Source organism: Mesoplodon densirostris, chromosome 12 (assembly GCF_025265405.1).
Source record: "Mesoplodon densirostris isolate mMesDen1 chromosome 12, mMesDen1 primary haplotype, whole genome shotgun sequence".
NCBI classification, from domain to species: Eukaryota; Metazoa; Chordata; class Mammalia; order Artiodactyla; family Ziphiidae; genus Mesoplodon; species Mesoplodon densirostris.
Window position 1 is genome coordinate 84,887,067 of NC_082672.1, and position 144,179 is coordinate 85,031,245.

Genomic DNA, 144,179 nt, shown 5'->3' on the forward strand with positions numbered 1-144,179 from the left:
CTGCACTTCCAGATTGCCTATGCATAAATACCGAATGAGGTTTTGCAGGTTTCCCATGCCAATGCATCAGAAGGGCCCAGAGACAAGAAGCAAGGTCCGTTTGTGCAATGCAGCTGAGGCAAGGGGGGGGTTGCTGCAACTGGTTGCCAGAGCAACATCAGGAGCAAAAGGTGGGCGGAGAGAATATGAAGTGATGTAATTCAAGCTTTAGATAAATGCTCCAGAAAGCATTTGCCTTACACACTGCAAGGAATAGTAGGAGACATAATATTTGGTGAAACTCTTTGGACTTTCACGATAACAAAAAATCCATTTGGATGTGCTCTTGCAACCCATTTTCTGAATGACCCAAAGTCTGTCAGTTCTGACTGGGCCCTAAACAAAAGAAGGCTCTCTGATTTGACTGGTATGACTAACCCACAGATGCAATGTTCTTGAAATATCTATGGCATGTTGTGATGCTGAGTAATGACTCTTTCTTGGAAGAGTCAATGACCTCAGTTGGAAATTTATAGCAGATGTCTCCAAAGTTTGAAAGTGAATAGTCTCCTCCTGAGAGGCAATTTTTGTCTTGCTTCTGAGCTCCAATAAAAATGGAATGCCTAACTCTAGGAGTAAAGGTAACCTGAACTGCTTTTCATGACATGATCATCTGATCAAGCCATAAAATTTGGGGTCAACAGCAGCATAGCAAATGGATTTTGTGTCTATGAGACTGTGTCAGTAGGTGCACAAGTGAGTTCCATAATCAAGTTTCTCCTGTAAATGTTGGCTCTGCCTTTCCCTTGCCATACTTGCCTCAACATGCAGCTCAATCTCGTGGAGTTCTTCACAACCAGATGATTCAGAAGAGAACATCTGAGCCTGTTTCCCATATTACTCAGCAGTACACACTGACACTTGATGGAAGTAGGTTTTTGGAGAAACAGTCCCACTCCTGTGACCCTGAAGGGCACTGGAGACAGGAAATATTAATGATAAACAGAAATTCCAACAGTTATTCTTGTGGTTCATTGATTCCTGGATAGTGGTTACAATTTCCATGAACAATCAATAACTTAGAAAGAACAAGATTAGAGGATGGGAGACAAGGATGTTTGAGGACAGGTTATGTAGATAGAATGAGTCTTAAATGTAAGAATATTTTTATCTAATATGAGTGTTTGCCAGAAATGTCTCCCCTGCAAATAAAACTCTCATAATCAAGTGTATATAATGATCTGCCCTGTGGATGTCAAACTGCCTCATTGGACAGCCAACCCAATAATTATTCATTAAGCTTATTAGCAAGGAGTGCATGTTGGTAGGAACAGATGTCATGCATGGGCTCAGTGACATGGATTTTCCCTTTCTAGTACTCACCTGGCTACTACTAAGGTTGAATATTCAATTGGCCAGTGGCTGTGTCTGACCCTGATCCTCTTATAAGTAACAAAACCTAAGGGGATCCTTCAGACAACTCATGGAAGATTAATTATGCTAGACACTTTTTGTTTCATGAATGAGGTAGTAACTTGTCCTCACTGGAATAGACACTTCATATGGATTTGGACTTTTTTTTCTTGGCTTGCCAATCTTCTGACAGTAATACCATCTGTGGGTTTTACTTAGTTCCATATCAAACATCATAATATCCCATGCAACATCTTTATGGCCTAGGAACTTATTTTTCAGCAAAAGAAGTAACTAACATTTAATATGTTTTTTTATTATTATTTCACAGCTTTTAATGTTCAAATTGTATCTTCTCCCTGAGAAACATCTTTGCTATCTCTTTAAGAGATATTTTCTGAATTTCAGTATGTGGTTTAACCACATATACAGATATGATAAAAGCACGGAGCATGTTAAAATATATGTTAACTTTCCTTGGCCCATTGAAAATTTATCTTTACAAAGGTAATGAAATATACAGTGATAAGATTATGGGATGTCCCAGAAAACTCTCAGCTATCTCCAAACACCAGGGTATTGCAAATATCCCACTGGGATTCTGATACATAGGCAGGAATCTCCTCGGCGGTCATAAGCATCTTTTGAACACCATTTCGTTAAGATGGTTTCTATGGTAATGTAATGGAAAGAGCTATAGTGCGATCCAGGTTCTGTTAAATACATGATTTTTTTTACAGGCGGCACATCAGACACTATTAAAATAAACATATAGTTTCTTTTTTTCTTTTTTTAACCTTTATTGGAGTATAATTGCTTTACAATGTTGTGTTAGTTTCAGCTGTATAACAAAGTGAATCAGCTATACATATACATATATCCCCATATCCCCTCCCTCTTGCGTCTCCCTCCCACTCTCCCTATCCCATGCCTCTAGGTGGTTACCCAACACTAAGCTGATCTCCCTGTGCTATGCAGCTGCTTTCCACTAGCTATCTAGTTTACATTTAGTAGTGTGTATATGTCAGTGCTACTCTCACTTCGTCCCAGCTTCCCCTCCTCCTCCTCGTGTCCTCAAGTCCATTCTCTACGCCTGTGTCTTCATTTCTGTCTTGCCCCTAGGTTCATGAGAACCATTTTTTTAATATTCCATATATATGTGTTAGCATACGGTATTTGCTTTTACCTTTTTGGCTTACTTCACTCTGTATGACAGACTCTACATCCATCCACCTCGCTACAAATAACTCAATTTCATTGCTTTTTATGGCTGGGTAATATTCCATTGTATATATGTGCCACATCTTCTTTATCCATTCATCTGTTGATGGACACTTAGGTTGCTTCCATGTCCTGGCTATTGTAAACAGAGCTGCAATGAACATTGTGGTACATGACTCTTTTTGAATTATGGTTTGCTCAGGGTATATGCCCAGTAGTGGGATTGCTGGGTCGTATGGTAGTAGTTTGTAGTTTTTTTTGTTTTGTAGTTTTTTAAGGAACCTCCATACTGTTCTCCATAGTGGCTGTATCAATTTACATTCCCACCAACAGTGCAAGATTGTTCCCTTTTCTCCACACCCTCTCCAGCATTTATTGTTTCTAGATTTCTTGATGATGGCCATTCTGACCAGCATGAGATGATATCTCATTGTAGTTTTGATTTGCATTTCTCTAATGATTAATGATGTTGAGCATTCTTTCATGTGTTTGTTGGCAATCTGTATATCTTCTTTGGAGAAGTATCTATTTAGGTCTTCTGCCTATTTTTGGATTGGGTTATTTGTTTTTCTGTTATTGAGCTGCATGAGCTGCTTGCAAATTTTGGAGATGAATCCTTTGTCAGTTGCTTCATTTGCAAATATTTTCTCCGTTTCTGAGGGTTGTCTTTTGGTCTTGTTTATGTTTTTCTTTGCTGTGCAAAAGCTTTTAAGTTTCATTAGGTCCCATTTGTTTTTGTTTTCATTTCCATTTCTCTAAGAGATGAGTCAAAAAGAATCTTGCTGTGATTTATGGCATAGAGTGTTCTGCCTATGTTTTCCTGTAAGAGTTTTATAGTGCCATTGGTCCAATAATCTTGCATTCCTATACACTAATGATGAAAAATCTGAAAGAGAAACTAAGAAAACACTCCCATTTACCACTGCAACAAAAAGAATAAAATACCTAGGAATAAACCTACCTAGGGAGACAAAAGACCTGTATGCAGAAAACTATAAGACACTGATGAAAGAAATTAAAGATGATACAAACAGATGGAGTGATATACCATGTTCTTGGATTAGAAGAAGCAACATTGTGAAAATGACTATACTATGCAGGGCAATCTACAGATTCAATGCAATCCCTATCAAATTACCAATGGCATTTTTCACAGAACTAGAACAAAAATTTCACAATTTGTATGGAAACACAAAAGATCCAAAATAGCCAAAGCAATCTTGAGAAAGAAAAATGGAGGAATCAGGCTCCTGGACTTCAGACTATACTACAAAACTAGAGTAATCAAGATGGTATGGTACTGGCACAAAAACATATATAGATCAATGGCACAGGATAGAAAGCCCAGAGATAAACCCATGCACATATGGTCACCTTATTTTTTATAAAGGAGGCAAGAATATACAATGCAGAAAGATAGTCTTTTTGATAAATGGTGCTGGGAAAACTGGACAGCTACATGTAAAAGAATGAAATTAGAACACTACCTAACACCATACACAAAATTAAACTCAAAATGGATTAAAGACCTAAAGGCTCACTCTCCACAGTAAAGGACTTTGTCAAAGCTCAATTCTGAAACTGTATCCCATCAGGAAGAGGGAATCCCTCTCCATTCCAACCCCTCACCTAAGAGAGGAACAAAAGAATAGTCAACAGGGATCAGGGCTTCAAGGAAATAGATTGAGAACATTGCAACTAGGGAAGGGGATAGGAGGAAGGGGAGATAAAATCTACATTACTAGACTTATGAAGGTCCCAACAGATGGGCCCCCTAAAAGCCTGAAATTTAATCAGAAGATTATAGAACACTACCTCTTCCATATATCCTACCACCATACCATACCAACAGGATTCCAAGATAATAACAGTGTTTTACAGCCAAATAAGTTATAAAACATAGACTTTCTGAGTAGGAGTACTTAGAGAAGCCAAAAGTCAAGAGGGGAGCCAAAAACAAAGACAATTGAGGAATATAAGCCAATGATACCTGTAGCTACATTAAACATTAAACACAGCCCAACTCCTAGCCAGATTAACATCAATCCTCCCACAATGCCTATTATCCCATTCCTACTACCTGAAACAATAGGTACAGCCAAGACATGCCAAAAGGCAAGAAAAACACTTTGAGGAGAAAATGCAATCATCAGAACTAGACTCAGATATGACACAGATGGTGGAATAATCAGAGAATTTAAAGTGATATTCTAATGGAAAAAGTAGATAATATGAAAAAACCTGATGAATAATATAAGTAAAGAGGTACAAACTCTAAGTCAAAAGGAGATAATAGAAATCAAAACTCAGTAACAGGAATGACGAATGCTCTCAATGGGCTCATCAGGAGACTCGACATGGCTGAGGAAAGGATCAATGAACTTAAAGACAGGTCAATAGAAAGTTCTCAAACTAAAATGCAAAAAGAAAAAAAAAGTAAAAGAAAAATGCACGTTAATCATGAGCCACAGTGTGATTTGAGATTGGTGTGTGTCAATGAGTTAACAATAATTATTTCTAAATTGGCAGTGGTATTATTAGTGATTTTTCTATCTTCATGCATATCTGCAGCTTCTTCAAGGAACATAACTGCCTTTGACAATAATAAATATACAAATTGTTATAGATAGAATTTCATTATAGTTGCTCATTGGTAACTGGATTCAGTGTTATGACATTTAATATTATTTTTGTTAAAAGATACTAATTTGGCTACAGAAGCTGAGTGTATGGAGACACACACACACACACACACACACACACACACACACACACACACACTGATATGTACAAAACTTTTTGTCCCAGAAGGAGAGGGAGAAATGTTTTGTGGAAGAGAAGCTACAAAGAGAGAAGAAAGAGAAGGAGAATGGAGTATCTGATCTTCCTTTGGCCTCTGGGACTGCGTTTGATCTCCTATGAGTAAGGAATAAGGGAGGAGAAGACGTCAAAACTGTTCACTTTGTGAAACTATATATATGCTTAGCTATTTTTAGGTTTTATGACACAAAATGTAGCAGCATGAGCTGGAAAGGAGGCCTCTCAGTCATGGAACATAACCCAGGTTTGGCTGAGAACTGGAAACTTGGCAAGCACTTGTAGTCTGCAGCCCCTAAAAGGGAGCGTCACAGCTATTTCAAGCTACTCCTTTTGCCATATATGTGAATATGCAGCACATGGAACTGTATAAGCACATGTTTGCTGTGGAGTTTCAGGAAGAGAATCAGCTCTAGAGGCAGCCTACCTGGGTTAAAAAATGGCTAAGAAACCTGGGATCCCATAGTGCTTCAGATTTCTCACCTGTCAGATGAGGGAGTTAATAGTACCCGTGGTATGTGGTTGTTGTGAGGATACAATTAAATGACCATACTAAGCATGGCATAACTTCTCACACATAATAACTGCTCAGTAGATTATCATCGACAGTGGCTAGCTGACAAAATGGCCTTGAATACAGAAGTTCTAGCCCTTTCGGAGCATCATAAAGTAGCTGCAGGAAGGTGAGGCTGAGGTCCTCCTTTTTGTAATCAGCAACTGCAAACCGGTAGATATTTTATCTACTGGGTTATCTTTTAAGAGGAAAAAATTCATTAACCACAAAAAACTCAAGGTTGAATAATTCAAAAAAGTTGTCTAAATTTTTAGTTCAAACATATTGTTAAATCTCAATGTTTTCACTTCTTTTTACCCATAATGTTTATCCTTCAAAATGGAATGTACAGAATAAGAGTGAAGATTAGCTATAAATCTGGATGATGTAAACAGAAGGAGCTCCAGAATGGAAGTCAGGAAGTGTAGATTCTAATCTCCATTCTGTAGTCATCCTTGAGGTAAGTCATTTTACAACTCTAAGGCTCAGTTATTTTAGCTGAAAAATAAGGATACTGGAATATATCTTCTTGTATAATGAAGAGTGCTATACTGTGAAAACCTCGGGCCTGGCTTTCAGAAGGAGCCAGTCTGAATCTTAGGTTTACACTTTCTGGCTCCATGATCTTGAGAAGGTCACTTTACTTCTTGATCATTTCACTCCATGGATGCACTTCACCTCTCTGCCTGCACACTGTCAGAATATTGAGAATGTCTGAAATAGAATGCCTTCAGATTTTTTGATGACAAATTAAAACATGGTATAAATAGAGGTAATCAAACAGTCATGGAGCAGAATTTTTATCTTTGATTTGACTGAATTTACCATATGGAATAAAGCTACTTTAACTCTTTGCTTCAGTTCCTATATTGCAGATGAGAAAGTTTTAAGAGATTATCTTCATCAAATGTACTATTTTACATATTAGAAAACTAACCTCAGAAGGTGAGGTCAAGGAGTTTGGGGGAATTGTATTCTTTTTCATCTCAGTTGTATCTAATATGGTTAAGTTCATCTCTTCAAGACCAGTCTATGCTATGTAGCATAAATTAATTCTTCAAAAGAACTCAGTTACTAATTTGAAAAAGATACTCAAATTTACGTTTCACATATTCTTTACTCTTTATTCCTATAACTCAGAGAAAGTCTTACCCATTTTCAAAAACCTCAAGAAGTCAGTGTGAAAGGACACATTTTCCGTTTTATAGGTCAAAAAATGTAGAAGTAAATAACTGTACCTATATTGCAAGATAAAGTCGGTAAGAGCAGTATTTTCACAGAATCTAACACAGGTATAAAGAAAAAAACAAAATTGTTCTGAAATAAATAATAACATATGATTCTAATAGTTGGCGGCTTCTTAAACTAGTCAGCCTACTACCAAAAAGTTTTAAATGAGCACAGGACTCTCACCAGTCTTTCCTATCTTCACTGAAGTCAGGACTTGAATATATCTGATGATCAAATGATCAGGACAACCCTTTGATAAATAGAAAATACTATAGAAGATTTTACAAAACTTATATTTTATCTGAGAAGTATGGCTAAGATAGCAAAGTTAGCATAATTACCCCTAAATGTGGTGAGTTTCTGCTGGGTGTGAGAACTATCTACATTTTTAAAGTGATGAAGCTGCTGAGTTTATAATGACTTATTTCTCATTTCAAAAGTGCATCCCCCCAATTCTGAGGTTTATGTAGCCTTGCTCGCCTAACCTTTTAATCATCTCTCTGTCCCACCATTCTCTTTATATAGGAGCAGCAGGCCTACATTTCTGAGTGTGTAGGAACTGGAGGCCCACATCAAGCTGTGTGACATGACTGAATGACAAAATAATGGAATGATCGCAGGGACTCTGGAGTCATGGCAGAGATATTTTATTGCTTAGCAACCCAGACTGATGTCAAGAGTTTTGCTAAATGCAGGTGGTGAGTAGGACTGTTGAAAATCAAAATGGCTTTGCTATAATTTTTTTAAATAGTTCTCAGCAAGAAATATTAATTAACTTACCCATTTATTTGTTTGATTGATTGCTATAACAGCTTTCTGGCCAAGCACTAAAGTGGAAATTACAGTTAGCTAAAGGGCCATAGAAACAAAAAACAGGAGATAAAAACACCTGCAACTTCTGGAGGATAAACATCTGCTTTTCTGAATTGATACTCAAGTGCATTTCTCTCATCATTGTTGCTATTCAGTATAGGAAAGTGAAATGGTCTTTGAAAGCACATTAAAAATAATGGTATATTACTTAAAAACTGTATTTATCAAGAGTATACTTTCAGTCCAGACATCATATTTATTCCATGCTTGGGCCTCTGTTCGCAGGAAAAGTGTATAAATGATTGTGCTAAGTAGAGTTTCACAGGTTCTTGAATTAATTTCAAATATGCCATGGGGAGCCAAGTATAAAATCAGAAGTATATGTCCAGTTTATGTCACAATAAAAATCGCACCTGCTGCTACGAGGAATGGCTACTGTGAAGACATACTTTATCAGTTTTCATATACCTGTAAACTACTGTAAAAACTGAAAAGAATAGCTTATTGTTGATATTTTGGATATCACATTTTAAGGATAAGCTACCTTAAAATGAAAGACTCCAGTATGAGGGTGGTATTCCTTTCCCAGTCATAAACCTGGGCATGTTTTCTATTTTCTAGTTAGCAGATGACAACATTAGGAAAACCATAGACAGCGCTTTGAGTAGTTATCAATAGGGTGCAGGCCAGCAATAAAGGGAGATGTTTTATCTCAAAAATTAGCTGGACACAAACAAACCAGAATACTCAGTTAACAAAGATGACCTCTTTAAAAAATTGGACACAACAAGTTTAGGAAAATAAGCAAATGAACAGAAAAGAAGACCACATTTTCTGTGTATTTTTTCTGCCTTGCTTTTTCTTGAGAAAGGCCTAGTTTGGAGGGGAAGAAATATGGTACTAACAACCTGGGTGATTTGCGGTGAAGACACAATATCTGTGTCACCAGGACTACTTCGTTACAAGTCATAGCATAAGGATTACTATTACTGAGTGTCCTTCCTTTGTTGGATGCTTCACTCAGCTACCTTTTCTAGTTTGGTTAACCTGGGCGTATTATTTAACACCAATCTTCAATTTCCTCACTGAAGCAAGGTCAATGATAGCTGTGTAGTTGTGAAGATTAAACGGGATAAGGTACTCAGCACCTAGCATAGGGCCTGGCATCTAATAACCATTTCATAAATGTTTTCTTAGTGTTATTAACTCTTGAGTCACACCCTAGAGGTAGGTATTTTTAAAAGACGGGGATCACAGTGAGGTAATGAAATAAGTTAGAAAACAAAGTCATGACACACTTACATAAATTTTGTAAACAGGCTGACATGTTTCTTTTGGCAGACAGTACAGTATTTGGCCCACAGAATGTTTTCCTTTTCATATTTGGAATTATTTTTCAATGTATAGATTTCACAAACCAATTTCAATTTCCTGCTTTTATTGAAAGTGTGAAATATCTAGTGATATTAGACCTACCAACCCAAATGGCAACCATCAGGGTAAAGTTGGAGCTGTTCTTTTTAGCAGAGGTTCTCAAGTTTGCCATGGTTTCCACTTTTACTATTATCTTCACAACAACAAAAACACAATAAGTACAAATTATGATTATGCTTGCAAAATTGTCCGCCAATATTATTATTGTTCTTAGATTTTTTTCCATAGGATTTGCAAACCTGGTGGTGCCCTCCCTTTGACTGAAGTACACAGACTCCTCCATGTGTCTGAACTACCCAGGTAAGTAAAGTAAGTAGCTCTATTTTTAATTTTTTTAGGAACCGCCATACTGTTTTCCAAAGTGAATAAACAAATTTACATTCCCACCAACAGTGCACAAATTTCCCTTCTCTCCACATCCTCACCAACACTTGTTATTTCTTGTTTCTGGGGTACTAGCCATTCTAATAGATGTGACATGATAGCTCATGTGGTCTTGGTTTGTATTTCCCTGGTAATTAGTGCTGTTGAGCACCTTTCATGTACCTGTTGGCCATTTGGAAGTCTTCTTTTGAAAAATGATTATTCAGTTCCTCTGTCCATTTTTCACTTGGTTTGTTTTCATTGTTGAATTATATGAGTTCTTTATGTATTTTATATATTAACACTTTTTCAGATATATAGCTTGCAAATATTTTCTCCCATTATATAGGTTTCTTCTATTTTTTTTTGGCTGTGCAGAAGCTTTTTCTTTGATATAGTCCCACTTTTTGATTTTTGCTTTCATTGCTTGTGCTTTTGGTGTCATATCAAAAAAATCATGGACAAGACCAATATCATGAGCATTTTCCTTACATTTTTTTCCTAGGGTTCTTTATGATTTTAAATCTTATATTTAAGTCTTGAATTCACTTTGAATTGATTTTTGTGAGTGGTATAAGAGTCTAGTTTCACTTTTCTGCATATGGTAATCCAATTTTCCCAACACCATTTATTGGAGAGATTATTCTTTCTCCACTGAATATTTTTGTCTCCCTTGTCAAATAATAGTTGACCATATATGCAAGGGTTTATATCTGGGCTCTCAATTCTGTTCTATTTGTATGTGTCTATTTTTATGCCAGTACCATACTGTTATGACTACTATAACTTTGTAATATAACTTGAAATCAGCATGTGTGATGACTACAGATTTGTTCTTTTTCTTTTTTTCAAGATTGCTTTTGGCTATTTAAGGTCTTTTGGATTCCATACAAACTTTAGGATTTTTTTTCTATTTATGTGAAAGATGCCATTTGAATTTTTATAAGGATTGTATTGAATCTGTTCATGGCTTTGGCTAGTATGGATATTTTAGCAATATTAATTCTTCTGATCCACAAACACATCATATCTTCCCATTTGTCTGTCTTATCCAGTTTCTTTCATCAAAGTCTTGTACTTTTCAGTGTTCAGATTTCTCACTTCCTTGGTTAAATTTATTCCTAAATATTATATTGATTTTGATGCTCTTATGAATGGTATTGTTCTTTTTATTTTTTCAGATATACTGTTGCTAATGTATGCAAATGTAACTGATTTTGTATGTTGATTTTATATCTTGCAATTTTACTAAATTCATTGATTAGTTTCAATAGTGTTTTTTTGGTGAAGTCTTTAGGAATTTTTTAATATAAGATCACATCATCTGTAAAGATAATTTTAGTTATTCCTTTCTGATTTCTCCTTTTATTTCTTTTACTTGCCTGATTACTCTGGCTAGGAATTCCAGGACTATGTTGAATACAAGTTTTGAGAGTAGGCAACCTTGCCTTGTTCCTGATCTTAGAGGAAGAGCTTTAAAACTTTCATTTTGAGTGATGTTGGCTGTGGGTTTTTCATATGGCCTTTATTATGTTGAGGTATGTTCCTTCTGTAACAATTTGTTGAGGATTTTTATTATAAAAGGATGTTGTATTTTGTCAAATGTTTTTTCTGTACCTATTGATGATCAATGATTTTTATTTTATTAACATGATGTATCACATTTATTGATTTTGGTTTGGCAATATTTCATTGAGAGATTTTGAATTTGGTTTGGCAATATTTTGCTCTTGAATTTGGTTTGGCAATATTTCATTGAGAGATTTTGCATCTATATTTATCAGAAATTTAAGTCTGTAGTTTACTTTTCTTGTAGTGTCCTTATCTGGCTTTGGTATCCTGGTAATATGAGCCTTGTAAAATGAGTTTAGGGGTGTTCCCTCTTCTTCAATTTTTTGGAAGGGTTTGGGAAGAATTGGCATTAATACTTTAAATATTTGGTAAAATTCCCTGATTCTGGACTTTTCTTTTGGGGAGGTTATGATACTGATTAAATCTGCTTACTAGTCATTTGTCTATTCAGATTTTTTTAATGACACAGTTTACCTCTTTTTATATTGTGTATTTATTAGCAAATTATAAGAGCTAGAGTTAACTTTAATACTCTTTGCCTTTAATCTTTATGCTATAGTTAAGAGGTTATCATATTACAGATCATATATATTACAGATCATATATTATATGATATTACAGATCATATATCATATTACACATCATTATATTACAGATTAGAGTTTTCTATGTCATACTGTATATTTATCTTTACCTGTGTATTGTATACTTTCATATGTTTAAATGTTACTAACTAGTATCTTTTTATATCAGCTCAAAGAACTTCTTTTAGAATTTCTCATAAGACAGGTCTAGTGATAAAGAATTCCCTCGGCTTTTATTTGTTTAGGAAAGTCTTTATTTCTCCTTTATATCTGAAGGATAATTTTGCCAGATAGAGTATCCTTGGCTGGCTTTTTTTTTTCCTGCAATTTGAATATACCATCCCATTCTCTCAACCAGTAAGGTTTCTGCCGAGAAATCTGCTGATACCCTAATGGGGGTTCCTTTGTGGCTTACAAACTGTTATTCTTTTGCTGCTTTTAGGATTCTCACTTGGTCTTTGAATTTTGACACTTTCATTACAATGTGTCTTGGAGAAGATTATTTTGGTTTGAAATAATGAGATAATCCATTACCTTCAAGAACTTAAACATTCTGCTGTTGATGCTCTCTGCTGTATTCTTATTTCACTCATTGAAGTCTTCAGCTCCAGAATTTCTATTTGGTTATTTTTTATCTTTTCTATTTCTTTATTAAATTTCTCATTTTGTTTTCCTGATTTTGCTGAGTTGTCTTTCTGTGTTTTCTTGTAGATAATTGAGTTTCCACAAAACAGCTATTTTTAATTCTTTATTGGGTAAATTACAGATCTCCATGTCATTGGGTTTGTTTAAGAGGAATATTATGATCTTTTGGTGATGTCATATTTCCTTGATTTTTCATGTTCCTTGGAGTCTTGCATTGATGTCACATTTAAAGTAGCAGTCACCTCCTCCAATCTTTACCAGCTACCTTCAGGTAAGAGTTACTTTTCATTAGTCCTGCTATGTAATCTGTGACTTCCTTCTTCAGCCTTGTATAGATGTACCTCTCCATGCCTCTTTCTCCCTCTTGTGGCATAAATCTTAAACTCGTATGTTTCCTCTTGATCTTACAATGCACCAGGCTGGCTGGCTGGCTGCTGGAAACTTCTATTTTGTTTTCCCAAAGGTGGCACTACAGCTCAAGATTGTGGGCAAGTTCCTCCCCTGCCCACAGACCTTGGACTGCTTTCTGTACACGTTCCCTGTCTACTTGAGCTCACTCCCACTGCTACTCTCAGGAGTACACACAAGGAGCCGATCCTTCCTGTCATTTCCATTATCATAATATATCTTTTTCCATCCTCCCACTTTCAGTCTTTGTGTGTCTTTAGCTCCAAAGTGAGTCTTCTTGTAAGCAGCATATAGATATTTTTTAATCCAATCAGCCACCATGTGTCTTTTCTTTTTTTTTTTTTTTTTGGCTGCGTTGGGTCTTCGTTGCTGTGCATGAGCATCCTCTAGTTGCAACGAGTGGGGGCTACTCTTCATTGCGATTGCAGTGCACAGGCTTCTCATTGTGGTGGCTGCTCTTGTTGCAGAGCACAGGCTCTAGGTGCGTGGGCTTCAGTAGTTGTGGCACACAGGCTTAGTTGCTCTGTGGCATGTGGGATCTTCCTGGACCAGGGCTTGAACCCATGTCCCCTGCACTGGCAGGAGGATTCTTAACCACTGCACCACCAGGGAAGTCCCAGCCACCTTGTGTCTTTTGATTTGAGCACTTAGTCCACTGACATTTAAAGTGATTATTAATAGGTATGTACTTATTGCCATTTTATTAATTGTTTTCTGGTTGTTTTTGTAATTGTTCTCTGTTTTTTCTTCTTTTAATTTCTTCCTTTGTAGTTTGATGATTTTCTTTTGTGGTATGCTTGTGTTCCTTTCTCTCTAGGTCTTGTGTACCTGCTGCAGATTTTTGATTTGTGGTTAGCATGGAATTCATATATATTGACCTATAACTATATCTACTTGTTTTAAACTGGTAGTCATTTAACTTCAAACACATTCTAAAAGATCTATATTTTTTTAACTCTCGTCCCACACATTTTGTGTTTTGATGTCATATTTTGTACCTTCATGTTTATCCCTTCACTGTTTATTGTAGTTATAATTGATTTTACAATTTTTTGCCTTTTATTCTTTGTACTAGCTTATTTAACTGTTTGTTCCTCAGCCTTCAGTATATATTTGTCTTCCCTAGAGGGATTTTTCCTTTCCTATAGATTTTTACTCCTTTTTATAGCTTTCTCTTTTCCATTTAGAGAAGAGCCTTTAACATTTCTTTTACGGTAGGTTTAGTATTGATGAACTCTTAGTTTTTGCTTGTCTGAGAAGTTTTTTTTTTTATCTCTCCTTCAATTCTAAATGATAATTTTGTTGGGTAGAGTATCCTGGGATGCAGGTTTTTCTGTTTTATCACTTTAATTATATAATGCCACCCCCTTCAGGCCTGCAAAGTTTCTGCAGAAAAATCACCTGATAACTTTATGGGATTTCTTCGGATATGACTTTCTCTTTTTCTCTTGCTGCCTTTAGAAGTCTCTCCTTTTTTTTTTTCTCTCTTTTGCCATTTTAATTATATGTCTTGGTCTGCTGATAACCTGATTTTGGGCTCTCCACCCCCCATAATTTTTTTATGTGAGAAATAAATTTCTGTTGTTTAAGCCACCCAGTCTATGGTATTCTGTTATAGCAACCTGATCTGACTAAGAGACTTGTACTATAGAGAGAGAGAGATGTGTGATTATATCATATCTATATAATTTATTCTACTTTCCATCTTTACTTGATTAACATATTCTCTTTTCATATGAGTCTTACATGCTTTTCCTGGTCCCCATGGCAGAAAACATGGTTTTGTACATTTCTTTAGTATTGTTGTTTTGCTACCTGACTCTTACTTTCAAGTTCAAAATAAGAAGAGATTCATTGTCCCAATTGGTGCCCACCTCCTGAATGAATCAAGAGTGACCAGGGCCTCCCTGGTGGCGCAAGTGGTTGAGAGTCCGCCTGCCGATGCAGGGGATACGGGTTCGTGCCCCGGTCTGGGAGGATCCCATATGCCGCGGAGCGGCTGGGCCCGTGAGCCATGGCCGCTGAGCCTGCGCGTCCGGAGCCTGCGCGTCCGGAGCCTGTGCTCCGCAACGGGGGAGGCCACAACAGTGAGAGGCCCGCATACCGCAAAAAAAAAAAAAAAAAAAAAGAGTGACCAGAAGTTGGGTCACTTGATAATATGGTTGCAACATCTGCAATAATATGTATAAAGTTTTTGCCAGAGGGAGAAAGGAGTGGGGGACAGATTATCTGAAAGGAAGGGAAGAATCATTTCCAAAGGAGAAAGTTCAGACACAGAAAGCAATAGATCTTCGATGCATTAGTATTTACAAGCACTTTTCAAAGAGACCAACACATGAAAGTATTCAGTAAATACTGGTTTTCTTCATTCTCTGCTTAGCGATTTTTAGTGCCTTCAAATTATCTTAGCAGCCTTCCATTTTTTTAGTCTTTGTGTAAGTTTGTCAATTAAGGAAAGAGCTCTTAATTCCTTAAACAAATCTAACATTTATTGTCCCTTATGTCCTTTTCCTCCCTTTCTCATCTCCAACTAAGAAACTGTAGGTGGTTTCTTTGGCATAAGTTACACAGGGGTTTTTCACTAAGAGTCTGTAGAGTGTGTTGGAATTGAGTGTAATGTCTGAAGTCCATAGGATTTGTAATTAAGTTCTATTAATTTTATAATTGGGTAAGTCGGGTTTCTCTACAGTTCAGTAGTATCTATTTCACAGCGTTGTTTCAGATATCAAGTAAGACGACTGTGAAAGAACACTGTATATGGTCAAGTGGTATTCAAATATTTTCAAGGGGCAGCAGGTCCCTAAGGTGAAATACAACATGGCAGGAAAAGCTTCCAAAGTTTGGAACGTGTACTACAGAAGAAAAGGACAAAGAATTCTAGTCTTAGAATGTATGCAGTGCAAAACTTTCTTCTGGGTAATAAATGGGATTTCAAGAATAAATATAACTCCTCCTTTCTTTTCACTCAATGTAAGAAATATGAAAAAAGGCCAAAATTGCTTTGAGAAGACCAAAGCGTTGAAATAAAATTATGCCAAATCATCAGCTTCCTTCCCATTTGACTTAGCAAGAATGAGAGTCTCAATCAGTGGGGAAACTACTAGTTCTATTATTCTGAAGTTTTATTATGAGTTATCCCATAGAGAAATCACAGTACTAACAGCTGGAGAATTCAGGGCAGTCACTATTCTCCTGGGGTCTTATTTAGTCACTAGCCACTGCAGCCACTGACTTTCAACACACTTTGAAAGGAGTTCAGGGTGGAGATCAGGAATGACATACTCTGTGTTCTGGGAAAAACTGACAGAACAGGTCTTTGGATAGCTCGATACTTTCAGGAATTTTTATGAGCCCGAATTTTTGCATCTTCTCATACCTAGAAAAGCACTAAAATTATTAACAGAAACATCTGCTCCTCATGACTAGCAGAAACCTTCTGCAAAAAATATGTGCTTGATTGCATGTATCCCCCTTTACCAGTCACATATACACTGACTTCCCCTGCTACCTCTTCAGAACAGTTTCTCAGAGCTCTCTGAGATGCTGTCTCCTAGGCTATAGTGCTCATTTTGCCCCAAATAAAACTTAACTCACAACTCTCACGTTGTGCATTTTTTTTCAGTCAACAAAGTAAAAGCAGGAAATCAACATCTACACTATGGCAGTAACGTCTGTAGTATGCATAGTAGACAAATGAAGTTTAAAGTGGTACTGGCATAAAAACAGAAAGATAGATCAATGGAACAGGATAGAAAGGCCAGAGATAAACCCACGCACATATGGTCAAATTATCTTTGATAAAGGAGGCAGGAATGTACAGTGGAGAAAGGACAGCCTCTTCAATAAGTGGTGCTGGGAAAACTGGACAGGGACATGTAAAACTATGAGATTAGATCATTCCCTAACACCATACACAAAAATAAGCTCAAAATGGATTAAAGACCTAAATGTCAGGCCAGAAACTATCAAACTCTTAGAGGAAAACATAGGCAGAACACTCTATGACATAAATCACAGCAAGATCCTTTTGGACTCACCTCCTAGAGAAATGGAAATAAAAACAAAGATAAACAAATGGGACCTAATGAAACTTCAAAGCTTTTGCACAGCAAAGGAAACCATAAACAAGACCAAAAGACAACCCTCAGAATGGGAGAAAATATTTGCAAATGAAGCAACTGACAAAGGATTCATCTCCAAAATTTATAAGCAGCTCATGCAGCTCAATAGCAAAAAAACAAACAACCCAATCCAAAAATGGGCAGAAGACTTAAATAGGCATTTCTCCAAAGAAGATATACAGACTGCCAACAAACACATGAGAGAATGCTCAACATCATTAATCACTAGAGAAATGCAAATCAAAACTACAATGAGATATCATCTCACACCAGTCAGAATGGCCATCATCAAGAAATCTAGAAACAATAAATGCTGGAGAGGGTGTGGAGAAAAGGGAACACTCTTGCACTGCTGGTGGGAATATGAATTGGTACAGCCACTATGGAGAACAGTATGGACGTTCCTTAAAAAACTACAAATAGAACTACCATATGACCCAGCAATTCCACTACAGGGCATATACCCTGAGAAAAGTATAATTCAAAAAGAGTCATGTAGCAAAATGTTCATTGCAGCTCTATTCACAATAGCCCAGAGCCGGAAACAACCTAAATGTCCATCATCGGATGAATGGATAAAGAAGATGTGGCACATATATACAATGGAATATTACTCAGCCATAAAAAGAAACGAAACTGAGCTATTTTTAATGAGGTGGATAGACCTAGAGTCTGTCATACAGAGTGAAGTAAGTCAGAAAGAGAAAGACAAATACCGTATGCTAACACATATATATGGAATTTTTTAAAAAATGTCATGAAGAACCTAGGGGTAAAACGGGAATAAAGACACAGACCTACTTGAGAATGGACTTAAGGATATGGGGAGGGGGAAGGGTAAGCTGTGACAAAGCGAAAGAGAGGCATGGACATGTATACACTACCAAACGTGAGGTAGATAGATAGTGGGAAGCAGCCGCAGAGCACGGGGAGATCAGCTCGGTGCTTTGTGACCGCCTGGAGGGGTGGGATGGGGAGGGTGGGAGGGAGGGAGATGCATGAGGGAAGGGATGTGGGAACGGATGTATATGTATGACTGATTCACTTTGTTATAAAGCAGAAACTAATAAAAAAAATTTAAAAAAAGAAAGAAATTAAAGTGATTTAACATCAGAGTAGGGATAAAATTTTCTATTTGAATATACAATGTTGTTCCAAAAAAAAACCCCAAGTGTTTTCTTTCAGAAAAGCAAGGGATACTTTAATTTATTTTATTTTTGTCTGTATTGGGTCTTCGTTGCTGCAGGCAGGTTTTTCTCTAGTTGTGGCCAGTGGGGGCTACTCTTCATTGCTGTGTGCAGGCTGCTCATTGCGGTGGCTTCTCTTGTTGTGGAGCACAGGCTCTAGGCACATGGGCTTCAGTAGTTGCGGCACACGGGCTCAGTAGTTGTGGCTCGTGAGCTTAGTTGCTCCACTGAATGTGGGATCTTTCCAGACTAGGGCTCGAACCCGTGTCCCCTGCATTGGCAGGCGGATTCTTAACAACTGTACCACGAGGGAAGCCCACAAAGGATACTTTAAAGATATATAATGTAAAATGTATCACTAGACTTCAAATGTTAATTTTCAAAAGTAAGTATATAATTTGAATTTAACTTATATGTGTAAATTACTAAATTCCACTTTGAATTAGAATTATTTTCAAAATTCCTTTTCTGGAATTATTGTTTAATGAGTCTTTATATGCAAGACATTTTCATTTTAATTACCATGTTTTCTTTCTACATGATAAATGAGATTTTTACAGAAGTGACACTTTCATAAAACACTTTCGAAAATATACTCTTACAAAAACCAAACATCATTGTCATAATGATTCATAGCTCAAATCAATCCATAGAATTAAGGTTCTCATGTTTTCATGTTTTGATACTTACTTATGGGTTCTAAGTAGAGATATATTTTAATTTTGAAGAGAAATAATGTGATCTGTGAATTTTTTAAGTCATAGCAAAGTGAAAATACACACCATTTGACATGAAAGAAGGTTGTTCTCTGAAGTTAATAAAGTATTGTAGCTGGACATTTTTTCCAGTTATTTGTGAGAAACTACCCAGAGTTCATTCAGAAAAACCACATTATCTTTCAAATGCCTTTTTATAATTAAAATATAAATGAGACTTATGTAGAAGAGACTTGTGTATCCTAAAAGTAAATAAAAATGTTTGCTTCACCCTACACTGGATTATCAGTAGACAGGCAATGTATGTATTTAGAGCACAAGGAAAACAAGAACAGTACTATTTGTATGTATATGAATTTAATATTTAATATTTCAAAAATGGGAAAATACACCTCTATTGTCCTTTCTTGCATCTATGTTAGTGTACAGTATCGAATGTATGTGCATAAGTGTGTGGTGAAAAGGGAAATGAGACAGAAATATATTCTGTGCAAGCTTCCAGGAAACAGCTGACCTTATTATCAACCATCCTTCCTTTAAACATTCTTGTTTATTGTCTCATTCATTTCCTTTCATTCCTTCCTTGAAATATGAAAACTATAGTTTCATAAAATAAACTGTCAGAAAATTTTCTATATTATACTTTACATTCTCAGAAGCCATTGAGCACTACATAAATACAATACATAAAGTTATAATCATCTAGAAGCAGCAGAAAATTTGCTCAGCTATCTGTGGAGATGACTTGTATTTTTCACAAATAAAAGAAGGGAAGAATATAGTGATATATTTTTTTACCTGATCTCATGATGTTTATAGAACTTTTTTTTTTTTTTTGCCGTACGCGGACCTCTCACTGTTGTGGCCTCTCCCATTGCGGAGCACAGGCTCCAGACGCGCAGGCTTAGCGGCCATGGCTCACGGGCCCAGCCGCTCCGTGGCATGTGGGATCTTCCCAGACCGGGGCACGAACCCGTGTCCCCTGCATCGGCAGGCAGACTCTCAACCACTGCGCCACCAGGGAAGCTCTATAGAACTCTTAAGTGAAGGCAATGCAATCCCAATCATGTTTTTGAAGGCACCTAGGCAATCTATTTTTTTAATCATAAATTTGCATTTTGGTGTGATTTTTGACACAAGAATAAACTTCTGTTTCATGCCTATGTTTTCCTTAAAAATCAGACTTTCTACTTTTCCAAAGATTATAACAATTTACATCCATTTACATACTGATCATGTATTGATCTCCCCCCTTACCAAGAGGCACAACTGTTTAGGATATTAAAATGAATTACTTAGATGAATTTAGTTTTTTTTTTTTTTAAAAAAAGGTTTTTTATGGGCTTCCCTGGCAGTCCAGTGGTTAAGACTCCACGCTTCCAATGTAGGGAACTCAGGTTCGATCCCTGGTCGGGGAACTAAGATCCCACATGCCGCGCAGCCAATAAACAAACAAATAAATAAATCGTTTTAAAAAAGGTTTTTTATACTACTTAAGCACCTGCTAAAAAGTTCAGTAGGGTCCTTGACAGCAGGGGAACACTAATAAATGTTGAACATCTAAGAAGGCAAATGTTGGGCATAGCTTTCCTCATGTAGTCTTTACAACTATCCTATAAAATCGTTATTATTATCCATATTTTATATCTGAGGAAGCTGTGGCTCAGTAATAATAAATTGCTCAACACAGTAAGTTGCACAAACAGTAAGTAGGAAAGCAAGATTGTAATTCAGATTTCTGTATCTCTAAAATTTGTATTTATTCACAGTGTTACTGGTTCTCCAGTCTTCACATTTCTATTACTCAAGTTTCAAAAGAGAGAGAGAATTAGAAATATAAGATTGCCAAATTTTTCCTTTACTGAGTGTAGACATTAAAAATCAAATGAGCAATTTTCTTCTCTGCTTATGCTGAAAAATTATAGAAAAGCAGCAGGGAGGAAAAAGTACAAAAACCCAAACTTCATTTTCTGCAAAATAAAGAGATAAATGTAATCTATAATCTGCAGATGCCAAATTAAATATAACTGCTGATGTTAAGCAGAAAGTGAAAAGAAGAATAGAAACACATGAGGATGAAGTACCAAGAAAACTCAGAAACACCAGCAAAAATTCACTTCCTGTAGGTGAGAAGCTCACCCTGAAATAATACATTGCCTACTTAACAGCAGATATAGGAATTGGGGTTACCAGAACTCTTTGCAGAAACCTTTCTCCACACTAATAAATTCAGAGAAACAAAAATTGGGGAGATGCATAAAAATTGCATAGTTTGGCCAGAGCCGTATTTTCAGGGCCATGTTTGTTGTCTCTGTTATAACAAAAAATGTATTCTCTAGAGGGTAAAATCTTAAAAAGTGCTCTAACCTTTCCCTTCCCTTTAATACTACAAAATGTTTACTTTTTACTATCCAATCCCTGATTATTCCAGTGTCTTATTATAGTAAGTAATTATTTATACTAAAATTCTCCTGTTTTAATTACTGTGTGGTTTCTGTTGCCTGATTGGGCCCTGGGAAAGAATGAATGTTGGTATAAATGGGACCAGATTGGTCATGAATAGATAGTTGCTGGGACTGGTTAAATAGATACATGGGGGTTTATTATATTCTTCTACTTTTGTGTATATACAGAATTCTCCATAGTAAGAAGACAGCTAAACCAGCTTTAAAGAATACGTCTGCAATGGAACATATGACTATTCATTCTACATCATAGAAAAAAAGACTATAAAGAGTTTTGCTCAGATTTTGCCAGGAAGAAAATTTGTAACAAATTTACCCCCCCCAAATTTACTTTTTAGAACTTCTTATATATCAGAATTGCAGATAAGATATGGTGGATCTAAATACACATATGTAACAGTTGAATTATTCAGGTACTCGGCATGAAACAAGCTTCACACTCAAATTAGGATCTTTCAAGGGAGGCTTATAAAGAGAATATTTTCAAAGGCGTGGGCACTGTGGCAATATTAACAGCAGAGCTGTTACCACCCTAGGACGCAAAAATATGAGGAAAAGGAGCAGGTATTAGAACCTGAAGGAGAAAGTTCTATAAAGAAGGCTACCTTGAAAAATCAAAGAGCACAACAGTCTGAGGTAACCTCTCAGAAGGTCCCTGACTTTATTCTCCTCCCTCCTTCGGGTCTCCTGAACCTAACTGGAGACCACGTGGCAAAGGACCTACCTGTTGGTCCATACCTGTCAGTAGCCTCTGGGACATAGATCAGGGTGGAATAAGATGGAGAGTACGTATGGGGAGGTCAAGGAAAAGCTATGACACAGAGGTACAAAGACAGATACTCAAAAAATACTTACAGTGAATAACACTGGGGTATAGAGGAAAAGAAAGGGTGAGGGAAGAGGAAGAATAAGACATGAGATAGATCATGGTACAGAGTAGCAGATTTATAGATCTGTGTACAAAGTACACAGTACAAGGTGAGGACAATTCTGTAAACTTATAAAGATAATCACTAAAACAAGAACAAAATCCTTGTCAAAGATCAGAAATACACACTGCCGAGCAAGAAAAAGTATTGCCAAATGGTCTTTCACAGGTGTTGTAGCCACCTAGACACCTACTAGCAATATATTAGGACCTATTTTCCCACAGCCTTACAGAACTATAAAACTTTTGAAATTTGCTGAGCTGAAAAGTAAAAAATGGTATACTAATGTTGCCGACCCCATTTTCTCTTCAGTAATTTAAGATACAAGGTATATCATATATCAAATTTCTACATGTCTCTGTATCTATTATTGAACTTCCTATTTCATTTCATTGTTTTGTCTATTCATTTGCTAACATCATCTTATTATAATTACACAGGACTGGGCTTCCCTGGTGGCGCAGTGGTTGAGAGTCTGCCTGCCGATGCAGGGGACACGGGTTCGTGCCCCGGTCCGGGAGGATCCCACGTGCCGCGGAGCGGCTGGGCCCGTGAGCCATGGCCGCTGAGCCTGCGCGTCCGGAGCCTGTGCTCTGCAACGGGAGAGGCCACAACAGTGAGAGGCCTGCGTACTGCAAAAAAAAAAAAAAAAAAAAACATTACACAGTACTTTTACTATGTTTTCATGTCTGGTAGAACTAGTCTTCTCAGACTCTTTATATTTTGGAGAATTTTCCAAAAATTCATTTGTTTATTTTTCCATATTAACTTCAGTTTGTCCAGTTAAAAAATATGCTTCATGGGGATTTTATTGCCATTGTGTTAAGTTACAAAATAACTTAGAAAAAAAAAACATATCCTGAAAGCTCTGTCTTCAGAATATTGTTGCAAATGTGTATAAATTTTGAACTGCTAAGAATTTATCCTACAGATGTGGTGCACATGTATGAAATGCCTTAAGTACATGACTATGCATTGTGACATTGTTTGTTATACCATGCCGAACACATCATAATCAAAGTCAAAAGGCAAATGACACAACGGGAAAAGTGTTGACTCCTGGCACGGAGAAAGGGTCGACCTCCCTTACATATAGTGAGATTTCTGTAAATTGTCAAGAAAAATCCCCATAACACAATAGGAAAATGGATAAAAACATGAAATGGCAGCCCATCTCCACACCAACCAAAAGCAAACAAATAAACACAAATAGCCCCTAAGCAAATGAAAGCTTGCTTAAACTGACTCACATGTAAGATACAATTAAATTAAAACTATACTGTGTAAAAGTGTCAGAAAGTTTGACCTCAAACTCTGCTGAGGAGGCTGTGCAGAAACAGTTGCTCTCATACATTGTTGGTAGGAGTACAAACTGGCAGAGTTTCTGTGGAAGGCAATAGTCAAATACCAAAATTACAAATCACATACTCTTCAATTTGATCATCTCAATCCTGGGGATGTGTCATGCAGATACACATAAATTTACCACAAATATGTATAATTATTCTTAATATAGCCATAAATTAGAAATGATCCAAGTATCCATCTGTAGACCATTACTTAATTAAAGTATGGTACTTCATAATGCCATATAATGAAACTGTAAAAAGAAATGTGGAATCTCTCGATAAACTGTGATGTTTTTAATGATATCTTACTAAGATAAAAGAAAAAAAAGTATGTGCAATACTCACTCCAAAGAAAATGAAATACTTAGGCATAAAGCTAACAAAACATACAGAATTTAAATGTTATAACTTACAAAATGCTGGTGATAGAAAGAGGATCTAAATAAATTAAGAGACATACCATGTTTATGGTTTGGAGATTCAACATAGTAAAGATACAATTCTCCCCACATTGATCTGTAGATTTAATGCAATTGCTATCAAAATTGGAAGGTATTTTATAGACATACACAAGCGTATTCTAAAATTTATGTGGAAAAGCCAGGAACCTAAACAAGCTAAGACTATTTTGATAAAGCAGAATAAAGTGGGAGAAATTACTATACCTAAAGTTAAGTCTTACTATAAAGCTACAGTATTCAATTTTTACTATAAAGTATTCAGTATTCAAGGCTTACTATAAATGTACAGAACTATAAAGCTACAGTATTCCAGCTACAGTATTGGCAAAGAGGTCAATACATATATCAACAAACAGACTAGAGAACCCAGATAGAAATACAGTCAACTGATTTTTTATAAAGGTACACAGTGATTCAATAGAGGAAAGATAGTATTTTCAACTAATGGTGTTTGAACAATTAGGCACCCATAGACAAAAAAAAAAAGAATCTCAACCTAAAACTCACACTTTAAGCAAAAATTAACTCAATTTGGGACACGGGATTAAATATGAAACAAAACTATAAAACTTTTAGAAAAAAATGATCAGAAAAAAATATTCAAGACCTAGCAATAAAAGAGATTTTTTTTTTTTTTTTGCAGTACGCTGGCCTCTCACTGCTGTGGCCTCTCCCATTGCAGAGCACAGGCTCTGGATGCACAGGCTCAGCGGCCATGGCTCACGGGCCTAGCCGCTCCGCGGCATGTGGGATCTTCCCAGACCGGGGCACGAACCCGTGTCCCCTGCATCGGCAGGCGGACTCTCAACCACTGTGCCACCAGGGAAGCCCAATAAAAGCGATTTTAGCCTTGACACAAAAACCCAATCCATGAAAGAAAAAATTGATAAATTAGATCTAATCAGAATTTAAAACTTTTTGAAAGCCCATGTGAAGAGGGTCAAAAGACACACTGCAGATTGGGAGAAAATATTTGCAAGCTATATATATCAGACAGATGTCTTATATTTAGAACATGTAAAAAATTCTTAATATTCGATAGTAAACCCCCCAAGTCCAAATATTAAATGGGCAAAGACATGAACAGACATGTCTTCAGAAATAACATACACATGGCAAATAATTACATGCTAACATCACTAGCCATAAAGAAAATTCAAATTAAAACCACAATGAGATATTACTACACATCTATCAGAGTAGCTAAAAGACACAGTGGTAACACCAAATGCTCGCACTCATATGCTGTGGTGGGGATGTGAAATGGTACATCCATTCTAGAAAATAGTTTGGCAGTTTCTCATAAACCTAAACATGCATATGTCACTTCACCTAGCACTTTTACTCTTGGGTATTATCCCAGAGAAATGAAACCTTACATTAACATAAATGTTCATAATGTTCATAAATGTTCATAGCAGCTTTACATTTGTAATAGCCAAAAGTTAGAAACAACCCAATGTCCTTCAACAGAAGAATGGTTAAACAAACCAAGGGACATCTTTATTGTGAAAACTAGAGCAGTCAGAAGGAACTAACTGTTGATACATGCAGCCACTTGGATGAATCTGGAGGTGATAATGCTGAGTGAAAAAGCCTATCTCAAAAGGTACATATGTAAGTTTCTACGTATATAACATTTTCAAAATGAAATTTTAAAGATGAAGAACAGATTAATGATTGCCAGATTTTACTAATTTTACACAAATACATGTAAACCTGGTGAAATCTAAATATGCCCTGTAGATTGTACCAATGTCAATTCCCTGGCTTCAATATTGTGTTAAAGCTATGCAACATGTTACCACTGGGTAAACTGGATGAATGGTACAAGGGACCGTCCTATACATGTTTTGCTACTTTCAGTGCATCAATAATCATTTATATATTTTTATATGAATACAAATATATTTCATATATTATTTTATATATATTTATCAAAATCATTTAAAAATGGCAATGTGAAGAATTATGTGTATAATATGCTATTGTTTTGTGGAAAAGGGGAGAGGGGAAATAACATATATTTGTTTGTGCTTACGTATCCATAAAGGAACTCCAAAAGCATACTAAAGACAGTGATTACCTGAATGTTTGTAGGTTGGGGGGAACCGTAGCAAATAGGAGACAGATGTAGAAAGACATACTTTTTTTTTTTTTTTTTACATTTTGAACTATGTTAATCTATTTCTTATTTTAAAAAGTAAATAATTATTATTCTAGGCATAAAAATAATTATAATGACCATCATTCATAAAAGAACACAACACCAAAAATTTGAATGATGTAACCTTGGATTTAGGTCAGGTATTCAAATTTAATTACTGTTAATTCATTAAAATTTTACTTCATTATTATTTCTCTTATTTCTGTGGATTTAAGGAAACTTGACCACTGGTCAGGGCTGGTCTTGAAAATAACACTCAGAAAACACTGCATTCATTCACACCAATGTTACCCAGGTTCCAAAATGAATCTCTTTTTGATTTGCAGTACTGTGGCTTCAGCATATGCAAAGCATTGTTCTTTTGGACTTTAGAAACAGGAAAAACAAAGAGATCCTTTAAATAACCTCCACAAATTGAAATAGAATATGCCTCTCTGTGCTTTAGTGTTCCTTGGGAAATAGACTTATGTGGTACTAGTTGTACATTTCCCAAAAAAGAAAACAAAGAACAAGAGAAAAGCAAATTTCAAAACTCAAAAGAATTTTTGGAAACAGTCAAGAGCAAATGAGGGGCCTCAATAAAAAATGCACAGGCAGCCTCTAAGCACAATTTATTAATGCAGCATATAAAAGTAAAATGCCAGCCACCTCAAATACTAATGGAAATCAATAAATGTCAATCTGCATAGTGCTGCTATGATGGAAATCTCTGCTTTTTTATTTATCTGCTACAACAGAGAAAAGTGAAAGTTGGTAACTTAGGCCAATAAAATATTAAAGATACTCTGAGGTTTATTCACATTCAAAACTGCAATTACCTGCTAAGTTAAAGGGTCATTTTTCTAGGTATCTAAGCTTTATGTGTTAAAGCTAATTTTTTTAATTTATTTATTTAGCCACACCACAGGGCTTGTGGGGTCTTAGCTCCCTGACGAGGGATTGAACCCACGTCTTCCGCAGTGAAAGTGCAGAGTCTTAACCACTGGACTCCCAGGGAGTACCCAAAGCTAATTTTAATATTAGTGGTCTATGCATTTACTTTTCTCATTGCTTCTTTCAATATATGTACAAAGCAGTGATCAGTTTAGCCAATATTTATAGGAGAAAGGAACAGACTTTAAGAAACTATGAAAGCAAATTTAAGAGCTCTAAATTCATGTTTTTTTTTAAGTACACATGGGAACACACAAATGTGTTAGCAATTGGACAATCTATCATTATTGGGGAAAGGCAAATGTCTTGAATTTCAATGGCAGCAACCCAGTGAGGCCAGAGGGTCTACAGGAAGGGTGCTCTGAAGAGGGAACATGTCTGGGAACAGAGTCTCCCTCTGTACACACTTTCTTCCATTGAGAGCACTGTCATCACTAGCATGTCTTCCAAGTTTGGGGACATTCAAAGCAAGTATTCAAAGAATGATAATAGCTGACCTCTCTGGCCTGGTCAATTTTCACCCACACCAGTTTGGCCCTCACTCTCACTCCTCTACCCTTTCTGCTCAAATGTCCCCTTATTAAAGAGGCCTTCCTTGGTACTCCTCACTAAAAGAGCATGCCACTGTGTATCACTCACAGTTTTCTTCCCAGCACTATCACCACTGCCTATTTTATATTTACTTGGTTATTGTCTCAATCCCCCTCAGGAATGTCAGCTCCATAAGGACAGGGACTGGACAGTTTGATTCAATTCTATGTACCCAGTATCTGGAAAAGCAATAACTCAGTAAGTCCTTCTACTTAAACCTCACAATGATTCTGTAAGTAAACAGATTCTAAAATTAACTGGGTTCCCCAAAGTTACCCATTTGATCAGGGGGTAATTTTATGACTCAAAGCCATATCTCTGAGTTCTAAATTCTATGTTTTTTCCAGCGTATCATGCAGCTTCTCATTTTGATACTGTGAATTACTTTAAATCTGGAAATTCTCATCAAGTCTTTGTGGAAATGGGGCGTTGTGAAGAGTAAGTGTCCACCTAAAAAGAGCACGTAATTTTTTTTATTAGTTTGTTACATAATTCCTCCTTCATGTGCACAAGCAAAAACCTTTTCTTTTCCAGAAACACAGAAAAATATTTAAGTATACTTATAATTAAGAATAATATGGAAACAAAAAAAAGTGTCACTTTTCAGCATAAATTTAGATGCTAATGCAAGGACATTAATAAATCAATGAAATTAACTGCAACTACTTAACAATTTACTAAACATTTATAGAGTATCTTTTATAGATCAGAACCTCTGCTAAGGCCATGGAGTTATAAAGATAAATAAATAATAATCCACATCCTTAAAAGTGTTAAATCCACTTCAAGATATAGACATACAAGTAAAAATACAATATAATGGAATCAGAGGCTTTTGTAAGTTGTTAGGAGAGCAAAGGGAATTAGTAACCAGTTCTGCCTAGGAGCATCAAACAGAAGAACTGCAGTTTGAGCTGCATCTTGGAAGATAAGTAGACATTCCCAGATCCAATAGCAAGAGGGAGTAGCAAATACATGTGGCTGGGAAATGATATGTGTATTTCAAGGACTAGGACATTTAATATGTCTGGGCATCAGGTACATTGAGAAGGTATAGCTGGAGATGGGACTGTCAAAGAGCACAGCAATACCATCTAAATATTCTTAAGAAGATTCAGTGAGATGATGCATGTAAAACCATCAGCATAGTGCCTCACTATGTACTGAATAAATGCTGGCACGTGGAATGGAATGGAAGAATCGAGATTTTTATATATCCACAATTCCAAAAGAAAAAATGTCTCTTGGTATAAAAATAAATCCATTGTTTATCAAATAAAATTCTTTATTGGGGTCCCCATGTGTTTAGAAATGGCATGCATATTATTTACACAGAGCAGTATTCAAAACCAGGGAATCCAGACAGCAATCTCATCTGATGTTTTCAGCAAGAACCGATATATGTGACAGGGAGTTTAAGAAGTAATGAAGCAATCCTGTATTTAGAACCAGCTGTGATATGGACTTCACTTGCTTGAATAGCAGGCTGATTTTACGGAGAAGAGGGTGTGAGTTTGATTTCTTTTTTCATTACTCATGACTTCAATCCTTAGGGAAATGACAAGATAATTTGATTCTCAAACACTCATTTGGGAGTGTCAATGATAAATGATTGGAAATATTGCTGCTCCCATCACAGTGCTTTTCTTATTGGTTCTCACCTCTGTACTTCCTTCTTCTCCTTTTCACTCAGCCCCAACGAGCGAACTTGATATTGGAGCGATAAAGCTTGTCACAATAAATGTAATCTTCTGTCACAATCTTTCTCTTTTTCCCCTTTTCTATTGTTTCCCCCTAAAAAAATCTTCAGTTTGATCCTTGCATGTCAACTTCATACTTCTGTATGACTGAGGGACAACAGGAAATAATTCCACTGTTTGTGCCAGTCAGCACAAGAAAATTGTAATTTTCCTTGTCACTGCATCTTACAATCTCCTAATGAGCAGCTCTAATGCTGGGCTATTGAATTACACAATAAACAGAAATTTCCCATCATTTAACATTTGTTCAAAGACTCTGCTGTGGGTCCACGAGAGGAGAAAGAAGAGAAATGTGTACTTATCCAGTGAATTCAATCAATGCAAACCGCAAATTTAATTATTCAGGCTATCAAAATCTGTTGTTGTTATTGTTATTGTATTAATGCCTAAATTATTTGAAAAAAATTATTCTAACCTTACAGGAAAGCTTGGCCTTTGTTGACATAAATGTGCCTACCAAAAAAATGGTTTTGTATTCTAATTGAAGAATTGTTTATTTTGCAAATGAGTAAAGAGAGATACTTGGGCTAGTTATATTTGTCTGAAAGGATGTAAGGGCTTGATTACATAGAACAGGGATCAGAAACTTTTATCTTTTGGGCCAGACTGAGGTCTTATGCCCATAAAAGTCTACTGTCTCTACCTTTAGACCTATGAACTCCCAACCCACGTGGCTGCAGCCAGGATTCCCACCAGGCTCTTCCTCACCACAGTTCCCACTGAATATCAGGGACTCAGTGGGCAGGACAGAACAGCCAAGAGCCAGAACAATGCCTTCCTTCTGGGGGGCATGGCCTTCCCACCCTAGCTCCTGCCAAGCTTCCCTCCTGCTTTAGTTCCCTCCATAAGACTCATTTAGTTCATCATAACCTCATCCCTTCAGAAAAATCTTCCTTCACCATCCTGTGCAAAAGTACAGTAGGCATTTCTAGAAGGAAAATGTGATCCCATGAAGGACCAGTGTATGGAAATTTGTATTTAAAACATTAATGACAATGGAAGTACAATTGTGCAGAAAGCATAGAAAATGAGGTTGTCCATTTAACTTTGCTTTCTGGTGCTGAGAGGTATTTGGCTCTTAAAGTACCATGACCTTTAACTGTGAACTTTCCTGTTGAAAATCTTCTTAGAATGTATTAGTGCACTTTTCGTCCTGAGTAAGTAATATCACTTAGCCTTTTTTGATGATTCAGCATCTTGCAGTAGTTTGTTAAGAACAGATAGGCAGTTTCTCTTTTAAGGTAACACATTTTTCTTTCACTTGTATGCTTTTAACTAAAAGACTTTAGGAAACTATGTGGTTGAAAAATATTTTACTAAGCATTATCCTGCAAGGTGAAACATTCATTCATTCATTCTTCATGCATTCAGTTACTGAGCACTTAAGTAGTTCCTACAAAGTGCAAAGCACTGTGCCAGGCTCTGGAATGCAGTGGTGAAGAACACTAAAACCTCTAAGAAAGGAAGAACGTTCAGGCCAAGTTCACCTTATATTCTCTTAAGATACTGTTGAACACTCCCGAAAACCCGTTTGTAGACCTGCAGCATTACCATCCACACGGCATGTGGTAGAAAGACTGCAAACACAGCATAAAAGCAAGACAAATACCTCCATCTGGAAGAATCCGAAAAGATTCTCAAAGGTGACCAGGACTCAAAGGATGAGGAAGAGGAGGGGTTTGGCATTTCAACAACATTTTTCAATAACCCTACATTTTCTTGTTCTCTGTTAACAATTATTCTTAACTTTCTGGGGAGCCCCATAAAGAATCTAATAAAAAAATGTTAATATATTTGTATATCCATATACCTATACACACACACACACGCACACACACAACCTCTTCTTTATCAATGGACACAGGTTGCTTCCATATCTTGACTGTTGTAAATAATGCTGCAATGAACATAACGGTGAATATATCTTCTCAAACTAGTGTTTTAGTTTTCTTCAGAAAGATACCCAAAAGTGGAATTGCTGGATTGTATGGTAGTTTTACTTTTATTTTTTTCAGTAACCTCCATACTGTTTTCCATTGTGTCTGTACCAATTTACATTTTGATTAACGGTGCACAAGGGTACTCTTTTCTCCACACCTCTACCAATACTTGTTATTTCTTATCTTTTTGTTGTTAACCATCTGATGTCTTTTTGTGAGGTTGTAGTTCATTGTGACTTTGATTTGCATTTTCCTGATGATAAGTAAAGTTAAGCATCTTTTCATGTGTCTGTTGGCCATCTGTATGTCTTCTTGGTAAGAATTTCTCTTCGGGTCCTCAGCCTGTTTTTGTTTTTGTTTTTTTTTTCATCTTTATTGGAGTACAATTGCTTTACAATGGTGTGTTAGTTTCTGCTTTATAACAAAGTGAGTCAGTTATACATATACATATGTTCCCCTATCTCTTCCCTCTTGCGTCTCAGCCTGCTTTTTAATGGGGTTGTTTGATTTTTTGATATTGAGTTTTAAGTGTTCTTTGTATATTTTGGATATTAATCCCTTATCAGATATATCACTTGTTAATATCTTCTTCCATTCAGTCAGTGGCCTTGTTGTTTTGTTGATAATTTCCTTTGCTGTGCAAATGTTTTTTAGTTTGGTGAAAACTATTTATGTATTTTTGTTTTTGTTTCCCTTACCAGAAGAGACATATCCAAAAAACTATTGCTAAGATAACTATCAAAGAGCATACTGCCAATGTTTTCTTCTAGGAGTTTTATGGATTTAGGTCTTACATTTTAGTTGTTAGTCCATTTATAGTTTATTTTTGCATATAGTGTGAGAAAGTAGTACAGTTTGATTCATTTGCATGTAGCTGCCTAGTTTTCCCAACACCATTTATATAAGAGCCTGTCTTTTCCCCATTGTGTATTCTTGCATTCTTTGTCATAGATTAATTGCCCATATATGTGTGGGTTCATTTCTGGTCTCTTTAATATGTTCCATTGATTTATGTGTTTGTTTTGTGCCAGCACCATACTTTTAATTACTGTAGCTTTGGAATATTGTTTTTTTTTTTTTAATGAAAGCTTATTTAATTAATTTATTTATTTGTTTGGGGCTGTGTTGGGTCTTCGTTTCTGTGTGAGGACTTTCTCTAGTTGTGGCGAGCGGGGGCCCCTCTTCATCGCGGTGCGTGGGCCTCTCACTATCGCAGCCTCTCTTGTTGCGGAGCACAGGCTCCAGACGTGCAGGCTCAGTAGTTGTGGCTCAGGGGCCTAGTTGCTCCGCGGCATGTGGGATCCTCCCAGACCAGGGCTCGAACCCGTGTCCGCTGCATTGGCAGGCAGATTCTCAACCCCACCAGGGAAGCCCTGGAGTATTGTTTGAAATCAGGAAGCAGGGTACCTCTAGCTTTGTTCTTCTTTCTCAAGATTGTTTTGGCCATTCAGGATCTTTTGTGTTCCCATACAAATTTTAGAATTATTTGTTCTAGTTCTTTGAAAAAAGTCATTGGTATTATGATAGGGATTGTATTGAATCTGTAGATTGCCTATGCTCCTTTTAATAATATTAATTCTTCCAATTCATGAGCATGATATATGTTTCCATATGTTTGTGTCAATTTCAACTTGTTTTGACAACATCTTATGGTTTTCAAAGCACAGATCTCTCACCTCCTTGGTTAAATTTACTCTTAGGTATTTTATTCTTTTGATGCAATTATAAATGGGATTGTTTTCTTAATTTCTCTTTCTGCTAATTCATTGTTACTATAAAGAAATATAACCAAAAAAAGAAATATAACCAATTTCTGTATATTAATTTTGTATCCTGATACTTTACTGAAATATTTATTGTTTCTAATAGTTTTTTGTTGGTGTCTTTAAGATTTTCTATATATAGTATCATGTCATCTGCAAACAGTGACATTTTATGTATTCCTTTCCAATTTGGATTTCTTACATTTTTTTTTCTTTTTTGATTACTGTGGCTAGAATATTCAGTACTATGTTGAAAACAAATGGTGAGAATGAGCAGCCTTTTCTTATTCCTGATCTTAGAGAAAATGCTTTCAGCTTTTCACTACTGAGCATGATGTTGGCTGTGGGTTAGTCATATGTGGCCTTTACTATATTGAGGTATGTTCCCTTATTACCCACTTTTTTGAGATTTTTATTATAAATGGATGTTGAATTCTGCCAAAAGCTTTTTCTGCATCTATTGAGATGATCATGCGATTTTTATCCTTCCTTTTGTTAATGTGGTGTACTGAATTGATTGATTTGTGGATATTGAATTATCCTTGGATCTCTGAGATAAATCACACTTGATCATGGTGTATGAGCTTTTTCATGTGTTGCTAAACTTGGTTTGCTAATATTTTGTTGAGGATATTTGCATTTATATTCATCAGTGATATTGGCCTATATTTTTTTGGGGGGTGTCTTTATCTGGTTTCATTATCAGGGTGATGCTGGCCTTATAGAATGAGTTTGGAGGTGATTCTTCCTCTTCAATTTTCTAGAAAAGTTTGATAAGGATAAGTGTTAACTCTTCTTTAAATGTTTGGTAGAATTTACCTGTGAAGCCCTCTGTTCCTGGACCTTTTTTTTTTTTTTAGGAGTTTTTTGATTACTGATTCAATGTCACTACTGGTAATCATTCTATTCATATTCTTTATTTCTTCTTAATTCAGTCTTGGGAGACTATATGTTTCCAGGAATTCATCCATTTTTCTAGTTGTTCCAATTTGTAGGCATAGAATTGTTTGTAGTAGTATCTTTGATCCTTTGCATTTCTGTGGTGTCAGTTGTAACTTCTCTCTCATTTCTGACTTTATTTGGGTCCTCTCTTTTTTTTATTATTAGTTGGTCTAAAGCTTTATTAAATTTGTTCATCTTTTCAAAGAACCACCTCTTAGTTTCATTGATCCTTTCTCCTGTTTATTTAGTCTCCTTATTTCTACTCTGATCAATATAATTTCCTTCCTTCTACTAACTTTGGGGTTTTTTTGTTCTTCCTTTTCTTGTTTTTTTAGGTGTAAGGTTAAGTCACTTATTTAAGATTTTTCTTATTTCCTGAGGTAGGCTTGTTTCGCTATAATATTTCTCTTTGAACTGCTTTTGCTAAATCCCATACATTTTGGAATGTTGTGTTTCCATTTTTATTTAACTCAAGGTATTTCTTTATTTTCTCTTTGACTTTTCAATGACCCCACTGGTTGCTTAGTAGCAGATTGTTTTGATTCTACATGTTTGTTTTTTCCACTTTTTTTTGTAGTTGATATCTGGTCTTATGCACTTGCAGTCAGAAAGGATGCTTGCTATGATTTCAGTCTTCTTAAATTTACTGAGATATGTTTTGTGGCCTATCATGTGATCTATCCCAGAGAATGCCCTATGTGCATTTGAAAAGAATGTGTATTCTGCTGCTTTGGAATGGAATGTTATATATATATATATATATATATATATATATATATATATATATATATATCCCTTTATCATTATGTGATGTCCTTCTTTGTCTCTTGTTACAGACTTTGTTTTAAAGTCTATTCTGCCCTTTTTGTTGTGCTGCCCCTACTCATGGGCCACTCTCCAGTGGTGTCTGATCCCCACGTACTCCTCTCCTCCACACTGCCACTGACATGATGCTGTCCTGCAGCCTGGCCTGCACCTGCTTCTGCTCAGCACCATCACCTTTGACATCATCGTGATGGCCAGCCACAGCTGGCTTAAGTCGGGTGACAATATCCACATGTTCTCACTGTGATGGTGATATTTTCACAAGGGTGGCTACAGCAGGTCTTACAAGGATGGCTTCCAGATCGTCATGATGTACATGTGGGGAAGGGGAGCTGCCACCAAGCCTCTCTGCAGCTTTATCATCCTGGTGATCTGTTTCATTCTCTCCTTCTTTGCCTTCTGTGGATCCCAAATGCTTGTCCCTCTGAGACTGAATTGTGGCCTCCTGGCCCTGGCTGCTGTATTCCATATCATCTCCCTTGTAATTTACCATGTGAAGTACACCTAGACTTTCAACCTCAAACCAACCCTCTTGTCACTACATCTATAACTGGGCCTAAGTCTTCAGATGGGCAGCCACAATTATCCTGATGGCTGTGCTTTCTTCTGTTTCCTTCCCAACAATGAAGGTGGCCTCCAGGGAAATGCCAAGCCCAGGTATTTGTACACATCCACCTAAGTTGGGAAATGAGCAGAAGAAAATCACTGCTACTGAGATGGACTACAAAGAAACTGTTTTCCTCAGAATAATTTGAACTTATTTTTATGGCAATGTTCATAGAGTTAAACTAGGCAAAGTGCTAAAATAATTTGGGAGAAAATGTTTCTTAAATGGTGTTATAGTTTTATATTCATATTTTACATGTGTCTTGTAGAGTTAAACAAGACTTACTCTTTTAACTATCTATAATATGCCAATATTTTCTTATAACTATCTATACCATTTATACTGCATTTGTAAAAGAATGTGAATATTAAACATACCACTTCATAAGGTAGAAATAAGAAGGCTTCAGCAATTTGAGTAACCTAATCAAGTTTTTGTTTTTCCCGGATGGAATGGACTAGGTCTACTAAGCACTAAGGAAAAGAGGGAGACATTAGTAAAAATTGTTACTGACCCAATATTCTAAAAGAAGTACAATAAATAAATATTTTTCAAGCCTGCAGCTATTTAAAGAAGCAAAAATATTTCTTAAATGTGTACTATTTGTGAGAATTTCTAATTAATAACCTTAACAAATGACTTCTTTCTAAGCTTCATGTTAACTTGATATGGCATTGACGAAAGTATTTTTTCATGGCCATAGCCTGTTGCAGTGGCAAGGCCTCCTTAAGTAGTAAAATTTTAAGATAAAATTTTCTCATTTAAAGTAGTTTATAGGGTTGGAGTGTGGGAAAATGCTATACTAATAAATCTGTACTGTTGTGTGTGTGTGTGTGTGTGTGTGTGTGTGTGTGTGTATGTGTATGTGTGTATTTAGTACCAGATTGAAAGATGGACTGGTCATGACTGATGAATAGGATTAGGCTGTTCAGTAAAGCATCAGTGGTTGGTTCCTATAACAAAAGTAACATTAAAAAAGGCTAAAGAGAAGAAATGGCTTGAATTTTTTATCTTAGTTTTGACTGGGCTCTATTCATATAGACACAGCTTCTAATAGATTGCAACTATAAGCAAAAACTTAATCTAGTTAAAAACCTGGTTTTCCTTGACAAAGAGATTTTAAAAATATGATGCAAAACATACAACAGGAGAATTCAGGGATGTGAGATTTATCTGAATGGCAAATAGATGATACACCATATGGACTGTTTTTACCGTTTGTACTTACATAATGAAAACAATCCATTTTATATATCAAATTATTATTTTATAAGTTGTAAGAGTGAGCAATTGTAGTTTTCAATATGAACTTTTCCCAGTAAAACAAGTGTTCTAATCTTGAAAATAAATAAAGTCTGTTTTATCTGATATAAGCATCACTACCCCAGATTTCTTTTCATTTCTATTTGCATGGACTACCTTTTCCATCCTCTCACTTTCAGTCTGTGTGTGTCTTTAGATCTGCAGTGAGCCTCTTGTAGGCAGCATATATATCAGTCTTGATTTTTTATCCACTCAGCCACTCCATGTCTTTTGATTGGAGCAATAGTTCATTTACATTTAAGGTAATTATTGACAGGTATGTACTTACTGCCATTTTGTTCATTGTTTTCTGCTTGATTTTGTAGTTATTCTTTGTTCCTTTCTTCTTCTGCTGCTGCTCTCTCCCCTGCTCACTCCCCTTGTGATTTGATGACTATAGTTAGTCTTACGTTTGGATTCCTTTCTTTTTGTTGTGTTGTTGTTATATAGTTTTGTTATATAGCTTTGGTTGGTGGTTACCATGAGTTTCATATATAATAACCTGTGTATATATGTGATTATTTTAAGTTAATGGTCCCTTAAGTTCAAAAACATTCTAACTACCCTTCATACTTACTGTCCCCATGTTCAATGTTTTCAACATCATATTTTACATTTTTTGTTTGGTGTATCCCTTTACTTATTGTGGATATAGATGATTTTACTATTTTTGTCTTATAACCTCCCTATTAGCTTTATGAGTTGTTGATCTACTACATTTACTGTATGTTTGCCTTTACCTATGAGATTTTGTTTTTGTAATTTTTGTATTTCTAGTTATGGTCTTTTCTTTTCAGCTTAGAGAAATTCTTTGAACATTTCTTATAATGCCAGCTTAGTGGTGCTGAACTCTTGTATATTTTGCTTGTGTGTAAAATTAGTTATCTGTATTTCCAATCTGAATGACAGCCTTGCTGGATAGAATATTCTTGTTTTTAGGGTGTTTTTTCTTTTACCACTTTGAATATTTTGTGCCACACCATTCTGGCATGCAGAATTTCTCCTTAAGAGTTGGTTGATTGTCTTATGGGAATTACCTTGTACTTAACTAGTTGCTTTTCTCTCAATCCTTTGAGAATTCTCCCTTTATCTTTAAGATTCTCCCTTTACCTTTAATTTTTGCCATTTTAATTATAATGTATCTTGGTGTGGACTCTTTGGGTTCATCTTGCTTGGGACTCTCTGTTCTTCTCAGACCTGGATGTCTGTTTCTTTTCTCAAATTATGGATGTTTTCAACTATTATTTCTTCCAATAAGTTTTCCACCTCTTTCTCTCTCTCTTCTACTGGGACCTCTAGAATGTGAATGTTAGTACACTTGATATTGTCCCAAAAGTCTCTAAAATTATCTTCATTTTCTAAAAGTCTTTTTTCTTTTCTGCTTGGGTGGTTTCCACTACTCTGTCTTCTAGTTTACTGATCCATTCCTCTGCATCATCTAATTAACTGTTGATGCCTTCTAGTGTATTTTTTATTTCAGTTAATGTATTCCTCAGCTCTGTATGGTTCTTCTTTATAGTTTCTAAATCTTTGTTAAACTTTTCACTGTGTTCATCAATTCTTCCCTGAGTTCATTGTGCATCTTTATGATCATTACCTTGAACTCTTTATTGGATAGATTTCTTGTCTCCACTTTGCTTAGTTCTTCTGAAGTTTTGTCTTATTCTCTTGTTTGGAACATATTCTTCTCCCACCTCATTTTGTGTAATTCTCTGTGTTTATTTCTATGTATTTGGTAGATAGGTTACATTTCCTAATCTTGGAGAAGTGACCTTATGTAGGAGATGTCCTATGGGCCCAGCAGCTCACTCCCCTCTGGCCACTAGAGTTATACGCTCTAGGGGTGCCCTCTATGTGGGCTGTATGCACCTTTCTATAGTGGCAGAGCCAACTACTATGCATGTGCTGGTAGGTGGGGCTGGCCCTTGGCTAGTTGGCTGCCAGGCCCTGCCTCATTCAGTGGCTGCTGACCCACTAGTAGGTGAGCCTGTGTCCTGGAATGGCTGATAAAGGGCTTGGGGGTGGAGGGCGAGGGCTGGGGCAGCTGTCAGCCCACTGGTAGGCAGGATTGTGTCCTGAGGCAGCTTCCTGAGGGACTGGTGGGTCCTGGAGCTGGTGCCAGCCTGCCGGAGGATGGGTCCAGGTCCTGGCATGACTGGCTGCTTGGCCCAGGGTTCCAAGGACTGTTGCTGGCTTGCTGGTAGGAAGGTAACCCCCTGGTACTAACCAGCTAGAGAAAGGACACTGAAATGGAGTGTCCTTGTGGTAGAATGAGCACCCTAAAAATTGCTGCTGTCAGCATCTCTGTCTCCAGGGGGTATCCCAGTGGCTTCCTTCCTCTCCAAGATCAACAGATGTATCTGACCCAGGCTTCTTTCAAATTACTGCCTCTATACTGGAACTCAGAACATGTGAGATTTTGTGTTTGCCCTTTAAAAGTGGAGTCTCTGTGTCCTACAGATTTCTGGATCTCCCATATGCAAGCCCTGCTGGCTTTCAAAGCCAGACATTCTGGGGTTTTGTCTTCCTGGTACAGGACCCCTGGGCTGGGGACCCTGATGTGGGGCTCATACCCCTCACTCTTTGGGGAGAATCTCTGTAATTGTGATTATCCTCTTGTTTGTGGAAGTGTGAATCTTGGTTATACTTTGTATTTGCCCCTCCTACCTGTCTTATTTCGGTTCCTTCTTTTGATCTAAAATAGGTCATAGATATCACTTCTTAAAGGTAGGGGAGGGAGCTCCTTCGTGAATGAAAATAATCTGGCCAGTCCATCCACCCTGCTGTGTTATACTGCGGCAGTTGCTGTAGCAAATATCTGTGTTTTATGAATATCACCAAGTAACACAAGGAGTCAAAGATGAAAACAGACTTGATTAAATGCAGACTAAGTGATCTTTAAAATTATTTCATTGCTTCTGGACAGTGGTTTGGGTTATTGTGGACAAATAGCTACTCAGTAGATACTTGTGGTACTTGGGGCTGCATCTACATGAGGCCAGGAAAGCCCCCTCCATGTGTCTGCCAGAGTCTTTCCTCTTAGAAATACACACCAGCCAGCCACCTTTAATATGGAGAAACCCACAGTGAGCATTAAGAAGCACAGCAAGACAGCTTATATGTGCTCAGTTCTATTTTTCTAGCTAAATACAGTGATATATTTACCATCCCAAATTATTTTTTCTTCTGGCAAACTTGAATGCTCGTGGTATCTAAAATAATCAAAAATCTTACAGAAATATACAGTACAAAATGCAACCATACTGTTAACTAAAACTATAAAGAAGGTAAGTTTTGTTTTCAATAATCTCTTAAATTTCACTCTTTCCCTGGGGCCCTCACATGACTGCTTGTGACATGCTGCTACTCTTTTTTGTCTATCTAGAAGTATTTGAGTTATAGCTCAAAACTAGTCCTTTCTTATCCCCTAATATTCAAAAATCAGATTATTTTAATGTTCTGGGCTCCAACAATCTACAGCACTCGGAAACTCATTTACATTAAGGTGTAAAGGACTGATGGCTAATGGAATGTAATAAAACTTCAAGAAGTATTTATATTTTAAAACAAAGGAAATGAATCCTTAATTAAGAAACATCAGGCAGGAAACAGGGTACGTTTTCTAGAATCTCTTAAATCCCAGCATATAATTGATTTGCAATAGCATCAATAAAACGGGTGCCAAATCATAAGTCTGTACAGTTCTCACTTTCAACAATAAAAGGGATCACAATGATGAATGGTCCAAAACATTCATGGTTTCCAGCAGAACTACAATGTTGGCAACTTCCTTCCTCGGATGTCTGAGTGGCCCGAGATCTTACATGTAACTTATATGTGCTGTTGTAAGTCTAGTGTCTATTAGATTGATTGCATCAGGCTTAAAGAGTCTTCCATTTGAAGAACTTGTAATAAAATATTTTTTCCTCCTCAGGAGAAAGAAAAACAATAAAAGGGATTTTACCAACACGGAAGCATAGCATATAATATCAGACCCTCGCTCCTAAAGACAGGAAAGGAAGCTGACAGAATAGAATACTAAGTTCTACTGAGCAATCACATTGCTCCAAGAACTGTCTCAGATGTCTGCACTTATGATATAATGCAATCTTAAAATCTTTTCAAGAGGGACATATTAGCCCTATTTTAGGTATAGGAAAACTGACATTTACAGAGATTAAATAGCATGTTCCAAACTGCATACTAATAAGGAGAAAAAACAGAAGTTTAAACAGTTTTTCTGACTCAAAATTCCATGGTCTCTGGATAGACACCTGGCTTATTCTGTCTGAACAGAGGGAATCCAGTCAACAACTACCATGTTTTAAGCACTCTCTGGACGGAGCACTGCCAACATGGCAGCTTGTTTAATCCTCATCACAAATCTGTGGATAAGACACTATTTGGCCCACATTAACACATGAAGAAATGAATGCTCAGTGTGGTAAAGGTTGCAGAACTGGCAAGTGGTAAATCTGGAATTTGAGCCAAGGTCAGCCTAGGTCTAGATTCTAATTCTAAATTTACCAAAGTTTCTATGCTGTGTATTTTTTGTTTCAACTAAAAATGGGTGATGATACTCAAAGACATAGGGCAAAAAGTATTTGGGGCAGAATTTTCTCCAATTTATATATCTTTTTTATCCAAAACAGAGGAGATTCCACAGCCCATACTCACTATTGTAATGTTTGCTCCTTGATGGAAGCAAATTTTTTCTTTTATGTCTAGTCTAAGTGTTTTGGTTTTATGTCAGTTTTGTGAATACTGATAAGTTTTTGTCTCCAGGATTTACTGCTTTTGTTGTTAGTGGTAGTGTTTTAGAATTCTGGGGAGAGATACAGAGGGGAGAGGAAAATAATGAAAGGGACAGCTCTTGGCAAAGAGGGGCTGTGATAATAATACACACAATTTAAAAACAGAGAAAAAATAGCATTAATTAAAAAGTTTTATCTATATAATGAGAAAACAACCCTAATACCTGAAAATATCCTGTTACTTGCCTGAATTTACTTTTCACTCAGAAATTTGACTCCATGTAAAAATAGGCATATGTCTCAAGTACCCAAGTTTTTGACATATGTATATAGCTCAGTAACTTTCCATAAAAGGGAAATACCTCCTGCCATGCATTACTCATCATAGCCAAAGCATTTATATTTAATACTGCCAAATCCAGCAGTTTAAATGTACCTTTTTATCCATACCAACTCCCTTGGAAGAGGTCAGGGACCACAATGTGTTCCCTGGCTGGTCAAGGTTGTAGTCAGACAGGGAGGGACAAGAGTTTGGGAGGAGACCAAGAAGGAAACCTCTGTTCCCTAGACACAACACTGAACTTACAAATAAACCCTTAAAGTTCTATTCTACTTTACTGTTTCAGATTAGCATTTAGAAGATGCTCTTCTCAAAGACTAACTGAAACAGACCTGATAATACATCTCCTTTCCAAGTATAATGATACAAATTATTCAACTGGGGCTGCTGCCATAATTCTCTAAATCACAGAACTGGATGAAATTGTTGTAATACCTTGTTCATGATAATGATTGTGATGATGATAACATAAAAAACTAATACCCAATTCATGATAGTGTTATAAGGTCTAATGGGGGAGGGCGGTTATTTAAAGTACATGGCACAGAGTAAGTTCTCAATAATGCTTCCTCCTCCCCAATCTCTTTTATTTTTTGCAGTATGCAGCCCTCTCACTGCTGTGGCCTCTCTCGTTGCGGAGCACAGGCTCCGGACGCCCAGGCTCAGCGGCCATGGCTCATGGGCCCAGCCGCTCCACGGCATGTGGGATCTTCCCAGACCGGGGCACGAACCCATATCCCCTGCATCGGCAGGCAGACTCTCAACCACTGCGCCACCAGGGAAGCCCCCCAATCTCTTTTAAAGAGAAGCAGTTAAATTCCCAGCAACATGTCTGGAATCCAAGTCTAAGCATCAGGATTACACATGGAAGAGATGCAAGACTTTGAACTATGTTTTGTAATGTAGAATGAAAACCTAGTTGGATACTGACACTATTCGTTTCATTTTAAACACTCAAGCAATAAACAAACAAACAAACAAACAAATAAATAAATAATAAACAAAAGACAGGATCCTTTGTGGAGTATCCTTTGATTCTTGTTCCCAACCTAGGCTTAGGAAACTCAACAGTGTCTCCAGTTGAATGGGTGGGTACCAAGAAATTGACAAACATTTCTCACAAATCGTTTAAATTACTGTCACTGAAAAAAATAATCACAAAATATTTTGGGAATAAAAAATGGGGAAGGGTTTTCCCTGGAATCAAAAGGCTGCTAGATCACTGCTCTAGGATATTAAGTGTCTAAACTATCATAAAAATAAAATATAATAGATGGAAAGCACAGAGCTTTCACCTTTGATTATATAGTTACTTGTGTTTACAGAAGATGAACTCTATACAATATGTAAGTGTGTACGTGTCTGTGTGTGTTAACAGACGGAATCCAACTGGGCTTACTAAGTGAAATAGATTACAAGGAAGTCATGCCATTTGCCATATGCTCACAATTGTTATTTCTTTCTTTTATTTGTTGTTTATCATTTGTTTTGTATTTTTAATTAATTTTATTTTTTTTTAACAGAAGACAAAGCCCTTATTTGGAAGTGATGTAAAAACAAAGGACTGAATCTGAGAGTCATGATTTGCTGATCAAGATCCAGAAGTAAGCTGTTTGTTTTAGGGGAGACAGGATTTGAAGCATCTGGGGGAAAGCATGTAAGGGGAAGCATTCAACATCTCATAAAGCTGAGACATGAATACCATGTAAACAAGTCAGGAAAACAATGTATTGTACATTAAAAAGCACATTTTTGGGCTTCCCTGGTGGTGCAGTGGTTGAGAGTCTGCCTGCCAATGCAGGGGACACGGGTTCGTGCCCCAGTCCGGGAAGATCCCACATGCCGTGGAGCGGCTGGGCCCGTGAGCCATGGCTGCTGATCTTGCGCATCTGGAGCCTGTGCTCCGAATGGGAGAGGCCACAATGGTGAGAGGCCCGCGTACCACAAAAAAAAAAAAAAAAAAAAAAAAGTACATTTTCTCATCTGCAAGTTTTATGCTGCTTTTGTTTTGGATATATATATATATATATCCTTAGGAAATGACAGATACTCTATAACTAAGCTGTTATACTCAGAGTGTGGTCCATGGATGAGCATCATTGGTGTTTCCTGAGAGCCTGTCAGAAATGCATAATCTCAGGCCCCACCATAGACCTACTGAATCAGAATCTGCATTTTAACCCAGGTGACTCATGCTCATTAAATTTCAAGAAGCACAACTGTGAAAAACCAATTCCACTTGACTTTCTATATCATTCAGGGACCCCTTTCACACCCAAGGATGCTGCATGTGCCAAGCATTGTTCTAAGAGTTTCATATAATTATTCTCAGTGTATCTCACCCTGGTCACACATTAGAATTACCCAGAGAGAATTTTTTAAACAAGATTATCAGGCCCTACTCCAGATAACATAATTTAATTAGTCTGAGACAGTCTGAGCAAAGGTCTTTTTAAAGCTCTCCTGATAAATCAAATATGCAGTCAAGGGTGAAACCAATTGCATTATCCCATTTAATTTTTACCTGCAAACATAAAGGTGCGTATGATTACGTCTGTAGAGGAGCTTGCTCATGGTTGCAAAACATGCATTTAAACTCGTCTTTCTGATTTCGAACACTCACTCTTGCATTTTAACTCTACCAAAGTGTTGGGGACCTTCATGCCATCCGATTCCAAGCGCCCCATGTGCGATTATCCCGACATGCTATACTCTATTGGAAAGTCTCTGAGAGAAAGGGGAAAAGAGAGTGGACTCTGGGACCTTAAGGTTGGGCAAGATTAGGATGGAAAGATGAAGAACCATACAACTGCTTCTCCACAAAAGCAGACCGGCCCGGTGCTGAACCCATTGAGAGTATTCAACAAGCCAAGAATGGGCTGGTGAATCACAGGGGGGGAGGTGTGGATCTACACACACTATCCCAAATTCGATTAGCACATGAGTTTACAAGACACAACCAGGTGTGTTTACAAAAGTACCCTGGCAAACACATGAAAGAATGCTGAACATCATTAATCGTTAGAGAAATGCAAATCAAAACTACAATGAGATATCATCTCACACCCGTCAGAATGGCCATCATCAAAAAATCTACAAACAATAAATGCTGGAGAGGGTGTGGAGAAAAGGGAACCCTCTTGCACTGTTGGTGGGAATGTAAACTGATACAGGCACTATGGAGAACAGTATGGAGGTTCCTTAAAAAACTACAAATAGAATTACCATATGACCCAGCAATCCCACTACTGGGCATATACCCTGAGCAAACCATAATTTGAAAAGAGACATGTACCACAATGTTCATTGCAGCTCTATTTACAATAGCCAGGACATGGAAGCAACCTAAGTGTCCATCAACAGATGAATGGATAAAGAAGATGTGGCACATATATACAGTGGAATACTACTCAGCCATAAAAAGAAACAAAATTGAGTTATTTGTAGTGAGGTGGGTGGACCTAGAGTCTGTCATACAAAGTGAAGTAAGTCAGAAAGAGAAAAACAAATACCACATGCTAACACATATATATAGAATCTTAAAAAAAGGTCATGAAGAATCTTTTTTTATAAAGGAATAAAGATGCAGACCTACTAGAGAATGGACTTGAGGACACGTGGAGAGGGAAGGGTAAGCTGGGACAAAGTGAGAGAGTGGCATGGACATATATACACTACCAAACATAAAATAGATAGCTAGTGGGAAGCAGCCGCATAGCACAGGGAGATCAGCTCGGTGCTTTGTGACCGCCTGGAGGGGTGGGATGGGGAGGGTGGGAGGGAGGGAGACGCAAGAGGGAAGAGATATGGGGATATATGTATAGCTGATTCACTTTGTTATAAAGCAGAAACTAACACACCATTGTAAAGCAATTATACTCCAATAAAGACGTCAAAAAAAGAAAGTACCCTGGACACAGCCTCTGGACCAAGTAACCTACCGTTTGTGGCCTGCTCTATCACTGCAGTCCCACCACCGCACTTGCGAGCAAAAGACAGCCTGAAATTTCAACTGATTATACCAACCTGGGATGACCAGTCAGAGGCTAATGTGTGGAATGTTCCTACAGAGTCAGGGAGGATGTGAGTCATGACTTCATGCATCATTTAAACAAGCCATGTGTAGATTCTTTTAAGCATTTGCCATAAATGTCTCCTTATATCACCATCTGTTCACTTTAGGTACAAGAAATATAAGATCATTCTTGTTATATAGATTTCCAGTTTGCAGTTTTGAAAAGCGTTTCCCCTATCTTTTGAAAAATGTGCAAATAAGTCAGAAGAAATGGGCATTTTCTTTTACAAACTATACTTGCAATGGTGTTAAGACAATCTCTCTGTCATCTGGCCCAACTCCAGGGACTGGGTCTCTCTCAGGGAGCACTGGAAATCCTAGTATAATCCCAAGATGTGGATGTTGACTTTGAAACTCTAATTTAACTGACACATGTGTGAAATGGCACATAGAAAACTCCCCATTGGGGACAGTAAAAATGCTAGGGAGTAACAGTTAAGGAGAATGGCAATGATATTAACCTCACTTATTTTCTCATTATATATGATTCTTTTCTAACACAGAAATTTATTTTTGTGATACATAAGATTGTACTCACATTTATAAACACCTGTTTTTAAAGTAAATGCCACAATTACACAGATTGGAAAGTCTGCCTTCTGGGAAAAACTGACATCTAACACACATTACTTCTGTGGGGAAAAAAAAAAAAAAAAAGCAACCCTCTCTTTAAATGGTAGATGGCAGTGTTCTACCTTTGAACTATGGATATATTAACTTCAAGCCAATGAAATTCTGAAAAGAAAACACAGTGATGAGAAAAATCATAATGATGAAAGAGTTTAATAATTTGTTCTCTCTATTTTGCATATAAATTCTGTGTATTCTAATGTCTGACTTCATCCAATGTCACATTAATCAAAGGTCACAATGTTTTAAAGCACTAAGATTTTAGCATTACTTCAGGATAAGAGAAGAATAAGAAAATAGAACTAAGTTTGCAAATATAAAGAAAAAACTTTAGTTTTACTTTAGGAATCCTCTGCCTGAATTTTCAGTTCTGAAAAAGCTGCTCTTTTAAATAAATGATAAACCCCTTATCTCTTGGCTCAGGGAGCTTCATGTTCAGAGTCTAGAGAAGTTGATACCATTTGCAGGGTCCAGGAAGAGGGAGTCAGATTGTGAGCGGTGAGCACCTGCGTCCTCTGCGCAATTCAGAGGCGCTCTGCCCCCTGGTGGACTGTTCAAGCATAGGCTTTGAGAAAGGGTTTGGAAGCCTCATTTCCCGCCCCCTTCTCCTACTGGCCTCTTCTCATCTGAAAACTCCAGTAGAAGCCCCAAGTTGAAAGCTTTTGCCCATTCGTTTCGGTCAAAAATTTCCTTTGATATAATATAAAAACCCTCGGCTACCTAATCAGCCCTGCATGGCTAAAATAAGAACCATATGAGATCAATGCGTTATCATTGATTATCATGGCTTTCCATAGGTAAGAAAAAAGCAGAGAAGTGGAAAATGAGACACTGAGGAGAGACGTGGAAGCGGTGAGGGCCTTTGGAGTCTGGGAAACAACTGGAAATCTCTAGACAATAAAGAGAAAAGAGAGTTTAAAAATGACTGAGAGGGGCTTACCTGGTGGCGCAGTGGTTGAGAATCCGCCTGGTAATACAGGGGACACGGGTTCGAACTTTGGTCTGGGAAGATCCCACATGCCGTGGAGCAACTAGGCCCGTGAGCCACAACTACTGAGCCTGCGGGTCTGGAACTTGTGCTCCGCAACGAGAGAGGCCGCGATAGTGAGAGGCCCGCGCACTGCGATGAAGAGTGGCCCCCGCTTGCCGCAACTAGAGAAAGCCCTCGCAGAGAAAGGAAGACACAACACAGCCATAAATAAGCAAATAAGCAAATAAGTAAATAAATAAATAAGCAAATAAGCAAGCCAAGCATTTGAAGCCCTTAAAAAAAAAATGACAGGGTGCTACAGGAAATGATATATTCAGCAGTTTCCTCTGGGCTACCAGAGCCACAGCTTCTGCTGCCTTTCGGCCTCTTGGCTGTGTGTCGCCAGCCCAGGGGGTAAGTCTGAAAGGCCCCAAGCCTCAGTTGCTTCTAGCTTAGCCAGGTTTCTCCCATTTGGGCTAGTTTGGTCTTCCCCAGTGCAACCTTTCTCAAATAGCCCTCAAGGTTTTCTCGGCTACAGGTGCCCTGCATCCACAGAGAAGGCCGTGACAAAATCATGGCTAAAGAGGAAGAAGTATCATCTGCTGAGAGATCAAAAGTGTTAGGAATCTTGATAAGCACTTTACGTGTATAGGCTCTAAGCCTTTGCAGCAAATCACGAACCACACAGCGATAACAAGCTCTATGTGTAACTCAAACCTAGAACCGATTCCAAAAGCTATGTTTTCTGTCTACTTCTCCAGTGTTCAGGTAGGTTGGTCTCCTCCTCTTAGGTCTCCCCCAGGGCTGCTTCTAACTCAGGTCCTCCTTTTCCTTTTTCTGTATTTCAAGCACCATGCAGTGCCTTGGAATCTTATTCCCCAGCCTAGGGACTAAACATTCCTTCTAAGAATGCTGATCTGGAAAACCCCTGGGATAGTGGAACTGACTTGCCCTCTTTGCAGACTCTGTCTAATTCCTTTTAAATTCTTCCTCCAGATATAAACTAGATCCCTCAAATTGTAGCAGTATTTGCACCACAGTCTCATTTATCATCAACTTTTCTCTCTCGAGGCTCAAATTCCTGATTGCAACCCAGAATCCAGTGAACCAGCCTTTCCATAATAATAGAATTACCACCCAATGCTTTTTAGAACACAAAAAAGGACTTTTATTTCATTATTTTCCTAAACTTCATTTTCAATGACACATTTTTTGAAAGGTGGAAAAGGCAATTTGCAGTCACATTAACTCCATCAAATACACATAAATCTGAGCTTTTGCTGCTTGAGTGAATTACAGTCCACTCAGGGTTTCCTGACGCAAGAAGATAATACTAAGATAATAGAGAGGAAGAATGAAGATTGGTCTGTAGAAAAAGTGTTGAAGTCAATAACTGTTCATTCATAGGTGCAGTGTCCATTCTTAGAAAGGAAACTCTAACATTCCTAGAAACACAAGACAATATTGGTATTTGGGGATGAATATACATTCATATATTTGTGTGAAATCTTGTGCAGTTCAACAGTATGGAAAATGTTATTTGTTACCACAGCCAATGAAAATATACTTTCATTTCTATGCCGGTTAAATATTTCCATCTCCCATATAATGTTCTGCAAAAAAGCCATACTATGCTATAGGCAGCAGTAACTGAAAAGGCGCTTAACAGTCTTAACTACATACCCCTAGGATGAAAAATACACTTTGCATAGTCATGTGCAATGTTGGATGAGAAGTCTGGATCTCTTATAACTACACGGGTTTACAAGCTTCTACTTCATACAGTATGCCCCCAATCCAGTCAATTCAGCCAAATAGTCAAGCAAAAATTTAGGTAGGTCATCTATAAGTGGCAAACAACCCGTTTGACTAAATTGACCATGTTTTGTTAATATGAGGACACCATCATTGCAGGTGCCCTATAAAGAAATCACTTGTAAATGGCTATTGGTTCAATTAATTTCGCCCTCTTAGGCTCCTAGAAGTTGGCTTAATTGCTTCTTAGGCCCAATAAAAAGCCTTAACAAACATATTGATAACATAAAAATAAATATCATGCTCTGTGCACAGTCCTCTCGGTAGTAAGCTAGATTTCTCCATAGGAGAAATGTCACAAAAAAATGAACAGAGAGACGTGGGGATACAGCAGAAATTTAGGATTACCTAATGCCTGCAATTTTCTTACTCCAGTGACAGTTGTCAATGTTGATCAAAATTTTCTTTTGTACTTAGTTTACGTGTGAATCTTTGAATAGGATATTTTCAAGAGTCATTATGCCAGAGTAAAGGGCTGCACAGCAGGGAAGCAGTGTACTTCAGCTCAATACATCTATTGTCTGACAGTCTGGACTGGGGAGCTTCAAGCAGGGAGTGAATCCATTTTACAAAGACAACTTGTTTCTGCAGACAAAAGGTATCACCTGCAGAAAGCTCTCTAAAGAACGGAGTGTGAATCTTCTTTGGCATAATAAATGTTCCACAGACATTCATTTTCCATGCAGGTAATCCTTAGGGGCTACTCCATTTTATTTAGATCATGCATATTTCATCTATTAGTGTGTGATCTTGCCCTGTGTCGGGGAGGAGTCCTCAGAGTGAATTTGAGATAACAACTAAGTATTTTTGGAATTTGAAAAAAAAAGAGATAAATTTAAAGTTTTACTGATAGTATGTATATTCATTGATGTGTCAGGTCAATGACAAATTTCCAAGGTTCAAAAGCTTGTTAGTTCCCTGGTTGCCCAGTAAGTCTGAGGTTTGGTTCTATGAGTTACAGGAAAACAGGCTCAATTTTAGCTTCTCTAAGCTTTCTGAAAGTCCATGCATGTCATTTTCTAATAATCTTTGTTCCTACTCAAACTTCAATAGCAAGGGGAAAGAAACAGGTTTTTATCTTTAACATGGTTTTTAGGGGTTCTACTGTTTTGAAGATTTTTGGAGAAAGGAGCTAGTTCTCTTGGTTACTTTATATGTTAGCACACAAAGGAATTACAGATGGGAAGGAGAGTGCAAATGACTGTCAGAAAAAAGTCTCATGCATTTAAGATTTTTTACAAGTCAAAATATACATCCTCCGATTGCCAACCATTCCTTAATTGTATAAGAACCATTCCTATCTCACATGTCTCCTTCATAGCTCACTCAATTGGGATTAAAAATACTTTTCTTGCAAAGGAACTTATATATCGTATACCCATCAGTTTCATCAGTGGCGTTAATAAGAAATATAGCAGCAGCTTGGGTTGAGTCACCCATCATATCCCCCATTTCTGGGGATTTAATTGTGTAAAACGACAGGTACATGAAATTAGGAGGAAAAAGCAATCTGCAGACTTTGGCACTAGCACACGTAACACTTTGTTTGAGTTGTTAAGGAATGAGGTTTGACAGTCACTACACAGGAATTAAAAAATTACAGATCTGCAGACAACAAACAATCATAGGCATTGGTTTTCAGCTTAATGCTCCCCATCCACCCCCCCACCCCATATAGTTTCAATTATAATAAAAATAGAGATCTTAACATCAGAATTTTGCTGTTAACTCTTCAAGCCACACATAGGGTTTGAAGCACCAAATCCACAAGTTTCTCCAACCAAGTTTAAATGAACAAAAACTGAACGAAGACTGAAGGATGCCAAAGTAACTGTTCTTAAATGAAGCTGTAAAACAAAGTTCTCCCCCCGGACACAGGGTATTAGTGTCTAGTTCAAGTACTACCAGGCTGTATGTAGATCATGTCTCAGACAGGCTCCAGACAAGAACTACAAGTACTTCTGGTTCTAGAGGGCATCATCCATGACACCAAAGCAGGGCAGGGATCCCTTTTCCATCATCGATTTTCTGAAAGTTGCAACCCCCCTTGCGATGGGCTGTGGCAGGGTCGGTGCTGAAACTGGGGTTTGAGGGGAGAAAGTGAGCCCCCTCCTCAGCTGTTTGGACAGTTCTCCTTTAGAGCTCTCGCAGGGCTGTCCTGGCTTCTCAGGATCCATTGCCCTTGCTCAGAAGAGAGAGCCTCACTCCGACCCAGTAACAGTCAAAGAGTCGACCTACCTGTGGAACCAGACACAACATGGTCCCCCAAAGGCCGCTTAGGCGACCCCGCTGCAATTGACAAGTCAACTTGTGCACTTAAAGCGTATCAGTTTATGGAACGCTTGTTTGAAGTCTTCGTTGGACATGGTATAGATGATGGGGTTGATAAGGGAGTTGACATAGCCCAGCCACGTGAAGAAGTCAAAGATGGCCAGGTGGAACCAGCAGGCGTCCTTGCAGATAGGCATCACCAGGGAGATGATGAAGAAGGGTAGCCAACACACGATGAACGCTCCCAAAATGATCCCCAGGGTCTTGGTGGCTTTGCGCTCCCTAGCGGCCATGAGTTTCTTCTTCTCCAGCAGGGCGTCGGAGACTCGCACTTTGACTTGGTTCACGTACACAGGAGACCCCGATTCGCTGGGTAAGTCCGGAGCCCGCGAATTAATGGAGGTGACCGAAGACGTGGACCCGGGGGAGTCGGTCACCAGCTGGGCTCGGGTCAGACGCTTGCCGGTTCTGTTGGGCGTCTGTTTCAAAATCCGGGAGCGGGCTTCCACGTAGATGCGGCCATAGAGGGCGATGAGGAGCAGGGTGGGGAAGTAGAAAGCGCCCACCGTGGAGTAGACAGTGTAGAGGATGTGATCCGTGTTCACCACGCAGTCCGACACCTCCTCCTCGGCTTTGGCCTGACGCCAGAAGAAAGGCGGCAGCGAGATGGAGATGGAGAAGACCCACACGAGCGCGATCATGACCGCCGCCCTCTGGGGAGTCCTTTTAGCCGAGTACTCCACGGCGTCCGTGATCGCCCAGTAGCGGTCCAGGGCGATGACACAGAGGTGCAAGATGGAAGCAGTGCAACAGGTGATGTCCGAGGACAGCCAGAAGTCGCACACCACCTGGCCCAGCGTCCAGCGGCCCGTGACCGTGTACATGGTGCTGACGGGCATGACCAGGATGGATACCAGCAGGTCGGTGACCGCCAGGGAGGCGATCAGGTAGTTGGCGGGGGTATGCAGCTTCCGCGTCCGGTACACAGTGGCGATCACAAACGCATTGGAGAGCGTGGTGGCCAAGGTGAAGAGCGCCAGCAGCATGACCAGTACTACTTTCCAGGGCAGGGCTATGGAGTCCTGGTAGATGTAGCCCTCGGCGCTGCAGTTGTGGGAGGGAGCAGCAGAGAGGTTGGATTGCGAAAGCTCCGTCTGGGGGCTCACGGGCAGCGGCGGGGCACACTGAGCGCCGGCTTCCTCCATGTCTCTCCAAGCGCAGCTCTCGGGCATGGAGCGGACGAGGAGGAGGAAAGGACCGCTGAAGGGACCAGAGTCTTGTCCCCTGGTGGCTAGTCGGATCCGTGGGCTCCTCAATTACTCCTCCAACCAGGTTCCCAGGTGAACCTAGAGGTCAAGGGCGAGGCAGACGAGGCCGGCGGGCGCGTCCCCTGCACTTCGGGGCGCCCGTCGCTGCCGCCGCGTCTCTGGCTGTTCCTCTCTACGCCCCGTCTTAGCCCCGGGTCGCTAAGGGCTGGTCCACAGAGCCCCGCTGCCGGGAGCTCCGGCTCCCACCGGGGCGTCTAGAGGAGGAGGCTGTGGTTCTGTCTGGGGAGGGCGCAGCGGCCAGGTGGGAGGTCTTACCCCAGCTGCTCGGGGCTAAGCGTCTCCTAACACGGGCGCTCCGGGATCTGCAGACTCGGCCCGCACGAGTTTCCTAGCTGTCGAGACCGAAGCGTGCAGGCCAGCGAGGGGTCCTGATCTTGCATTCCCGCCCTCCTCCCCAGGCTGGGGCAGTTTTCCTGCGGCGGCCGCGGTCGCCAGGGCTGGGCGGGGTGAAATCTGGGAGCCGCGCTGCGCCGCGCCGCGCCTCGCGCCGGAGCTCTGCCCGCCCTTCTTTTCACGCGCTGGCCACTCCGGCGAGCTGCCCCGCGGAGAAGGGGCCGCAAGAGGTGGGACTCGGGGGCTGGGGCTGCGGCTGCTCGCGCCGCGCCGCCGCCGCCGCCACCTCGGTCCCACGGGCGCCGCTCGGAGCCATGCCGCTGGGCGCACGGGTCTGGGGGACCTGGCGCGGCGGGCGGGGAAGGGGCAGGTGTCTGGGGGAACTGCAGGGACGCGGCATACGCCGGTCCGGGAGGCGCGTGTGAGTGGCGGAGCGGTTGGGCTCCTTTTATAGAGTCCAGGTCCGGCCCGCCGGAGCCGGTCCGCGCGGCGAGTGCCCACGCCCGCTCCCCATCACCTTCCCTTTTTCTCTCTCCCTCCCTCCTGTCCTCCCGCCCGGTTCCCTTCCCCGCCAAGGAAGCTCCCGCCGGGTCCTATCGCCGTCTTCTCCAGGTCCCATCCCCTGGCCCCTCTCCCAATCCGGACACCCGGGAGCCGCGGTTCTGGCCGGAATGGGGATGAGGGCGTCCTGTCCATGCTTGTCTTCTTCCGAGCTTGCTGCACGCCCCTCCAGTTACACTCGCACCCTCAGCCGCGGGCACGCGCACAGCCTCACTAGGCTCCTTACTAGGTCCCTTACTAGGCTCCGAAGCACCGTCCCCCCCACCCCCACCCCCACCCCCGACCCCAGCAGGCCCGGCCAGCGCTAGGTGGAGCCAGCCGCAGTCTCTGACCTCTCCACTCTGGAATTTTATCCAGCCCTGCGGGCCACACCCAAGTTAGAAGGAGGCGCCAGTAATATCGCCTTAGAAGGAAATGGCCAATACTGCATTTTATACTTCGGGATTCGAGTCATAAACTCTCGGTACAATACAAACTAATTTTTCATATCTGATTTGAGGAATCTGTGCTTTCCATTTAATCCCTCCCCTTTAACTGTGAGTCGACAGGAAAGGAGAGGAAAAAAAACTGCAAAAATGTACAAGTATCACAAACACAAGCACACTGTGAAATTAAACCGTCCGCTCCACCCTTCCACTTCAGCCGCTCAGCAGTTCAGTGTCTCAGGAAAACAGTTTGCAGTGAGCACGCTCGCTCCCACGGCCCGTCTGGAAAAGAGGTCATCAGAATTCACGAAACAAACGGGCTCTGGGACCACGACCACCAGCACCATCCGTGCGCCTCCTTCGGCTTCAACAAATACATCGGGGTATCACCCATACGCGGCTCCAAGCAATACCAGTACCTAGGTCCCATGACCCCGGAGCAGGTGCTTTGTACGCCGTTCCTCCTCCATCCCTAACAGAAACACGTGTAGAGTAGAAGTACAAGTCAGAGAACATTTACAGAAAAGTACCAGGAAAGGACACCGTATTTTCAGCCGTGAGAGCTAAGTGGTCCCAACTGCGAGTTCCAAGCGTCTAGCTCCGTGTTTGGCAGCTAGAGTGCATTCAATAAAAATGACCTTATAATTGCACTTATCAGGATAAGTGTAAGCGCATTTTAAAGAGAATTATGCAGTTTGGGGCCGGAGATTATCTGGCCCGTTCAGTTTAGAAGAGTCATTGAGATCCTTCGAAAGAAGAGCTTTTTACCCAAGGTGACACAACCCTAACCCTAATTACCTTGATTCCCGCGTCTCTAAGCCAACCAGACGGGCAAAAAATCTAGTGCCTGCTCTATGCTGGGAATTCTTCTAGGCATCTGGGTTGTAAAGGCCAATGGGGTAGACCCAGACCCAGTTTTCAAGCAGTTTACATTCTAGAAGAGGCAGGCATGCAATAATACCATGAACAAGTAAATAATGAGAATACTTTCATACAGCGTTGTGTTATGAAGAAAATAAAACACATTCATGTCTTGAGAGTGAGGGTACTTCTTTAGGTGGAAACTCTCCAAAATTGTCCTCTGGCTGCAGTCTGGGCTGCAGCAGCCAAGCTGGGTATAAAGGCACCACCTTCTCTGGCCTCTCCTGCCTTCCCTAGAGCCCAGCATCGCTCTGGCAAACTTAAGCGTCATTTGCACCGCATTTTAAGGGGTCCTGCCCATCCTTCCACCCCACCCACCTACATCAGGCCCCTAGCGAGTTAACTTATTTTGTAAACTGCAGAGCTCTCTTAGAAACCGCAGCAAAGGAAAGCGAAGCAGGCGAGCCTAAACCACTAGGTGGAGGCGTTGGTCAGGACGGAGCAAAAGTGTGTGTGGTTGCTGCGGGCAGGCGGCGTGAGGGGTCGGGCAGGAAACTGTTTTCCTGCTACCTTAGGGGAGCGGGGCAAGGTTAGAGAGAACTGCTGAAGGGATGCGGGGAGGAGGAAGGCAAAGAGGAATGCTAGAGGCTGCAAGCAGCCTTTCCTTTTGCAATTTAATTGCTCCTCCTCGGGCTTGGCTTTAGCGAAGTGGGGGACCTGTGGCTTTTTCCAGCCACGCCCTCGCTGCTTCGCGAGTCCCGGACACTGAGTGCAATCTGTCTCCACTGGGAGGAGTTGGATTTTTCCTCCTTTGGTTAAGACTTTGCGTGAACACACCCAGCCATCACACGGATGGGATTTGGGCAGAATTTAGTGGAGAACGGCCCTTCATTAACTTGGCTCCCTTGTTTCACTCACTTTTTTTTTGCACTTAAAAACATATAAAATATAGATATTTGCACATGAGTGCATGTTTGTGAAACACTCCAGAGACCAGGAAATCTTTAAAGTCGCTTCTGCCAGGGTCGCCCCTGCGGAGGAGGGTCCCTTGGCCGCTCTGCAGTCTGCAGCCGCGCTGGGCAACGTCCCTTCAAGTCTGCAGGAAATTCAGCCGACACAGACTCAGCTGGAGGGGCAAAGAGAGAACCGAGGTGGGGTACTGAGCTTCTGATTGACCACCGGGCACTGAAACTGCGAATTAATGTGCTCCCCTCATCAACTCCAAGCAAGCGGGGTGGCCTTTCAGCAGAAGCTGGGGAGGTGGAGGATAACGCTGCCACCGCAGCGACGCCTGTGATTAGACACGAAGCCTGAGAAGGTGGTGAGCTGCGGAGGGGCCACAGAAGAATCGCCCCTCCGAGAGACCGAGTCTATGCTAGAAGGAAATGCTGCCGCGAAACACGAGGCGCGGTCCTCCGGGGTTGCAGCGCAGCGCTATGGAGACCCGACGCAGTGAAGACAAGCCCCTTCCACCTCCACGCAGCCCCAACAGACACCCGGTAGAATGTGCTGCAGCTCAGCTCTGGCTTGGCTGGAAGCCAGCCAGCCCTCTGGTCTGTGCGCTTGCAACATCCCTAGACTCTTTCCTGCATTTCCCAGGAAGAGACTTTAACTCCAGGGCACAGGAGCAACGAACTTCCTTGTGAATTTTATCTTTGCTTTGCAGAAAAAAAACCAAAACAAAACCTGGAACACTCACGCTTTCGTCGCTTTGCTCCTTTGATAAAGCAAAGTGCAACTTCACACGCTCCATCCCCACCAGTTGAAAACTCCACAAGCAGTCCCTAACCACAAAGTGTGAGGACCCGTCGAGCTACTTCTTGCAAATCCTGCTTCCTCTATTTATGGCCATGTTCTTTTTTGTTTGCTTCCCTTTTTTTTTTTTTTAACTTCCACCCAGGAAATGGGCAGCAGGAGATGACCACGAGCTCTGTACATCCTCATGCATGATGGTAGCCTGTTTCTAGGTTTCTCTTATATTTCTTCCAGTAACGACTCCTTGAGAAGAATACTGGTAGTTATGAAAGTTACCTCTTACTTATGTCTTGCTTGACACTATGGAGATGTTCCGATAAATGAACATTTACATACATACAGATGTCTACATACAATTTTTGCAGACAACCTCTGGGGTTTACCAGACCTTCTGAGGCTCAGATCCTTCTCCGTATTATTGACCCAACATTGGGCTTTTGACTTGGTATCCGTGTCACTGTACTTATGTGTTGTGTGCTCCTCAAGGGGTCTTTAAGCCAAATAATGAAAATGGGTGCTTTATTATCTAAGTGCCAGGCTTGCATAAATTAATGCCTGAGAATTAGTAACTCCGCTATGTGTTTGTGTATGAATACAAATATTTTATAAGCTCTATCTGCATTTAAAGAAGAATGCAGACAAAAATTAGAGCACATATATATAACTTAGACATGTTCTAATGCCTGTTTCTGTAGTAACAGCCACTTTGCTACTTCCAACAGATACCCACAACAGGTAGGTTACTGCTGGTTCAAAGCTAGCCCAGTTCTAACTAGTAAAACAGTCAGCTCCCAACCTACATCTCAGTCACGTATTACCTGACTGAAGACCTAGGTCTCAGAAGATAATTTCTAACCTAAAGCTTAGAGTAACATAAGCAAGGTTGCATGGGGGAGAAGAGTGCTGATTTTTTTTTTTTTTTTTTTTTGGACAAAGAGCAGGTTTTGGCAATAATAAGAAATCACTGAATAGAAACAATGCCAGTGAATCCACCAAATTTGAGAACAGCTTGCTGCCACCAGCAGGCAGTTCTGTGCAGGATGAAGTCTCTCCTAAAAAATGAAATCCAAGAATTTAATAGTGAAACTGTCCACTGGCTTAAGGAAAGAAGCAATAGAAATTGGGTTTTGCCTTATTTTCAGACTAGGAAAAATTGCATCACTGTGTGATTCTTTCCAGTTTTGCAAAAAACCAAGCCAATCTATTTTATTACTTCTTCATCTGTAAATAACGAATAATAAGCATTGTCTTTTATTGAGGGCTGTGTGCTAACTAAATCTTATACTGCATGTTCCACATACATTCTCTCACTTAATTCCTATAACAGCACTAGCAGTTGTCATTATCATCTTCATTTTCTGGATGAGGAAGCTGAAGCTTAGAGAATTTAAGTAAGTCTGCCAATGCCAGACAGCTGGAGAATGACAGAACTAGCCTCTCTAATTTCAAGGTCCTCCTCCTTACCAAGAGTCTACACCCAGTCAGCCAGGCAACTCAGCACTGGCAGCCCTTTTAACCATCCTGCCTGTGGCTTTATTTCATCTCACTTGTGAAGTGGCATCAATGTTGATAGCTATTTAAATCTCCAGAATAGTCTTTGGTTAGGTGCTTATACATTTTTTCTGGGGAGGGGGGGTGGTAACGGTAAAAATGAGGTAGAGAATTGTGCACCATGATTATGTTTAGCCAGATAATCATCACTTCCTAAGTAGCACTGTTAGGTGATCACATACCACATACCACATATTCTGAAGTCCACAGCCCAAACAGTTTGACTTCCTTTCCTGGTCCCATTCAGTTACCTTCAGGGTTCGCTTTTTTTTCTTTTCTATCTCATCTACCTTTTTTTTTCTCCTCTTCATTATCCTTCCCTGTCTTCTCATCCTTAATCACTTCCCCCTAAATCTGACACACATATGCATTAAATAAAAAAACAATAAATTAAAGCTTTTAAAATTTGTTTGGAAGAAATACGTTAAATATAGTGACATTCCCTGTTCTCCATTTTTAACCATGTTAATGTAAATATCAGTTAAAAAAACCCCAAAAAATTGAATTGCTAAGTCTGTTGAATGTAATTGACTTTTTTCCCACCAGTGGGTCAGTCAGTGACTTAACCAAAAAAAAAAAAAGAGGGCTTTTCCTTGAAAGAAAATTATTCAGATAAAAGTTCTTTAAAGGACATCTTATCAACCAGATATCAGCAGTTTGGCAAGTTCATCTACTAAGAACTTGCCAAAACCAGGAATATAAACAAAATGAATCTAGATTCCTATGTACTAAAAATTTTGCCCTTTATGCATGAAAGAGTTCCTCCCAGCCCCACTCAGATCTTATTTCTATTTTTTAATTTATTTTTAAAATTTTTATTAGAATATAGTTGATTTACAATGTTGTGTTAGTAATGTACAATGTGTACAGCAAAATGAATCAGTTATACATATATCCATTCTCTTCCAGATTCTCTTCTCATATAGGTTATTACAGAGTATTGAGTAGAGTTCCCTGTGCTCTACAGTAGGTCCTCATTAGTTACCTATTTTATATATAGTAGTGTGTGTATATGTCAATACCAATCTCCCAAATTATCCCTCCCTGCCTTCCCCCCTGGTAACCATAAGTTTGTTTTCTACATCAGACCTTACTTCTTGCTTTATATACACTTCTAACATGTTTGGCTATGTGATTTCCAAGGCCCCTGAAGATTAGAAGCATCACATTAGAAACGGATGAGAAATTATGTCAGGTAAACATATTGAATGCATTACAATGTCACAGCTGTTATCATTATTGCAAAATAGTTGGGGGAATCCAGGGTAAACTTTAAAAAATAAAAACCTAAAATAATGACAATAATATTATTATTTGTGTTAACACATTTGTTTTTTTAAAGTCTTTATTGAATTTGTTACAATATTGCTTCTGTCTTATGTTTGGTTTTTTGTCCCCAAGGCATGTGGGATCTCAGCTCCCCAACCAGCAGATCAAAACCAACTCCCCCTGCACTGGAAGGCAAAGTCTTTTCCACTGGACTACCAGGGAAGTCCTTAACACATTTAATAGTATGAAGTATAGTATCAACTCAGACGTTTATTACAAGTGATGGAAAACCAATTTAATCATACCTAAAAACAAAAGAGAATTTTCTTCAAGGAGAGCTGGACCCCTCAAAATCAAAACAGGAATTGAGCCACCAGCCACCTTGGACCAGGAAGGAATGCATCCAAGCCTTAGGAACCATCCTCACTCCGGACACCATCACGACTCTCCTTTTTCTGTTGGTTCTTTTCTGTGTGTTGACTTTTTTCATCTATTTCACTGTAGACAGGCTTTCTCCACATTGTTGAAAACACAATCATTAATACTTTTTGACGATTACGTTTTAAAGCTTCAATCCTCTTGTAGAAACTAATTTGAATCCGTTCCAAGTTCAGAAATTCTGAGAAATGGGTTCTGCTTCTGAATAAAATGTAGACTGTGACAGGTCAACATTCTGAAAGTAACAACTAGAAAGGCTGAAATACTGTGGGAGCAAGAAGAATTAGACAAACTAAAATCCCAGAGAAGGAAATGTATTTCCTTGAGGAGCTGATGATTGCTGCCTGTTTTATTTCCTTGAGGCATTTGCTGGTTCTGGACACAGGTTGTGGATTAAACTTGGTCCAGGCAGAGGGATTCTACTGGGAAAAGAGAAGCTAAGCTTTTGAGAGTCATTAGGACCAGTGTGACAATTTTGAATCTAGAAGCGCCCCAAATGCATGGCCAGTTTTCTTTGTGGACATTTGCTATGTGTTGCAGCAGAATAGGAGACCAAGGAAGTGGGTAGGAAAATTCTAACAGGCAAATTGAAATCCCCCAGTTTTGGAGTGCTTAGAAGAAAAATTCTCTCTAGGGAGAAGGAGCCCTACATTAAACATAGACTGAAGATGCAGAGAGACAGAGACCTTCCAGGCTCTCAATCAAAAGGCCAGGATGGCAAAGCCCAGAGAAGAGGATACATCACAGACGGGCTGAGTCTAGTTGCAAATCAGCCTGGACACAGCTTGATGTCTGACTGGTCAATGTAGTCAGTTCTACATGCATTCTGCCTAACGTAGGAAAGGGTGAATGCTCTCTGGGCAAAATCATATCATTTGGGGCCTCTAGAGTCCATTTATATATGATATCTGATTGCAATTTTAAAATGATACATTCACAGAGGTAATAAAAATGTGACAAGTAATAATAACTAGAAAATCAAGACAGCAGAAATAAATCTATACACAATCCAGATACTAGAGTTAGCAGGAAAGGACTTTAAAATAACTGTCATAAGAGGGTGTGGAGAAAAGGAAACCCCCTTACATTGTTGGTGGGAATGTAAATTGGCGCAACCACTATGAAAACAGTATGGGGCTTCCTCAAAAAACTAAAAATAGAGTTGCCATATGATCCAGCAATCCCACTCCTGGGCATATATCCAGACAAAACTATAATTCAAAAAGATACACGCACCCCAATGTTCATAGCAGCACTATTTACAATAGTCAAGACATGGAAACAACTTAAATGTCCACCAACAGACGAATGGATAAAAAAGATGTGGTACATATATACAATGTACCACTACTCAGTCACAAAAAAGAACAAAATAATGCCATTTGCAGCAACATGGATGGACTTAGAGATTATCATACTAAGTGAAGAAAGAAAGAGAAAGAAAAAAACCATGTGATATCACTTATATGTGGAATCTAAAACATGACACAAATGAACTTATCTATGGAACAGAAACAGACTCACAGACATAGAGAACAGACTTGCGGTTGCCAAGGGGGAAGAGGGGTGGGAGAGGGATGGAGTGGGAGGTTGGGATGAGCAGATGCAAACTATTATCTATAGAATGGATAAACAACAAGGTCCTACTGTATAGCACAGGGAACTATATTTAATATCCTGTGAAAAAACATAGTGGAAAAGAATATGAAAAAGTATATACATATATGTATAACTGAACTACTTTTCTGTTCAGCAGAAATTAACACAACATTGTAAATCAATGATATTTCAATAAATAAATTAAAAATAAAATAAGTGTCATAGAGTGTATGAGACAAAGAAGACGTCACATAATTTCTCAGTTTTGGTAAATGTTCAATGATTATGTTAGATGTTAACATAAGGGAAACTGGGTGAGGGGATGTAGGTGTTCAATGTAATATTTTTACAACTCTTTTATAATTCTGAAGTTATTTCCAAAAAATTTTTAAGTTTTTACCTACGAGAGGGCTGAAAGCTTTAGGATAATGGATCAGGGGTAAGCACAAGACTTCTTAATGAATACGTTTTGTGTACTTATGATTTTTTTTTTTTGTGGTATGCGGGCCTCTCACTGTTGTGGCCTCTCCCGTTGTGGAGCACAGGCTCCGGACGCGCAGACTCAGAGGCCATGGCTCACGGGCCCAGCTGCTCCGCGGCACGTGGGATCTTCCCAGACCGGGGCACAAACCCGTGTCCCCTGCATCGGCAGGCGGACTCTCAACCACTGTGCCACCCGTGAAGCCCTGTAATTATGATTTTTGAACCATGTGTAAGTATGAACCATTAAGAAATAAATTTAATATTTTAAAATAAATACAAATAAGAGGAAAGATTTTTTTAAGGAATTTATTCTTTAGCTACTCTTTAGATTTTGTCTGAAGATGTATATACAAGGTTGTTCATGTGACATATGATGCAATAATATACACTATTAGAAGGAAGAGATAGATAGATAGATATCATGAATAAAGTAAAATAAATTAAAAGGATTTATGTAGAGGTTATTGCAGAAAGTATTCAGTCCTTAGGATCTCATATTCTAATTTAATATCAAAATGAAGTTTCCATTGCTACTGCTTATAAAGTACACAATTACATCACCAGCTTTGCCAGCAATAATTTAGAGAAAATGTAAATGCTTTGCCTTAATCAGACTCCTAGTAAATGTTCAATGAATGAATCAGTGTTGCCTTTCTCTACCTCTCCTATACAGACCTCAGATGGCCTTTGCCAGCAGAAAGGAAATAGGATGGAGCATGGTTTCATGGCAGCCTCTCCATAGACTGAAATATACTTTGAGTACATAAAGTAATGAATAGAAAGAAAATTGATTAGAGGGGCATAATGATCATAAAAACCTTTTCATGTGTTTTTTCCCTAAAATTGTATTTCCATGTTTAACTGAGAATCCAATTGTAAGTACAGGGTTTGGGTCTGCCGATTTGCAATTATTTAATTATACAGAATAATTAAATATTTTCTCTTATTTGCATGTGCCATTGCATGCCAATTGCACACTACTGTGTACCTAAAGGTCAGGTTTTTAAATTTGACCATATTTGCTAGTGAGGTGACAGAGGTACTAACATGATTGTGCTCCTGGTATCTCTTCTGTGATAAGAGGCAGCTGCTCTATGGCCATGCCATCCAGCAGGCAATGGTTTCTTTATATTTTTTGTTATTATTCTTCATATCTCAATTTACATGAATTTAAAATCAATTTGGCTGCCAAAAATTGAACTGGGACACATATTCCTTTTTTATGCAGTTACTCCATGTGCTTAGGGGAAACACAATAGTCATAAGAAAAGCTAAGTCATATTTTCTTTAATGCCAGGTAGCTTACAGCCATGATTTGCTTCATGGATTTGCCAAGGCCCAAATTAACTTTGCTCTCCTCATCAAGGCTGAGGATAAAGCTGGGTTTTATCAGCTCTTCATACAAGTTTTCCAGATTCCTTCTGTGGATTTATAAAGGCTGATTTCTGACATCAGCATTATGGAAACAGCTAAACAATTTTTTTTTATCAGTACTTCCTACATAATAAAGGTTATTTGATTGGATCAGTCCCTCTGAAATGTTCTTTTTCTCAATTTTGAATGGGAAATTCTAGATTAAAGTGTTGATTTCTCTTACTGGAAAATTTTACTTTCCTATCAAATTTGTGTTCTATACTCAATTTCTTATTCTTATTAGACTATACTTTCATCACGTCTCGGTCTCTTTGTGTCCCAATGGAAGGACATTTTTTCCTGGATGTTTTTGCAGGGTGTTTTTGTTATTGTTGTAGTAGTATTTGCCTTTGTGTGCAAGTGTGTGTATTAAATTTTTTGTTTCACTGAATAAGGACTTACAGATTAAGAATTCCTTAGTACCTCAAATCTCTTATGCAAACTTCTTTTTGAAGGGATGTTTCATTGAGCTTATGTTAAGTTTAAGCTATTGAGTTTAAAACAGAATACCTGAATGAATTTTCATTTCATTTGAAATATTTGGGGGAGAACAATGTGTTATTATTTTTGTACCTAGTTTCAGTGCTTAATAAGTTTCAGGGTCTCTGCTGCCACACAGCCACCTGAAGGCTGAAGAATCACTCCTTCATACAACTAAAACTCTTTCACAGCATGCTTTTTGGAAAACTCTGATTTTGTATCCCCATCTAGTAGTTATTTTTCAAACATCATGGATGTTAGACATTTCAATGTTCCTTGTCAAAAGTCTCAGGTTCATTCACAGGAGCAAATGGCTTCAACTAGTCAGAAAAGGCCGTCATGCTAGAGCAGGGTTTTGGGGGCCCACTGCTGCACTGTGGAAAGATCTGAGCTGAGAGGTCTGAGTAGCTGTGGTAGGAAAGAAGACCTCGCTAAGTGGGCTTAGAGGAGAACTACCAACCAATGTGGAAGTGTACTACATTTCATCCAATCTAAGAAGTCATCAATGGTAAAAAAGAACCTTTATTTTATGTATCACTAAAAAAAAGAAAAATGCCACCAATTAAATTCACAGGGCTTCCTTATTATTTAGAATTTTATGTTACCCCATTGAAAGAGATCTCTAGACATGTGGAAATTTAGATTTTTAACTTACATGTCACTTTTTTGCATACATAAAAAATGAACTTAATTGGTTGAGGCATACTCATGAATTTATATTAAGAATGTCAGTCTTCTGAATCACTCTCAACATGCCATCAATTTTCATATCTTCTCACACATCATCATCTGTGTCACCCAGAGCATAAGTAATACAACATTTTTATGAGAGTATCGCACTGTTATCTCTGCTATTTTTCTCCAACGCAATATTCTGCTAGCTTTTTTTCAAGATGTGTAAAAACAAGTAGTGAGTGACAACCACATCACGACCCTCCCCAGTAATTATACAATACAAACTATTTCAGAGATTCTCAAATATGGAAAAAAATGTTCTTCTTAGACTTGATAAAACACAGTAAATTCAATATGTTTGACAGCTTGCATGACTATACTGGTCTGATGATTATCAGCCTTTCCTGTATATTCATTATAATAGGTATTTACATAGTCTGTTTTGTGTGAGAAAATCAAAATATTTCTCAACTATTAATAGCACATCTTCTAATTATAAATATTTAAAGCCTATAAGTGATATTATGTCCAACTCAGAAGTTTGACAAAAATTAAAAATTTCATTATTTATCTGCCAAGAGCTAGAATGAATATTACAAATCAAGAGAAGTTAGGTATAATTTGTGAATTAACTTTGTGAGTCTAACTTTGGTAATCTGAATTTCCATGAGTAAACTGGGAAAAATCCAAATTGAATACAATTTTTAAAACTATGATGAGAAAAATATACTGTCCATCTAAAAACTAACAAAATAGCACAGAGAAAGATTTTTTAAAAGGAAAAGGAAATTTGAGAATTGCTAGATACATCCAAAAAGATGTGTAAGAGCATGTAACTAAGGGAGATCAATGGAAGTGATTGTTTAATGTGAAGCCAGAGTTCCAAGAGACTTTTAAATGAGATAAGAATGCAAGAAAGCCTTAAAATATCAATACGCAAGTCCATTCTAGAATTAATTAAGAAAAAGCAGTAATGCCACAGAATACTGAATCAGTAATAGAAAGCACAGCATTAAGAATATCTTAGAATATAGGGAAAGAGAAGCAAGAGATGAAAAGGAAAGAAATATGAGAGAGATCTATGGGGATTCTGGAGAAAGAAACCAGAAGACATGCAACAATCAATGATACAAATGAAGAAAACTTTACTGCACTGAAGAAAATGTTTACTCACTGAAAAGTCTACTTACTGAAAGCACTTAGAAATTGTAGGCCAAATAATGAGAAAAGACATACATATAAATATAGCCCATCATGTTTGTTTGTTTTACTTCCAGGATATACTATTTTTTTAAATCCTGAAAGAACTGATGCAGAGAAAAATAAAACAGATTACCTTCAACAAGGGGATCAGTACGGGATGTTTCTTTCATCAGTACTTCATCACCTTCCGGTGATGATGAAATGTCTGCAGAGTTCTGAGAGAATAAATTTTGCAAAAACAGATTTCTATATCCAGCCAAATTGCTTTTCAGTATTGCTATATTGACAGATGAATGGACAAAGAAGATGTGGTACATATATACAATGAAATATTACTCAGCCATAAAAAGGAACGAAATTGGGTCATTTGTAGAGATGTGGATGGACCTAGAGTCTCACACAGAGTGAAGTAAGTCAGAAAGAGAAAAACAAATATCGTATATTAACACATATATGTGGGATCTAGAAAAATGGTACAGATGAACCTATTTGCAGGGCAGGAATAGAGATGCAGACATAGAGAATGGATGTGTCGACACAGAGTGGGAGGGGAGGGTGGGGTGAACTGGGAGATTAGGCTTGACATAAATACACTCCCAGGTGTAAAATAGATAGCTAGTGGGAACTGCAGTATAGCACAGGGAGTTCAGCTCAGTCCTCTGTGATGACCTAGATGGGTGGGATGGGACGGGCAGAGGGAGGTCCAAGAGGGAGGGGATGTATGTGTACATAGAGCTGATTCACTTCATTGTACAGCAGCAACTAACACAACATTGTAAAGCAATTTTACTCCAGTAAAAAAAAAAAAAAAAGGAACATGAAGACAGACTTAGATATGCAAGAAATTATATACTTAAAAAAAATCAAAGCTATATTTACTGAAAAGTTTGGAATGTTATGTACCAAAATGTTAACCATTGATATTCTTTGGGTAGAAGGATTACAAATGATTTTCACTTCCCTATTCTCTTTTGAATTGTTATTTGTATTTGAAATTAAGTATGAATTGCTATTATTTCCAAAAATAAAACTAATTTTATTCTTAGAAGATATTCATTAAGCACCTTATAGCAATATAGAAATTATATTGCTACACCATCCTAACCCTCAGAATTTAATATTATGTAATATGCATATTATGCACAAGTGAAACAAATTAGTTCAATTTTAACAGGTATTGAAATTACACGCTATCTCTTAAAAATAAAATTTACCCAAGGTTGGGGCTTCCCTGGTGGTGCAGTGATTGAGAGTCTGCCTGCCGATGCAGGGGACACGGATTCGTGCCCCGGTCCGGGAAGATCCCACATGCCGCGGAGCATCTGGGCCCCGTGAGCCATGGCCGCTGAGCCTGCGCATCCGGAGCCTGTGCTCCGCAATGGGAGAGGTGACAATAGTGAGAGGCCCGTGTACTGCAAAAAAAAAAAAAAAAAAAAAAATTTTACCCAAGGTAAAATCTGCATGTGAAACATAACTAAAACCCTTTTTAAGTAAAGAGAGCTTATGTATAGATTATGTGCAAGTACCTGATTTGTAAACATATGTGCATGTATTGCTTTGTGATACTTTTAAAAATTATATTTAGTAATTGTAACTTATCACTGATATATTACAACCCAGAAAATTTGCAGCCTAGAATATGTTTCCAGAAAGAATGGACTGATTTAAACACTACAAAATTTCACTGTAATTTCATGTTCATATTGACTACAAATTTGAGAAAAATGTTTTACATCTCACATTAAAGGTGAATGAGTGTCAGGAATATGATGTCAGCTTATCATGAATTTCTAATTTTCTAAATACTGTATTCAAAATCATAACAACATTTTATCTGTATTTGAATGCCATATCTCAATAAAAATATTTTATATCTGTTCAGTCTCAGATCATTTTTATATAAAGCCTTTTCCTCCAGGGAGCACTTAATAGGTTCTTGACAATTTACTGTTTTTATAAAGTAGCTTAAACACCAGCAAAACTTCATTAATAGTCAAATGTTAATATTTACTAACAAAATAGAGCAGAAATTCTAACACTCTATGGCTGTATAAGGATAGGGGTCATGATTGTCCACATGGATTCAGAACCAAGTAGGATGCTGGGATCGCAGTAGGAAATTCAGTAAATATTTGTATCATGAAACAATAATAGCTATTCCAAAATGGAGCCGGGGTATAAAGTTTATAATTGCTAGTATGGAGATCTTTATGAAGGTGTTTTAAAATTTAATATTTCTCATCTATCATTACAAAAATAACTAAATTATCTTTTCTTTATCAGACTGATTAGGAGCTTTGAATCAGAAATTAAACTGATTAGTAAGAAGAAAGATAGAGTTTTACTCATGTTGAGTATTTCCTATAAAATGGGCACTTATGTTAGTTTCTTGTTACTGCTCTGCTTAATTCCTGCCACTTAGTGGCTTTAAGCATTACAAATTTATACTTTTATGATGTTGGAGGTCAGAAGTCCAAAATGGATCTCATGGACTAAAATCCAGGTGTGGGCAGGATTGTATTCCTTCTGGAGGCTTTAGAGCAGTGGTCCCCAACCTTTCTGGCACCAGGGACGGGTTTCGTGGAAGACAATTTTTCCGTGGACCAGAGGGTCAGGGATGGTTTCGGGTTGATTCAGGCACATTACACTTCCTTGATAAAGTAAGTAAATTTTAATGATAATTTGACAAGTTATCTAGTAAGTAAAATGTTTTTCTGAGCTTTATGAGCCGCTCTAGCAAATTAAATCCAAGGAGGGAGTCATGGGAACCTCCATAGCTTTTCAGTCAGAAGCACAGGTAACAACTCGAACCTGTGACTGGCATCTGAGTGGGTCTTGTAGCACAGAGCCCTTCCCCTGGGGGATCCCACACTCTCTCCAGGTGGATAGTGTCCGAACTGAGATGAACTTGTGGGACACTGAGCTGGTGTCACAGAGATGCTTGGTGTAGGAAAAAACCCACACATTCAGTGACCAGAAGTGAAGTAACGCTGTTAGCATAGTGTGAGAGGAAAGGAGAAACACAGAAAAGTTTTTCCCTTTAAACAGACCTAAAAGAATGCCATTCTAACCTGCGTCTGTGTTTATGCCTAAGCCTGTCACTAGAGAGTGTGGCCTAGAGTGGAGAACTGTTTACACAGTATGGGGTATGGTCTTCAAATGTGACCCTACAGCAAACATTCAACAAGTTTGAAAGGACTTGATAATCTCAAAAACATTCACATCTCAGATTCTCAGGTGAAATGTTTTTTCATAGTTCTCTCTGCATCCCAAGGACAGATTCCAATTACACTTTAATTTTGATGTTGTAAGTTGTCATCCTAGCATGTATTCTGATATACTCCCAAAGTTTATACCTCTAAATTGTTTTCCAATAACCTATAAGAATAACTCTTCTCACTCTGTGGACCTCTTTAGGCCTTATCCTTCTCACCCGCCCATCCAAAACCCAACACACACAACTACGAAAATTACTATTGTGAAGAAATTATTCTTCTATTAAGATGAATTTTATAGTCTCTTTATTTTCAAATATTTTATTAAGCAAAAGGTTATCTTGATTGGTAATGAGGCTGATTCTCTTAGATGACATATATAACCACAAATTTAATAAGTCAATTACATATTTGGTATAGTAATACAAAAAAAATTTATCTTAAAGAAAATAAGGGACTTCAACAATAGCAAATAAATTATTATAAGATTAGGCCTAGACCATACAAAAAATATGTATGTATGTTTGGATATATATATATATATATATATATATATATATACATATATATACATATATATGTGTGTGTGTGTGTGTGTGTGTGTGTAACAAAGCAAAAAAAAAATCACTAATGTTTGGAAAAAGATCCAGCACATTAACTGCTTTGTGAGCTTGAAATACATTATAATAAATACACCTAAATTTATTGGCAATGACATTTTCAACATAGACTAGAGTGGGGGAAAAATCAACCAGACTTAGTCATGCCTTCTTTGACAGGAAGAGTTGTGAAAACACATTTTATATAATCAGTTCATATATGTTCTTTCTTTTTTCCTTGGCACAGAGGAGAAAATCACTAATTAGTACTACCATACTTTCCTGGGAGACTTATGCTGAGGTCAATGATTAATTACATTTGAGAACAAATGGCCAAACACTTCAATGCTTTCATTTGTATCAAAGAGTGAATATTGAAAAGACTGTGAATCAATGTCCATTTTCAAACTACTAAATATCCAGGAAAGAATGCTATGTGAAAGAGGTGACTAAAGCTATTGATTCCTCTCAAAACCGCAATGAATTAGGCTACAATAGAGAAGACAATAGAATGTATATAATGCTAACAGCTAATTTTATTCAGATGAGAAATTGATAATGCCCAGTGAAACTCCATACCTCAGATAATTGCTCTGAGATTCCCTCGTATCAACTACAGCTCTGTTTTTTGGGCATGTCAATTACACTCTTGGATATAAATGCATTGACTTGCACATTATTTACCACAAGGATTCTGAAATACCTAAAAACTTTAAAGGAATATTTAGGATCTTAGTGGTCCCCAAGAATTTGCTTCTCTCTCTCTCAAAGCTGCTCTGTTTGGGAGTACACAAAGAACGCCTAGCGTGCTTGATGTAAAGAGTGATCATTTATTTCTCAAAGTCACTTATGTCTCTTATGTCTTGTTTATTAAAACTGAGACCTGACACAGCTGCCTACCCCACACCCACCCACATTTAAATGCTCAAACTACCAACACGACACATCCAGCTTACAGATTGTGATTGGATTTGAAAAGTAGCATCGGCAATCGGAAGGGGGTGGAAGGATCAACCTGCTCTGTAGGAGAGCATTTTACCATCGACGTTACTGAGAATTGCTGGTGCGTAGTAATCTTGAAAAACACTTTGACTTTTTGTCTGACTTATTACTGTTTCTGTAGTCTCTGCAGATCCTGCAGCCCATGATCGCCTGTGTCCTGGGTAGACTCCTCTCATTGTTTCACTCTTACCCTCTGCTTCATCTGATGCATTTCTTTTTTTTTCTTCTTTTTTAAAAATTTATTATTTGTAGTAGCAGTAGTAGTAGTAGTAATAGTTAATAGCTGCCATTGTTGTCCGTGCAGCTAAAACCAGACCTGGGCTAAGGAGATGTGATATAAAGCACCGTTTATCAAAAAGGACTCTGATTTGGCAATATTCACCATGCCTTACAGCTTTATAGTGTTTTCGTACATATATTGGGTTGGCCAAAAAGTTCATTCAGTTTTTCCGTAACATCTTATGGAAAACTGGAATGAATTTTTTGGCCAGCCCAACACATACATTTAATTCTCACGATAATACTACAGCATTGGTATTTTTATTATTATCATTATCATCATTCCTGTTTTAGACATTAGGACTGCTTGCCCTAAATCAACACAACTAACAGTCTGCAGAGCAAAGACTTAAACCCATGTGCAGTGCTCTTTCTTACATTATTTGTTATTTCTTCTTTAAAAGGAAAACATATAATCATAATACATCCACCCTTGCTTGATACTTCCAACATCTATATGCATACTGTCTGCATACTCAAAAAAACTGATGATTGTAAGGCTATGTCAATTTCTGGGCATTAACTGTAATAATAAAAATAGAGGCAGATAAAATATTCATGAGCATAGAAACTTCAACCATGACTAAACTTCACCTGATTTGAATCGCCATGGTTCTTACAGCCCTCTGAGGAGCAACTTGGTAGCCAGCCTCCAAGACAGGCCTCCAAGATTTTTGTGTTCTGGTATTTAATGCTCCCTTCCCTAACTGAGCAGGCTGATCTGTTTAACAGATAGAAATGGCAGAGGGTGACTTCTGAGGCTCAGTCATTGCTCGTGCTCTTAGACTACTTACTCTATAGCCTGTCACATACCATGCGGTGAGGATGCTCATGCAACCCTATAGATAAATTCTCATGGCAAGGAACTGAGGCCTCTGGCCAATAACTAGCACTCACTTGACGGGAATATGAGTGAACCAGCTTGGAAACGAAGCCCTCCGGGCCCAGTCAAGCCTTCAGGCCACTGCAGCTTCATGAGGGATCAAAACCAGAACCGCCGAGCGAAGCCACTCCTGGATTCTGACACACAGAAACTGTGTGGGATAATCAATACTTGTTATTCTTTTACGCTGCTAAGTTTTGAGGAAATTTGTAATGCAACAATGAATAACTAAATCAGGGAAGAATCTGGAAATACTAGTTCTTCACTGGTTTTTATTACTTTAAGAATACCCAACTGTGCTGCATTCTTAGATCTGACAAACAGAATTAGATTCATAATACATTCCATTTTCTAAGGTACATACTGTGAAATTCTTTCAGATGAAGCTTCCTAATAAGAAAGTACATGGGATACTATAATAACTAACACACCTTTCCTGTAGTACAAAATGAATCTGCTTTATACAAGCCCCAATCTAGAAAGTTCTACCCTATAACAAATAGTGTTAGCACAGTGTTCCAATGATCTGTATTTCCTTCGCTCCCCATATCACCCCAGCTCATATAGAGCATTTCAGTCGGAGTCTGTGGGTCCCAGGCTTACAGCTGACACAGTTTCAAGGTGACCATCAGCTAATCAAAATGATGAGATTTAATAATCTGAAATAATTCACCTGCAGATGTATAGCTATAGTATATACCATGAAATGACTGGGGTGGGGACTGGGAATTATTATATTTTGTGGAAGGGATGTATCTAAATGAAAAAATGCAAAGTAAGTTAAGCGATAAAGCATTTTTAATAAGCAATCTTAAGAACACTGAATAAAAAATAAATTGTCTATAATAAATAAGAAGCAAAGGAATCCATAAAGATAGTTTCAACACAACACCATAAACAACTATGCTATAACAGTTTAGGGAAGATAATAATATAGAATAATACTAATACCTCGTATCTATGGAGTATTTTATGTGTTGTGTTAAGTGATTTACATATATTAACAGAGTGAACTCTCAGAACTAAATCTTAAATTTTCCCCCCACTTCTTTTTTTATATATAAATTTATTAATTTTATTTATTTATTTTTGGCTGCGTTGGGTCTTAATTGCTGCGTGTGGGCTTTCTCTAGTTGCAGTGCGCAGGCTTCTCACTGCAGTAGCTTCTCTTGTTGCAGAGCACAGGCTCTAGGCATGCAGGCTTCAGTAGTTGTAGCACACGGGCTCAGTTGTTGTGGCTCACAGGCTCTAGACTGCAGGCTCAGTAGTTGTGGCGCACGGGCTTAGCTGCTCCACGGCATGTGGGATCTTCCCGGACCAGGGATTGAAACTTTGTCCCCTGCATTGGCAGGCAGATTCTTTTTTTTTTTTGGCGGTACACGGGCCTCTCACTGTTGTGGCCTCTCCTGTTGCAGAGCACAGGCTCCGGACGCGCAGGCTCAGCGGCCATGGCTCACGGGCCCAGCCGCTCCGCGGCATGTGGGATCTTCCCGGACCAGGGCACGAACCCGTGTCCCTGGCATCGGCAGGCGGACTCTCAACCACTGCGCCACCAGGGAAGCCCGGCGGGCAGATTCTTAACCACAGCTCCACCAGGGAAGTCCATTTCCCCTTTCTAAATTATTGTCAGCAGCATACTAATATTCTTTAATTTCTCTCATTTGAAAGCAAACAAAAGAACCTCTTTTGACCATAGATTCCTCTAGCTACTGCTTTATGTCTCAGCTTTCCCTGATATCAAATTTCTAGAAAATTATTTATAGCTACTTGTTGATTCCAGCGCTTTGGTTCTCTCTCTTTTTCTCTGAGGGATGGGGGGAGGGGTAACACATTTGACAAAGTCTTTCACCTCTACAACTCCACCCAAACCGCTCTTGTCAAGTCACCAGTGCCTCCTTAGTCACCAAAACCCTTTAGTCGATTCTCAGTGATCATCTCACTTGTCCTGCCAACCCTTCATACTGATGATTCCTCCCTCCTTGAAACACTCAGCTCACTTGGTTCCAGAGCATTCTCTTTCCTGTCTACACTCACTCTCTTGGTGATTTCAGCTAGTCCCCTATCTGTAAACACCATCCATGCACTGAGGACTCCCAATTTTTCATACCTGCAGCACAGACCTCAACCGTGACCTCCAGATTCCTATATCCAACCCTCACTTAATGTTTTCTCCTAAATGCCTAATGAGCATCTCAATCTCAGCTTGTCCAAAACCGAGCCCATGATGCCCGCAAACATTAGCCTCCCCCAACTCAGTTGTTAGCAACTCATCCTTTTAAACGCTTAAGCCCAGGAACCTTGGAGACATCACTGACTCCATTCTTTCTCTCATACCCCTCATCCAATATATCAGTGTATCCTGTTGATGCTACCTTGGAAATACATGCAGAATTTATCACTTTCCACCTCTGTTGCCACCACGCTGGGCCATGCTGCTATCTTCTCTCAACTAGATGATTACAACGACCTCTTAGCCTTGTACCTTCTTCTATCTTTGCTAACCCTACAGTTTATCCCAACGGAGTAGCCTGTTTTTCTCTTAGATAGGAAAGATCACCTCGCTCCTCTGCTCAGAACACTCCAGGGTCCTCACTCACAGTCAAACTAAGTTTGGGAAATGGTCTACAAGACTGACAAGACCTCTCATGCCCCCTCTGCCGCATCCCCTACTTCCCTCTCTCCTGCCTACAGCACTGCAGCCGTATCACCCTACTTGTTCTTGGGACATGCCTGCCTTAAGGCTTTGCCCTTTCTAAGGTCTCTGCTTGGATACCCCTTCCTTCAAATATCTGCCAGGCTCACTCTCCCCTCCCTATCTGGTCTTTGCTCAGATGTCTCTTTCTTGCAGAGGAATTTCTTGATGACGGTATTTTAAAATTTATTTATTTATTTATTTATTTATTTATGGTTGTGTTGGGTCTTCGTTTCTGTGCGAGGGCTTTCTCTAGTTGTGGCAAGCGGGGGCCACTCTTCATCGCGGTGCACGGGCCTCTCACTATCGCGGCCTCTCTTGTTGCGGAGCACAGGCTCCGGACACGCAGGCTCAGTAATTGTGGCTCACGGGCCTAGTTGCTCCACGGCATATGGGATCCTCCCAGACCAGAGCTCGAACCCGTGTCCCCTGCATTGGCAGGCAGATTCTCAACCACTGCGCCACCAGGGAAGGCCCTGATGATATTTTAAAGTGGAGATCACACCTACACTGCTTAGCACTCTCCTACCTTTCCCAGCTTTAATGTTCTCCGTGATGCTTCTCATTATCTGATACACTGTTTACTCATCACTTTCCAGTGAATATATGTTCTATGAAGTTCTATGAAAGCAGAACTCTAATATTTTGTTTGCTCCTGTCTCCCCTTTGCCTAGCTTGGTTCCGAATACACAGTGGACACTCATTAAATGACGGATCCATGCATGTTTAGCAGCTGCATTATTTTTTAGGAGCTGCACCATAGAATGGAGGGAACAGGTCACACAACTAGTCGGTGGTGGAGTTGGCTACGTCCTGACTCCACAGCTCCTGCAGACACCACTCCCTGGCAGGGAAGGGCAGGCATGAGCTGAGTCCAAATGCAGTTTTTCCCATTTACTTTCTATGTGACTTAAGGCATGTTACATACTGAACCTCTAAAATTTAATTTTCTTAGCTTCAAAATGAGATTTGTAATAAAACCTACCTCTTTGGGTTGCTATAAAGATTAAATGACCTAGGTCTTATCTCTCAATTAGGAATCAGCACATATGACATAAAATCCAATCACAGGAGTTTGAAAAAAAAGAGTTTATTTTTCTTTTAAAAAGGGGTTTGGGGATAAGCTTTCTAGGACTGGTAAAGTTGCTTGAGGAACCAAAACTTAATATTCATCCAAAGACTTGCATTAAAGTAAAACATAAAACAAACCAAAATACAGGTCTGCTTATATACAAATGGCAAAAAAATAAATTAATTAAAAAAGACTTCAGCAGTGTGTCTTCAAGTGTTTATCTAGTATGTTTATTTAATAATGATCATGAGTTATTATCGATGTGATTATTGAATAAAAAGCAATATTTGTGCTCCTTGGGAAACAAAAAAGATTTCAGTTAATGTGAAGAGGGAGTAATGTTTGGTTTTCTTCTTAATTTGACTCTTCCTTCGTAACTATTAACTAGAGAAACGCCAATCAAAACTACTATGAGGTATCACCTCATACCAGTCAAAATGACCAAAATCAAAAAGTCTACAAATAACACATGCTGGGGAGAGTGTGGAGAAAAGGGAACCATCCTACACTGTTGGTGGGAATGTAAATTGGTGCAGTGTGGAGGATCCTTAGAAAACTAAAAATAAAGCTACCAAATGATCTAGCAATCCCACTTCTAGGCATATATCTAGAAAAGATGAAAAGCCTAATTCGAAAAGATACATGCACCCGAATATTCACAGCAGCACTATTTACTATAGCCAAGACATGGAAGTAACCTAACTGTCCATCAACAGATGAATGGATAAAGAAGTTGTGGTGTGTGTGTGGGTGTGTATACACACACCCACACACACACACAATGGAATATTACTCAGCCATTAAAAATAATGAAATAATGCCATTTGCAGCAACATGGATGGACCTAGAGATTATCATACTAAGTGAAGTAAGTCAGACAGAGAAAGACAAATATCATATGATATCACTTATATATGGAATCTAAAAAAAATGATACAAATGAACTTATTTACAAAACAGAAACAGACTCACGGACATAGAAAACAAACTTATGGTTTCCAGAGGGGAAAGGGTGGGTGGAAGGACAAATTAGGAGTTTGGAATTAACAGATGCACACTACTATATATAAAATAGATAAACAAAAAGGTCCTATTGTATGGCACAGTACCATGTAATAACCTATAATGGAGGAGAATTCTAATAACTGAGTCACTTTGCTGTCCACCAGAAACTAACACAACACTGTAAATCAACTATACTTCAAAAAAAAAAAAACCAAAACAACCCACTTCTGAAGTAGTTTCAATATGCAACACATAATGTTGGTTTCTAAAAAAAAAAAAAAAAAAAGAAAATTTTGAGTTTTAATTTTGTCATTCATTGTACTATCTCTGCTACTAAGGTTGATGCCACCAGTGAGTGGGCTAAGTGTCCAACTTCTTCATTGGAATTCCGGATAGAAATCACTGAGCAGGAGAGCTGAAAATAGCGCTCTGTGGCAGGCTACTAAGAACCACTCTTTGACATCAGTCTTTTCGGTGCAGTCATTCTATTACGAATCAAAGAAGTTGTAATATTATAATTTGTTTTTTTTTTTTTTTTTGTCGTCAGGAGAGATTTTGTCAGCAACATTGCTAAGATTCTGACGCAGAATTTTCCTGTCAAACTCTTGACACGGAACTTAATGTCCCTCTACCTCCTCAATATTTTTCTTGCTGGTTTCCTCAAGCCCTTTCATCTATGCTTTGAACCAGGAAATGAGCTTACAGCTACTACAGATAGAATTCATTATTGCTTTAACCAGGAAAACAGCTCAAACCCCACACGTCACTGGAAAATTCTCCTTACTTCCACACCTGTTTGATTGCAGTGGTAACTGTAGACTCTGGAAACCATTTCTAGAGCCAGGTGTGTGGTCTCCCTGCAAGCCCCTGAAAAGAGCCCGCGGTCCACATCCTTCCCTGTCCCGGAGTGGTTGTACACACTTCCGTGTGGCTCTCAGACGATGGTCCCTGTGTCAGTGACACGGACCTTTCAAGCTCTAGGCTCACATCACAAACTGCCTACTAAATCTTTCCACAAGGGTGTCCTATACGAGCATTAGAATGATCATGTCCCAATCCACTACACCACACACTCTCTCTTTCACCACCAGTGCAATCTGCTTTCCCCTGTCGATACCACCATCAATCCTCCAGCTTAGTCTGATTCAGTCCGGAAGTGTACAAATAGTTCTTGGGTACTGATTGTCCAGGAACTATTCTAAGCATTAAATATACAAACCCACAACAAGGCACGTGGTCTGGGGGGATTAACAAATAGAAAATGACTATTCCAACAAAAATGATGTAAATCATGGCTTAAATAAAGAAAAATAAGTAATCCTGTATGCAGAAGAGGAATAGCTAAAGTATTGTCCTTTCAAATGTACCTGGTCTGCCCCGTTCTATAAAGAGGGCCAAGAAAACTCAGTGCATGGAGATATTTTTCAGCATTTTCCATAGAGGAAATATCTCCAGGAGGCTTTAATCACCACACCACACCTGTGCTTGAACAACTTCATAAAACAAAAGAGATATCCAACGTGCCTTGGAGATGAGAAGAACAAGAGCATGTCATCAACAAGGTGGATGGGAGACAAAGAGTCAAAGCCTTTGACCATCTCAGTGAGCAGATTCAACCTATTGCTGGGTGCCTAGAGGCTGAAAATGTTGAAAAGTGTATAGCTTTCTCACAGACGGCTTTTCAGACTCATCAACATCACCATGAAATGTCTCAAAATATCTTCTGTAGTTTGCACTCAGTGGAGAATTTGGTTCCCACTATGTCATAACTAGTGTTAGTTAATGCACATATCCCTAGCTTTGTGCTCTGGTGAAGGTCATCATATATATATATGGATAGTAACTTAGTGCCCAGCTCTGGACCACAGCCTCTGGGGAGACAATCATGAGATTATAATCTTCTTTTAAAAACGACCCATTCATTCACATAATTTTTAAACTACGATGCAATTTGCTATATTATGATGTGTTTGCATATATGCAAGGAATAAAGTAGTAAGACCGCTAAGAGAGAAAGTGCAAAGTGTAAGTAAAATACAATTCTTAGTGGGCTATAGGCTTTTAGAGCTGATCTGGAAGTTTAACGTGATGAGATCTATTAAGTGCTTTTTTAAAACACAAGGTCATGGCATGACCTTAATCCCATGTCCTTGATATTGCCTTCAACATTTCTCTTATAATTCGCATTTTTTATTTCTAACTTTTCTTTGCTATCACAGATCTGGTATAAGTTAAATGGAGAAATGAGGGTTTAAGAAATAGGGAAGCTAAGAAAGGGAAACCAACGATAACAGTGAGATGCAGAAATGTGGGTATGAGGCCATTTAGCAGAAAGCGGTAGTGGTATGAAAAGCTCCATGTAGGGCTGTGACTTCCCCACACACATTCTTTAGCCGCCTGTCCACAAAGCTCCTCTCCTCTGACCAAGAGGAGAAAGTCAATGACTCTGAAGGCCCCAAACAGGTAAGAAAGCCTTTGACATTTTCTTAGATGACACTCTGGTAGAGGCTGCCTTTCTCTCCATCAGGCCTAGATTCAACGAGATGCCCACTGACAGTGTGCTGAGCTACCAGCCTCTACACAGAGAATGAAATTTGGGGCAGTAAAAGAAAATGGAGGCAGGAAGAGTCCTGAGTGGTTTCCAGGCCAAGAAACTGGCCTAAAACAAGCTAAACTATATTATTTGCAATTCTGAGCATGTGTTAAAGGCATAGGGTTTTTAATTCAAGTACTTAGAACTATCAGGAAGAGTACTTTAAAAAAATTTTATTGGAGTATAGTTGGTTTACAATGTTGTGTTAGTTTCAGGTGTGCAGCAAAGTGAATCAGTTATACCTATACATATATCCACTGTTTTTTAGATTCTTTCCCCATATAGGCCATTACAGAGTACTGAGTAGAGGTCCCTGTGCTATACAGTAGGTCCTTATCAGTTATCTATTTTATATATAGGAGAGTACTTTAACGACATCAGTAACTGCAAGAGTGGTTTTGTTGACCCCCAAGACCTCACTTACTTCCTAAACAATAGGACTTCTGAAATGAGGGACTGGCTGAAGAGAGTGAAAATAAAATTTTGACAGAGGGTTTGTATTGGCCCAGTTGCCGGACTCTTGTGACAGCCACTCTTGCAAAGAAGCACAATGTACCCTCAGAAAAGGAGTGGCAGCAAGTGGTTCCACTTTCCTCTGGAACCTCATCGGTGAATGATAAATGAGATCCATTTGAGCCTCTGCTGGTCTCCTTCGCTTCCCTGTCTGAGGCTGTATTTCCCGCATCTATTGTTTCTGACCCAAGATGATCTCGATCTCTTCATCTGCCTTTTAAATAAACCTGAAACTTCAGGTTGTATTGGGGGAGGGGGGGGCTGGGGAATTCCATGACACTGCAGCTGTCATTCAGAGGATCCTTGTCGGAAGAAATTAGATAACAGAAGTGTCGTACTTCCTGCTCCACTTGGGTTTTCTTCAGAGGTCTCTCTCCAAATTACCAGAGTATTTTTAGAAAATTGAGCTTAAATCAAATTTAGAAAGTCTTAATTGTCACAATATCCTGCTAATTAGAGGCCATGTACTAATTAGTCATGTGTTCACATCATCGCGCTTGTCCATTTTTCCCATAATCGTTTCCCTTCTCTCCAATGACATCCGTCATCGACTTATTACTTACGCTTTATTTCCAGTTTATGCTTAATATTTCAAAATATTTCATAACAAAGGCATCAGAAACATCATTAAGCATTGAATATTACAATAATAAGCCATTTTATTCTCTCTGATATGGACAGTTCCTTTAGTGTGGTTATTTCTGTTGAGGATTTTGGACAAACTTCAAGGCCCTCTGCACTTGTCAGTTTGACTTGAAATTTGCATGAACCTCACCTGGAAAGCCTCCATGTGAAAACACAGTGCTGACCGCCATCACTGCCTTGTCCCACAAGTGTTACAATGGAACTCAAAGCCATTCTTACTTTCTCCCTAGAAAAATTGCCGTTAAGACTTCACAGACATCTGTGGTCCTGACTTATCTCAGGAAAGAAGTGCCAGCAGCACTGGGATGGAAGTGGGAAGATGAAACCAGAGCCAGGGAGAGCCAGAGTACAGGGGGCCTTCAAAGCTCAACCGGGGAAGCCCACAGAGCCAGAGCCAGAGCCAGAGCCAGAGCCAGAGCCCAGGCGCAATGTCTGTCACCCAGATCTGAGCAGGATAAGAGTCTCAGAGCAGTTTGAAAGCAAAATCCAAGAGCCAAGGTAGCATGAAGGTGAGGATAGAGTTGGAATCTTCTGGAAAACTGGTATAAATGACTGGGCTACCTTTGAAGAACAAAGGTATCTCACATACTCACATACCAGGGTTGCGTTCATCCTCCCTTTACATGCTTGATCCATTGTAGTCCAGTATCTGACACTCCCCGCTAGTGGAAGAGCTTTCATTATGCCCTTAAGACTATGGTTTTCTTTTCATAAGTTCCTATGACCTCTTTCACTAATCCAGTCAACAGACATTTGGTGAGGATCCCCTATGTGCCAGGCCAACGCTTGAGCTGAAGGCAAAAGTGGAAGGGAAACAGACATGATCCATGCAGGCATGGAGCTTCGAATCTTTGTGGGAGACAGATATTATTTAAAAGTTCAAGTGAACAAAAATGTAAAATGCGACCAACCACTGGAACCACTGCTGCCAATGAGAGGTACATCATAACATAAGAGCCATTCTCTGCTATAATATAATATCTTAAGGGGATTTGATCTTGTTAAAGAAGACAGAGGAGGCACCCCTGGGGAATGGTTGTTTTAGCAAAGATGTGCCAAAAGGATAAGGATTAATTTAGGGCAGAGAAGACAAGTGCATGTGTCCTTCGGTGGTGAAAGCTGGACCCGGGTGATTAACTAAAAGAAGTCCAATGTGCTTGGAGCAGAGAAGTAATGGGGATGCTGGGGGAAGATGAAGCTGGAGGGAAGCCAGATCCAGAAAGGGCTCTTCCTTGGCCCTGCTTAGGAATTTCCTCTTTTCCCCCTAACAATGGGGAACCACCAAAAGGTAGAGCAAACATGAATTCAGGTGCAAAACCAAGTTGTAAAGAAACATGTTATTACCATAGTTTTCAACATTTCACCTTAAGGTCTATTTCAAGCCCATTCCACCGGATAGTAAATACATACTCCTCTCCCCGTCCTACTTGATTCCATGTGGATCTTTGTTGGTTGTACTAGAGTCTTTCTGCCAGTTTCCGGTTAGTGAGGATTGTTCCACATGTAGATGCATTTTTATGTGTTTGGTGTGGGGGGGTGAGTTCTGCACCCTCCTACTCCACCATCTTGATCTCGATCCCCCAGATGTAAAATACTTAATCACTATCAACTCACAGTAAATTTTATCAATTTAAGGTTCCTCAGTCAATATAACACTTTCTTACAACCCATCCTGAGAGTTGCATCTATTTCTTAGGGGTCCTCTCTCGTCAACTGCATCCAGGGAAATGAATCCTGCTCTATTTATCTTCATCATTAGCCCACACATGCCGTCATCACCTGTGTACCCAGCCTAGAGACATCAAGTTATGAAAGTCCCAAATGATCCAAAAGGTCAAGGACCAAGGGGTAGAATGCAGAATATGAAAATATTATCCTGTTACAAATGATTTTTAAATGTGGATGGTACTATGATCAGATTTTTCCTAACAAAATAAACCACTCTGTGTGCTCCGTAGTGGAAGGGTTGGAGAGATACAAAGTGGAGGCCAAAAATACCACAGAGAATATTACAAATAATTTTAGGTTTGTGGATGATAGTAGTTTGGGATAGGGTGGTGAGGATGAGATAGAGATAAGGATATGGCTTCACAGGATATTTATAAGATAAAAATTACTGAATTTGATGAAAAATTTGGATATTGGGTTGAAGGAGAGGTAGCCCTTGGGTTTCTTATGCAACGTATGCAACTGGATAGTGGCATTTACTAAGTGAGAGAATGCTAGAGGAAGATTGTAAGATCTTAAGTTGATTTTGACATGTTGAGTTTGAAATGCCTTTGAGATATTCAAGAAGATATGTATTAAGTAGCTGGGCCAGTATAATGGATGGATGCTAAGGGAAGAAATCAGAGCTAGAAATATAAATGAATGAGACCTTTGCTTCTGAATTCTATATGAAACTATGGGTATAAGTGAGAGTGCTGGGAGGAAGAGTCTACAGTGGGGAAACAGTTCAGAACTGAGCCCCAACTCATTTACATTACACAATTTTCCTTTGGGCTGATTCACATAAAAATAAGACCAAATGTCTTCCTCTGTATTAAACATCAGCCAGTGGTCCATCACAGAACATATCAATAGAAATATCAACATCTCTAACTTCAGGGTAAGCTGTCTACCCACCCAGATTCCTCACCTCTGTGCTAATGAGAGTGTTTGTTTTCTTTTGTCTCATGGTTTGAGATTTCTAATCCAGGGGCTTTTGACAGTGAGCATCATAGCCTACTTTATGTCTTTGTCCTTGTGTAGTGACAAGGTCTGTAGCCTATTCTGGGTCACCAGGATTCCCAAGTTAAAGGTTCAAAATTGATATCCCTACTATAAAAAGAAAGTGTGATTCTAATTGGCTCTATTAAATAAAACAGGGGAAACAAAAGCCAAAAGAGTCAAAAAATGTACTAAGGGTTTAAAAAAAAAAAGGAAGTTTGTTCAATTATAAATAGTAGGTAATAGTTTTTAAGTCTCTGCTCCCCAAGTCCAAAGTTCAATTCATCTATCAAATTCTATCCTAAAAGAATATATGCACACATGTTCCCAAAATAAACACAACTTTTTTCTCTGCAAATAAATTTGTGTCAAAAGTCTCAGAATTTCTGATAGAGTAGGAAGTATGGACTCTTAGGAAGGAGGTAATAGTTATCTAATAATTAATCAAACAACAAGACCTAAAAAAAAGTGTTGCATAAATAGTGAGATTTTTATAATTTTCCCATGTTTTCTTTTGACTATTCATTGAACAAAAGGGAAAAAGCAATAACTTCAGGTTTAATAAAAACAACATGCTAAACATAGTTTTGGGTTTTTTAAAATAAATTTATTTATTTGTTTTTGGCTGCGTTGGGTCTGCATTGCTGTGTGCGGGCTGCAGCGAGCGGGGTCTACTCTTTGTTGCGGTACGCGGGCTTCTCATTGCAGTGGCTTTCTTGTTGAGGAGCAAGGGCTTTAGGTGCACGGGCTTCAGTAGTTGAGGCACACGGGCTCAGTAGTTGTGGCTCGCGGGCTCTAGAGTTCAGGCTCAGTAGTTGTGGCACATGGGCTTAGTTGCTCTGCATGTGGGATCTTCCCGGACCAGGGCTCGATCCTGTGTCCCCTATATTGGCAGGTGGATTCTTAACCACTGTGCCACCAGGGAAGTCCTAAACATAATTTTAAAATGGGAGCTAAAGCCATGAAAACAAGAATCAAAGAAGAAACAATGACTTTAGTACTGGATGTCATTTAAAAATATATTTATGTTGATTTATTTCAAAGGTTTAAATATTTACATTAATTATACCTAAAATTAATTAAACCTGTGGAATACTGTGCCTCTATTTTCTAGAGATATAAGGGTAGGTTCTTTGTGTAGTGAATCTGAGGATGTTCTCCTCTTAATTCTTTGATCTTCATGGAACATTGAGGCGATTATGATTCCCGGTGTTATTGTGCTCATAAATGAGGGGAAGCCATCTGTCCTTGCACTTCTATCACTTAACCAGCTGTATTTATAGAGCACTTTTGAGGGGTTGCCAAGAATCATAGGGGAGAAAGCATGGTCCGTGACAACCAGAAGCTAAAAGAAGATATGTAAATGTGACCCAAAGCCAAATGTCATGGTGTGCACCATAAAACCTGGGAGGGAAGAGAAGTCAATGGTGGCTAAGGTATTCAGTGTGGGCCTCACAGAAGAAGTGAGTGCTTTGAAAACTTAAGTGCAGAAAGAATGGAGAGTGTTTTAACTGAGAGAAACTGGTCGAGGCAAGAATGACAACAATGGTATTTGTGACTCAATTACGAATCAAAAACAACAAAAATCCAGCCCTACTGAAATAGAAATTAACTTGAATCAATTATTAGGGGTTCAATTAGGAGTAGGCTGGAGCAAATTTAACTTCTTTTAATACCAACAGACTGTTAAAGGCGAAGATAAATGTCATGACTATAAATATATATATTTTATTTTGATGCCAACCAAATTTACTCTTTTCTTTTACAGGCAACAGATATATCTTTGGACACATCTCCGTATTTAATTATTCAAAATGTTGACATCCAAACAGAGCAGAGACACCTATCAGGTACCTGAGGAAAGAGGTGGACCACATCCAGACCTGCAACACCCAACCCTTGCCCCTGGCAGTCCCCAAACGAGCTACTCAGAATGTAAAGCCAGTGTAACTTTCACAAGGGTACTCATGCAGCTAGGATTTTGTATCTACCACGTAAATATATGACAGCTCCTCTCCATCTGTGGAAGAGAGGAGGGCCTTGGTATCTAAAGTAAAAGGACTAAGAGTATTGTAGGTAATGGGAATTTTAGATATTCAGAAGGAAGCTTTAATCAATTCTTTGGATGAACTAAGATTTGGTATAAAGGATGTTGCACAAAATAATTCCATCTAAAGAAGATAACAAGTCTTCTCATCAGAAAGAAGAGTCAGTGACTGTGATGCAAGTCACTCTCATGATTTGTTTTTTATTTCCTTTTTTATGTACAGATTGAATATTTGAGACTTGGGTAGGAGAGGCTCTGCTAGATCTAATATTTAATCTTTCTTTGAATTTAGTTTAAAAATGGAAAGCTCCCAGTTGTTATGGCTCCCAGGAATTGGCAATTTAAGTGAAAAACACTGAAAACAAGGACTTCTTAAATCTAGACTGTAGTTACACCTATTTAATTGCACTTTTTCTCATGCTCCTCTATGCTAAACTATTACATTTAGCAAAAAGCTTACTAGCATAATTATAGTCCTATAAAAGATTTTGTTCCCTTTTCTTAAGCTAACGTCTTCATCTGGTACATTTCAAGACACATCAATAAAACTGACAACTATTAGGGTTGTTGATATACTTAACAAAATCAAGAAAAAAATATGCATCATTTTCAGAGTATACTATTTTAAGTTTCCTAATACCTGAAGTCAATATCTCCAAAATCTTTGAAGATGTCAAAATTATTTTGTAAAATCAGCTTTTTATAGACAATCATGAATTATAGATATAACATTATATACAGTATATAATATTATATATTGTATTATATACTACATATCTAACACAGAATTACTAAAATTATAAGCGTTGTTTTCTGATAAAAATCAGAAATATCAACCTAACTCCAAATTTATATCTGGTTCTTTGTATATAAAACTACAACCCAGTATATCCTCCCCTACTCCTGAAAAATCACTAGATAATGACTTTTTATATTAATACTATTTGTATTCTTCTATAGCATGTGCTCCCTCCTTCTTGGAGGCTTTTCCCTACTGCTGCAAACAAATGAGTTTATCTGCACTTCCAAGCTACTTTTTATTGTTGTTAAATCTTCAAAAAATTGTTTTATCTCAAAATCTAGCCAACTAAGTCTGCCTTCTTTGTACCATGTATTATATCATTCTTCTCTACGAAACACAACATAGAATCCTTCCATAGGGGACTTCCCTGGGGGCGCAATGGTTAAGAATCCGCCTGCCAATATAGAGCACACGGGTTCAAGTCTGGGTCCGGGAAGATCCTGCAGAGCAACTAAGCCCATGTGCCACAACTACTGAGCCTGCACTCTAGAGCCTGCGAGCCACAACTACTAAGCCCGAGCACAACTACTGAAGCCTGCCCGCCTAGAGCCTGTGCTCCACAACAAGAGAAACCATTGCAATGAGAAGTCTGAGCACTGCAACGAAGAGTAGCCCCCTCTCCCTGCAACTAGAGAAAGCCTGCGTGCAGCAATGAAGACCCAACACAGCCAATAATTAATTAATTAATTAACTTTAAAAAAAGAATCCTTCCACAGTCTCCACTCATCTTTTTACTCTTCTACACAAATGTTTCAGATTGAACTATGTCTTTTTCCTCAAACATAAAAGCTTCAGAAGTAATTCTACAAGATAATTTGTCTTCAATGGGATTTTGAGTTACATCTAACTTAGTATCTCCTTAGTCCACAAGCAAATTTTAATATTCAGGGATCCAAAGAAACTATTATTTTAAAAATATTGTGAAATACCTCATTGTCAAAATGAGAAAAATATATGGCCATAAACAAAATTAAGTAAAGAATTATGCAACAGTCCCAATAAAATGATTTTGTAAATGTCTAAATAGTTGTGTGTGTTTGCTGTTTGTTTTTCTCTTTAATATTTATTAAACCAACAATAGTGTTTTGGGTAAATCCTATTAATGTAATATACAAAGTTCTGGGCAAATGAAATTTTAATTTATTTACATCAGATGTGCTTTCAATCCACTTTTTTATTAAAAGGTCAGGAAGTATGCAGTTAAGAGGCTTGGAAACAGCATTTTATTTTGAATATTGTATTATTTTTCTATCATTTAAGACAAAGCTTTTTTATTGTTTGATTCCATTTTTTTCATTGTGGCATAACTGACATATAACATTACATTAGTTTCAGTTGTACAAAATAATAAATAAATAATTATAAAGTAATTAAGAATTAATCCTAGAATTCTTTGAACTTAAATTGATACATTCAACAGTGGATGTGTTTCATACAACCAGAGTAAGCAAAATGTAATAGTTTTGGATTTATTATTTACAGAGCTTAGCTCTAAAGCAGCTGTGCTACTATATATATTAAATATTTGGTACAGAACAAGCTTATCAAGATATTAATATGTCTGGGGAAAAAAAAACTGTTGTTAAAATGAAAATGCACTTTCTTCATGGCAATGATTTACTGAATCAAACAAATGGCTCAAAACATATCTCACTTTAGATAAGATTCCCAGTCTATCTATGAACTTGGTCAATAAGTTAAACATTTAAACAGGGCTCTGGTGTCACAGAGACCAATTATTTTTTATTATGAAATATGTTTTTGCTCCTACAGGGATTAGTTTTAAAAATTAATTGATTTTGCAGTATGTGGGCCTCTCACCGCGTGGCCTTTCCTGTTGTGGAGCACAGGCTCCGGACGCGCAGGCTCAGCGGCCATGGCTCACGCGGGCCCAGCCGCTCCGCGGCATGTGGGATCTTCCCAGACCGGGGCATGAACCCGCGTCCCCTGCATCGGCAGGCGGACTCTCAACCACTGCGCCACCAGGGAGGGAAGCCCAAAACATGTAACTCCTAAATGAGCATCATGTTACTTGTTGGACATCACTGAGGAAGAAACTTACAATAACCAAAATGAAACATGAATTTCATTCTGTTAAGCCTGGAAATTTACTAGAAACCAGGAGCAAATGGTTGAAATTGGTTTCCTAGAACACCAGTACTTGAGAGCAGTGAAGAATATGGTAACATTTAATGGCCTATGTTAATACATGATAAAGTCCCTAAATTGTAATTTACAATAAAAACAGCTGGTGGCACCTTGTTTTTTGTTTTTGACCATATATATGTTGCCTGCAAATTCTTAGACAATTAAGTTAAAATACAAAGTCTTCATAATTACACTGGTTTAGACATATTTTCTGATGTTCAGATAATCCTATTTTAATATAACTTCTGTTGATTATACACTATGAAAGAAAAAAAATAACAGCAACTGTGCCCCGAAATAATAGTACTTACTAGCCAAATATTTTGGCAAAAGTTTTAGCCTGATAAAAATTTTACTTCTCTTAAAAGCAAATCAGGAGTCCCTTGGAAATAGCATTTCTTACCCAGATAAAAAATCAGAGTCAATAAAGTAGATGCAACAGTGGGAAGGGTTGAGGAGACTTATTAACAACTTCTTAAATGCCCCAAACCCTATTTGATCCTCTTTCCCTTTAGACTGTTACATGGCTTAAATTTCCTACCAGTGAAGGTCATTCTTTGGGTTAAAAACATTAAGAACTCAGCGTAATCTCTTTAAAAGTTAAACATCCTTGAGACATTTGTAATGCACTGAGGCATACACACCGTTAGCACCAAAAAAGATTAGGTAGAATAAGTCAGTGATGACATAAATAGACATGTGTGTAAGGTTTTATAGTTTTTGTTGGGGCTGGTGAGGGATAATTAAATTGCACTTCTTTCCTGAATTTGAGACCAAATAAGAAATAGATTCACACTGATGAAGAACCAATTCTACAAAATTGGGTTGAGGATGCAGCTTTGACCAGCAGCCAAATGTACTTCTGAGTATACTTTACCCCAGAATTCTACCTACCCACTCCCGAACTTCTATGGAGTTCAAACAAGGAAGAGTGGAGGGGATGTCCTGTTCTCTTGGACAGTGTGGTAGCCAAGAGAAACAAAGCCAGACACTGAAATGTTAAGGACAGATAGCAATCAGTAATATACTGTTGCAATCGGGAAGAGGGTCCAGCTTGAACTCAACTCAAGTTGGATTTGTTTAGAGGTGACTGGCATTTTAAAGAAGAGTGAAGAAGTAAGGAGGGGGAATGGCACAAGCTTGAGCAGAGGCAGGGAACTGAAAAATTACTGAGGGTCGGTCAGTGTAAATGCCAACTGAGCCAGCTGTGTCTTTCAGCTGATGACTAATGGACGTTAGACTATCCTCCCCAGGACCCTGGGAGACAGAGGCTCTATGCTTCTGGATGATTCCATTTCAAAGAAATGGCTTTTGGGTTTTTGAAGAAGAAAGAGCTGCATATACAGAAAAAGGATTCACAGTTGTAAGCCCTTTTCATAAATGCTCTAAAGAAAGAACAGGGGTCTAGCTCAGGTGTTAGCTAGAACAAACAGTCAATTCTTCTGACAGTCTTGCACTTGTCCAGACAAAAACTCAAAAGGGGGCTGGCTGGGTTGCCCTAGGGATGCAACCGTAAGCTATCAGAGGCCCTATTAAAGTTTGGTCAAGTCTCTTGGAGCAGGGGGCTTGAATGGAACATTCTGCTGAGAGTTTTCAGTAACCCAAGAAGAAAATGCTCAGAAGGGACTGGGTTTGCACATGCTCTGTTCCCCTGCTCAATCTCTGAGGAGGGCTGAAGGAAGGTAAGAGTTATCTCGCCGAAAAACCAGGAGGGCAAACGTTCTATACTTTAAAGCCAGGCAGGGGTACTAGGAGGGTGGTAAGAATGGATCCTCTTAGAGCAATCGTTCTCAACAGGGATAATTTTGCCCCAAGGGAACATCTGGCAATGTCTAGAGACATTTTTGTTTTTCACACGTGAAGGAGGTGGGTACTGCTAATGACATCCAGTGGGTAGAGGCTGGGGAGGCTGCTGTAGAGGAGAAGGAATAATGGGCCCCACCCCCTCTGAGCTCCTGGATGAGACCTCTGTAATAAAAGATGGACTAACAAGAGAAAAACCACCAGAAGCTGATTAACATATATACACGGGAGATACCTAGAGAAACGAGTAACGCAAAAAGTAGTTTTTGAATTCAGGAACAAACACAATCTTAACGGGGAAAGGGGAGGTGGGTTTTGGCCTGTTAGGGGAGCGTAAGTGATTCTTAGGATGGATAAATGAGCCCTTTCAAGAAAAGATGGGAGTTATGCTAGTTTATGGCAAAGTGCGTCTGGGTATGGTATCAACTTCTAGTCTCCGCTACTGTGATGAGTCAATCTCCCCTGGTCCATGAAACTCCCTGGAAGGGAATTTAGGCTAATTGAGCTCCTTTTGGAGAGTCTGTCTTTAGGCAGTAAAGGGAGTTCCACAAAAGCCTCTCCCAGCATTTGCTGGTTTGCGAGGGCCTACAGCTCAAAATGATCACGACGCCCAAGTGGCATGTTTTGGGGTGGCATGTCCCAAACTCTGACAGTCATTTTGGGGTGGCATGTTCTGCTCCCTTAAACATCCTATAATGCACAAGAATTATCCAGCCAATAGTGATAAGATTGAGAAACCCTGCCTAAGAGTTTACAAAGCACTTTAAGATCCATTACTGGTATTATTCTCCCAATTGCCACATGAGAAAGGGGTGAGAGACACCATCACTGAACGCTAGAGAGAGCTGAGGCTCAAAAAGCTGAGAACTTTTCCCAGCATTACCCTCCTGAACCCTGACTCCGGATTATAAAGAGCATGGCACTCCCTTTGGAAGAGGGGTAGAAAATCAAGTGAAGTCCCACGACTCCCTGAAATAGCAGGTTTAAAAGAAGGGCCAAGGGGGAGAGGCTTTCCTCATCAAGGAAGCAATGGGAGGACTCGTACTAAAGCAGGAAAAGCGTCTATGAGAAGAAAACTAGTAAGAATGTTAGTAAGAATCTTCACTAACCTCTCAGTTAACGGGAGTTTGACCTGCCAGAAGAATACAGTAGAAAACAGACACTTTCCTACACTAACCATATTTGAGACATGCTATTTGATGGAGAACATTGACGTTTATGAATTGATATGGAAAACTGAAATAGATATTGAAAATTGATAATTATAAATTGCTGGGATTTCCTCTTCTTCCTATAAATTGTTGGTGTCTTTTTTTTTTACTGGAGTATAATTGCTTTACAATGTTGTGTTAGTTTCTGCTGTACAATGAAGTGAATTGGCTCTATGTATACATATATGAGTCCCTCCTTCTTGGACCTCCTTCCGCCCCTCATCCCACCCATCTAGGTCATTACAGAGCACCGAGCTGAGACCCCTGTGCTATACCGCAGGTGCCCACTACCTATCTATTTTACACATGGTGGTGTATTTATGTCAAACCTAATCTTCCAGTTCATCCCACCCTCCCCTTCCCCTCCTGTGTCCACACACCCGTTCTCTATGCCTGTTTTTCTATTCCTGCCCTGCAAATAGGTTCATCTGTACCATTGTCCTAGATTCCACATATATGCATTAATATACGATAATTGTTTTTCTCTTTCTGACATATTTCACTCTGTATGACAGACTCTAGGTCCATCCACGTCTCTACAAATGACCCAATTTCATTTCTTTTTATGGCTGAGTAATATTCCATTGTATACATGTACAACATCTTCTTTATCCATTCATCTGTCGATGGACATTTAGGCTGTTTCCAAGTCCTGGCTATTGTAAATAGTGTTGCAATGAATATTGGGGTACATGTGACTTTTTGAATTATAGTTTTCTCAGGGTATATGCCCAGTAGTGGGATTTCTGGGTCATATGGTAGTTCTGTTTTGGTGGGTTTTAATTTTAGATGAGTTCACGTTAATTTTGAATAACAATTTCCTCCCAATGAAGGTCAAATTCTCTCTGCTGGTTCCAGTGCTGCTGCATAGTTTCAGGGATGCCTCACAGATAAGGTATTGGTGACCATGCAAAATCTGTGAGATGTAGTTAAAGGCAAACAATGGCAGGGACTGTTAGAGAAGAGGATTTCTTGAACTGGGAAAATGGTACAATTTTGTGAACACTGAACAGAAACTGAAAAGAAAACATGACTAACTTGTTGCTGTTTATGAATTATATCACACACCTTCATCATCACAAGTAGAGGCCTGAGCTAGAATTTAGAACACAAGCAAGTGATACAGTAAAAAGTGTCCCCTGCATAGCCAGTGTTCCAGGTAATTTTGCTAAAATTAGCAAAATTAAGTTCCAGTGGACTCCACAGGGGACAGAGTCCTGCAGGGAGAGAGACATATAAGCAATTGACTACAATAAAACATGACAAGAGCTATAATATAAATATAATAAAGTAATATGAAAGATTACTGGTGGTCCAGTGGTTAAGACTCTACACTTCCAATGTGGGGGGCGGGTGGGGACTCGATCCCTGGCTGGGGAACTAAGATCTCACATGCCGTGCAATGCCAAAAAAATTTTTTTTTAAATAAAAAAGAGAAAGCGAGAGGGAGATATGTTCTAGGAATTGGCTCATGTGGGTATGAAAAACAAGAAGTCACATGATTTACTCTCTACAAGCCGGAAAACCAGGAAAGCCGATGGTGTGCTTCAGGGGGAGGGGGTTGGGAGAGGCTGACAGTGTAAATCTGATTTGAGTCACAAAACCAAAGGAGCAGAAGAGGAATGTCTCAGCTCAAGCAGAAAGAGAGAGTAAATTTTTTTTTGACTTTTGTTCTAATTTGGGCACTCGGTGGATTGGATGATGCTTATCTAGTTTGGGGATGGCCATCTGCTTTACTCAGTTCACCAACGCAAATGTTAATCTCTTCTGGAACTACCCTTGAAGACACACCAAAAATAATGTTTTACCAGCTATCTGGACATCTCTTTGCCCAGTCAAGATGACACATGAAATTAACCACCATAAGTCCACCCCTTGTCAATTTTACACCTATACACATCTCCTTAAACCATACTTAACCTCCAGTAAAGACAATAACAAGGTCTTAGTCCCACCTAACATGTAACTATGCTGTGTACAATTGAAAACAAACTAATCCCTTCTCCATAAGAGGAAGTAAGTTCTTTGAATGACATTTACTCTTCTCCTGATATCCTGGCACTTAAATTCTATGATGTAAAATTAACAATATTTTAATACGATAAAAGGTCAATATATCTTATACATCTTATTTACATAAGAGACTGAGAGGAAAGAAAACAAAAATATTTGCTAAATATATGTATATATGTTCCTGAAAGTAGGGTCTAGGTGCTCATGGCTCTAAAGCCAATAAACAGGTAAGGCTGGTGGAAATAAAAGTTTGCTTTATTTCAGAGACCGGCAACCAGTGGAGAGGGCAGACTCCTGTCCAACAGCCAACTCCCCCCACTGACAATCGGTAGGCAAGAGCTTTTTAGGCAGAGGGAGGGGGTAACATACAGAAACAGCACAGTCAGCTCTGATGGTCATCTTGAAACTGGCCATGCAGTGGTCTGATCAGTGTCATCCTGATTGTTTTCAGTAGTTAGTCTTTAGTTCCAGGGTCGGTTTGTTTCCATTGCTTTGAGGCCACTTCTCGGAATTGTGGCAGCTTATGCCATGGCTATAGTCTGGTCATCATCTAGTTAACTTCTGCCACCTGGCAGGGGTTTTAGTATCTATAAAACAGCTCAAAGGTTATGGCTCAGAATATTACCTATAGCCCCTGAGGAGGAACTAAAGTCCTTGACTTTGTTTAAGGACTAAACTATTGTTATTTTGTCCTGTTTGACTGTTTTCCTTTGCTTTTGCATTTTCTCACTCCTCTGATTAAACTTATTCTTTGGCTAAAGATTTTGTACAGACAAAAGACAGGCAGAGGACATGGCGGGGAGGAAGGACCATAAGGCTTCATATATACACACAAATGTAATCGTAACAAAATAAGGAAGAAATAGTCATGACAATTTCAGTCCTTATTTCTGTAACTGATCATGTGGTAGTAACTGGTATTTACGTTCTTCGAGTACACAGTCTGCATTATCTTTACCTTCAACAAGCATCTCAGCTGGTCATGGGTCTTCACCTGGTGGGGTGACCCGGACCCTCAATCCTGAAGGGTCTGGATGATTACTAATTTTTTTTTTTTAGAATGTAAAATTTTACAAAGTAAATAAGACCCACAGAAAAGCAGAAAATTATTTACATCCCATTTTACATTTAGCCTAAGATGGTTTTCCTTAAATACTGAAACCCCCCAAGGACAAGCAGGATTCCCTCAGGCAAAAAGATCACTGCTTCTAGCAAGCAACTTAACTCCTTGATTTTGGTGGCTATAAACTTCTAGCACAAAAAGTTTCTCCAAGATGGATACTACAACACTGATCAACAGAGCTTTTCAGAAGAAATGGTACAGTGCTGTCTGAAAAATTGCAACAGCCCAATCCAGACAAGATTAGTCTACCCATGCTCGTCTTGCCTGGATTGTGTTGTTCCAGTTTTCCACTGACCTTTGTCACAGTCATGGTAATACTAAGAAACACCCTAAGGGATCTCCTATATTCCAGACATACTCCTCCTTACCTCCATTATGGAGTGGTAGCCCAATTTCCCCTTGGTAGTCAGGATCAATCACCCCAACCAACATTGTAACTCTCTTCCATGTCGTTGATTCAAAGACATGAGGAGGCTGAAGTGGCCAGCAGGCAGTCTTAACTTTCAGTTCAGGGGTATCTTTGTTGTGTCTCCTGGTAGAAGCATTTCTCCCTCTGGAACTAAGACCTCTAGGCCAAAAGAGCATAAAGTCACAGGAACAGGAAGCAAAAATTTTGCTAATGGGTCACTAAGGGTCGTCGTAAGTGGTACCACTCCCGTTCATCCTTTTTATTCCTGGAACTGTGAATTCTGACTAAGAGAGAAACAGCACCATATATTGGGCTCCGATTCAAAAGGAATCTGGAAAAACTTCCCTGAGGAGAATATATTTTAGATACATCTTAAATCAGCTATTTAACAATTTTTTAAAAGTAGAGGGGATAACTAGAGGATAGAAAAGCAAAGGCATGCATGGTTTGACAAAAAAAATCATAGTGTGTTGGGAATGGGATATGTTCCTCTGAGAGCAGCATAACCTGATAGGATGATGAGAGAGCAGATATGAAGACAGAATGGGGCATTTGCAAGCTTAGAAGTTTGAACTCTAGCTGAGGAAGTTCTTTATATTTTTTTAAGGGGAGGGGACTTCCTGCCCATTGTAATGTTCTTTTTTTCTTTTTTAAAAAAATTAATTTATTTATTTATTTATCTCTGTGTTGGGTCTTCATTGCTGCATGCTGGCTTTCTCCAGTTGTGGTGAGCGAGGGCTACTCTTCATTGTGGCACGTGGGCTTCTTGCGGTGGCTACTCTTGTTGTGAAGCATGGGCTCTAGGCGTGCGGGCTTCAGAAGTTATGGTATGCGGGCTCAGTAGTTGTGGTGCACGGGCTTAGTTGCTCCATGGCACGTGGGATCTTCCCAGGTCAGGGCTCAAACCCATGTCCCCTGCATTGGCAGGAGGATTCTTAACCACTGTGCCATCAGGGAAGTCTCCTAGCTGAGGAAGTTTAAAACAGGTGAGAAAAAAAATATAATAAAGCCTGCACTAGCACTGTAAGTGGGAAAGGAGAGAAAGAAAGAAAGGTAAGTGTGCTTCTAAAAGAAAACCCTTTCTATACACACTTCAGACACCAGATGTGTGGCCTTTTCCCTCACACTGAGTAATTCTAACACTACCTGGAGCTTGTGCAGAACCCACAGGTTAAGGGCTCAGTCCCACAGGACCGCACCCCACTTCAGATGACAAACGCAAGTGATGGGTCCCAAGGTTACCCACAGTTTTGTCCAACTTGTCCAAATCAAGAGTTCCCACAACTCCCTCCTCAGGTTTGATAATTTGCTATAATGGCTCACAGAACACAGAGAAACACTTCATTTGCTCTTACCAGTTTATTATGAAGAATATTATAAAGGATAAAAATAACAGCCAGATGAGGAGGTACATAGAGCAAGGTCTAGAAGGGTCCCAAGCACAGGAGTTTCTGTGTCTGTGGAATTTGGGGTATCCCATCCTCCCAACCCCAAAACTCTCCAAACCTCTTTATTTAGAGTTTTTATGTTAATTTCATTACTTAGGCACAATTTAAATCATTGGCCATTGATGACTAACTCAATCCCCAGTCCCTCTCCCCTCCCCAGAGGTCAGGGATGGGGTTGAAACTTCCAGCCCTCTAATCACATGGTTGATTCTTCTAGCAAGCAGCCCCCATCCTTTGAGTCATTTCATTAACATAAACTCAGATATGGTTGAAAGGGGTTTATTATAAATAACAAAATAGGCTGCTCTTGCTATCACTCAGGAAATTCCAAATGTTTTATAAGGAGCTCTGTGAAGGAAGCTGGGGATGAAGATCAAATATATATTTCTTATCATATTATAATTATCACAGATTCCCAAGGTAGAAGTAATAGAATTTGGGAGGTGACTGGCTGTAGGAGTCAAAGAAATGGGAAAAGCCAAAGGTATCCCTGGGAATGTCTTGTTGAGCGTCTGGCAGATGAACCATAATATAGTTAAGATATTCTAAACTTAAAGGAAGAGAAAAATATTGAGGAAATGACATAATAACAAATTATTTTGTGTACATGTTCATCAGCAAGAACCCAGCCACAAACAAGCATACAGTAGTATTTCAATATACAGACTTGAAATGTAAGAGAACACTAATGGATAAAAATATTTATGTATTATATGTGCATCTCTTGGTGATTTATTGCGTATTTCTCAGCCCAGAATTTTGATTGCTTTTTTTAAGTTTAGCAAGTATTGCCTAAAGGAAATAATATCTAAAGGGAGATGAGATAAGCACACTGTTTTACAGTGAGTAATGTGTATGTCATAATATAATTCAGTGCTAAAATTTATATAACACTAAGTGTGTATTCCAGAGAAGTTCAGAAGGAAGAGAAATCAGTGAGTGGTGCAAAAAGGCTTCACAGTTAGTGGAAGTGGTTTGCGTCTAGAAGACTGTGTAGAACTTAAATAAACAGAAAGGAGAGGATTCCAATCCTAGGGGAAAAGAGCATAGGCAATGGTGTGGCTAAACATGATGTGTTCTCTGGACAGTGGGGACACTATTTTTTTTAATTGAAATATAGTTGATTTACAATATTGTGTTAGGTTCAGGTGTACAGCAAAGTGATTCAGTTACATATATTGATATATGTGTGTGTGTGTGTATGTATATATATCTATATCTATATCTATATATTCTTTCTTATATTCTTTTCCATTATAGGTTGCTACAAGACATTGAGTGCTATACAGTAGGTCCTTGTTGGTTATCTATTTTATATATAGTAGTGTGTATATTTTAATCCCAAACTCCTAATTTATCCCTCCCCCTCCCCTTTTCATAACCATGATTGTTTTCTATGTCTGTGGGTCTATTTCTGTTTTGTAAATAAGTTCATTTGTATCATTTTTTTTTTTTTTTTTTTTTTTTTTTTTTCTTTTGCGGTATGCGGGCCTCTCACTGTTGTGGCCTCCCCCGTTGCGGAGCACAGGCTCCGGACGCGCAGGCTCAGCGGCCATGGCTCACGGGCCCAGCCGCTCCGCGGCATATGGGATCCTCCCAGACCGGGGCACGAACCCGTATCCCCTGCATCGGCAGGCGGACTCTCAACCACTTGCGCCACCAGGGAGGCCCTGTATCATTTTTTTAGATTCCATGTATAAGCGGTATCATAGTTTTTTAAACAGTTGAGGAGCAGTAGAAAATTAAGTTGAGTGTCACACAGAGTGAAGTAAGTCAGAAAGAGAAAAACAAACAAATACTGTGTGCTAACACATATATATGGAATCTAAAAAAAAATGGTTCTGATGAACCTAGGGGCAGGACGGGAATAAAGATGCAGACCTACTAGAGAATGGACTTGAGGATAGGGGGAGGGGGAAGGGTAAGCTGGGACAAAGTGAGAGAGTGGCATGGACACATATACACTACCAAATGTAAAATAGATAGTTAGTGGGAAGCAGCCACATAGCACAGGGAGATCAGCTCGGTGCTTTGTGACCACCTAGAGGGGTGGGATAGGGAGGGTGGGAGGGAGACGCAAGAGGGAGGAGATATGGGGATATATGTATACGTATAGCTGATTCACTTTGTTATACAGCAGAAACTAACACAACATTGTAAAGCAATTATACTCCAGTAAAGATGTTAAAAATAAAAAAAGAAAGAAAATTAAGTTGACTAAGTGGGGTGAGGACATAATTATAAAGTAGCTGAAAAAATATATATGTACTTATGTATATATACTTACATACACACATACAAATATACATATTTATATTTAATGTAACAGAAGATTAGAATCATAGAAGGAGTTTTACTTTCTAAGGTGAATGGCATAAATCAATATTTAAGTAATACAATGGTCCCCCCTTATCCACAGGTGATGCATTCCAAGATCTCTAGCAGATGCCTGAAACTGGATAGTACCAAATATTATATATACTATGGTTTTTCCTATACATACATACATAAGTCTGAGATGATAAGATGCCTAGTGATGAGATGAAGTGACATGAATGACGTAAGCATTGTGATGTAACATTAGGCTACTTTTGACCTTTTGGTGATGCTTCAGAGGATCGCCTGCTTTGGGTGATCCTGGGTCATTGATCCATGACGTATGGTTAGATGTCAGGAGCAGACAATGTAGGTGGTCTGGGATCCCTGGCAGGATGCGGGGGTGGGGTGGGGGGGCAAGGGGCGGTGTGAGATTTCATCATGCTACTAAGAATGGTGCAGAACTTTAAATTTATATATTGTTTATTTCTGGAATTTTCCATTTAATATTTTCAGACTGCAGTTGACCATGGGTAACTGGAACTTCAGCAAGAGAAACTGCGGATAAGGGAAAACCACTGTATTTGGGGGACAGTGAATGCAGAACAGAATTCAGATTTGGGTTCAACCACTATCCAGTGATGACCTACTTTTCATGCACCCTTTCAGCACATATTTATTTATTTATTATCTGTTTTTTTAAAAAAAACGTTTATTTGGCTATGCCGGTCTTAGTTGCGGCATGCAGGATCTAGTTCCCTGATCAGGGACCGAACCCTGGTCCCCTGCATTGGGAGTGTGCAGTCTTAACCAATGGACCACCAGAGAAGTCAGCACATATTCATTGAATGATAAATATTTGTGTGCCAGGCACTGTTCTTGTCCTTGCAATACAGAGGTATGAAACATGGACAGGGTCCTGGCACTCAGAGTTTATAATCTAGTTGGGAGAGACAAGTAATATGTATGCCAGATGGTAACAAATACATAAGAGAATGAGGAAGCTATTTCAAACTGAGACAAGAGTGCTAAGAGTAGAATGAGAGACAATAGATAATTACCAGTGGAAAAAAAATAACAAAATTTCAAACTCAGATACATGGAGAAATGTTTGTACCACTGACAGAGACAGGAAGCGAGAGATGATTGTGGTTCAAATGAAAAATAAGTTTGTGTTGGGCTATATCAAAGATGATGTGATAGCAGCACAGTTAATTCAGTTTAAAAAAAAGAGAGATAAAAATAAAAAATAAGAAAAAAATATTTACCAGGACATATGCATGAGCTTCTGTGAGAAAAATGTCTAAATTTTACCTTCAGACAGTAAACAGTCTGCTATGAAATAGGCAAGCTGTGGTAGTAAATATATTCTAATTTGCACTATATTACAACTACAAGAAGTCATTAAAACCTCCAAACATCACTGTAGAATGAGCAAATTTTACCTGTCCTATACGACTTGTTTTTTAATTAACCAATTGTTCACCCACAAAGGAGACAGTAAAAAACATGAATCAACAATCTGTAGCAAAATATTAGAAAACTATTTCAGTAGTGAATGGGTTTACTAGGTATGTTTTATGATTAAACCAAAGACAAGTTGTGAAACCTCCTTGTTCCCATATGTTAAAAGTAATTTTTCCGAGGTAGTTGACTCTTCATGGCAGGCTAGGAGAACTTGATAGTCAAGGAGAATATTTTCTCCTAAACCATATAAGATGTCCCTACCTTCCATTTATGGCTAGCTCTTTTATTTCCAATGCATTTTTCTAATATCTAAAACAAAGAAAAGTTCCAGATTCCATGTGGAATCCTACAAGTATCACCCAATTCTCATGCTGAGGTTGGCTGTGGAAACTTCCATTGTGCTGTCTTAGGTGATTAGATAAGTTGGGTTGCATCTTAGATTTGCCTTTTACATGTGACCGAAGAATAAAGTAATAGTGAAACCATAGCTCTTCCTCTTTAACACCATCGACTGGGGTATGTGTGCATGTCTTTTGTTTTGTTTCCTCCTACTGCTACATTCAAGACCTGTTGATCCTAACCCTGCATCAGTGTGTTGCATGAAGAACATCTCCCTGATAACTGTATCCGGTGATTTCATCTTTAAAGTTATTTCTCATGTGGAATTGGATTAAATCTATAAGGTGACCAGCCATCTATCTATCCAATTTGAAAAATAATATTCTGGTTTTTAAATGGAGAGAGATAGACAGGTACCACTACAGAAGCATAATGATCTGCCTCTCGCATCTCACCAGCTGGCAGCCAGCGTACTTGCTTGACCTGCTTTTTTGGACAAAGCACATCACCATAGCCATGTAGCCCTGCTTGAAATCAACGTCACTTTAAGACTTATCGATAGTTGCTGCTTATGTAGAAACTCAACCTTAATGAATCCAAATGTTCCTCACAATTGGTAAATGGAGGCAGAAAAACAAGTCTGCCATTAACCATGCCAACATCTGCCAGAATTTTATCCTGAAAGATTGCCTCACTGGAGGCAAGACAGCTACTGTCATCATCTTCCAGCTAATTAACTGAAGGAGACAACTTGCAGTTAGTCACACAACTTGCAGCAGTGTAGGGATTTGGGTACATCTGCTAGATGCCACCAAGACAGCTCATATACTTTACTATCCAAAGTATGAGCAAGATAAAACACACATTTTAAATTAGCAAAACATGGAAGTCTTGAAACAAAATGGAGCAATACATAGCTAAAAACAACAATTCTTCTCTATTTCTTACAAATATGTTGAACTAGGCAAAAACTTTCTCCCCTCCGAGGACTCATCTTTGATATTATCAGAGTAATATAACAATAGTCACAATCCATATTCATAACAGTTTCAAAAACATCAATTGACAGGTAGTTATTATGTGTCATTATACACAAGATTCTAAGCTGTGTCAAGGCTGCAAAACATTTAGTCTGCTAAACTAAGTCGAAAATGGCAATAGGTTTCAAATCTCACGCCAACTCAAATCGATTGGTTGTGGCTCCTGGAACACTGTATTTTCAGAGAATTCCATGGTTGTTTCTGGGCTCAGTCAGAGACAGTGCCATGATTGATTAGTAATGACTGTTGTGAGGATGGAAGGGGCAATGACTGCTCCTTCCATGCCATTAATGTGCCCCAGTGGCAGACAAGTTTAGCTGTTAGAGCAGTGATTGCTGCCAAAGTTCTAGAATATTCCTGGGAGCCATGAAACTGCCTCTGTATTTCTGACACAAGATTTATGCCAGTTGATGTTTCTCAGTAATAACTTAATAGAGCAGAATTATATTGATGGACAGTTGGTCTATTATGAGTCAAGTATTTAGTGAGGTTTTATATATACACATGCTAGGTTTCACAGTCAGTGATTCACACATTAATCCTTTCAGTGGGTTAGGAACGTTTTCATGATTTTGGAGTAATAAGATTAGATCATGTGAGATTAAAAATCTGAAAAGACTTCTGAATAAAGCAATATATAAATTAATCAGGAGTCTGACTTTGGAAACCATCCCTTCAAATAGGAAGCCAGTGTCTATAGCCAAAGACTGCAAGTCAAGAATTTGGAAGCAGAAAGTGTGCTACGTCAAGGGAGTATAGCTTGAAAAGCAGCTGCCACCAATTTCCCTGAACCTTCAAAAAACATGAATTAAACTATCCCATGATACTAAAAACACGTGCAAGTTGCTTTGGCTACACATCAGACCAATAAGTGTGTGAACAAGAACATCGGGAACAATTAAGGGCATGAAGCTAACGTGGTGCAGATGTGTGTTAAATTTGGAAGATTAAGTAGAAACTCTGGTCATTAATTTTAGTCTTAATTAATTTAAAATACTGTCCTCATTTTTTTAACATAACCATGCAAATTAACACATCACTTCAAAGGACCAACTTGGCTGTAATTTTTCATGAACTGAATTTCTTCCACACTAGACTTTAAGTACCTATTACTGAAATCATATCTTAGACTGTTTCCAAGGAATTTTATAATATATCACACTATTAAAATATTATAAAGTTTGTTTATAATAGTTACTATTATTTGGTTGTGCTATAGAAATCAGAGCCTAAAGTTGAGGAATTGAACTCTGTAATTCAAAATTTGTGACAAGATGTGTTGACTCTTCCAGAATTATCAGGATGATTTTTTATATTTGTTCTTATTACTGAGAGAATATTAGAGTTTAAACTTCTGAATTCAAAGGTTAAAAAACAGGAAGTAATTAAGACAAAATAGTTTGTGATTAAATTATAGGTATATTCGTTAAAATATAGATTTAATTCACAGTATGCCACTTACCTTTCTAAAAATTGATAGCAGAATTAACATGATAAAAATAGACCTTTTCTAAGTGTTAAAGAAATGTATTAAGCAAAATGAAACTGAAATCAACTTATTAATACATAGAAAATGTTGACATTATTTTGACCAAAAGTGTGAATTATTTGAGAATATTAATTTTCTTCCAACATCTATGCAACTTCCACTGAGCCTAACATGGTTAGGCTCTCAAAAACCTAAATTAAAAAACCAACACTAAAAATCATTAAGAAAATAATCTGGGTTATAGGTAGTATAACAGGTCAAGTAAAAAAATGCTACTTTTCCTTTCCTAAGGCAATTGATGGTTGTTAAAAGTATGCAATAAAAGATGAAAAAGAATGATAGCAAAACTAAAATTTTTTATTACAGAAGAAAAAATATTTTCCACTGAGTAATGTACATAATAATAATGATGAATTACAACAGAGGTCCTGTTCTTTTTTTTTTTTTAATTTATTTATTTTTTTTATTTTACAAATTTAATCAGTTATACATATACATACGTTCCCATATCCCCTCCCTTTTGCGTCTCCCTCCCACCCTCCCTATCCCACCCCTCCAGGCGGTCACAAAGAACCGAGCTGATCTCCCTGTGCTATGCGGCTGCTTCCCACTAGCTATCTACCTTACATTTGGTAGTGTATATATGTCCATGCCGCTCTTTCACTTTGTCACAGCTTACCCTTCCCCCTCCCCATATCCTCAAGTCCATGCTCTAGTAGGTCTGTGTATTTATTCCTGTCTTACCCCTATGTTCTTGATGACATTTTTTTCTTAAATTCCATATATATGTGTCAGCATACAGTATTTGTCTTTCTCTTTCTGACTTACTTCACTCTGTATGACAGACTCTAGGTCCATCCACCTCATTACAAATAGCTCAATTTCATTTCTTTTTATGGCTGAGTAATATTCCATTGTATATATGTGCCACATCTTCTTTACCCATTCATCCGATGATGGACACTTAGGTTGTTTCCATCTCCGGGCTATTGTAAATAGGGCTGCTATGAACATTTTGGTACATGTCTCTTTTTGAATTATGGTTTTCTCAGGGTATATGCCCAGTAGTGGGATTGCTGGGTCATATGGTAGTTCTATTTGTAGTTTTTTAAGGAACCTCCATACCGTTCTCCATAGTGGCTGTACCAATTCACATTCCCACCAGCAGTGCAAGAGTGTTCCCTTTTTTCCACACCCTCTCCAGCATTTATTGTTTCTAGATTTTTTGATGATGGCCATTCTGACTGGTGTGAGATGATATCTCATTGTAGTTTTGATTTGCATTTCTCTAATGAGTAAAGATGTTGAGCATCCTTTCATGTGTTTGTTGGCTGTCTGTATATCTTCTGTGGAGAAATGTCTATTTAGGTCTTCTGCCCATTTTTGGATTGGGTTGTTTGTTTTTTTGCTATTGAGCTGCATGAGCTGCTTATAAATTTTGGAGATTAATCCTTTGTCAGTTGCTTCATTTTCAAATATTTTCTCCCATTCTGAGGGTTGTCTTTTGGTCTTGTTTATGGTTTCCTTTGCTGTGCAAAAGCTTTGAAGTTTCATTAGGTCCCATGTGTTTATTTTTGTCTTTATTTCCATTTCTCTAGGAGGTGGGTCAAAAAGGATCTTGCTGTGATTTATGTCATAGAGTGTTCTGCCTATGTTTTCCTCTAGGAGTTTGATAGTGTCTGGCCTTACATTTAGGTCTTTAATCCATTTTGAGCTAATTTTTGTGTATGGTGTTAGGGAGTGATCTAATCTCATACTTTTACATGTCCCTGTCCAGTTTTCCCAGCACCACTTATTGAAGAGACTGTCCTTTCTCCACTGTACATTCCTGCCTCCTTTATCAAAGATAAGGTGACCATATGTCCGTGGGTTTATCTCTGGGCTTTCTATCCTGTTCCATTGATCTATCTTTCTGTTTTTGTGCCAGTACCATACTGTCTTGATTACTGTAGCTTTGTAGTATAGTCTGAAGTCAGGGAGCCTGATTCCTCCAGCTCCATTTTTCGTTCTCAAGATTGCTTTGGCTATTCGGGGTCTTTTGTGTTTCCATACAAATTGTGAAATTTTTTGTTCTAGTTCTGTGAAAAATGCCATTGGTAGTTTGATAGGGATTGCATTGAATCTGTAGATTGCTTTGGGTAGTAGAGTCATTTTCACAATGTTGATTCTTCCAATCCAAGAACATGGTACATCTCTCCATCTATTTGTATCCTCTTTAATTTCTTTCATCAGTGTCTTATAATTTTCTGCATACAGGTCTTTTGTCTCCTTAGGTAGGTTTATTCCTAGATATTTTATTCTTTTTGTTACAATGGTAAATGGGAGTGTTTCCTTGATTTCACGTTCAGATTTTTCATCATTAGTATATAGGAATGCCAGAGATTTCTGTGCATTAATTTTGTATCCTGCAACTTTACCAAATTCATTGATTAGCTCTAGTAGTTTTCTGGTAGCATCTTTAGGATTCTCTATGTATAGTATCATGTCATCTGCAAACAGTGACAGCTTTACTTCTTCTTTTCCCATTTGGATTCCTTTTATTTCCTTTTCTTCTCTGATTGCTGTGGCTAAAACTTCCAAAACTATGTTGAATAAGAGTGGTGAGAGTGGGCAACCTTGTCTTGTTCCTGATCTTAGTGGAAATGGTTTCAGTTTTTCACCATTGAGGACGATGCTGGCTGTGGGTTTGTCATATATGGCCTTTATTATGTTCAGGAAAGTTCCCTCTATGCCTACTTTCTGCAGGGTTTTTATCATAAATGGGTGTTGAATTTTGTCAAAAGCTTTCTCTGCATCTATTGAGATGATCATATGGTTTTTCTCCTTCAGTTTGTTAATATGGTGTATCACATTGATTGATTTGCGTATATTGAAGAATCCTTGCATTCCTGGAATAAACCCCACTTGATCATGGTGTATGATCCTTTTAATGTGCTGTTGGATTCTGTTTGCTAGTATTTTGTTGAGGATTTTTGCATCTATGTTCATCAGTGATATTGGCCTGTAGTTTTCTTTCTTTGTGACATCCTTGTCTGGTTTTGGTATCAAGGTGATGGTGGCCTCGTAGAATGAGTTTGGGAGTGTTCCTCCCTCTGCTATATTTTGGAAGAGTTTCAGAAGGATAGGTGTTAGCTCTTCTCTAAATGCTTGATAGAATTCCCCTGTGAAGCCATCTGGTCCTGGGCTTTTGTTTGTTGGAAGATTTTTTATCACAGTTTCAATTTCAGTGCTTGTGATTGGTCTGTTCATATTTTCTATTTCTTCCTGATTCAGTCTTGGCAGGTTGTGCATTTCTAAGAATTTGTCCATTTCTTCCACGTTGTCCATTTTATTGGCATAGAGTTGCTTATAGTAATCTCTCATGATCTTTTGTATTTCTGCAGTGTCAGTTGTTACTTCTCCTTTTTCATTTCTAATTCTATTGATTTGAGTCTTCTCCCTTTTTTTCTTGATGAGTCTGGCTAATGGTTTATCAATTTTGTTTATCTTCTCAAAGAACCAGCTTTTAGTTTTATTGATCTTTGCTATCGTTTCCTTCATTTCTTTTTCATTTACTTCTGATCTGATTTTTATGATTTCTTTCCTTCTGCTAACTTTGGGATGTTTTTGTTCTTCTTTCTCTAATTGCTTTAGGTGCAAGGTTAGGTTGTTTATTCGAGATATTTCCTGTTTCTTAAGGTGGGATTGTATTGCCATAAACTTCCCTCTTAGAACTGCTTTTGCTGCATCCCATAGGTTTTGGGTCGTCGTGTCTCCATTGTCATTTGTTTCTAGGTATTTTTTAATTTCCTCTTTGATTTCTTCAGTGATCACTTCGTTATTAAGTAGTGTATTGTTTAGCCTCCATGTGTTTGTATGTTTTACAGCTCTTTTCCTGTAATTGATATCTAGTCTCATAGCATTGTGGTCGGAAAAGATACTTGATACAATTTCAATTTTCTTAAATTTACCAAGGCTTGATTTGTGACCCAAGATATGATCTATCCTGGAGAATGTTCCATGAGCACTTGAGAAAAATGTGTATTCTGTTGTTTTTGGATGGAATGTCCTATAAATATCAATTAAGTCCATCTTGTTTAATGTATCATTTAAAGCTTGTGTTTCCTTATTTATTTTCATTTTGGATGACCTGTCCATTGGTGAAAGTGGGGTGTTAAAGTCCCCTACTATGATTGTGTTACTGTCGATTTCTCCTTTTATGGCTGTTAATATTTCCCTTATGTATTGAGGTGCTCCTATGTTTGGTGCATAAATATTTACAATTGTTATATCTTCTTCTTGGATTGATCCCTTGATCATTATGTAGTGTCCTTCTTTGTCTCTTCTAGTAGTCTTTATTTTAAAGTCTATTTTGTCTGATATGAGAATTGCTACTCCAGCTTTCTTTTGGTTTCCATTTGCATGGAATATCTTTTTCCATCCCCTTACTTTCAGTCTGTATGTGTCTCTAGGTCTGAAGTGGGTCTCTTGTAGACAGCATATATATGGGTCTTGTTTTTGTATCCATTCAGCCAGTCTGTGTCTTTTGGTGGGAGCATTTAGTCCATTTACATTTAAGGTAATTATTGATATGTATGTTCCTATTCCCATTTTCTTAATTGTTTTGGGTTCGTTATTGTAGTTCTTTTCCTTCTGTTGTGTTTCTTGCCTAGAGAAGTTCCTTTAGCATTTGTTGTAAAGCTGGTTTGGTGGTGCTGAACTCTCTCAGCTTTTGCTTGTCTGTAAAGGTTTTAATTTCTCCATCAAATCTGAATGAGATCCTTGCTGGGTAGAGTAATCTTGGTTGCAGGTTTTTCTCCTTCATCACTTTAAGTATGTCCTGCCACTCCCTTCTGGCTTGTAGAGTTTCTGCTGAGAGATCAGCTGTTATCCTGATGGGGATTCCCTTGTGTGTTATTTGTTGTTTTTGCCTTGCTGCTTTTAATATGATTTCTTTGTGTTTAATTTTTGACAGTTTGATTAATATGTGTCTTGGTGTATTTCTCCTTGGATTTATTCTGTATGGGACTCTCTGTGCCTCCTGGACTTGATTAACTATTTCCTTTCCCATATTAGGGAAGTTTTCAACTATAATCTCTTCAAATATTTTCTCAGTCCCTTTCTTTTTCTCTTCTTCTTCTGGAACCCCTATAATTCGAATGTTGGTGCGTTTAATGTTGTCCCAGAGGTCTCTGAGACTGTCCTCTGTTCTTTTCATTCTTTTTTCTTTATTTTGCTGTGCAGCAGTTATTTCCACTATTTTATCTTCCACCTCACTTATCCGTTCTTCTGCCTCAGTTATTCTGCTATTGATCCCATCTAGAGTATTTTTTATTTCATTTATTGTGTTTTTAATCGATGCTTGATTCGTCTTTAGTTCTTCTAGGTCCTTGTTAACTGTTTCTTGCATTTTGTCTATTCTATTTCCAAGATTTTGGATCATCTTTACCATCATTATTCTGAATTCTTTTTCAGATAGACTGCCTATTACCTCTTCATTTGTTAGGTCTGGTGGGTTTTTATCTTGCTCCTTCTCCTGCTGTGTGTTTTTCTGTCTTCTCATTTTGCTTATGTTACTGTGTTTGGGGTCTCCTTTTTGCAGGCTGCAGGTTCGTAGTTCCCGTTGTTTTTGGTGTCTGTCTCCAGTGGCTAAGGTTGGTTTAGTGGGTTGTGTAGGCTTCTTGGTGGAGGGGACTACTGCCTGTGTTCTGGTGGATGAGGCTGGATCTTGTCTTTCTGGTGGGCAGGTCCACGTCTGGTGGTGTGTTTTGGGGTGTTTGCGGACTTTTTATGATTTGAGGCAGCCTCTCTGCTAATGGGTGGCGTTGTGTTCCTGTCTTGCTAGTTGTTTGGCATAGGGTGTCCAGCACTGTAGCTTGCTGGTCGTTGAGTGAAGCTGGGTGCTGGTGTTGAGATGGAGATCTCTGGAAGATTTTCGCCGTTTGATATTATGTGGAGCTGGGAGGTCTCTTGTGGACCAGTGTCCTGAAGTTGGCTCTCCCACCTCAGAGGCACAGCACTGACTCCTGGCTCCTCAATTTGGGATGATTTGTTGTCTATTCATGTATTCCACAGATGCAGGGTACATGAAGTTGATTGTGGAGCTTTAATCCGCTGCTTCTGAGGCTGCTGGGAGAGGTTTCCCTTTCTCTTCTTTGTTCTCACAGCTCCTGGGTCTCAGCTTTGGATTTGGCCCCGCCTCTGCGTGTAGGTCGCCGGAGGGCGTCTGTTCTTCGCTCAGACAGGACAGGGTTAAAGGAGCAGCCTCTTCGGGGACTCTGGCTCACTCAGGTCGGGCGGGAGGGAGGGGCACGGAGTGCGGGGCGAGCCTGCAGCGGCAGAGGTCGGCGTGACGTTGCACCAGCCCGAGGCGCGCCGTGCGTTCTCCCAGGGAAGCCGCCCCTGGATCCCGGGACCCCGGCAGTGGCAGGCTGCACAGGCTCCCGGAAGGGCGGCGTGGACAGTGACCTGCACTCGCACACAGGCTTCTTGGCGGTGGCAGCAGCAGCCCCAGCGTCCCACGCCCGTCCCTGGGCTCCGCGCTTTCAGCCGCGACTCGCGCCCGTCTCTGGAGCTCCTTTACGCGGCGCTCTTAATCCCCTCTCCTCGCGCACCAGGAAACCAAGAGGGAAGAAAAAGTCTCCTGCCTCTTCGGCAGCTCCAGAGTTCTCCCGGACTCCCTCCCGGCCAGCCGCGGCACACCAGCCCCCTTCAGGCTGAGCTCTCGCCGCCAGTCCAAGTCCTCTCCCTGCGCTCTGACCGAAGCCCGAGCCTCAGCTCCAGTGCCGCCCGCCCCGGCGGGGGAGCAGACAAGCCTCTCGGGCTGGTGAGTGCCGCTCGGCACCGCTCCTCTGTGCGGGAATCTCTCTGCTTTGCCCTACCCAGGTATGTGGGGAGTTTCTTGCCTTTTGGGAGGTCTGGGGTCTTCTGCCAGCGTTCAGTAGGTGTTCTGTAGGAGTTGTTGCACGTGTAGCTGTATTTCTGGTGTATCTGTGGGGAGGAAGGTGATCTCCGCGTCTTACTCTTCCGCCATCTTACCCGGAAGTACCGAGGTCCTGTTCTTGATGACAATATTCTCATTGTAACGGCTTATTAAAAACATTTATGTAGTTATTGACTATTCAATCTAGTTTATCTTATAGACCTTAGATATTTCTAAATAATGTAAGCCAATACGTGTATAACCACTTAAACTGAAATGTACAAATTCTGTTTTCAATAGCTTTTTTTACTAAAGTACACTCCTTAAATTTTTTCACTGGAGACATGTTACTTCTGTTATTTTAAGTCCTATTCATTGCATTGTGCACCAATAACATTCTTGGAAAATATGTATAATGGAATTTAAGGTAATGTTTCATTCTAGAAAGTTTGAAAATGTTCTGCTATAGAAAGAATTTTTAAGTATAAAATAGCCAATGTGCTACTCAGAAGCCACATATAATATATAAATGGAAGTATATATTTATTAAGAAAGAAACTGTACAGTGGTTGAGATTTTTTTCATTATTAGGTTTGTCAATCAAATCTAAAATGATGTTTATACTAGCTAGATAGTTTAATTTATATTTTAGATACTTAAGTGTTAGCTTATTTCTCTTATACCAAAACATATTTATCAAGCTTCTCTAGTAGATTGTTCGCACATGTCAGTGCAATTATTATTCCCATTCCAGCATCACACTTCTCTTCAGTGTGGCTTTGTTAGTCCTCCAATTAAGAGGCAGAGTCTATTTCCCCACCTCTGGAATTTGGGTGGGCCTTGTGTCTTGCATTACCAATAGAATATGGCAGAGGATCCACTGTGGGAGTTCTGAGTCTCTAGAAGCAGCATGGCCTCTGCTCTCTCATGGAATGCTGCTGTCACCATGTGAAGAAGCCCAGTCTAACCTTCTTATGAATGAGAGTACATGGCAACCCAGCTGTCAGCCAACACCAAATGCCAAGCATGTGACTGGGGCTGTCTTAGACCATTCAGCCCTCACTGAGGGACCAGAGAACTGATTGCCTGAGTAACTCCAGCTGAGACGAGCAGAACCCAAAGCAACGACCCAGTTGAGCACAGCCCAAAATAATGACCCCAAGAAACATACGTAAATAAATGGTTGCTGTTTTAAGTCACTAAATTTTTTGGTGTTTTGTTATTCAGAAAGAGAAAACTGACAAAATTTGGTACACAGAGTAGAGTGCTGAATCTACAAAAATCTCAAACGTGGCCTTAGCAAGAGAAGTGTTTGTCGAGGCTGGAGACACAATAAAGAGGCTGCTATAGATAAGCTTAAAAAGAGTTATTTATGTTAAGTGGCACCAGAAACTGACAAAAGTGTCACCTTGAGTAATTTGGAAGACAGCAAATGTAATTAAGAAAGACTCACTATGGTTAAAATTGTCTTTCTGCTCAAATTCAGCTTTAGATTTAATTCTACCTCAATCTCAATAGAAATGCCAGTAGGCTTTCTTGAAGAAATGGCAAACTAATTCCAAAATCTGTATGGAAAGGAAAGGGGACTAGAATAACCAAACCATTTTTTTTAAAGAACAAGATTGGAAGACTTCAAGACATAGTACACAACTGCACTAATCAAGATCATATGCTATTGGAATAATTATAGACATTTAGATCAGGGGAATAAAAGAGCCAAGAAATAGATCCATGCCTACAAGTTTACCTGACTTTGATGAAGATGCCAAGGGAATCAGTGGGAAAAGGACAGTCTTTTCAACTAGCATGCTGGAAAAGCTGGAGACTTTGTATATATAAAAAAGTTGTCCTTAAACATGAACTCAAACCATGCATAAAAATTAAGTCAAATGGATCATGGACCTCATTCAAAGATCTAAAATAAAACTTCTGTAAGAAAACATAGGAGAAAATCTTTGTGACATTAGATTAGGCAAGAGTGCTTAAACAGGAAACAAATCATGAAACATACTAAAATAGATAAAGCGATTCCGGAGGAAGATGGCGGAAGAGTAAGACGCGGAGATCACCTTCCTCCCCACAGATACATCAGAAATTCATCTACACGTGGAACAACTCCTACAGAACACCTACTGAACGCTGACAGAAGACCTCAGACCCCCCAAAAGGCAAGAAACTCCCCACATACCTGGGTAGGGCAAAAGAAAAAAAGAATAAACAGAGACAATAGGATAGGGACGGGACCTGCACCAGTGGGAGGGAGCCGTGAAGGAGGGAAGGTTTCTACACACTACAAGCCCCTTCGCGGGCGGAGACTGCAGGTGGCGGAGGGGGAAAGCTTCGGAGTAGCGGAGGAGAGCACAGCAACAGGGGTGCGGAGGGCAAAGCGGAGAGATTCTGGCACAGAGGACCGGTGCCCTCAGGCACACACCAGCCCGAGAGGCTTGTCTGCTCGGCCGCCGGGGCAGGCGGGGCTGGGAGCTGAGGCTCGGGTATCGGCTTTCAGTCAGAACACAGGGAGAGGACTGGGGCTGGTGGCAGAAACAGAGCCTGAAGGGGTTAGTGCACCACGGATAGCCCGGAGGGAGTCCGGGGAAAGGGTCTGGAACTGCCAAAGAGGCAAGAGACTTTTTTCCCTTTTGTTTCCTGGTGTGCTAGGAGAGGGCATTAAGAGGGCTGCTTGGGGAAGCGCTGGAGACAGGCGCGAGCCGCGGGTAAGGCGCGGACCTCGGAGACGGGCGTGGGCCGCCGCCGCCGCCCGCCACCGCCGCCACTGCCGCGGGGCCTGTGTGCGAGCGCGGGTCACTGTCCGCCCCGCCTTCCGGGGGGCCTGTGCACCCCGCCACTGCCGGGGTCCCGAGACCCGGGGACGGCTTTCCCGTGAAAGCGCACGGAGCGCCACGGGGTGCTGCAACGTCAAGCCGGCTTCTGCCGCCGCAGGCCCGCCCCACACTAGGCGCCCCTCCCTCCCCTCTGCCTGAGTGAGCCAGAGCCCCTGAATCAGCGGCTCCTTTAAACCCATCCTGTCTGAGCGAAGAACGGACGCCCTCCGGCGACCTACGCGCAGAGGCGGGGCCAGGTCCAAGGCTGAGACCCGGGAGCTGTGAGAGCAGAGAAGAGACAGGGAAATCTCTCTGTGCAGCCTCGGAGGCAGCGGATTAAAGCTCCACGGTCCATTTGATGTGCCCTGCATCTGTGGAGTGCATGAATGGACAGCGAATCATCCCAAATTGAGGAAGTGGACTTTGAGGACAAGATTTAAGACTTTCCCCCCTTTTCCTCTTTTTACAACGAATTATTCCAAATTAAGGAGGTGGAATTAGAGAGCAAGATTTCAGACTTCTCGCCCTTTTCCTCTTTTTACAACGAATTATCCCAAATTGGGGAGATGGACTTGGAGAGCAAGATTTTTGATTTTTCCCCCTGCTCTCTTTTTGTGAATATGTATGTGTAATCTTCGGTGTAAGATTCTCTCTGTATAGCTTTGCTTCCACCATATGTCCCAGGGTTCTATCGGTCCGTTTTTTTTTTTCAATAATTACTTTCTAATTTTAATAACACTACTATATTTCATACTTTATTCTATTTTACTTTACCTGCTCTTTCTTTTTTTCCTACCTTCCCTTCCTCCCTCCCTCCCTCTGCTCCTCCTTTCCTTCTTTCTTTTTCTTTCCTCCCTCCCTCCCTCCCACCCTTCTTCTTTCCACTTTCTTTTTCTTTCCTTCCTCCCTCCCTCCCTCCTGTCTTTCTTTCTTTCCTTCCTCCCTCCCTCCTCCCTTCTTCCATTCACTCTTCCTTTTGCTTTCATTCCTCCCTCCCTCCCTCCTTTCTTTCCTTCTTTCTTTCCATGCTTGCTCCCTCCCTCCCTCCTTTCTTTCTTTCTTCCGTCCTTCCTTCCTTTCTTCCCTTCTTCCTTTCTTTCCCTCTCTCTTTCTTTCTTCTACTAATTCTTTCTTTCTAATTTTTCTCCCTGTTATTCTGAGACGGGTGGATGAAAGGCTCTTGGTGCTGAAGCCAGGAGTCAGTGCTGTGCCTCTGAAGTGGGAGAGCCAACTTCAGGACATGGGTGCACAAGAGACCTCCCAGCTCCACATAATATCAAGCAGCAAAAATCTCCCAGAGATCTCCATCCCAACACCAGCACCCAGCTTCAGTCAATGACCAGCAAGCTACAGTGCTGGTCACCCTATGTCAAGCAACTAGCAAGGCAGGAACACAACCCCACTCATTAGCAGAGAGGCTACCTAAAAACATAATAAGGCCATAGGCACGCCAAAACACACCACCAGACGTGGACCTGTCCACCAGAAAGACAAGATCGAGCCTCAACCACCAGAATACAGGCATTAGTCCCCCCCACCAGGAAGCCTACACAACCTACTGAAACAACCTTAGCCACTGGGGTCAGACACCAAAAACAACGGGAACTACAAATCTGCAGGCTGCAAAAAGGAGACCCCAAACACAGTAACATAAGCAAAATGAGAAGACAGAAAAACACACAGCAGGTGAAGGAGCAAGATAAAAACCTACCAGACCTAACAAATGAAGAGGTAATAGGCAGTCTACCTGAAAAAGAATTCAGAATAATGATAGTAAAGCTGATCCAAGATTCTATTTCCAAGATCCATAATCTTGGAAATAGAATAGACAAAATGCAAGAAACAGTTAACAAGGACCTAGAAGAACTAAAGATGAATCAAGCATCAATTAAAAACACAATAAATGAAATGAAAAATACTCTAGATGGGATCAATAGCAGAATAACTGAGGCAGAAGAACGGATAAGTGAGGTAGGTGGAAGACAAAATAGTTGAAATAACTGATGCAGAGCAAAATAAAGAAAAAAGAATGAAAAGAACAGAGGACAGTCTCAGAGACCTCTGGGACAACATTAAACGCACCAACATTCGAATTATAGGGGTTCCAGAAGACGAAGAGAAAAAGAAAGGGACTGAGAAAATATTTGAAGAGATTATAGTTGAAAACTTCCCCAATATGGGAAAGGAAATAGTTAATCAAGTCCAGGAGGCACAGAGAGTCCCATACAGAATAAATCCAAGGAGAAATACACCAAGACACATATTAATCAAACTGTCAAAAATTAAACACAAAGAAATCATATTGAAAGCAGCAAGGGACAAAAAACAAATAACACACAAGGGAATCCCCATCACGTTAACAGCTGATCTCTCAGCAGAAACTCTACAAGCCAGAAGGGAGTGGCAGGACATAATTAAAGTGATGAAGGAGAGAAACCTGCAACCAAGATTACTCTACCCAGCAAGGATCTCATTCAGATTTGATGGAGAAATTAAAACCTTTACAGACAAGCAAAAGCTGAGAGAGTTCAGCACCACCAAACCAGCTTTACAACAAATGCTAAAGGAACTTCTCTAGGCAAGAAACACAACAGAAGGAATATACCTACAATAACGAACCCAAAGCAATTAAGGAAATGGGAATAGGAACATACATATCAATAATTACCTTAAATGTAAATGGACTAAATGCTCCCACCAAAAGACACAGAGTGGCTGAATGGATACAAAAACAAGACCCATATATATGCTGTCTACAAGAGACCCACTTCAGACCTAGAGACACATACAGATTGAAAGTAAGGGGATGGAAAAAGATATTCCATGCAAATGGAAATCAAAAGAAAGCTGGAGTAGCAATTCTTATATCAGACAAAATAGACCTGAAAATAAAGACTATTAGAAGAGACAAAGAAGGACACTACATAATGATCAAGGGATCGATCCAAGAAGAAGATATAACAATTGTAAATATTTATGCACCCAACATAGGAGCACCTCAATACATAAGGCAAATACTAACAGCCATAAAAGGGGAAATCGACAGTAACACAATCATAGTAGGGGACTTTAACACCCCACTTTCACCAATGGACAGATCATCCAAAATGAAAATAAATAAGGAAACACAAGCTTTAAATGATACATTAAACAAGATGGACTTAGTTGATATTTATAGGACATTCCATCCAAAAACAACACAATACACATTCTTCTCAAGTGCTTATGGAACATTCTCCAGGATAGATCATATCTTGGGTCACAAATCAAGCCTTGGTAAATTTAAAAAAATTGAAATTGTATCAAGTATCTTTTCCGACCACAATGCTATGAGACTAGACATCAATTAAAGGAAAAGATCTGTAAAAAAAAAACACATGGAGGCTAAACAATACACTACTCAATAACAAAGTGATCACTGAAGAAATCAAAGAGGAAATTAAAAAATACCTAGAAACAAATGACAATGGAGACACGACGACCCAAAACCTATGGGACGCAGCAAAAGCAGTTCTAAGGGGGAAGTTTATAGCAATACAATCCCACCTTAAGAAACAGGAAACATTTCGAGTAAACAACCTGACCCTGCACCTAAAGCAATTAGAGAAAGAAGAACAAAAACCCCCCAAAGTTAGCAGAAGGAAAGAAATCATAAAAATCAGATCAGAAATAAATGAAAAAGAAATGAAGGAAACGATAGCAAAGATCAACCAAACTAAAATCTGGTTCTTTGAGAAGATAAACAAAATTGACAAACCATTAGCCAGACTCATCAAGAAAAGAAGGGAGAAGACTCAAATCAATAGAATTAGAAATGAAAAAGGGGAAGTAACAACTGACACTGCAGAAATACAAAAGATCATGAGAGATTACTATAAGCAACTCTATGCCAATAAAATGGACAACCTGCAAGAAATGGACAAATTCTTAGAAATGCACAACCTGCCAAGACTGACTCAGGAAGAAATAGAAAATATGAATAGACCGATCACAAGCACTGAAATTGAAACTGTGATTAAAAATCTTCCATCAAACAAAAGCCCAGGACCAGATGGCTTCACAGGCGAATTCTATGAAACATTTAGAGAAGAGCTAACACTCATCCTTCTCAAACTCTTCCAAACAATATCAGAGGAAGGAACACTCCCAAACTCATTCTACGAGGCCACCATCACCTGGATACCAAAACCAGGCAAGGATGTCACAAAGAAAGAAAACTACAGGCCAATATCACTGATGAACATAGATGCAAAAATCCTCAACAAAATACTAGCAAACAGAATCCAACAGCACATTAAAAGGATCATACACCATGATCAAGTGGGGTTTATTCCAGGAATGCAAGGATTCTTCAATATATGCAAATCAATCAATGTGATACACCATATTAACAAGTTGAAGGAGAAAAACCATATGATCATCTCAATAGATGCAGAGAAAGCTTTCGACAAAATTCAACACCCATTTATGATAGAAACCCTGCAGAAAGTAGGCATAGAGGGAACTTTCCTCAGCATAATAAAGGCCATTTATGACAAACCCACAGCCAACATTGTCCTCAATGGTGAAAAACTGAAACCATTTCCACTAAGATCAGGAACAAGACAAGGCTGCCCACTCTCACCACTCTTATTCAACATAGTTTTGGAAGTTTTAGCCACAGCAATCAGAGAAGAAAAGGAAATAAAAGGAATCCAAATGGGAAAAGAAGAAGTAAAGCTGTCACTGTTTGCAGATGACATGATACTATACATAGAGAATCCTAAAGATGCTACCGAAAAACTACTAGAGCTAATCAATGAATTTGGTAAAGTAGCAGGATACAAAATTAATGTACAGAAATCTCTGGCATTCCTGTACACTAATGATGAAAAATCTGAAAATGAAATCAAGAAAACACTCCCATTTACCATTGCAACAAAAAGAATAAAATATCTAGGAATAAACCTACCTAAGGAGACAAAAGACCTGTATGCAGAGAATTATAAGACACTGATGAAAGAAATTAAAGATGATACAAACAGATGGAGAGATATACCATGCTCCTGGCTTGGAAGAATCAATATTGTGAAAATGACTCTACTACCCAAAGCAATCTACAGATTCAATGCAATCCCTATCAAACTACCACTGGCATTTTTCACAGAACTAGAACAAAAAATTTCACAGTTTGTATGGAAAAACAAAAGACCCTGAATAGCCAAAGCAATCTTGAGAACGAAAAACGGAGCTGGAGGAATCAGGCTCCCTGACTTCAGACTATACTACAAAGCTACAGTAATTAAGACAGTGTGGTACTGGCATAAAAACAGAAAGATAGATCAGTGGATCAGGATAGAAAGCCCAGAGATAAACCCACGCACATATGGCCAACTTATCTTTGATAAAGGAGGCAGGAATGTACAGTGGAGAAAGGACAGCCTCTTCAATAAGTGGTACTGGGAAAACTGGACAGGGGCATGTAAAAGTTTGAGATTAGATCATTCCCTAACACCATACACAAAAATAAGCTCAAAATGGATTAAAGACTTAAATGTGAGGCCAGAAACTATCAAACTCTTAGAGGAAAACATAGGTAGAACACTCTATGACATAAATCACAGCAAGATCCTTTTGGACCCACCTCCTAGAGAAATGGAAATAAAAACAAAGATAAACAAATGGGACCTAATGAAACTTCAAAGCTTTTGCACAGCAAAGGAAACCATAAACAAGACCAAAAGACAACCCTCAGAATGGGAGAAAATATTTGCAAATGAAGCAACTGACAAAGGATTAATCTCCAAAATTTATAAGCAGCTCATGCAGCTCAATAGCAAAAAAACAAACAACCCAATTCAAAAATGGGCAGAAGACTTAAATAGGCATTTCTCCAAAGAAGATATACAGACTGCCAACAAACACATGAAAGAATGCTCAACATCATTAATCATTAGAGAAATGCAAATCAAAACTACAATGAGATATCATCTCATGCTGGTCAGAATGGCCATCATCAAGAAATCTAGAAACAATAAATGCTGGAGAGGGCGTGGAGAAAAGGGAACACTCTTGCACTGCTGGTGGGAATGTGAATTGGTACAGCCACTATGGAGAACAGCATGGAGGTTCCTTAAAAAACTAAAAATAGAACTACCATATGACCCAGCAATCCCACTACTAGGCATATACCCTGAGAAAACCATAATTCAAAAAGAGACATGTACCAAAATATTCATTGCAGCTCTATTCACAATAGCCCAGAGCTGGAAACAACCTAAGTGTCCATCATCGGATGAATGGATAAAGAAGATGTGGCACATATATACAATGGAATATTACTCAGCCATAAAAAGAAACGAAACTGAGCTATTTGTAATGAGGTGGATAGACCTAGAGTCTGTCATACAGAGTGAAGTAAGTGAGAAAGAGAAAGACAAATACCGTATGCTAACACATATATATGGAATTAAAAAAAAAATGTCATGAAGAACCTAGGGGTAAAATGGGAATAAAGACACAGACCTACTTGAGAATGGACTTGAGGATATGGGGAGGGGGAAGGGTAAGCTGTGACAAAGCGAAAGAGAGGCATGGACATATATACACTACCAAACATAAGGTAGATAGATTGTGGGAAGCAGCCGCAGAGCACAGGGAGATCAGCTCGGTGCTTTGTGACCGCATGGAGGTGTGGGATGGGGAGGGTGGGAGGGAGGGAAATGCATGAGGGAAGGGATGTGGGAACAGATGTATATGTATGACTGATTCACTTTGTTATAAAGCAGAAACTAATAAAAAAATAAATAAATAGCTGTTTATCTTAAATTAAATAAACTGAGAACACTTTAAAATTTAAAAAATAAATAAATAAAAATAAAATAGATAAAGTGAACTTCGTCAAAGTTAAAAGACTTTTGTTCTTCTAGGGGCACAATTTAAAAAATGGAAAGACAAGCCATGAACTGAGAAAAAATATTTGCAAAACACTTATCTCACAAAGATATTATGCAGAATATGTAAAGAATTTTTGGAACACAATGATAAAAAGAAAAACAGCCCAGTTTTTAAAAACGAGCAAAATAGTTGAAGACACATTTCAAATAAAAAGATTTACAAATAAACAGCAAACCCATAAAGAGATGTGCAATATCACTAGTTATTAGGGAAGTACAATTAAAATAACAGTGGCATACCACTACATACCCACTAGATTGTCTAAAATTAAAAAGACTGGGAATTCCCTGGCATTCCAGTGGTTAGAGCTCAGTGCTTTCACTGTCTGGGCCTGGGTTCAATCCCTGGTTGGGGAACTAAGATCCTGCAAGCCACTTGGTGCAGCCTAAATAAATAAATAAATAAAATTTAAAAGACTAATGAATGCTGCCAAGTGTAAATAAGTATGTGAGAAACTGGAATTTTCTTAATTTCTGATGGGCTTGAAAAAAAAGAGAGGCCACTTGGGGAAACAGTTTGGCAGTTTCTTATGAAGCTAAATGTGTTCTTTCCATTGACCCAGAAATTCCACTCCTAGGTATGTACTCAGGAAAAATGAAAAATCCACATAGACTTTTATATAAACGTTCAGAAAAGCTTTATAATAGCCAAAAGTTAAAATAACCAAATACACATCAACTAGTGTATAGATAAACAAATTGTGGTATAACTATACTATGGAATATTAGCAATAGAAAGTAATGAACTTTCTATTCATGCAACAATATGGATAAATATTTAACGTACTATGACAAATGAAAGAAGCCAGAAACAAAGGACTATAATGTATGACAATAATTACGTGAAATCTGGAAAAGGAAAAGCTATAGTACCATACAGCAGATCAAAGGCTGCTTAAGCCCAGGGGTTTGGAGAGGGGATTGTATACAAAAAAGCATGGGAATACTTTTTTATAGTAATGAAAATGTTCTATATGTTGATTGTAATGGTAGTTACATGACTGTTTAAAATTGCCAAAACTCAACAAGCTATGCCTTGAAATGAGTGAATTTAATTGTATGTAAACTGTACCTCAGTAAAGTTGGGTGAAAGATAGGAAGGAAGGAAAAAGGAAAGAAGGAAGGAAGGAAGGAAGGATGGAAGGGAGGGAGGGAAGGAGGGAGACAGGGAGGGAAGGAGGAAGGGAGGGGGTAAGGAAGGGGGAAGGGAGAGGAAAGAACTGAGTCATGTTAGACAAAAATATTCCTTTGAATGATAAAGAGGAAGATTGAATTTAAAAGGAAACTTTTAAAAATTTGCCTTTGTTGATTCAGCCCAGCAAAATCACATTACACAGAAAAAAGAGGAAAAACTGCATGTTGAACTGGTTTGAAAGATGTGTTTTCGTTTTGTTTATGGTTTCCTTTTCTGTGCAAAAGCTTTTAAGTTTCGTTAGGTCCCATTTCTTTTTCTCATATATTTTCTATTTCTTCCTGGTTCAGTCTTGGAAGTTTATACCTTTCTAAGAATTTGTCCATTTCTTCCAGGTTGTCCATTTTATTGGCACAGAACTGTTCATAGTAGTCTCTTAGGATGCTTTGTATTTCTGCGGTGTCTGTTGTAACTTCTCCTTTTTCATGTCTAGTTTTATTGATTTGAATCCTCTCCCTCTTTTTCTTGATGAGTCTGGCTAAAGGTCTGTCAATCTTATTTATCTTCTCAAAGAACCAGCTTTTAGTTTTATTGATGTTTGCTCTTGTTTTGTTTCTATTTCATTTATTTCTGCTATGATTTTTATGCTTTCCTTCTACTAACTTCGGGTTTTCTTTGTTCTTCAGCCTCTAGCTCCTTTAGGTGTAAGGTTAGATTGTTTATGTGAGATTTTTCTTGTTTCTTGAGGTAGGATTGTATTGCTATAAACTTCCCTCTTTGGACAGCTTTTGCTGCATCCCATAGGTTTTTACTGTCATGTTTTCATTGTCATTTGTCTCCAGGTATTTTTTGATTTCCTCTTTGATTTCTCCAGTGATCTCTTGGTTATTTAGTAACATATTGTTTAGCTCCACATGTTTGTGTTTCTTACGGTTTTTCTCCCTGTAATGGATTTCTAATCTCATAGCGTTTTCGTCAGAAAAGATGTTTAATATGATTTCAATTTTCTTAAATTTACCAAGGCTTGATTTGTGACCCAAGGTGTGATCTATCCTGGAGAACATTCTGTGTGCACTGGAGAAGAAAGTGTAATCTGCTGCTTTCAGATGGAATGTCCTATAAATATCAATTAAATCTATTTGGTCTATTGTGTCATTTAAAGCCTGTGTTTCCTTATTAATTTTCTGTCTGAATGATCTGTCCATTGGTGTGAGGTGTTAAAGTCCCCCACTATTATTGTGTTACTGTCAATTTCCTATTTTAGAGCTGTTAGCATTTGCCTTATGTATTGAGGACCTCCTATGTTGGGTGCATATATATTTACAATTGTTATATCTTCTTGGGTTGATCCCTTGATCATTATGTAGTGTCCTTTCTTGTCTCTTATAACATTCTTTATTAAAAAGTTTATTTTATCTGATATGAGTATTGCTACTCCAGCTTTCTTTTGATTTCCATTTGCATGGAATATCTTTTTCCATCCCCTCACTTTCAGTCTGTATGTATTCCTAGGTCTGAAGTGGTCTCTTGTACACAGCATATATATGGGTTTTGTTTTTGTCCATTTGTCCATTTAATCCATTCACATTTAAGGTAATTATTGATATGTATATTCCTATTACCATTTCCTTAATTGTTTGGGGTTTGGTTTTTTCATCCTTTTCTTCTCTGTGTTTCCCAGTTAGAGAAGTTCCTTTAGCATTTGTTGTAGAGCTGGTTTGGTGGTGCTGAATTCTCTTAGCTTTTGCTTGTCGGTAAAGCTTTTGATTTCTCTATTGAATCTGAATGAGATCCTTGCTGTGTAGAGTAATCTTGGTTGTAGGTTCTTCCCTTTCATCACTTTAAATACACCATGCCACTCCCTTATGGCTTGTAGAGTTTCTGCTGAGAAATCAGCTGTTAACCTTATGGGAGCTCCCTTGTATATTATTTGTCATTTTTCCCTTGTTGCATTTAATAATTTTTCTTTGTCTTTTTGTCAATTTGATTACTACGTGTCTCGGCATGTTTCTCCTTGGGTTTATCCTGCCTGGGACTCTCTGAGCTTCCCAGACTTGGGTCACTATTTCCTTTCCCATGTTAGGGAAGTTTTTGACTATAATCTCTTCAAATATTTTCTCAGGTCCTTTCTCTCTCTCTTCGCCTTCTGGGACCCCTAAAATGAGAATGTTGGTGCATTTAATGTTGTCCCAGAGGACTCTTAGACTGTTTTCATTTCTTTTCATTCTTTTTTCTTTATTCTGTTCCATGGCAGTTAATTCCACCATTCTGTCTTCCAGGTCACTTATCCATTCTTCCCCCTCAGTTATTCTGCTATTTATTCCTTCTAGTGTATTTTTCATTTCAGTTATTATATTGTCCATCTCTGTTTGTTTGTTCTTTAATTCTTCTAGGTGTTTGTCCTTTAATTCTTCTAGTCCTTTGTTAAAGATTTCTTGCATCTTCTTGATCTTTGCCTACATTCTTTTTCCAAGGTCCTGGATCATCTTCACTATTATTATTCTGAATTCTTTTTCTGAAAGGTTGCCTATCTCCACCTCATTTAGTTGTTTTTCTGGGGTTTTATCTTGTTCCTTCATCTGGTACATAGTCCTCTGCCTTTTCATTTTGTCTGTCTTTCTGTGAATGTGGTTTTCATTCCATAGGCTGCAGGATTGTAGTTCTTCTTGCTTCTGCTATATGCCTTCTGGTGGATGAGGCTATCTACAAGGCTTGTGCAATCTTCTTTTTTTTTTTTTTTTTTTTGTGGTACGCGGGCCTCTCACTGTTGTGGCCTCCCCCATTGCGGAGCACAGGCTCCGGAAGCGCAGGCTCCGGAAGCGCAGGCTCAGCGGCCATGGCTCACGGGCCCAGCCGCTCCGCGGCATGTGGGATCTTCCCAGACCGGGGCACGAACCCGTTTCCCCTGCATCGGCAGGCGGACTCTCAACCACTGCGCCACCAGGGAAGCCCTGTGCAAGCTTCTTGATGGGAGGGACTCGTGGTGGATAGAGCTGGGTGTTGCTCTGGTGGGCAGAGCTCAGTAAAACTTTAATCAGCTTGTCTGCTGATGGATAGGGCTGGGTTCCCTCCCTGTTGGTTGTTTGGCCTGAGGCGACCCAGCACTGGTGCCTACAGGCTCTTTGGTGGTGCTAATGGCAGACTCTGGGAGGGCTCACACCAAGGAGTACTTCCAAGAACTTCTGCTGCCAGTGTCCTTGTCCCCAGGGTGAGCCACAGCTGCCCCCTACCTCTGCAAGGGACCCTCCAACACTAGCAGGTAGGTCTGCTTCAGTCTCCCCTGGTGTCACTGCTCCTTCCCCCGGGTCCTGATGCGCACACTACTTTGCTGTGTACCCTCCAAGAGTGGAGTCTCTGTTTCCCCCAGTCCTGTCAAAGTCCTGCAACCAAATCCCACTAGCTTTCAAAGTCTGATTCTGTAGGAATTCCTCCTCCTGTTGCCAGACCCCCAGGTTGGGAAGCCTGAATGGGGCTCAGAACCTTCACTCCAGTGGGTGGACTTCTGTGATATAATTGTTCTCCAGTTTGTGAGTCACCCACCCAGTGGTTATGGTATTTGATTTTATTGTGATTGTGCCCCTCTTACCATCTCACTGTGGCTTCTCCTTTGTCTTTGGATGTGGGGTATCTTTTTTAGTGAGTTCCAGTGTCTTCCTGTTGATGGTTGTTCAGCAGTTAGTTGTGATTCCGGTGCTCTTGCAAGAGGGAGTGAGGGCAAGTCCTTCTGCTCCCCCAACTTGAATCAGTCTCCCCTATATAAGCATTCTTGATACCAAAGCAGAAAAAGGGTGGGAATGATGTCTGAGAGGGACTTGCATTTCCTCAAGGGACTTGGCATGTCTACTGATCCACCTCCTCCAGACAGTAAAGATCAGTGAACTGTCACTTTTCATTCCTAGTCATTCAAAGTACCAGTCAGTTGCAGGGCTGCCCAGCATCTTTTCCTCACCAAATCTTAGTGACTGCCAAGAGGAGCACGATTCAGAAAGTAGAGAGAAAACATTAACTCAAAGCCATGCCACTGAATCTTACTGTGTGCCTAAAACATTCAGTGCTTTCCATATTATCTGCAGACACCAAATGAAAAATGGGAAAAGTGGAAATGTGCATTCTTTGAAGCAATGTGAATTTGAAAGACACAAAGTATACAGTCGTCATTATCCAAGAGAAACAATACACTGGAGAATGAGAAATGGCATCCCTCAACCTGCAGGGGAGGGACAGTGGTATGGTATGTCGAGAGCTTTTTCAAAGAAAACAGGCTGAATATTACTGTATTTGAGGGAGCAGCAGAAGTGAAATGCACAGCAGACTAGTAATGAAACAGGACTGCATTGGTTTTTTATTTCAGTCACTGAAAGAATTTCCTACAGAGACATGTACATTTTTGTCTATCACAAATCAGGGCCATGTTTAACAGAAAATCCACTAAGTTGAAAATCTACATAAACTGCCAGGGAGAAAAAGTCTCTATATTACAGCCAAAAGGTAGAAGTGGCTCAAAATATAAGAACTTTTCTAGATATGGTCTCTTGGGCTTGATATTACTACCAAGACATCCATGGGTTAAATCTTGACTGATCATAAATGCGCATGAATGTGACAGCCCACATATAAATTCTCCTATTTCCTCAAAACCTCATTCCCTAGGAATTTCATTTACTTTTCCATCCTCCTAATAAATCCCTGGAGAATAGGGAATGAAATTGAGGTCTCTTTAAATCCTGAGTGCCCAGCAAAGCGTTTGGGCACAGATAGCAGGTGTACAGTAAAATTTTTTTAAAAAGAATATGTTAATTATCTGTTTTTCTAGTGCATATTGACTGGTGATTGTTGGAAAGAAGGTATAACTCAGCAACCTTTTTTGCTACTTTTAGTGGAGCTTGGAAAAGATTTAGTAGTAAAGAAGATTGAAACTAATGGTTCTATAATGTGATTCTAAGTCACTTTTACTAAGTATTCTTTCTCCTTCGTGAGGCTGAATAATAGTATAGTTTAAATCAACTGATCCAGGCAGAATATTGCTCTTGAGACCACAGTAATGGCCAAAGCAGGAGAATATGGAAGAAGGAGGTCAAAAGTCTAAACTGGAGGATTTGGTACTCCTAAGAAGGGGAAGGTACTGCTAACTCTTCTCATTAGTGTCTCTTTGATGCCTAACAGAAAGCTCAGCCAACAGTTGCACTCGGCGTACCTGTGAGGGGTACAGCAAAGTAAGCTTGATTTGCCAGGGAAACATGAAAACAACCCAAGAACAATCTGGAAAGTTTTAAACATAGGGCTCTGGTCTAAACTTCTTGTGTTTGAAGCAAAATGGATGGACCTAGAGATTTTCATACTAAGTGAAGTAAGTCAGACAGAGAAAGACAAATATCATATGATATGACTTATATGTGGAATCTGAAAAAAATGATAACAGATGAACTTATTTACAAAACAGAAACAGACGCACAGACTTTGAAAACAAACTTATGGTTACCAAAGGGGAAAGGTGGTTGGGGCTGGGTAGGGATAAATTAGGAGTTTGGGATTAACATGTACACCCTACTATAGATAAGATAGATATAATCAACAAGGGCCTACTGTAGAGCACAGGGAACTCCACTCAATATTCTGTAATAACCTATATGGGAAAAGAATCTGAAAAAGGATGGATATATGCATATGTATAACCGAATCACTTTGCTGTACACCTGAAACTAACACAATATTTTAAACCCACTATACTCCAGTATAAAATAAAAATTAAATTAATAAATAAATAAATTACTTGTGGAAGTGACTTGCTGGGTAGGCTGTGAGCTCCTGGAGAGAAGGCACAGATCTCATACATTTCTGTACCTCTGGTGTATAGCACAGTGCTTATTACTACATGGGAGCTCCTTGAATATTTAGGGAATTAATGAGTAACTGTCCCAGATAGAATGAAGGCATAGCATGGTATCTCCCCTTTCACACAGCCCAGGCTGTTTTTGCTACTATTAAAGTGCATGAGCAGGAAAGATGACATAGATTTTCTAATTCATTCTCTCAAAGATCCTTTTTGTAATTGTTCTGTTCTCTTTTATTCTTTGGGACTACTACTGTGCATGACTTATTTAAAACTGGAAATTTTGAACTTAAAAGAATCCAACAAAAAATCTAATCATAAAGGTGTTTTGACCTTAAGATTGTGTCACCTAATATTTATTCCAAGGATATGTGTTGTTGTGATGTTTGTAGGATGCCACCAACCTTGAAAGTCAAGAGGGCCAACTAGAAGAGAATAAATTGAATGAAGTAGAAGGAAAAGAAACCCGGATTTTTTCACTAGTTCTTACACTTTACTTTCTGAGGCTTTATGCTTCAAAGTATGCCATCTGCCAGATAAAGTATATTTACCCCCATTTCAAAGCTCTGACTCAGAGAGGTCAAAATGATTTGATCAAAGTGACTTGGTTGAACAAGGTTGAAAGGAGACTAAACCAACCTCCAGCATCTCCTTACTGTGCTTCAATGTCCAAATTCAAAAATAAAAATAACAAGTACTCCACCCAGTCCTCGTGGAAACAAAAGACAAGCCAGAGCCAGGATTCTGGTCACAAGTTCACTCTCCCGGTCAAAACTTTGTCTCTCTCTTTCAAAAAATAGATGGTATCGGCCAGTCATACAGGTTTAGTCCAAGAAATTGGTTGTTCTCACTGTTTGCACGTAGTGACCCCTGACAGAACTGAGGTCGCTCTTGTATGACTGCTCACAGCTTGGATAAGACAGCCCAACAGGTTTGAAAATCCAGAAGAATGAGTATATTTTGTGGCGAATTGACAAATCCATCAGAGTGAGTTCTTTTTTTCCTCAGTACATCACCCTGGGCAACATCTGAGTGGTGGAAACAAGGGCCCCTTGGGGAGCCAGGAAGCCAAAACAAGTGTTTAAGGTTGGTGTTTAAGGCTTGTTTCTGAAGAGAGTCAAGAGAGGTGAACGCCTACAGGTATTGCCTTGGCAGTTTTCCTTACAGGTTAAATTTATTGATAAAGTTAGGGTCAGCGGCAGTAAAAGCAATCCTGTGTGGTCTATTTGTAACATCCCAGAGGTGGCATTTGGAAAGAAATGAGTATTTCCAAACAAAATTAAGGTATTTGTTGGTATATAGATAGATATAGATAGATAGATAGAGATAGAGATGATGTAGATATAGATATAGATATACAGGCATATAGATGTACAGGTATCAGATACATAGACATACATAAATAGGTATAAATAGGAAGATCAAGTCCCTAATCTTGTAATCATTTTAGTTTTTCTCCTGGACAATTATTTTTTAGTGCTTCTATTAGAACTGCTTTTTGTTCTCTGTATTTATCAAAATGTATTTTTCTTATTTTCTAACTTTAAAAACTTATTTATCAAAGAATTCCTTCACATTGTTTTTTTAAACAAGTACTGTTAAAAGGAACAAAAACCACCACCACTTCTTTCCTATCACTCTCTTCTCATGGGTCCAACTTCAAGCCGATTCCCATGAAGTTTCTACTTTCAAATAGTTCAGCTATTTGTTCAGACACCCCTGCAGCCATCAAAGGTTCTAATAACGCCAGGAAATGGTGCTAATATCCAGCAAAGGCAATACCTGGTCTCCACTTTGGACATAAGCTAGTCCAACTAGACACTCAGGCTGCTATGAACATTCTGAGCCTCATTATATTTTGACAGAGACTTCAAGTGGGAAAAGCACCTTGACTTTCTCTTGTGTTGTATAGGCTGGGATAGAGGTAAGAATCAACCTGGTAAGATTTATTCTCTCCTGTCTGACCTGGAGAGCACCCACAGAGCAGCACAAGAACCAGCTACAGCCAAGTGGTCAAATCAGTCTGCCCTGATCTGGTGCTGCGATGGTGCATCAGGACTGGTGCTGACGTGCGTACCAGGACTGGGAACCACTGGCCCACAAAACCTACAGCTTGGGAATCAGCCTTCTGACCATTCCAGGGTTGGAGCTTGTTCACGCCAACCAAGAAAGGTGAACAGGTAACAAAGGAAGAGAAGCCAAGATTCTGCTGTCATCCTGCTGTTGGATCCCAAGCCATGATCACACCAGGGGAGGGGTGATGTTTCCCCAGTCATGTAGCATAAAAGTTCTATAGCCCAAGCCAGACACCATCTCCCAGAGTCTGACATGCAGCACTGCTAGATTTCTCTGTGCTACTCCATGGTGTACCAGACAAGGGAGACCCTCACACGCAGCTGTGTTGCTCTTATTTACAGAAGTTTACCCCAAAAGTTGACTCAGATGGTCTGGTGTGTGTGCTGTCAGTTTCCTCAAGTCTAATTGCTCACCATATGCCTCAAAGCAGAGTACCCTAGTGCTCTAATTAGCTTTTTAGATCTTTCACTCTCCCTACATTGCAGTCCTTTTTAAACCCTAAAACTTCAGAATGAGGACAATGTAAGTGAAAGCCATTGTGCTTTATACAAAATCTCCCTACTCCCCTAATTGCCTTGAAGCCTAATTAACTCTCTGCCTTTACTCTCTGCCCTAGCGTGATGTTGATGTCTATGATGATGGTGACAAGTCAGGTTAGATGACCTAATCATTTGCCTTTAATAACAGTGCAGAGTTAAATTGATTTTTCATAACCGTGTCATGAGTCTCCTGAATTTAAAATGTAAAGGAAGATCTTGTGAGTTTTCTTGGTGACATTCATTAAGGGAAAGTATATCATAGCCAAATATCTCTGGTCTTCCAAGCTGCTTATGTAGACAGTAAGGAAATGAAGCACCAATAACAGAGATTTTTGACTGTCAATGTCTCCGTTGGTTCCAATAACAAAGGAGAGTGGAAAATATTATAGTTCCAAATACATCAAAATAAAGTAAAGCAAAAGAATCCACAAGCAAGATACTATGGTGTAGTAGGTCCAACAGTACTAAGTATGAAAAGACTCAGGTTCAAATTTTCAGTCTAGTAGAGCAATGCTGAGCCATGTTCATCAAAACCCACTGAGCACTGGAGTGGAAAGGCAAGATGGCACAAATAATGTGTTATTAATAACAATTAGTTATTAGCAGTTGTTGTTGTTTGACTTGGTAATGTGTTATTGGTCATAATAAAAATATTAAAGTTTTAGATGATATATTTCATGTAAATTAGAGTTGCTTCAAGTTTGCTGCCTCATCACTATAACTCACCTGCATGCTGACATGTGTTGCACCAACTAGGATGAATTCTACTACCCCACCCCTACCTTTATTCATGCCTGCAGGATAGATTTGTATCACTATAAATTAATCATGATCAGCAGCTCAAACAGGCACTCACACTTCCAGAAATTTCTATTGTTTCTCTGGTCAACCCCCTTTCTCTTTCCCCATAACCAACTGTAACGAACCTTCATGAATCTGCCACTGATTAGGTCACAGGGAATGAAGTCTTCAGGATCAGGATTTTTTTTTTTCTGATGAGCTAAGGCTTTCTAAGGCTAGGATATCTGGATTAAGGGAAAAGAATAAAATAAGCAAATAAATTAACTATATATCTGCTCCACTGATATTTCTTTCTCACGCTACTCCTGCTCCAAGGTCTAGTATAGAGATAGCAGAGAAAGCATCAATAAGCAAAAGATATAATTACTTAAATGGCTTTGAGCATTGCTCCACGACTGTCTGTAACTGAGCTTGCCTCTCTCATAACCACGTGGGGAAAGGATTGCGCAAGGTGTCATCTAGTTAAATGCAGGGGGGACCCCAAGGCAGTGCATTCTGATCCATGTTTCCTTTGAGTTCATCTCTGGCGGTGTGCTCAGGATGGGCAATAAATGCACCTTGGAGTATTTAAAGTCATGCATTGTGCTTTTAAACGGTGGTGAGTGAAAATGTACACCCCTGAGTGAGATAATGGGTGGTGCCACGTAAATATTCTCTGACCCCCAAAATTCTAAATACAGGAAAAGGATAAGGAGAAAAGGGAGAGATGGAGAGGAGAACTAGGAGCAGATAGAAGAGGAACAGCAGCAGCAGGAGAACTATAAATAGAAAGAACTGGCCAATGCTTTACTAATGAGGACAATAAGTAGTTTTAATTGGATGAAGGAGAAAAATGTAAAGGTTTAGTTTAAAAAAAAAGCAACAGGGCTTCCCTGGTGGCACAGTGGTTGAGAGTCCACCTGCCGATGCAGAGGACACGGGTTCGTGCCCTGGTCCGGGAAGATCCCACATGCCGTGGAGCGGCTGGGCCCGTGAGCCATGGCTGCTGAGCCTGCGCGTCCGGAGCCTGTGCTCCACAAGGGGAGAGGCCACAACAGTGAGAGGTCCGCACACCGCAAAAGAAAAAAAAAAAAAGCAACAGCCAAAAGCAGCTGTGTGCTGGAGCCAGGGTGTATCAGCTCTCAGGGCCAATTGTGTGCATCTCTTCCTAAGACCTCCTGTGATGTCACTTTGTTGGGTTTAAATTGGCCATGGTGGAGTATTTACACCACGAAAATTGGCAAATACTACAGATCAGGGCTCCCCCACCTCCCTCAGAGAGCCAGTAATTAAACATTTATCCGGGGCTTCCCTGGTGGCGCAGTGGTTGAGAGTCTGCCTGCCGATGCAGGAGACACGGGTTCGTGCCCCGGTCCGGGAAGATCCCACATGCCGCAGAGTGGCTGGGCTCGTGAGCCATGGCTGCTGAGCCTGTGCGTCCGGAGCCTGTGCTCCGCAACGGGAGAGGCCATGGCAGTGAGAGGCCCGCGTAACGCAAAAAAAAAAAAAAAAAAAAAAAAAAAAAACATTTATCCGAACACCACTGGCCAGAAACCACAGAGTGGGAGGACCCCCAGAACAAAGAATACTGGGAGCAGTGGGAACATACACACCATCCACTGACTGAGGCTTTTTTTGTAGCAGAGAAACAAGTGGGACCAGGTGGCAGCAGCACCCAGAAGCTGTAAAGGCCACTGATGGTGCCCGGGGTAGTCAAGTGCATATTTAAAGCAAAGCAATAATGATGTTCACATACAGGGGTTAGGATTTCATTGAAAATTTGGTGAAATAGCTCTACTAAATTGAAGCAGAATCTGGGCTTGCTGGAATGTTACCTGGGAGGACCCGGAGGCTGTGTGCAGCTCTTGGTGATGTGTCTGGCCTCTCTGCATTTAAGAAGCCCCAGCAAACAGCCGCAACAGGTGATGTTGCGGCCTGAAGTCCTATATCATTTGGAGGTGGACAGAGGTGATGATGCTCTGTATCGACAAATCCCAAATACAGACAATTCTTGCTCCAGAATGGGAAGTAATAAAGACCATTATAGTAGCCTCAGTTTATCTCTTGAGATTATTAACAACAGCTAACATATGAAATCCTGTATAAGTAAATCACAATTCTTACTCTGCCTATAGGTCCATTTCATATTCATTTTGTTCACTTACAAAAATATTTTTCATAAAATAATTTTGTGACTTACTCCCTAATCATCTTTTTTTTATCACACCACTACCTGGTTAATTTATTAAACATTATCATAAGTAAACTTATAGAGATAATTTCCCTTGCATAAATAACCATGAGGAAACTATATACTAAAATGATGCTGAAGCTTTATTTTCACTGCATTTAGAGAATCAGCCTGCTTTTAACCACTACAAGTACTTGGTTTCCCCTATCTCTTTTTATTTTCTCTGATTCATGGCTCAAGAGCAAACTTTATGTATGTACTTGATGAAACACCTTCAAAAGAAGTTAACCATGGCATGTATGAGACACGTTTAATGCTTCCTGACATCTACCTGCTATTATTGGGAAGTTGCTGTATTTTTATACATAACATATATATTTACAATATTTTTCACCACAAATCAAGGAAAACGAATACATTCTTTAGGCAATACCATAATTGAAGTGGTGGAGTCAAACATATACATACAGATAATCTGCATTCTTAGCTGGGTTTAAAGTCCCCATTGTGGAATATAAATTTTCTGTTACACTCAATGATTCTAGAATTTTAGCTATGTAAGGCACGAAACCCAAACCCCTTATCTTAAAGATAAAGACTCTGAATTTCAGAGAAAATGAGAACCACAGACATACAAGTCACAGAAACAATGAGTCATCAGTTCCTGCTCTGCAGAAAACATGCGCATTAAAGTTGAGAAAGAAAGCACAAATTCATAACAGGTAATACAATATACTCATTGCATACTTACAAACAAAATTACACCCCCTGATACAAAACTGTAATTAAACATAGAGAATCATTTTCGTTTGCTTCTCTTCTGAGACAGTTTTGAATGGAGAATTTTCTAATAAATTCAGAAAAATACTACATTAGGAAATGCTTTGCAGGGTGTAGGGACATGACTAAAAATAACCCCGCATATTTTACAAAAGAATGGCACTTCATGAATACTGAATAGTTAACAAAGTTATGTATGATACTAAGTGAGGAAATAGAAATGCGAAAAGGAAAACAAGAGTATGAAAGACACAAGGTCCCTAGCAAGAACAAAGTAAAACTACAAGACATCGTGAAATGAAAGCAGGGAAATGGTTAAACATGTGTTGTCTTAAAATAATTGATAGGAAGGATGTTTCCTTCTGCTTCATGTCAGAAGGAAGCCATTTATAAATTAAGGTTTAAAGGATGAGTAGGAGTTAGGAATTCTAGGGAGAGGAGAGAGAAAAGAAAGACAAAGGGGTAAAGGTTAAAGAAAATATATGAGGAACCAAGAGAAATTCACAAGTGTGCAAGAGCCAAGATTGTGGAGGATGAAACTAGACTTAACCAAAGACCAAATCTTAGAAGTCCTTGTAAGTTTCAATCCATATCCTTTGTTCTACATATAGTTCTTTAATTCTTTTTGAATTTATTTCAATATGTGATGTAAGGAATAGTGTTAACCTAATATTTTACTAATGAATAATAGTTATCTCAACAACATGTGTGGAATGCATTATACATGGATTTGAAAGAATACTATTATTATAAATTTCCTTGTATCTCTTTCTCTTTAAGAAATTATTCCCTTTTGTTAATTTGACTATTGGTGTGCAAATATTGTATTTATTACTTTAAACGTATTTTATATTTTGATGAGAGCAGATCAGTACCCATTCTCTTCCTGCCAAAAAAAAAATAAGCTGTTTATGAGCATTTTCTTTTACTCATGAACTTCAGAATATGACAGTTCCATGAAAATAATATTTGGGGGTCTTATTTATGTGAGTGTATTAATTAGCTAACACTTTTGTTTTGTTCATCTAAGAAAACTGTGGATTCATTCAGTGTTTATTTATTCCTGTTTTACTTTACATGCTTCAATATAATTTTATTGTTTTCTCTAGATATGCCTTGCCCATGTCACATTAGCTTTCTTCATACGTTTTGTGGCTATTGTGAATGGATTCCTTTTACCACAATATTTTTTTTTTCTTTTTGCATAACACGGGCCTCTCACTGTTGTGGCCTCTCTCGCTGCGGAGCACAGGCTCCGGATGTGCAGGCTCAGCAGCCGTGGCTCACGGGCCCAGCCGCTCCACGGCATGTGGGATTCTCCCGGACCAGGGCACGAACCCGTGTCCCCTGCATAGGCAGGCGGACTCTCAACCACTGTACCACCAGGGAAGCCCTACCACAATATTTTTTGATTGGTTATTTTTGATGCATAGAAAATATTAGTTTAAGTAGCTTTTTAAGTATGATATATTACAGAAGGTACACAAATTATAAATGTTCAACTTAATGAGTTTTCTAAGTGAACATACCTACATACCACCCGATCAAGAAATAGAATGGTAGTATCCCAATCTGAAGTCTCCTTCATAACCCTTCCCAATCATTATTCTTGCCATGCTCCTCTGTGTGAACTACCATTCAGACTTTTACCTCCATTGATTAGTTTTGCTTATTTTTGAAATTTATATAAATGGAATCATAAAATCTGTCTAAAAAAAGAATCTGGCTATTTCTGTGCAACATTATGCTTGCAGGATTCATCTATGCTGCTACATAGAGCAACATTTTGTTGCTTTACTGCTAGTAGGCGTTTAAGTTTTTATCAGTTTTTAGCTATAATGAATAAATAATACATGCTTTCGGTGCACATACATGCATTTATGTTGCCTTTATATCCAGAAGTGGAGTTTATGTCATTATCAATGTGTATATAACCGAAGTTTTCCAAACTTTATCCATTTTCTCAGCCATCAGTAATGTATAAGAGTTCTGATTGTTTCACATTCTCAGCAGCCCTTAGTATTCTTTTTTTTAAGCCATCCTGACAAGAAAGTAGTTGTACCTCACCATGGTATTAATTTACATTCCCCTGATGGTTAATAGATCCAAGTGTATTTTCACATGTTTATTGGCCATTTAGATATCTTCATTGTGAAATTCCTATTCAAGTGTTTTATTTTTCATCTTATTGATTTGTAGAATTTACTTCTATATCGTAGATATATGCCCTTCATCAGATAAATGTACTGTCAATATCTTTTATTCAAAGGCTTGCATTATTGCATATTATAGGGCCTCTCATACAATATTCCATTTAAATGGTGATAAAAGTCATCATTCTCTTGTTCCTGATCTCAGGAAGAAATATTTCAATATATCATCTTTTAATATGGTGTATTCTGAAGATTTATGTAGATACCTTTTATAAGAATGAGGAAGGTCTCTTCTATTCTTAATCTACAATGAGTTTCTATCATAAATAGGTGTTTAAATTTAGTAAATGATTTTATTTAAAAATCTAAGCAATCATTTTTTTTTCTTTTTTTATTTGTTAATATCATGAATGGCATTGCTTAACTTTTGAAAGTTAAATTGTAATTCTGGAGAAAACTCTACTTGATACTGACTTGTTATTCTTTTTGTATGTTAGTAAATGTGTTTGGAATTAATCTATGTTTATGAGCGATATTGGCCTGTAATTTCCTTTTCTTGCAATGTACATGTCAGGTTACAATAATGAGAATATCTCAGCCTGATTTTTTTAATGAAAGCAGTTTTTAATCTTATGGAAAATTTTGTGTAATAATATTAATATATTAATTAAGTATAATAATTAATTATAATAATAATTATAATATTTATATAAATATAAATAATTATAATATTAATAATAAATATTATTTCTTCAAATATATATTTATTTTTATTTATTTATTTTTAAATATTTTTTGTTACCAGTGAAGCCATTAGTGAAGTCTGAATTTTGCCCTATAATACAGGTTTTAATTATAGATTTAATATTTTATCAGTTAACAAGTTATGATATTTGCTGTTTCTTATTACATCAGATTTAATAAGACATTTTATATCTTTCAAAGCTATTTTTTATCTAAATTTTCAAGTTTATTTCATAAAATTTTTCATTATGTTCTCTTTTTATTCTTTGAATACCCGTATCCCTTTGCACTTTTGATAGTGACAACATGTGTATTCTTCTGGTCAGTAACATGTGGTAACACGTGTTTTCTTGATCAGTCTTTGATAGACATTTATTTTCTTCTTTTTTGTGTGTGTGTGTGATTCCATTTATATGAAATATCCAGAATAGCTAAGTCCATAGAGACATAAAGCAGATTGGGGCTTGCCAGAGTGTAGAGGGAGGTGAGAATAGAGAACAACAGCTTAATGGGTACAGGGTTGCCTTTTGGGGGCATGAAAATGTTTTGGAACTAGATAAAGGAGGTAGATGCACAGTATCGTGAATACCTTACAGCTGAACTGTTCACTTTAAAATGGTAGAAGTTCACTTTCTATTTTAGTCATATTGATTCTTATCTTAATTATTCTCTTCCTTTTACATTCTTTGGATTTAATTAGCTGTTATAGTTCTAGCCTATAGGGTGGATTGTTAATCTTTGACTAATACATTTTTTCTGTAACATATGAGTTGAAGGTTATAAATTTCTTTCTAACCAATAATTTGGCTTCATCCCACAAGTTTTGCTATACTACACTGCATTTTCATTTAGTTCAAAATATTGTTTTAAATTTTCATTCTGATTTCTTCTTTGACTCATAGATTACAAAATAAATGTATTGTATGTGATTAGAGAATTTCTTTTTGAGAAAATTGATTGAGATTTTTGTGACCTAATGTATGATCAAATTTGGTGACTATTTCAAGGGCTTTAAAAAATAATGTAGGGCCTCCCTGGTGGCGCAGTGGTTAAGAGTCCGCCTGCCAATGCAGGGGATACGGGTTCGTGCCCCGGTCTGGGAGGATCCCATATGCCGCGGAGCGGCTGGGCCCGTGAGCCATGGCCGCTGGGCCTGCGCATCCGGAGCCTGTGCTCCGCAACGGGAGAGGCCACAACAGTGAGAGGCCCACATACCGCAAAAAGAAAAAAAAAAAAAAATAAAAAAATAAAAATAAAAAATAATGTATATGCTCCATGTACTAGAAACAAAAGTCTACAGATATTTACCATTTAGATCAACTTTAATTGTGCCAACTGTTTTTAAGAAAAGTATTCTGAAAAATTTGAGGACTTATCAACATTTTCTGTATTTCTTAAAGCTTCTAGTATATATTTCCAACTTATGTCTTAGCTGCATCAATCTTCAAAATTGTTTTAATCTCATATAATTTTGACATTTTTGATTGAAATATCTCTTTTTGTCTTATTTAATACTTTTGTCCTTAAATTCCATTTTGACTTAGATGATGTAATAGTACTATTTTCTCCACTGTTTGGATGATTCATCATTATTTTTAAATGTCTGCTAAATGAGCATTTATCCTTTTTTAAAAAACTCTCTGCATTAACAGTTTTTAGGTGTATTCTTTTAGCTCAACAATCTAAGATTTGAGACATTTAATAATAGAATAAATATGTTAATATAGTCTGACTTGATGTTTTGTCCTTATTTCTTCTACCTTATTTTTTATTTTCTGTTTTCCATTTCTTCTTGTTTTCTTCATTGAATTGTCTTAGATTGATCATATCTTATTTGCTAGGCTATCTTTCCTTTAGTAGTATATAAAGTATAAAACAAATTTAAAATATTTTATATGTATTTTCTCATTCAACTGATGAGTCCTATGTTTAATAAGCATATTTAAACCATTATTTTCTATGAATGCCTAGAACCAATTGATGTCTATGTACTTGTTCTTTTTCTTTTTTTTTCATTTTGCTAGAGCATATCTTTTCATCAGTTCTTCAAAAAAGGTAATAAATGTTCTTAGTTCTTACTTAAAGATAAATATCATTGTGATTTGGTTCTATATTCATATTTATTTTTTCTCAGAATATTGAAGATATTACTCAACTTGTCTTCCATCACATAATGTTGCTAAAATAGTAATGTGATTCTAATTACTTTTTTTTTTTTTTTCTTTTTGCAGTATGCGGGCCTCTCACTGTTGTGGCCTCTCCCGTTGCGGAGCACAGGCTCCGGATGCGCAGGCCCAGCGGCCATGGCTCACGGGCCCAGCCGCTCCGCGGCATATGGGATCCTCCCAGACCGGGGCACGAACCCGTATCCCCTGCATCGGCAGGCGGACTCTCAACCACTGCGCCACCAGGGAGGCCCCTCTAATTACTTTTTAGTTAACTTTTTCCTTCTGATTTTTGTCTTCTTTATAATCATAGTGCTCTGAAATGTGAAACATACACCATGATGCATCTATATATATTATCTTAAAAATTTATCTTATTCATCCCTTGGAATCCTTTTAATCCAAGGCTGTAGGATTACTTTACCCCAGGATGTTGTCTTCTCTTTTTCCTTTACTTCCAATATCCCACAACTTTTTATTTTGTGTATCCCTTGTCTACGTACTATTTATATAGATGTTTTTACCACTTTTGTCTTTTAACTTTCCTGATAGCTATATAAGCAGCTGATTTACCACCATTGCTGTATGTTCGCCTTTACCAATGAGATTTTTCCTTTCATGTTTCTAGTTGTGATCTTTTCTTTTCTGCATAGAGAAGTCACTTTAACAATTCTTATGAAGCTGGTTTAGGGGTGCTGAACTCTTTTAACTTTAGCTTCTCTGTATAACTCTTTATCTCTCCTGCAAATCTCAGTAATAGCCTTGCTGGGTAGAGTGACCTTGGTTGTAAGTTTTTTCCTTTCAGCAGTTTGAAAATATCATGCCACTAACTTCAGGCTTGCAAAATTTCGGCTGAAAGGTCAGCTGATTTTCTTATGGAGTGTTCCCTTGTACCTAATGAGTAGCTTTCCCATTGCTGCTTTTGCAATTCTCTGTTTATCTTTAATTTTTGCTGTTTTAATTGCAATATATCTTGCTGTGGACCTCTTTGGTTTCATCTTGCTTGGGACTCTCTGTGCTTCCTGGACCTATATGTCTGTTTTCTTTCCTAGTTTAGGGAAGTTTTCAGCTATTATTATTTCAAATAAGTTTTTTGCACTACTTTGTCTCCCAGTCACTGATCCATTCCTCTACATCATCTAATCTGCTGTTGATTCCTTGTGGTATTTTTTCACTTTAATGATTGTATTCTTCAGTTGTTTTGTTCTTCTATATTTTCTAACTCTTTGTTAAAATTCTCAATGTGTTCATCCATTCTCCTTCCAAGTTTATTGCGTATTTTTGGATCATTACCTTGAACTCTTTATCAGGTAGATTTCTTATCTCCACTCCCCTTAGTTCTCCTTCTGGGGTTCTAACTTGTGCCTTCAGTGGAACATATTCCTCTGTCACCTCATTTTGCCTAATACTGTGTTTTTATTTCTATATATTAGGTAAGTCAGTTACATTTTCTGATCTTGGAGAAGTAGCTTTATGTTGGAGATGTCTTATGTGGCCCAGCAGCACACTCCCCTCTGGTCATCAGAACTATATACGGTAGGGATACCCCCTATGTGGGCTGCATGGGTCCTTCTGTAGTAATGGGCTGACTACTCTGAGTGTCTTGCTACGTGGGCCTGGCCCTTGTCAGGCTTCACCTTGTATGGAGGCTGGTGGCCCACTGGTGGACAGGACTGGATTCTGGCACAGTTTGCTGCTGAGCTTGGGAGTCCCAGGACTACTGCTGACCTGCTGGGGAGAAAAGCTTGGTCCTAGGGTGGCTGCTTGGGGGGCCCAGGTGTCCCAGGCCTGGTGCAGCCTGTTGGTGAGCAGAGACTGGTCCTGAGGTGACTGGCTGTGGGGCATTTGTGTGCTAGAGCTGCTGCTGATCTGTTGGTGAGTGGGTTTGGGTCTTGCACCCACTGGTAGGCAGAGCTAGGTCCCCGTGAAGCTGGCTGCTAGTCTTAAAGCGTTCTGGCACTATTGCAGATAGGCAGGTGGGTGAATAAGACCCTAGGCACAAATAGGCTGGAGAGAGGAGTCCAAAATGGCTCTTGCTAACACCAGAGTCCTTGTGATAGAATGAGCTGCCCAAAATGACTGACACCAGAGTATATGTCCCCACAGAGAATCCTAGATTCCTCCTGCCTCTCTGGGAGGCTCTCCAAGATCAGCAAATGGGTCTGATCCAGGCTCCTTTCAAATTACTGCCTCTGCCTGTGTCTTGGAGCAGATGAGATTTTGTGCACACCCTTTAAGAGTGGAGTCTGTTTCCTACAGCCTTCTGACTCTCCAGTATGCAAGTCCTGCTGGCCTTGAAATCCAGACATTCTGGGGTCTTATCTTCCTGGTGCAGCACCCCCAGGCTGGGGAGCCCAATGTGGGGCTCAACCCCTCACTTCTTGGGGAGAACCTCTGCAACTGTAATTATTCTCCCATTTGTGGGTCACTCACCCAGGGGTATGGGTCATGGCTATGCCATGTCTTTGCTCCACTCATGCACCTCATTATGATTCCTTCTTTATATCTTCAGTTGTGCCAATCTTTAGGTTGTTCTCATTGACTGTTCTCTGTAAATAGTTGTTAATTTTGTGTACCCATGGGAGGAGGTGAGCTCAAGGTCTTCCTACTCTCCATCTTGGCCACATCTCCCCTCTTCTCATCTTTGTATTTCATTATTCCTATTTGTCTGTCTGTGGATATAAATTAAGAGTGCCAGGTCTGTTTTCTTTGAAAGCAGCAGAGGTATAGTATGTGTGTAAAAAAAAATATGCAATTAACTTGTTTTCTTGTTTTGCAGGTTCTACTTGCCTCCTGAAGGTTGTTCATTGCCTTTGGCCACAGTTCTGCATTTCTAGTTCTAGCTCCCCCTTCTCTGGTTTTCATGGACCCAAATTTCTACTGCCTGCTGCTTGGAAGAGAGAGTGAAGATGCAGCATGGAAGAATCAAATCCTGCTTGCTGTTTCATATTTAATCTGTCAAAAGTTGCCCCGACTTCTTCCCACTCATCACTTCTATTATCTCTGACTTTGAAGTAAATTCAGAGATTGTCTGCTCCCTACATCATATATATCTTTGGGGAATTTAATTTTTAACTTGTTTTTCCATCTAACCAATCCCATTTATTTTCTTTTTGTCAAGAAGTGCTCTCATATTTTGTCTTTCAGTGTGTTTATAGATGTTCATAATACTGTTCCTGTAATTTCAAGTGGTTGAGGTGAGTAGAGGTATAGAATATGTGTTTGGTGGGTGAACCTCATTAAAGCCATAGTCAAAAAGGGATAAAGTTGAGACTCAAACCCAGTTCTCTGACACAAAACAATTCTCATCCTGCTATACTGTGTAGTCACATTTAAAAGGCATGATAAACATATAAAATTGGTAACCATAAAGTAACTTAGTCCTCCTGTTCTCACAGGATTAATCAACTTTTATAAATCTATTCCTTGGTATATGATAGGAGAATTTTTTTCTTTTAATCCCAAAGGCAAGAGCTCCTTATGTAAAATCAGATCAATTATGAATTCATTTGATGCTTATAAAATTCCCTGGAGGCAAGAAAGCTTACTTGCTAGCTTTGCTTTTTAATGTAAATAATAGGACCAATCAGCAATTTTCTTGTTGAACACAGACAAAAATTTATAGACTCTTTGTTCACTATACAGAAAGCATGCTGGATGTAAAATGGGGTGCCTTTTATTTATTTGGTGATTGAATTATTACTTCCATTAGCAAAGCAGAATTCCTATGCTATCAAAGCTATTTTTTAAAAAGACAAAGCACATCTGGTTTCAACCTGAAATAGTTTATACTGTTAAGTTTTATTATTAGAATTATTGATTATGTGAAAATTAAAACTCAAAATTTTCTATTCTTATTTTCTTCCCTCTCCTTGCTTCTCTTTACCATCTTCTAAGATTTACTAACAGCCAAGTAAAACCAGTGTTCAAAGACACAACAGTTCAGATACCAGGCTTTGTGACATTTGATTTTTAGCTAATGAGAGAAAGGTGTTTATGTATATTTCTCCTTGTGTAGACTCACACAGTCAACACTTAACAAGCCTCTTTCAGAGAACAGTCTGAGTCATTAATATTCATATGGACCAGGATGTCCTGTTATCTCCAGCAGTTCTTTCTTTCCCTTTGGAATATGACTATGAAAATATTTTCCCCTCAAATTAGTACTAGGTCACCCCTAGAGATGCCACCTCTTCCCCCAATTGCTTATAGCATTTATGCTTTCTTCTCTGATTTTTGGGCTACTTTTGGAAGTCAGTCTGATAACAATGGTCCAAGAGTGACTTTTTTCTGGGCAACAACTGAAGTCAAATTTACCTTGTAACATTTATATCCCACAAAATAAAACATCAAATCTAGATTATTTGTGGGCTCTACTATGGTGCTCTGGCCAAATATTGAAGTCATTAAAAGTATTTTCCCCAGAAGCTTTTCAAAACAGGATTAATAAGTTCATTTACATCATTTTTTAGTTAGATTCCACATATGAGTGATATCATATGATATTGTCTTTCTCTGTGTGACTTACTTTGCTGCACACCTGAAACTAACACAACACTGTAAATCATCTATACTCCAATAAAATAAAATTTAAAAAAACAGGATTAAGATATCTTCAAGAATTGGATAGTCGTGCCACTTTCAGCTTTCCAAGGGAAGCAGGTTATCTTTCAAAAACTTTGTCAAGATTTGGCATCAAGGAAATGTGCTCTATAATTATTACTCAGGGTATATAGTCCTGCTTTAAGCAGAATAAGTTGGGGGAAAGCCCATCAAAATAAATCTAGCTTTGCCTAGGTGTGTGCCATGATCTTGGTAAGAACTCTCTGATACTCTTGTTCTTGAAAAGATTACATAGGTGATGACACATTAATCACCTAACGCTTGAGGTGTCCCAGGTTGGTTCCTGGGATTGGAGATGCTATGAATTTGACCTCTGGCCATGACATTCTCATACCCCATCATGCCACACAAGTTGTGGGAAAAGACTGGGAAGCACTGGTCTAGATAACTACTAAATGGCTGAAATCAACTCAACCTATATAATGTTAATGGTGGGAATTTTGTCCATTTCTAAAGTAAATCAGGAAAAGGGGGTTGATGTTGATTGTCCAATTTCCCACTGCTTAATCAGAAAGAGAGAGCTTAAGTATACAAAAATGTCAGTGATTCTATACTTTATTATTTCAGCTTTCAGAAAATAATCTCTTCACTTCTCAGTGGCAAAAATCATCACTGATCTGGACTCAGAGGCACATTATCCTCAGGTGGTGATATTGTCTCACAGTAAAACAATACACATATTACTAAGAAAACTAGATATATTTTATCTGCCACTTTTCAAATTAAAACCATAAACACACTAACAGTGACTCAAGTGAAATTATCTTTGTAAGCAAACATTACTTTTTAAATGGTTTAATACAATCTGCCCCTTTCTTACTAATATCTAACTTTTTAATTATCAGTTTTTTAAAAATACAGTCTTACACACATATCCCCATTAGCATATTCCTTTATTACTTAATCTACATGTTGTAAATTGAATTGAAAATTTATTCCCATTAGTTTGCCTTTTATCTTCTGTTTTGCTCAACATTAAAAGCCTCTGTTACATTTTGCTTGTCTGCCAAGGCTGGGTAAGGGAGCAAACGACACTGCTCCCCAGAACACAATAGGAACTCAATAAATGGGTTAACTCATATAGTGACTTTAGTTTCTTTATTCTTGCACTCCTTAACAGCCCTGAAGACTCATTTCTTTTCTCTTCAGCCCAGAAAGGTAATAAACAAAGAAGTAAAAAAGCAAAAAACAAAACAAAACAAAACAAAACAGAGAATTGGCACTAAACAGATAATTCCCTTCTAGTTCACCATCCTCCTTAGGATACATTTTTTTCCCAACAAGAAAAAGATTTCTTTTTCAGTTAGTTCTTTGTTGCCCCATCCTT

The 144,179-nt window shown here is 38.9% G+C and overlaps 1 protein-coding gene and 1 pseudogene across 1 annotated transcript; one reads left to right on the forward strand and one right to left on the reverse strand.

Moving 5' to 3' along the window:
• The first annotated feature begins 6,054 nt into the window (after nucleotides 1-6,054).
• On the forward strand, nucleotides 6,055-35,860 carry LOC132499883 (p53 apoptosis effector related to PMP-22-like; annotated as a pseudogene).
• A 13,166-nt stretch (nucleotides 35,861-49,026) lies between these two features.
• Nucleotides 49,027-54,421, reverse strand: HTR1B (5-hydroxytryptamine receptor 1B). Its single transcript, XM_060114493.1, has one exon. It carries the CDS (start codon nucleotides 53,175-53,177, stop codon nucleotides 51,978-51,980), a length of 1,200 nt encoding a protein of 399 aa, XP_059970476.1. The 5' UTR covers nucleotides 53,178-54,421; the 3' UTR covers nucleotides 49,027-51,977.
• Between the last annotated feature and the right edge of the window lie 89,758 nt (nucleotides 54,422-144,179).

Coding starts and splice junctions, on each gene's coding strand:
- HTR1B (XM_060114493.1), bottom strand. CDS start 53,177: ATGCCCGAGAGCTGCGCTTGGAGAGACATGGAGGAAGCCGGCGCTCAG.